The 144,179-nt window shown below is 47.5% G+C and overlaps 1 protein-coding gene and 1 long non-coding RNA gene across 15 annotated transcripts in view; both read right to left on the bottom strand.

Moving 5' to 3' along the window:
- The window catches only part of LOC146893482 (uncharacterized), a 12,361-nt gene extending 1,710 nt beyond the window's left edge, over positions 1-10,651 (bottom strand). For both annotated transcript variants that reach the window (XR_015003109.2, XR_015003108.2), the window contains exons 1-2: positions 10,338-10,651; positions 3,218-3,417 (exon numbers count right to left, since the gene is read on the bottom strand). This is a non-coding gene — a long non-coding RNA (uncharacterized LOC146893482). The remainder of the gene's footprint in view (positions 1-3,217; positions 3,418-10,337) is intronic.
- Positions 10,652-40,261: 29,610 nt separating this feature from the next.
- On the bottom strand, positions 40,262-143,820 carry Fgfr2 (fibroblast growth factor receptor 2). Of its 13 annotated transcripts, none has more exons than XM_087908382.1 (18): positions 143,360-143,819; positions 139,333-139,662; positions 120,989-121,255; positions 119,757-119,834; positions 106,971-107,140; positions 96,854-96,977; positions 78,105-78,295; positions 76,871-77,018; positions 73,454-73,656; positions 63,487-63,638; positions 60,323-60,444; positions 59,404-59,514; positions 57,256-57,446; positions 50,565-50,687; positions 49,448-49,518; positions 47,452-47,589; positions 45,488-45,593; positions 40,262-41,928 (listed from the first exon to the last, which is right to left on the bottom strand). In XM_087908382.1, the coding sequence occupies exons 2-18, from the start codon at positions 139,496-139,498 to the stop codon at positions 41,764-41,766; spliced, it is 2,526 nt and encodes an 841-aa protein (XP_087764508.1). In that variant the 5' UTR covers positions 139,499-139,662; positions 143,360-143,819; the 3' UTR covers positions 40,262-41,763. The 13 variants fall into 13 exon arrangements, with proteins under 13 accessions (XP_087764508.1, XP_048311080.1, XP_087764509.1 ...); XM_048455123.3 differs by having other exon boundaries at positions 73,460-73,656; XM_087908383.1 differs by lacking the exon at positions 76,871-77,018 and adding an exon at positions 75,593-75,737.
- Positions 143,821-144,179: the final 359 nt, after the last annotated feature.

The following is a 144,179-nucleotide window of genomic DNA, read 5'->3' as shown; positions in this document are numbered from 1 at the left end:
CACACACACACACACACACACACACACACACACACACACATCTCAAGTCATAGTCAGGAGCACAGAAAATAAGGCTTACTGAGTATGCTGATCCCATCTCGCAAACCTGACTTCTGTTAACTCTCTCCCTTTCCTCTATCTTTCCTCTGGGATGGTATCTAAGTTCCTGAGTGGCCCGTCTAGGCCTGAGCAGAAAATAGAGATCAGGGTTGTGGCAGGCCTGCTCCCCAAGGCCACTGTCTCCAGTGCAGTCACTACTAGTAGGACTCTCTGCCCTATGACCCTCTGGCATGCCATGTCTTCCTTTGTCACACTGGAGCTCAGCACTACAAGGACTTAGCATTAAGCACTACAATAACAACACTATGGAGACTCTGCACTGTAACACAAACCAAGCATTGCTTTGGCTTCTCTCTTGTTTAACCCCTACTAAAACCCATAACTGGATTTTCTTTTTTTGGCAGGAGTGCTCCATCATACCCAGCTTCACATTCTTGTTTGTTTTAAGGCAATATTGTTAAGATTTACTTTATTTTTAGTTATGTGTACGAGAGTATGTCCATGTGTGTCTACGCATGTAAGTGCGGGTGCCGTTGGCGGCCAGAGGAAGGAGACTGACTGATCTCCTGGAACCAGAGTTTAAAGGTAGTTGTCAGCTGTCCAATGCAAGTGCTGGGAAACAGACTCCAGTCCTTTGCAAGAACAGTACTTGCTCTTAATTACAGAGCCTTCTCTCCAGACCCCCTAAAATGTCATTTTTCTTTCTTTCTTTTATTTCTTTGTGAGATCTAATTCACATGCCTTACTATGCATCCTTTTGGACTTGCCACAGAGGCGCACATTCATAATCCCCACACCTAAGAGGTACAGACCAGAGAATCGGGACTTCAAAGCCAATCTTAATAACATGGGCATGGCAAATATAAAGAATAAATCATCTTTGACCAACGAGGGCAAAGGTACACAAATTTCTGTGAGTTCCAAGCCAACCAGGGCCATTTAGAGACTGTCTCAAAAAACAAAAACAAAAACAACACACACACACACACAGCAACAATGATTTTTAGTGCACTTGTGAAGGTATATGATTGACCCAAGCCCAGGATACTTCATCCACTGTGACAAAGCCCTGCTTGCTTCTTTTTCTGAATTATTTTCTAAAGAGGATTTCAAGTTCTATGACCTGTAACTTGTTTATAATTTAAATTCACCCTCTGAATTTTGCCAACGCCAGAAGGCCAGACTCCTATAGGCAACTGGGCCAGTTCCCATCTACAAAGTCTCCAGGAAGGGGAGGTGCAGACCCCTTCTACAACTCGGATCCCCTAACCTTCCTGAGAGATCTGGTAAGTCAATCTGTCTTCCTTCTTAGCCCAACCCACCCCCAATCCTGAAAAAAGCTGGGACCCATCTCTTTATAGATTTCCCCTTTCAAGTTTCAAAGATTTGTTTCTTCGCTTCACTGAATTGTGTCATCCTTCCCTGAGGCTGAGGAGAGGCAGAGGTGACTGCCACTCCATAGGTCACAGGGCAAAAGGAAGTAATGGTTTCCCGGGTAGAGGCTAACTCCTCCAGTTTCTCCTGTGATGTACTAGGAACTGCAGGCACAGCTCAGGGGCCTCCCACACAGAGGTGTGCCAGAGCAATGCCCTTTTTCTGCGTAAGAAAAACTGTGGGAATAACTTTATTAGCCTTTGCAGAAAATAATTGTAAAACTTCTGATCAGCCCAACATGCCAATAGCACGTAAGACCAAATTCTACAGCTACCGGGATGGGTCTGAGGGTTGAGCCTGACACAAAAGTTTTAGTTTAGGTCTCTGGTCATCTTTACACTCTGAACTTCGGTTCACTCTGCCAAACATAACACACCAGGGAACCCACTCTTAGTGAGATCTCACTCTCCCTCAGTACTTCATGCAATCTCTGTTTTCATTTCATCTAAATTAGGAAGGGTTTGATTTAATTTTTTTTAAATTTTTAGTTCATCTAGTTAAGACGCTGAGGAGATGGGAGAATTTGGAAGGAGGAAATATAAAGGGAGAAATGGTGTAATTACAATCTCCAAAAGCAAAAACATCTCTTTTAAAAAATGTGAGGGAGTCCACAAGTTGGCTCGGTGTTGCCGAGCCTGATGACCTGAGCTTGGTCCTGAGTCCCTGCAACTCCAGCAATTTCTAGGCAACCGTTGATGTCTATGCAGATGTGGCACATGCATGCCCATGCAAATGCACACAAATAAATAAACATAAAATAAATAAAAATGTAGAAAGTTAAACAGTGAGTAAAAGTTGGGTGGTGAATAGGGCACAGAAAATCCCAGAATCCCCCTTACAGCAGCCAAGGCTGGACACATTGGGGTCACTCATTGTCTTGAAAGACTTGACAAATAGAGGAGCCCATGCAGGTGATCAAGGTCACCTATACTGGAGAGAAAACAAGGGAGCCAGTGCATTCCAGTGATCTGTGTCAACAAGGCAGAGGGGAGGCAAATCTGAGTTTGGAACTATCAGTTAGTTGATGTGGGATTCCCCTCTGTATGCTGTGAATATCATTGGTTAATAAAGGAACTCTCTGGGCCTGTAACAGAGCTATAGAGGAATGGAGATAGGCCAGGGAAAACTAAACTGAATGCTGGGGAAAAGGAGGTGGAGTCAGGGAGAAGCCATGGAGTCACTGGAGACAGACACGCTGAAACTTTGCTGGTAGGCCATGACCTCATGGTGATGCACAGATTAATGGAGATGGGTTGAATTAAGATGTAAGAGTTAGCCAATAAGAAGCTAGAGCTAATGGGCCAAGCAGTGATTTAAATAATACGGTTTCTGTGTGATTATTTCGGGGCTGAGCAGGAGGGAATTAAATAGTGGCCTCCCTACTACAGCTAATGGTGATGATGGTGACTTGGTCAACAACCAGGAGATTGGGCAGATCCCCTGTGCAACTGTTGAACAGTTTACATGCAATAATTGCTAGCACTTAGGAGGTGAGGGAACCCTGGTAAAGAGGTTTAGAGGCTTAGAAAAGGTTAAAGAGGTTTGACTATTTTATCAGGGCCCTACAGCTAGATATTGAAAGTGAAGAACTTCTCCCCATCTGCCTTTGGGCTCTGTTTTCCTAAGCAGTTCTAGGGCAGCCTAGGCTACAGTGTGAGAACCTATCTCAAAAATAAACAGGGCAACTACTTTAATTATCACCCTGAGAAAAATGCATCCCTACCTTATACCAGAAGACCAGAAGAACTTCATCTGTAGCAACAGTTAAACGGAGCCTTGAAACCATAGGCACAGGATAGGATGGACCAGTATGATGAAGCAGTAACACTGTTTCAGGATCACCTAATAACACTGCTCTGGAAGGTTCCTGTAACACCTCACAGGTCCTTGCAGAGCGGAACTCCTCACAGATTACCTTTGTTCCTGTGCAGAAAAACAAGACTATTTAAAAAGCCAAAGGACAGATGAGAAACATATTATGGACACACAGCCCCTTAACTTCATAAATATCTCCTATCAAATAAATACCAGACGTGCACCAGAGAATCTAGGTGAAGGCGATGAAAGGCTACAGAAAGAAGTGATAAAAGTCTTGACAAAATTCCTAATGAAAGCAAACAGGCTAGTTGGCCAAGGCCTGCAAGGATTAGTAAGAGTGTGGGCAAACACATTCCGAGCCAGAGCTGCAGGGCAGGCATGTCCTGTCAGCCTCCAGCAGGAGCAGTTAGGCAGCCAATGCTTGACTCTGCAGCCCTACCTTCAGGGATTTAATGCGCACGTGCTTACATATGTAGGAAGTGGTTACACATGCACATTGTTGTCTCATTGTTCTAAGTAAAGAGGGTTGGCAGTAAATCAAATAACATAATAGGAAGAAAACTGGTTAATAAACTCTGGAACAAAGAGAGGTGTTAAATGTGTGTGTGTGTGTGTGTGTGTGTATGTGTGTGTGATAAACTTGCATGTATTTGTGGTGTGCTTGTGTGTTATGTGTGCATGATATGGTATGCTTGTGTGAGAGACATTCTTGTGGATGATGTGGTGTGTGATGTGATTTTGTGTGATATGCTTATGCTGGGTGCTTGTGTGTGTGTTGTATTTTTCTGTGTTATGTGGTGTCCTTCTATGTTATGTGTGTGATATGGTGTGCTTGTGTATGATACCATGTATGTGTGAGGGGTGTGATGTGCTTGTCTGTGTGTGAGTTACGCGATGTGTTTGTGTGTGTGATGTAGTGTGGTGTGTGTGTGTGTGTGTGTGTGTTTGTGTGTGAAGTGTGATACATGTGTTTGGTGTATGTGTTTGGTTTGGTGCATGTACATGAATGTCTTAGTACAGGCACCCTTACACGCACATGTTAAGGCCAGACCAGAATTCGGGTCATTTCCTCTATCACTCTCTGCCTCGTTGACTTGAACAGGATTTCTCACAGAGACAGAAGCTCACCATTTCGGATGGGCTGCTGATCAACATGCTCCTGGAACCTATGCATTTATACCCTTCCTCTGTCTTCATTCATTTTGGAGTTACAGGCATACACAGTGTCCTAGTTAGGGTTTCTCTTGCTACAATAAAACACCATGACCAAAAAGGCAAGTTGAAGAGGAAAAGGTCTATTTGTCTAACACCTCCATATCTCTGTTCATTATTGAAGGAAGTCAGGGCAGGACCTCAAACAGGATAAGAATCTGGAGGCTGGAGCAGATTCAGAGGCCACAGAGGAGTGTTGCTTACTGGCTTGCTCCCTATTGCTTGCTTGATCTGCTTTCTTATAGAACCCAGGACCACCAGTCCAGGGACCACACTACCCACAATGAGTTGGGCCTCCCCCATCAATTACTAATTAAGAAAATGCCCTATAGCCAGATCTTACAGGACATTTTCTTAAATAGGTTTTCTCCTTTAAGATAACTCCAGCTTATGTCAAGTTGACATAAGACAAGTCAGCACAACTGAGCTTTTGTCAACTTAACACAATGACCACATTACTATTAAGCCTCAACCTTTCCTGTTTTATTCATCCCCAAGATCTCACGTTAAAATAAAAAAATAAATAAATACATTCTTACTTCAAGAGGGAAGAACCAGAGCATAATCTGAACAAAGCAAAACCAAACTCCAAAAGTGTAAATAACTCAATGTCAAGTGTCTGGGATTCCCTCATGATCTTCTGGGCATTTCCAAGGGGTTTGGGTCACTTTTCCAGTTCCACCCTCTGCAGCACACACAGCTTGTCCTAACTCTCACAGGCTCCACTCCACTGCTGCTACTGTTCTTGGTGGTACATCCCATGGTACTGGCATCTCCAAAGTGCTGGGGTCTTCTACTGCAACTGGGCTGTTCTTTTACAAATAGCCTGTCCTGGTCTCTCACAGCGTCAAGCCTCAGCTGTTCTCCATGACCCCTTCATGCTTTCAAAACCAGTACCACTTGCCTGATTCTTACACCGCCAAGTTTGACTGCCAGGATGAGGTAGAACCTTGGCCACCTCTGGAGCACAGCTTCTGTGTGCTGACCCAGAGGAAACGCTTTCCAGAAGATTTTGTCTCAATGATGCTGCTCTCTTCTTAATCACCACTGACTTCTCAGCTTTAGTTGACCAGCATCAATTGTCCCAGCAAAGCAAAGGCTTCACTTCAGCAGTTCTGGTGTCTTGTTAATCACAGCTGATTGTTCAGCCCCAGCGAACCAGAACCACAGAATCTTAATTCAAAATAATAACCCTAATAGAGTCTTTAAACTTCCCTCTGAAACGTCACAAACCAGGCCTCCATCTTCTGCATTGCCCTCAACATCTTATCTTCTTCTTATCTTCATCCTTATCTTCTAAGCCTCTACAGAATAGTTCACCAAACATTGAACACTCAATGGCTTTTCTTGTTCAAACCTCTAAAGTCTTTCCACAGTCCTCCCAAACGCAACATGGTCAGGTCTGTCACAGCAATACCCCACTCCTGGTACCAACTAAAGTTAGAGTTTCTGTTGCTTCTGTGTGTGTTTCTTTACAAGAGTGCTGGGAATTCTAGCTCAGATCTTCATGCTTACACAGCATAATGTACTCCTAACCACTGAGCCATCTTGTTAATCCCTAGAACAAAATGCTATGCAAATATCAAGAAGGTTATCAGTTATACAAAAGAATTAAGTTGGTCTTTTATCTCACTCTATGCAATAGGCAGGCGCTGTCCCACTGAGCTACATCCCAGCCTCTATGACACCATTTTGTGATATTCTATTTAAATAATACAGAAGTAAAATTCTGATTTTGAATTTAATAGTAGACTTTAGATATGACACCAAATGCATAGGCAACAAAAGAAAGATACATAATTTCAAATTTATCAGCATCAAAAACTTTTGAGTACCAAAAGATATGTTAAGACCATGAGAGGACAAAGTCGAGCATCATGGTCCTGTGATCCTAGCTTTGGGGAATCGAAACAGGAGGCTGGCGAGGCCAAGAGCAGTTTGAACTACACAGTAAGATGCTGTTTCCAGAAAGAAAGAAAAGGAAGGGGGAGAGAGAAGGCAAGAATTACTGTAGCACGAATTCTAATTGGTATTAGTAATAAAACCCCAGAGTCAGACATAGGGGTTAATGCTGGAAGATCGGAGAAGCAGAGGGGCTAGTCACTAGAGAGTTCTTACCTCTCCCAATGCAGACTGAAGGGGCGATCCTGTCCTCGGACTTACTTCTCAGACTGGCTGCATCCTCAGACTGACTGCTTCAGACTGCTGCTGCAGACTGTACTGAGTTCCTGTCTCCTTCCGCCCAATATTCTTCCCCTTCACCCAGCCATATCACTCCTGTCTCCACCTCTCTAGTGCTGGGATTAAAGGAGTGGGATTCCCAGTGCTGGGATCACCTTTGTGTGAGCTCTGTGTCTCTTTTAGACTGGATCAATTTTGTGCAGCCCAAGATAACCTTGAGCAAACAGTAATCCCTCTGCCTCTGTCTCCCAAGACCTGAGATTAAAGGTGTGTGCCACCACTGCCTGGCCTCTAGTGGCTTAGCTCTATACTCTGATCACCAGACAAGCTTTACTTGTAAAACCCAAACAAAATATCATCACAAACTCTTAACAGATGTTTCTCTTAAAAGGAGATGTAGTCAGCTAACTGCTGGGCTTGGCTCTCACTGATACAGACTTTCCTCTATGATAGTAAAATCTTCTCAATTAGGCAGTGGCAATGCTTGCACAACCCTGTGAGTTCCCTGGGAACTGCTGAAACACGAGCTTTAAATAGTCACTATGGGCAAAAGACGCCACGCGATTGACAGAGTGCTTGCCTAGCATACAGGAAACCCTGGATTCAATTGACAGCACCGCATAAAGCTGGGTGTGGTGGCACACACATCTCATCCCTGCACTTGGGAAGTGGAAGCAGGAGGGTAAGAAGTTCAAGGATAGAACAAGTCCAAGGGAAGTCTGAGATGCATGAGACCCCATCTCAAAAAAAAAAAAAAAAAGAAAAATGTTGAAATGGTAACTTTTGCACAGGTTACATTTTACCTCAAGAACAAAAAGGAGTTCTTTATTTATCAATAGGACTAATCCCCAGAATACTTGTTAAGTAACATTAAAAGCACTTCTCTGATACAGAACTACAGACCACAGGCTATCATTCATACATCGTTTACCATAATGCCCTTATTAATACAGCTTAGCGTCCTGGGAAGACAGGCAGAGAAGCAGACCTACACCTGAGCCACCCTAAACTCGAGCCAAACACGTTCTTCCCACGCCAGTGTCGAGCAGCGTTTGCCAATGGCCTTTTTGTACAAGTCAGGTTGGTTCCCCTGATCCTGGGCTCCACACAGGCAGCTCTGGGCTCAGCTTTGCGTCCCGTCTTCTGTGCCCAGTTACAACTGCTGAGCAGGGGGCCTGGGCAAGCTCCCCAGTACAGCGCTCCACAGAGAGACTCTGCATCACGTGCATTCCTCCAAGGCTGAACACCCCCCCACCATGCTCCCAACTTTATTCTGTTAAATGAGGCTCCTCCCTCATATGTTTGTAGCTTGAGGGGCCTGCTTGTTGGGGTTTCTGTTCCGCCCAGTACCCCAACAAGCCAGCAAGTCCCAAGGAAAATCACACACAGGACTCCATAAGGTTATAAACTGATTGGCCCATTAGGTCAGGCTTCTTGTTAACTCATAATTTATGTTACCCCATTATCTTTATCTACATTAGCCACATTGGCTCCGTACCTTTCTCAGCTGGGCAAGTTACATGCTGCCTCTTTGGTGGTCTGCACAGGAGTGGCTCAGGGAGCTTTCTCCTCCCTAACCTTATCCTATTCTCATTGCCCCACCTCTACTTCCTGTCTGGTTGACCCGCCTATACTTCCTGCCTGGCCAATAAGCGTTTTATTAAAATATGATTGACAGAATACAGACAATTCTCCCACACCATATGTTGAAGACCAAACCCCAGGAATATTAAGAGGTGGGGCCTTTGGGAGGGGATTAGAATTAAATAAAGTCCTGAGATAGGGTCCCCAGAGTGCCATTAAAGAAACTAGAACTGGTTCTCAACTATGTGAGGACATGTTTGGAAGGCAGCTGCCTTTGAACCAGGAAGAGCCCTCGCCAGACACCAGTCTGCAGTGGGTGTTCCTGGGCGTCTAGCTTCCACAGCTGTGAGAAAGGAAGTCTGTCCTTTAAGTCAGTCCATCTGCATGTCAGCTTTGCATCATGGTGACAAAATAACCCGAGACGGGCAATTTATAAAGCAGGAAGGTTCGTGCTGACTAGCGCTTCCAGTCCATGGTCTCTTGGTTCCATTACTTTATAATACTGAGTCTGTGCTGAGGCGAGACTACATAGCAAGAGCGTGACAGGAGAAACTGCTCAGTGCATGCAGTCAGGAAGCGGGGAGGTACAGAAAGGGGCCAGGTCACCTTCAAAGGCAAATCCCCCAATAACCTACCTTTTCTCTGTTAATCTCCATGTCTTCAAAATTCCACTACATGCAACGTGCAGGGAATCAAACCACAGTACCTACCGCTTATCATCTATCCAAACCATTGGGGGTGGGGCAGGGAGAAGGAGAGGGAGGGGGAGATACAAGGAGAAGGAGAGAGTCAATGAAAGACTTTCAGGGCTACCTGTCTAGCTCATGTGTGCAGCCAGCAGGAATTGGGAACTTCCATTCTACCCTTGGATCCAGGGAACCCCCAACTACTCCCTCCCTCACTGAGGGCATCCTATGGGTCAAGTACCATTTTTATGTTAAAAGTGAGACATTTTCGTCTAGCATCACCCCCCAAACACACCCCCTGCTGTTCTTGGTGCTCAGCTCAGAGGAAAACAAAACCATCAAATGAGCTCCAGCGCTGGAGGAGTCGCCATCTGAGGAAAACTTCTCAAAGGACAACATAAGCACTATATTTTATGGGTGATTTCTGGGATTTTCCAGGGGTAATTTTGACCATATGTTTTCCTCAGGTCACGTGGTGGCTTTAGCCTCTATCCCCCGAGTTAAATGTGATTGCTCTCTAGCTGACAGCAGGGCCAACTTCTCTGTTCCAAGATTCAACATTACTAGAAGGCAGTCCCAGCAAAATCCCCAATCCTCTGGCTCCCACAGTCTGTCTCCTAGTAATGTCAGAAGTTACGAACATAATGCCTCGCCACCGTGACCAGCTAAACAGGAGCTGAACAAGGACAGCAACAACAGACATGGGTGAGGGGAAGCCAAGAAGGCTTCAACCCTATGCAAGAACTATAGGAAAGCAAGAAATTCCGAGAGTAGGAGAAACAGACTTCCCCAGGGAAGAGCACACTGATTGGGTAACCAAGGCCAAGCGGCCATTCCTGAAAACATACATATGAATAACAACACACAGACTGAGCAGAGATATTTCTGTACTTAGGAATATATGTGTATATACTTGGACGTGGATAACATCAATTAATGAAGAAAAGAGGCAGTAGATTGGAAAGAGAGCAAGGAACGGGTGTGTAGGAGGGTTTGGAGGAAGGAAAGAGAAAGGGGAGGATGGTGTGGTTAAATTACAATATAATCTATAAAAACAAACACCAAAGATGCAGGGATAGCTGGATCACTCGTGCCTATCAAAGTTTGAGGGTCCTCAAACACCCTCCTCTCCCCCTCCTGAACGTCTACACTGCTTACGTTTGTTACTTGGGGGTGCAAGGGAGGTGTGCAGGTGCTCTGAGCATGATTTCACACAAATCTCCCCCAGGCTGAGGCTTAGGAAGGTTACGTGATTATCCTGTTACACGGCTGAGCTGGGGGGTGGGGTGCGGCTGGAATCCAAATCCCAAGTTTTGCCCATTCCACCATTCGGGCTAAGTCACTCCCATCAGCTTAGCTCACCTGATTCTTCTTCCCCGGCGCTAATTTCTGTCTTCGCTTTGCATCCAATTTAGTCCCTTCTACCCAGGCAGCTTCCTTGCCTGCCAATCCCTCTGGGGAGGCCTTAAGATGACTCCTGCCCAGAAATTACTGCCTTCGGTCTGAACACACGTGCCCAAGGCATTCCTCTGGGTCCTGAATCCACACCAGGACATCACCAGCCACCTTCGCCAGCAGCTTCTCTACCGGCCCACCGACATTTCGAGCCTCTCTCTAGCCCCTTGCTGGAGCGAACGCTGCTTGCTCCCTGGGCTACCTGCAGCTCTTGTTATTCTCCTGTCATTGACTTCGTGCTGGGGTTTCTAACCACCCAATCCAACTTCCCTGCTCTCATTTCTTTTTCTGCCCTTGGAATCTGAAGCATCTCCCGATTTACTACCATCTGCTACCTTAATTAATAGGCTGTTTACCTCCCCTGTAGGACCTTGCAGAGATTCTCTTGGACGCCATCCCTGACTCTGTAGAGTCGCAGGGCCCTCATTAGTCTTGGTTTATAATCCAGCCTTCAATCTATCTGACAGTTCGCATCTCCAAGCCAATTTGAATTACATTTTTTCTCGTAGGATTTCATAAGGCACAAATACGTTTTATTCAAAGCTGGAACAAATTACAGTTACAAGATTCCCTCTGTCCGGTCCTTTTATAATTTGAAAGGAACAAGAAAAGCGGGGGGGGGGGGACAAAAAAAGCATTAATATGATTTGTTTGATATAAATTCACTGAGTTCTCTGCATTGAAGGCTTGGGATTTCGTGGCAAGCAATTCTCTTTCTACATAACGTAGTTGGGCACCTTCTGCCTCCCTCCGTGTCACCACCTTCCCCAACAGACTTACATTATACCCAGTGCAATCACACACAAATCTATGGCCAAGAAATAAATGAAGAAAGTGACTTTTTAAACCTAAACTGCCAACACACTCTTTACAGGCAAAGATGGTAACTTGTCTAGAAGAGGAAACAGCTTGTGATTACACTCTTCGCTGTTGCTGAGCTGAGGAAGTATCTCAGCAGATAAACGACTTACTTACTAGGCAAGTTTGAGGACTGATGTTCGGGTCCCAAGACCTACAGAAAAGCCAAGCACGGTAGCATGGCCACTATTGCAAGTGTTCCTTATGATGCGGTTGTCCGTGATCTTTCTTCCCGGGTGAGTAAGGGGAGAAGAACGGGAGAGTATCTACCCAGATCCTTCTGTGGATCAGACCCTGAGCGAAGGGGTCACCCCTGTGGTCACACGATGAGTTTAAACAGCCTCGTTCACGTCTCCTGAAGATCTGGATCAAGTTGTAGAACTCCGAACCTCGCTACTGTACACGCTGGGTGGGAGTTTGACAACGGGACTCACAAAGGCCTGCTGGGTATTTCTTTGGTGGCTAAGTGAATTTTGGAAACATCAGAATTTCAAAACACCCCAGACATATCCATCTCAGCACCTTTTTGTCTGCCATTTGTCAGATGGAATGCTAAAGTGGCTTCAATAATTTGCCCAACATACTCAGACTGTGTAGCCATAGGCACAGCACTGAAGAGAAGCCTGTAGGTCCCTGGAGCCCATGAGTCCTCCATGCCACCAAAGAGCCTCCATTGTGCTGGGAAGCTTCCTTTTCTGTATAGTTTTCTTTCTTGAAAGATTTCTCAGCATCATTTTTAAAAGATAAAAATGTTTCTCCGCACGCCCAAATATCTTGGTTCACATGGAAGCTCACATTAGCTCTGCTCATCATAACCAAAGTGCTAGACCACCCACCTCCACAGCAAAAGGACCCAGAGACAAAAGGAACACGTCCAGCATTTGCCCATGGAAAGGAGTAAAGTTCTACCCACTACACATGGGGGAACTTGAAATTGAATGCCAGCATGTTCCAGAAGCCTGAGACAAGCAGGCCCATAGAGACTGAATGAAGAATGTTTTCTGCAGGGACTGGGGGGAGGAGGAGTGAGGAATAGTTGTTTAATGGGGACAGGAGTTTCTGATTAGGGGAAAGGGAAAGTTCTAGAAGGAGATTGGGATTCAGGAGCCCATACTTTGCCCTTTGCTTGCTCTAAAAAGCCACAGTTCTCCTTGATCGGGTCTCTGTGACCTGCTGCACAAGGACTCCGACCAATAAGGCCTAAGTCTGATTGCTGTGACGTCTTCTGCCTCCACGTTTTGTTCCAGATAGACTCTTGCTATGTGGCCAGGCTGATACTCCTGCCTCAGCTTCCTAAACACCAGGATTACATGCATGCATCCCCTGCCTGCCTTCTGCTGCTGTTGCTATTGGTTTTTGTTGTTGGTGGTGGTCTTTAAAAAGAAATATGGTCAACAAGATGACTCTGTGGGTTAAAGTCCTTGTCTCCTAAGCCTAATGACCAGAATTCAATCCTCAGAACACACATTAAGGTGGAAGGAGAAAACCTGCTCTACAAAGTTGTCCTCTGACCTCCACACATGTGCTGTGGCATGTATATGTCCATATACACACGTCATGCACACATAATAATAATAATAAATTTTTTTTGAAAAATGTTTAGTGTAGAGAGTAAGTGACCACAGGGACCTCACCCCCAGTAGGTATATCTACAATACAACCCCTACACCGAGAAACATAGTGGAAGAGGGGGCAGAAAGATTTTAGAGCCAGAAGACCAAAGTACCAACCTACCTACATGGAGACAGAACTGTCTAGACATGAGAGGGATACTGAATTCATGACATCTCCACAGCAGTGTTGCCCAAACAAGGCCTGGAAAATGGCCACACTGACCAGTATGCCAGTACAGATGGAGGACATGTCACAAGGCCCCACCTCTTGAGGAAAAGATACAGGATGCTCAGCGGGGAGAATCAGTTTTCTCCAGAGATGAGTTTCTTGAACCCCAAGTAGTCAGCCCTAAACACACACACACAGAAACAACACTAAATAAACCCAATAGGGTGTGTGTGTGTGTGTGTGTGTGTGTGTGTGTGTGTGTGTGTGCGTGCACGCATGTGTATTAATTATAAAAAAGGAAGTCATAAATTCAAGAAGGCATTGGGGAGGAGCATGGGAGGCGCTGAAGTGGAGAGGGAGGAGTGTAAATTATATAAATACAGTACTTATGTATGAAATACTCAAAACCGCTAATTTAAAAAAAATGATTTTTGAACTGTTATGTACATGGGTGTTTGGTTTTCGTGTTTGTTTGGGCACCATTAACATGGCTGCAGGACATCAGATGTCCTGAGATTTACAATTGTAAACCTCCATGTAGGTGCTGGAAATCAAGCCCAGGTCCTCTGAAAGAGCAGAGCACTCTGAACCACTGAGCCGCCTCGCCAGCCCCAGAAATGTTTTTTTTTCCTTTAAAAATGATTAAATAAATGCAAATGTAAATCCTTTGACCCTGGGAACATCATCCCAAACCAGCTGGACCAAATAAAATATTTCCATTTATAGACAAAGCTTCTCATCTGATAAAAGGGGTAACTGGCTAACCAAGAAAATGCTAGCAACCTTGCAGGCTGTAACCTTCCCATTCAAAGAGCAGATGAGAACCAGAGATAGGGGAGAGAGAACCATGGAAAAAAAATTGAAATAATTAATGTATGCCTTAAATTTGGCTACACGAGTTATTTACGAGCATTGTGGCTTCCTCTACATGATCAGTATCTTCAAGGAAAATGTGATTTTTTCCCCCCTTCAAATGAAAGCTGTCCCAGAAGGAGGCTATAAAGACTGTAGGCACGCAAAGGTTGTGAGACGGTACAGTCGAGGATGAGGCAGGGTCTCTTGTGTCTGAGCAGACATGTGCAACCCGCCCTTGAGTCTGCACAAGGGCTCGTGAGGTGAGAGCAATAAAGAAAGACCGTGATGGGGCCAGGGATAGGATTCAGTCAGAAAAGCTCTTGTCACCCAAGCACGAGGACCTGAGTTCAATCCCCAGCACACATTCCAAAAGCTGGGTGAAGTGACATGTACGTGTAATCCCAGCGGTGGGGAAGTGGAGGCAGGAGGATTATCCCTTGGGGCCCCAGGACCAGCCAGCCTAGCCTTCTTGGTGAGTTCCAAGCCAGTAAGAAACCTTATCCCAGAAAACAATGTGGATGATACTGGAAAAAAGTAAGCCAAGGTTGTCCTCTGGCCTCTACGGACACGTACACATTCGTGTACACACACACACACACACACACACACACACACACACACACACACACACCAGACTAGCCTAGACCGTGATGGTTTGGGACCGGCCTTCTGTGAGGGATAGACATCTATTCCCCTGCAGAAAATGAGGTAGCACTTAGGCATCACCAGCAAGGAAAATACCATTAATCTTTGCCTGGAGTGAATTGACAATCGAACGGCTGAGAGCCAGAAAAGAGCTGGAGGCTGAGAGGGACACACAGAAGCGCTGGAATGGGGGCATGCCTTAAATAAACTGCAAGTTTTGTTAGACATACTTTCTGCCCTCTTTTAATAGTTAACCCGACTCCAGCTCAGGAATCCAAGATAGCAAGGCATCTTTTGTGGCCCAGAGAGAGCTTTGCAAACCCGAGTACCTTACAGCCTTGGCTGCAGTCATTGTCCCAGGGATTTGGGTCTGGCCCTTCCCTCTTGGCTCTCACAGCCCTCCAGACCCACACAGAGCTTATCTCCAGCAGGAGACTCAAGGGTTTATGATTTTAAAACATAACTTAAGTAAGTCTCCATCTTATCTCAGAATGAGTTTCCCTCTCACTCGGCGTCCCAGCTGCTTCTTGCTGCCCAGCCAGACTCCTGCAGAGATAAAAATACAACTCATTTAGGTAAATGATTAAATTGAAAGTTACAATATCACTGATTAGGTTTGAACAAAGAAGAGGGGAAAGAAAGCAAATTCTTTGAGAGGGTCAAGGAAGTGCCTGTCCTCCTATACGACCCCCAGGCAGCTCCCACCCTGAATGACGAGGTCTTCTGAGGGTTCCCTTGGGGGCAGCTCCCCCTCTCCGTGTCACTAGGGTCTCTGCTTCTAATCTCAGAACAACTAGTTATTGTCTCCTGAGTGTGTATGTATCAGTGTGTGTGTTTGTGTCTGTGAATTCCTTGGGATGTAGAAAGAACCTCCCGGAGTCAAGCCTATGTCTTGAATCTACCAGTCCTGAAGTTGCTGGAAAAAAGATGTGAGTTGTGTGAATAGAATCAGCGTGACCACACATGGTGAATGATTTAGAATATGTAAGACTGGCTATAATGAACGAAGGTAACAGGTAAAGATAAAATAACCACCATGGTATATGATAGGTCAGGGTGGGGCACACTTGGAGTAAGGAGAGAGGTACCTTGAGTACCCAGCATTATCCTTCACAGAGGCCAGTCCCACATCTGCATAAGACCAAGAGTCAGTGTCTCCTGAGAACAGAAACTCTGGGTACCCACTCTTGCTACATCTTCATCTCAACCCTGTGGCCCATAAATTTGCCAAGATACCAAAAGCAGGCTCTACCCTCTTACCTTAATTTTGGCATGATAGAAGAGAGAGGGAACCATTCTAGTGAACCAAAACCTGTTGACCCATCATAGTCATCCACCAACAATCACCACAGCTTCCCACTCACCCCATCTTTAGTTGAATTCCTAGTCACAGCAAGCCCCACGGAGCCAGGAGAGAAGAGCTGAACACCCTCAGATCCTCACTGAGAGTACAGGAGGCCATGGAAAATGACGTCATTGTTCCTGCCTGCATTTTACCCTAGAGCCCAGCCCCGTGCTATTGATGAAGATGGTCAAGGAGATATGCCCTCACTGAACAAAGCCAGCATCATTCAACTCTCCTCTAATAATTGGTCACACCACCAGAAAGGCACCACAACCCTCCACCACTGTAGAGTCTGGGATGCTAGGTTTATGAGACAGATCCCAGAAGGTATGGTGCCTAGGGGAACGATGTTTTGCAGGAACCATGTGTCAGGAGAATGATGTGTAAAGGAAACCAGGTTTGAGAGTGGAACAGTTTCCTGTGTGGTGGCCCAGTCAGAACCCTGGTCTGGAGGGTTCCATTTATCCACACAAACCCTCCAACCACACAGGGCCCCTAATCACAACTCAGCCTAACTTTAGCCTTTGAGGTCTTGCTTGATTTTTTTTTTAGCACAATGTTTTCCATGGCCTTTTCATTTTGCTCTTTGTTGACAAAAAAATAGACGATACCTTAGCATCCCATGTCCCCCTTTATTAAAACTGTCATCAAAGTGGTATTTTTACAATGGACATGCCAATATGGAGTAATAACTGTTAGCTAAAGCCCATTGTTTACATTAGGGTATAGTTTTGGTCTTAAACATTCTATGAATTTTGGCAAATGGATGATAAACCTATCATCATAGGATTGTATTGAAAAACCTCAAACTTAAAATCCCTGTGTCCTACCTTGTCATCCTCTCTGCCCCTACATTGGCAGAAGTATGCCTTTATATCCAATTTACTGTACAACTGTATGTGGTCTCCTTTTTCCTCTTTAAAAAGTGATGTTGATTGGCTCAGGTGGGATCATCATAAAGCCGAGCTCACAGAGTTTCACCAAGCCCAGTCAGAGGCATTCAATCCCCACTCCCCCAGTCTCTGAGTAGAATGCAAGACTTCTCGATTCCTGTTGTAGCTCTCTCCAGGATTCTGCAGCAGAGCTAAGCTCAGTGGGTGCTCTGGTCTGGTCAAAGAGGGTGAGGGCAGTGGGTGAAGGCATCATCTTGCACCCTTGCTTGTGGGTGAGTAGGTTGGGTGCAGGTGATATCCAAGTTATAGTGAACTGGACGGGAGAGAAAGTGTACATGAGCAGTGGGAGCTTGGGAGAAGACAGAGAATAGCAATGCCAAGCCACCATTCTCAAAGCATCACCAAGGCATCCACTGGGGGCTCCCAGGGCCCTTTCCAGGGTTCATGAGTTCATGGTTTTCATAGCAATACTATGAAATACTATCCATTCTCATTCTTGAAACAACATATGAACAAATTTTCTGTCTATATGATATGCCGTCTCGCAACAGATTAAACACATAAGCAGTTATAGTATCCCAACTATCTTCTGTTAAAGCAGACAATAAAGAACTTTCAAAAAGTTAAAAAAAAATTTAAACATATTTTTAATATATCTATGTATTTTATATGCACACATATGTATGCATATGGGTATGTACATGACAGGTGCGCCTGTAGAGATCAGAGAACGAAGTGGGTTTGGAGGTATTGAACTCGGGTTGTAAGCCTTGGGGACAAGATCCATTACCGACTGAGTCATCTTGCCCACCCCTCTTCTGTTATAAGAGTTCAAATGCAACTGAGAAGAAGGAGTGGTCAAAGTCTTTCTGCAGGACACACTACCCGCTGGCAGACATCTGGCACATCACATACAGCCATGCACACAGGTCCATAGTTGCAAAGGCTCCCAGGGAGAGATGCTTTCCTACGTACATGAAAGCAATTACAACCCGACTCAGGCTTTTCCAGTAGCCGTGCTATCATTAGACAGAGATGGCTATATCATAAACATCCTGTTACCAGCTGCCTTCCGGGCTGTACCTCAGCCTTGTCTGTTTGTCTCATCCCAGACCCACTGGACACTGCTCATTCATTGATTGTTCAGGTTCTGCTTATTTGTTCAAGCCCTGTGTAATCAGAGGCCTAGAGGGCACCACAGAGATGCCGGGAGACCGGGTCCTTTGCCCTGGCAGGTGTGCCATGCAGTGGAACATTGTAGAACGTTATTTCATCATTAAACATGGTAAAGATTTCAACTCCCTATCTCAAATGTGAAGGAAGTGGTAGGAAGCCAGTTCCCAGTGCCTCTCATCCACCTTCACATCGATGAACGTGAGGCAGGCCTCCCGGCGACATCCTAGGCTTGTCTCCTGTTTCCTCGGCCTCCTAGAACTCCTTCAGCTCCAGCACTCTTGGGAATTGCAATTGTGAGCCCCATCCTTGGGCCAGAGAACTGGAGCTCCCCTTTCCTCACAACACTCCCTTCTCACATGTCCATGTCCAGCTTCTGCAGCACTGGGGCCAAAGCCCAGGGCTTCGAGTATGCCGGAGAAACATTGTCCTAGTGATCTACAACCCCAGCTCCCGAAATGCCTCAGCTTGCTCTGAAAAGGCCAAGTCCCTGAGTCTCCCCTGACCCACACTGGCCCTCTCCAGTCTTCCCGCACCCTTGCGGTCTGCTAGTCTGGATTCACACCAAGGCTCCACAAGTCCTGCTCCTTCCCTTGGCAGCCCGCATACCTTAGAGACAACAGCAGCTCTCAGAGTTCAGCTAGGTGGCCAGGCTGGCCTGAGTGAGGGACACTCACCAGCGCAGGTCAACAGGGCTTTGTTAGAACAGAGATAACCCTCCTGGGTAGAGAGCATCCTCCTATCTAATCAGTAGGTTTCCCAGGCCTTTCCCTTGGACTGTATTTACGTTTGTAAAAGAAAAGAGCCCAGAGCCAAGGATGCTACATTCCTTTCTTTGTTTCCTTTTCCTTTTCTTCTTTTTAGCCTAACGATTAGGCCTGAGCACAGTGAATCACTTTTTTTTTTAATTTTTATTTTAATCAAATAGATGTATCCAAGATCCTCAGAGTATGCAGAGTGGCCCAGGATGAGCCAATCTCCTGAGCTGGCCTCAGGCTGCACTCCACACTATCTGTAGCAGGGGCTCCTGGGACCTGCGTGGAAAAGGCTGCCAAAGTGTGGGGAGGGGAGCAGGGCAGGCCTCTGTGCTGGGGCGGGGAGGATGGCAAGCATAGCTAACTGGGCTGCCAGACAGCAGAGGGCCCAGGCCCAGGTGGGAAGGCCACTGCTAAGAAAATGTTTTGAGGCCTCCTCTCTTGCAGACTTTAGCCAAGGCAAGAGCGTGAGAACGCACATGAACCCAGAAAGCACAGGAGCCCTCTTCCCTGAAATATGTGTTCCGCTGACACCCAGATCTTAAAAACACCTACCAGAGACGAAAAGAGGAAGATCCTAGCTCGGCCCTTGTTTGTTTGCACACGCACGTGGACGCACGTGCACACACACAAACCCTCGTGTGGGCACACTTGCACTAATTCCCACTGGCTTTCTTCTGAGGCTCTGTGCGTCAGGTCTTCTATTACGACCATTTTCTATTCACATTTCCTTATTCTCGGGTCACAGATGGAAGCGTGGGTTTAAAGAGAGGAGACATCTGAGTCCCTGAGGTGGCACCATTCCCTGCAGTTCTTTGCTGCGGTTAATTAATTTCTCCTCCCTATGGGTTGTACATTCCCTCAGGGTGGTGTTAGGTCTCAAACCTAAGCCAAACGTCACTCAGTGCCTGTGACTCCTCCCAGTGCTCCTGGCCCCGCCCCCTAAACCTCTCCCTCCCAGGGGCTGGGCTTCCACAGCTGCTGCCCCCCCATCCCCCACCCTCTCTCCCCCAGCCTGATCCTTTTGTAAGTAACTCAGTCATTTTGGCTATGCCAAGTCTCTTGGTTGGTGGCTCCCCTCTTGCTCGCCTTCCTCCTTTGTCCTCTCAGGGTCTAGGTTAGTTTGCCAGCCATGTTCAGCCTGGACTCTTCCCTCTGCCTGCTCTCTCCCTTCATCTACAGTCAAATTCTCTGTACTTTAGGAGTAGTGATGTCCTCCGCCTTTTATTTAATAGTTTTTTTTTTCATTCAGGTAGTGTGTAGATTTCCTGAGTCCTGGTAGAACCACACACCAAGTAGATGCTTAATAAACGGGGGGAGGGGGGCAATAGCCTGATGACGCCTGAAGATAGGTCATAGAACAGTGGGGGGGTACACCCTTGGGGAAATTTAAAGAACCTATGTGTTCTTTCAGTGGGTTGTCAATCAAAGGCACAGCCTTGGTTTCCCGCTCTAAAGTAATAATTTGCTTGGACCTAAGACCCCGGTTTTCTTCTCTCCTTCCTCATCTTGGGAGCACTTCCTGGCAGCCGAGAAGAGCTTGGTTGGCCCCTAACTTGAACTCCAGCACTTCCTGCCGGGGGAGTTCTCAAAATTGCTACCCACAGCCTTGGGTGGGCCCCAAAGACCTCAGGCAAACAGGACTGGCGTTTCAGAGGCCTGCATCCCAAGCCCTGTGCTGAAGGAGGAAGCAGGGCTTCAGTTTCCCAGGTCAGCATCCTTGTGGCCACTAACCTGCTGAACCAAACCATCTCTCAGCATGGTGGTCAGTCTGAACAGGCTGATGTTCTCAGGCCTGTGCAATTCAACAGAGTGCCCCTGGCTTTAAGATGTTCAAGAGAGGTGTACCACAGAGAGAAGCTCAGCAGCCTCCCAGGTGCCTAGGCAATCCCAGCACCACAGACATTTCTGGCTTGCTGACCCTTCAACCCACACCCCTTCTTCTCCCCTCTCTCTAAGCAGCACCATCCTGATTTCCTTCTGAGGAATGAGCCCTGTGCCACTTGGACACAGTCTAAAGGAACCATCATTCGGGACATGTGCCTTCCCGCAGTCCAATCACAGATGCTCGAGCCCCCAGCAGAGTATGCATGCTCTCCCAGGAACCTGAGGTACAGGCAGAAGAAGGCAGTAGTGGCTGCTGCCCCTATTTCAGCAGCATCTCTGGGACCACATTCCCTCTGCTTCCACCAAGGGTATTCTCTGGGCAACCAAGCCTCCACACATTTGCCCTGACACACCAGCCTGTTCTCTGACTCTTCCAGCTGCTGCCACGTTTTTCTCCTTCCTGTTCTGTTGCACATAACCCAGAAGCCCCAACTGCCATGCCTACATCCTAGGGCAAGGCAACCAGTCATGTAGCTGCCACTCGTGCCATAGTGATAGGGTACATCTGCCGCACGGCCAAAGCTCCAGGCCTGACACCATCTCCTGCATAGGCTTGGTCTGAGGACCCCATTGCCCTAAACTTGTTTCCTCATCTCCAGAATGGCAATGTTTTCTTGCCTTGTGGCTATGAAGTGTGTGCTGATAGAATACACAGAGGATGCTCCCTTGTCATCTGGAGTGGCCGGTGGGGGCTGGGTTCACAGTCCAAAGCTCCGGAATAGTCGGGAGTAGCTGACAGGGGTCGGGGGTAGAGTCCTGATACAAACATTCTCCTTGCTCACCACCCATTCATCCCAGGAGGCATCTGAGAACCCCAATCAGCGTCCTGCTGATCAAACACACCAGAGTCACCTCAGTGCTTTTTTGGCTGTGCAGAAACCTGGGGTGTCCAAGCCCAGCCTCCCAAGGCCCCTTTCAGGAAAAGGCTTCTTGAAATAAGAGGAGGTTGGCTGCCAAGTTGAAACAGCACATAAACCTTAGAACCCACAGATTTGAGGGAATTCTAATCTTGGCCCAAACTGGCAGAAGGAGGGGTGTGGGGGAGGGGAGGATGAGTCAGAGATTCCACCCCTCCGAGGGGGCAGCCTAATATGGCGTTGGGGAGCCAAGAGAGACAACTTAGGTATGCCTGGATTTTCAGACTGGAGCCACGACTCTGGCCAGGGACCAGCTGTGCACCCCCACACGCATGCACACACCTACCTCTCAGAGGCTCAGAGCAGAGCTTTAGGACAGGGAATGAGTCAAAACGGAGGCCCAGAGCAGCTTGGAAGAAGCCAGATGACCTACTTGCAACTCGACATATGAAGTGACAGCAGGCAGCCTTCACCCAGAATGCACCGGGGCTCGGTCCCGTGTAGCCCTGTGTCTTTGGGCATAGTAAAGCCCTTGGCTGACTCTCAGGTCTCCAAAATGTGGTTCCCTTTGGATCTGTCTCCAAGGACCTCTCAGCATACAAATGTCAACATGAAGAGTGCAGAGCCTCCAGGGCTGAGATTTCAGCTCCTACCGTAACTCTATAGGTTACAAAGACACAAGTTCAAGATGGCTCTTGAAGGAGTTGGTGAAAACTTACTTGGCTTCGTGTGGTCCTGGCTACCTCCTTACTAGCTGGTTGACTGTGGGTCTATGTTTTGGCCATCTGCAAATGAATGGGGGTGGAGAAGTGGTCCTCACAGCTAAGGTTACTAAGAGTCTTCTGGAAGGAGGTTTTGCTCAACAGACTGGGGATAAATTAAGAGGGGGAAAGAATGCTTTATCTTATCGCCACATCCCAAGTCCTCTAATTAGACCAACTTAGATCGCAGGTCTGTTCTGGCCAATAGTTACATAGCCACCTTGTGGTAATAGGCCAGGCCTATTAGGTGCTGGGCTCCATCCCTGGAGACAAGATTAATCAGCATCCCCAGAAACAGATCAAACAGCAGTGGGGCTGTTGGGATGAGTCAGGGGAGAGAATTATACTGGAGAGGTGAGCAGTAATTACCCATGGGGTGGGGCAGTGGCAGAGCCATCATAGAGACTGAGGAGGCTCTGTTCTCTCCAGCACACCTGGCTAGTTCTATTTGGATGCTCTGTTGGAGAGGTCAGGTGGTGGTGGTGTTTGCTGAATGTAGGCTCCTGGTGAGGGTGGGAAAACTCTAGAGAGACACCTTGTTCTCCTTCAGCAGGACAACACCTAACCATCACAGACAAAAGGATTGTATCCCAGTACTTGGAGGAGGGAGGAATTACTTTAACCCCCCCTGAATAGGTATTCCTGCAGGAGACTTCAGTACCACTCTCTGGTCACCTGTGTGTTCCATGTATCATCAACCTGTGCTCTGTAATGAATATACAGAAAACTATAACGTGGTCTTCAACACAAAGACATTTATCGCTTTTTTTCTAAGAAAAGGTGAACAAGCATCTACCTTCCCCAGAGAGGGCACCAGCGGCAAACCAAAGCAAAATTGTCCTAAAGCCCATCTTGGCAAACCAACGGGTTTATTTGGCCTACTTAGAGAGCATCGGTAAAGGGTTACTGCCACGAGAGTGAGCGACCCTAAATCAACAGCACCAGTAAGGAGCCTTACCCAGCATGGGTGACAACTTCTCCATAGCTGTGACAACGGAGGCTCCGCTTCAGCTAATCTTCCATACTCTACGCAGACCATCTCCTCCCAGGAGCATGAGATCGAGTACAGCTGGGGCAGAATTACATACAGCTGGGAGGGACATAGAAGAAGAAGCGTATGGAAATTGACGGTGCTGCTCGAATGACCCTCCTCTAGCATCTCCTTCTATAAGAGAACATCAACAGGCCTCATCTTGAGGGTCTTCTCCAGAAGACATTGTTCTACAACAATTTGATACATGCAGTCTGTGTCTGACCTCAGTGAGACTCCTGAATAATGAAGACAATAAAAAATTATAATAATAATAACAATATGACAATGATGATGATGATGTAGTTGTTGTTGATTTACTATGCCTCTTTCTTTGTTTTGGGGGATTGGCACTTCCTTTTAGGTATCTGTTGGGATCAAAAGTTCACATTTGCAGGGATTTGCTCTAAAACAGGCCAATGATTTGCCCTCCTTCCAGACTGAGCCTGCACTGACTCACCTGCTAGCTGAGGAGATGAAGAACACAGAGATTTAGCATTTGGTCCACAGTGCTAGGTGGCAATCCTGGACCAGGAATGGCTCTCGAGTTTAAATCTCAATTGTATTCAAAGATGATCAGAGTGCTTGACTTGAGCCTCATTTACCAGAAAAAGGAATCATGTTAGACTTTAATCAGCATGGAAAGTCTGAGCTCAAGACGTCTGAATTCAATGAAACAAGGCCATGTGACCCTATTTAAGCCCCTGTTCCCAGTCTGTGCTTCCGTTTTCTCGCCAGCAAACGTAAGCGTTTATCTCTCATAGGCGGCTGTGAATATTAGAATATATAGAGCACCCTAACGTTTGGCAGTGATCTGAGAAGTACTAATAAATCTTAGCAATGATCATTTGACTCAGATGGCGTAGATGAAGCCCCTCCTATGGGTCATGAGCTATCAGATCAGTTGCACATTCACAACCTTGTCCTCCATGGGGCCATAGTATTGGGGAAGAAAAGACTCAAAGAAGGATAGTCCACAACACGTGCTATTACTAAGCTTTGCATGAAACAGGAACTCTGCCTAGAAGAGAGCAGGAAAGACCTTGGAAGGGCAGAGTGGCCAACAAAGGCCTTGACTCTTGCCGCAGGAGGGTGTTGGGAGGGGGAAACTAGAGGGAGCGAACAGAGGCGTGTTATGAACAGGCCTGCTTGCCCATGGGGTCTTTGGGGCAAGAGGAAGGTGCATTTCTGAAGGGGAAGGATAAGACAAGCCTGGAAATTTGATTGTATAGCATGCATTGATTTAGGCTTTGCCCTGAGGCCACAAGGGGCAACAGTCGTTTTTAAACCAGAGAATGGAATGGGGCTGTAGGATTTAAACAACAACAACAACAAAAAAACAAAAACAAAAACAAACAAACCTGAAACTAGTAACAGAGCAGAAAGTGGGACAGAGAGGAAGGGGTGAGGGAGGCTAAGCCAATTAGGGAGCTGAGCCCAGGCCGGAGAGCACAAGGATACAGGCGAGACCGCATAATGGAGATGGGAAAGATGGCCTGGGCTTAGCACATTTTGTAGGAGGATAGACAGGAAGTGGTGGCCAACTGAATATTAAACAGAGAGAGCAGGGGAGGGGATGATCAGTCTCTAGCTTAGGAGGTGGGGAAGACATCTTGACAAGTTAGAAAGTTCAAGAAATAGGAGCTGTTTGAATGAAGCTCACGGACAAATGTCAGGAATCGTTACATGTCCTGCAGGCCACCCCTTCACACTTAGTACTTCCTGTTTCTTTAAAACAGAAAGTCGCTGCAGGACACAGAGTCAGCTTTTCAATATTTCCCTGAGAACGCCTCCACGAGGCCAGGAGCTCCATTTTCTGATCATTCCATCCAGAGTGTTACAAATGCATCCCTAGGCTCACTCAGAGAACAAATAAAACACAGCCACAAATGCAAACCACACCTGACGGAGGGCTGACGCATGCCCAGATAGTCTCCTCAGCTACCATTGATTAATGCACTTAAGAAACAACTACTTTAAGGCTCTGTCAAAGTCCAGTGTCTGTCTTCAGTGCAAGGGCAATTTCTCCTTTCTATAACCCTGTCCTCATAAGGAGAGAGAGAGAGAGAGGAGAAAATACCAACCTTAACCATGGAATAAATAGAGGGATGATGGCTTTAAAATTAGAGGCTGGAAGAATGGCACACTGTGAAATCCCAAACCCCAGGCAGGGTCTAGGGAGCCGCAAACCACACAGATTTGAACTTCAAGAGGAGACGATGTTTTCAAGGGCCTGGAAATAAAGAGTCCCGGGTTCAGCGGGGGGAAGGATGAATTCTCATCCAAAACGCATCTTTATGGCTGGGCTTTGGGGCCCGGAAAGTGTTCCTCATGGAAATGCTGAGCAGTCTCCCCATGTCCTACACCAGTGCAGTTTCGGCTCTGAGAAAATCAGACTTTCCCCTGCAACTAGGTCAGCTGGGTGGGTGGCAGGAGATTCCCGGGAGTTTGCGTTTTTTTCCAGGATGTTAAAGAAAGAACTTCATTACAGACAGGGATGTCTATTTGGTTTTAATGCATTTATTCCTTCACAATTTCATACATGAATATGAGATTTACTATGATCATAACCTCCTCCCCATTACCCTCTGTCATTCTCTCTCATTCCCTCCTCATTGCCCTCTCTCCCTCCCTCCCCATCACCCTCTCTCATTCCCTCCCAACTCAGAGAGCCTCTTCTTTCCACCAAGCCCTGTCCCCTTTCATTTTTTTTTTTTTTTTTGTGGTCCACTGCACTGAACTAGGGTTTCTTGCTTGAGCATGAGGGATTTTTCTACTTGAATAGGGACAGTTTACCAGTGTCTAAGCTATTGAAGACTATGAATGCCTCTTCACCATCAATCACTAACTATCAATATAACTCCTTGAGGGAAAATAGAGCCCGATGAGTCCCTCCCTATCTGTAATGAGATGTTGATGGAGCCTGTATTGTTCAGATGGCCACTGCTGTTCTAGGTTCATGGGTCCAACAACCACTCCAGTGAACTTGAGGTTTCTCACTGACTTTGCTTCTACCTGAAGCCCAGGAAATGACTTGTGAGAAAGAAAAGACAACCAGACAAAAATCTGTTCTTGTCCAGAAGTGTCATTCGTGAACCCTATATCATCAAAGAGCCTGGATCACTAAGCTCCACTCAGGAGTGAATGGCTCAAATGTTCACAAAGACCAGAAGACACTTCTAGAAGTGATGCCGGCTGACTAGGTGAACATTGACCAGATGAAATGTTATGTCCAGTCTAAAAGGAATCATGTCTTCCACACACCCAAGGATTGTGACTGAAGAAAAAGTGAGCCAAAGGCACCAGCATTGAAATTTCTAAAAGATTCCTTGAAATATGCACAATCTCTTGAAGGCCTCTAAATTTTAACATTGAGAACAAGTTCCAAAATATCTTAGACACAACACGGGCCAAACAAAGCATAGCACACTGGCGCCCTTCAAGATCTGGGCTCTGTTGCCTCCCAATGTTATCAAGACAGAATTTCAACACGTCAGTGGAAGGAAAGAGAGGCCTTGCAGCATGCAGAATCAGGGTGCAGCCAGCTCCCAGCCCAAGTCCCTTCTGTAGCTCATCTACCTACGAACACCTATGTAGCTCGGTCTCAGTTTCTCAGTCTGTGAGGAGGGGAAGTGGCAAGGAAGGCATCAAGTACTGTCTTCAGCCAGTATTCTCTACCCATGATTAGTAGACCCATTCACTGAATAAGGTATTTTCTGCAAAAGAGAGAAGCTCTTTAGCTTTTGATGGCTCAAGAATTCAGGCAAATGGAGCCCCAGGTACAATGTTCCAAGACTTGGATGATGGGTCATGAAGACTCTCGCTAAAGTGGTTGAAAGTGGGCTGAGGAGATGAAGTCACACCATGTGAGATACGTGTTTGCATAGGTATCAGATCCCAGCTGTATCTTTAATCATTATCTTTACAAGAGGCTCAGAAGGTAGGGACTTTGTCAACGTCTTTGTCTACATTTGGAAAATGAGGAACTGGAGGCCCAGAAGGGCCAAGCCAGGCAGGTCAAAACAGGAGAAACAAGGAAAACATGAAGAAATGTAAGCTACTTCTTATTTACAACTGAATCCTGTCTGGTTATTTTCTGTTTTTAATATTGGCTAGTATACTCAAGAAACTTCCACTTTAAGATTGTCTTGGTTACTAAGTGAGGTCACTAAGAGGGAGAGGGAAAGAAAGAAATCATGGAACAAATATAGGAGATAGTAGCTTTAAAAGATCAGTAGAAAATACTCATAGATCTGTAAGTGGGGTCTGCTCATTTGTTTCCCAACTGCTCAGACCCAAATAATCACACGGAAACTATATTAATCACAACACTGTTTGGTCAATAGCCTAGGTATCTTTCTAGTTAGCTCTTATATCTTAAATTAACCCATTTCTATTAATCTACGCATCACCACGAGGCTGTGGCCTACCAGTAAGGTTCCAGTGTCTGTCTCCTTCAGCAGCTACATGGTGTCTTTCTGACTCTGCCTACTCTCTCTCTATTTATCTCTGTTCAGGTTTCCCATCTGGCTTTACTCTGATGTAGGAGAGTCTTCTATCTATCTGTTGCTTTCATTGGTTAATTAAAGAAAACTGCCTGGCCTGATAGGTCAGAACATAGGTAGGCGGGGAAGACAGAACTGAATTGTGGGAGAAAGAAGCAGAGTCAGAGAACTGCCTGCCATGAAGCTGCCAGGTCAGACATGCTGAATCTTTCCCGGTAAGCCACAACCTCATGGTAAAATACAGATTATTAGAAAATGGTTGAATCAATATGTGAGAGTTAGCCAATAAGGGGCTGGAGACAATGGGGCAGGCAGTATTTAAAAGAATACAGTTTCCATGTAATTATTTCGGGTGTAAAGCTAGCCGTGTGGGAGCCGGGATCCTGGTGGGAACGCAGCCCGCTGCTCATCTTGCAACATTACTCTGATAAGTCATTGGCTGAAACAGCTTTATTCAGTAACCAATAAAAGCAACACATATACAGAAGGACCTCCCACATCATAGACCATAGCCTGGCACAGCAGTCACCAGAAAGGCTCCACTGACACCTTGATGGGAGGAGATACAGAGACCCACATTAGGCACAGACAAAGAGTGTCAAAATCAGATCTCTTATCAGCTCCTTCCCCTTGGTCCTTCCCCTCGGAGCTCAGGGAAAACCCCACAGAAGAGGGAGTGGAAGAAGTGTAGGAGCCAGAGAACACAGCCCACAGAATCAACTAAGCAGGGCTTATAGGGGCTCACAGAGACTGAAGTGACAATCAGGGAGCCGGTCTGGGTCTGAGCTAGGTCCTCTGTAGATATGTTATGGTTGTTAGCTTGATGTTCTTATGGGACCCCTAACAGTGGGAGTAGGGGTGTCTCTGACTCTTTCACCTGTTCCTGGGACCCTTTTCCTCCTACCATGTTACCTCACCCAGCCTCGAGAAGACAGTTTGTGCCTAGTCTTATTGCAACTTGCTATACTGTGTCCAGGTGATAACCCTGAGAGGCCTGCTCTTTTCTGAAGGGAAACAGAGGAGGGGTGGATCTAGGGAAGGGGTGCGGGGAGAGTGGGAAGAGCTCCTGTCTGCCCTTAGCCTGTGCACTGCGTCCAAGGAATCTATACCCTCAAGCAAAATCTTGAAGGGAGCTTAAATCTGGGCCATGGTGCCCTTCCCATGGTCCATAGTTGGCCAATTTTTTTTTATTGGTAAAGGATCTCATTCTGTAGGCCAGACTGACCTCGAATCCTCTGTCTCCTTGCCTCAATGTGGTGGCAGATGTGTGTCACTACACCCAACCTATAAACTCCTCTGTTATATTTGTACATTTGCTTGTTTTGCAGCCCTAAAGATGAACCCAGGTCCTTGCAACGGAGCTATGTCCCCAGCTGATCTACTCTGATTCCTTGTTTACACACACCTATGTATCAGACCCCTTACCAGGGATTTTTCCAAGTTATCCGAGACCAGCCACTTAGAAAGCTGCGCTAGGGTTGTGATCTTGCCCTTATGCTGTGCCTGAGAAACCTGGCAACACGGGGCCTGAGTGTTTCACCAGGGTCACCTGGATGGTGGGGATTGAGGTAGGTTTGAAAAGCAACTTCCAGACTTCACTGATGCTGAGATTCCTGGCTATTGCACCCTGTCTTCTCAGTCTTAGAAAGTGAAGCATGTCCTTGTGCCCCACACAGTGTGTGTCTGATGGAGGAGGTTCTGATGGAGGAGGTGAACGTTAGCTTTGAAGCCGGCAGTCATTCAAAAGCTACCCCGCTGGTCTGGGAGTGCCCACAGCTCACGCGTTCGTCTGTGAGGAAACCCAGCTTGTGTATCTTCAGTGGATAATATCCAGGACTAAACACGACAGCAGGACAAAAAGCAAGAAAGAGCCAACTCTGTGGTGTAATTCTGGGAAATTGTCATGAGTAAACTGAGCTCATTGAAAAGCTGGCTCTGAAGTGGGGTTGCCGTCCCATACTTCAAACCCATGCCTGTTTGTCTCAGTGGTGTCTTTCACAGCGTCTTGTCTAGGGATGGGCTTCCCCTCTGTGACAGGGAGGAGAAAAAGCATCAAAAGAGCCCCCAAATAAAAACATAGTATATCTTTAACAACAGCTAAAAGTGAACCATTTCCAACAGGGGCTAGTAGTTTCTATCCCACAGTATAAAGGTACCTTCAGCGGGTCAGGGAAGCTCAAAGTTCAGTTTCATGTGGAGGGAAAACTCCATCATGAAATCCAGTTGGATTTTGCTGGATGTTGTAAGTGCTTGATGGGATGCTTTGCCCCTCTCTCTCTGTTGCTATTTGTTCTTTGACTCGGAGGATGCCTTGCCCAAGGGGACACGCCACTATGTTTGGGGGCTCTCTGTTGTGGTCCCCAGATGATTGCCTCAATGGGCTTCCTCAGCTGATTTCTACAGGAAGGTATAGGTCCCTGATTTGATGATGTCTTTTTATCCATCATCTGCCAAACTACCTCTTGCTATTTAGTCTTTCAGTTCGGCTTGCTAGATACTTAATAAACTCGCCCACTCAAAACTGAAAGCATGAGCATTGTAGACCGTTTCTGGACTACGTATGCAGAAAAAGAAATACTTACTTGAGTACACCACACCTTCCCATCGTCACCAAAGTCACACACTGAAGCTCCGACCCCTAGTGTGGAGATAGGCTTTGGAGACAGGACTGCACTAAGATTGAAAGGGGCCTGTATGGGCGGGACCTTATCTTAGTTACTCTTCCTCTAGCTGTGATATAATGCCGTGGCAAAAACGACTTACGTTAAAGGGTTCATCTGGCTTACAGTATATGGGTCGTGTCTCAGGATTTTGAGGCAATTCGTCAAGTTGTGTCCACAGGTAGGAAGCAGAGAATGATGAGCGTCCATGCGCAGCTAGCTGCTCTCCTTTTTATGCAGTCTAGGACCCAGGCCTAGGGAACAGTGCCACCTGTTTTAGGGCGGGTCTTCCTACCTTAATTAATCTAGTCAAGATGACCCCTTACAGGTGTGTCCCAAGATCTGTCTCCTAGGAGATTTTAGATCCTGTCAATCGATACTATTAGACATCACAGGCTTTATCCAGTAGGATTGGTGTCCCCATAGAAAGACTCTCTCTCTCTCTCTCTCTCTCTCTCTCTCTCTCTCTCTGTGTCTGTCTCTCTCTCTCTCTGTCTCTCTCTCTCTGTCTGTCTCTCTCTCTTCTCTAATGTCTCACTCTCTCTGTTCCCCCCTCTCTGTCATTATGACTAAGCACCAAAGAAAGAATACACGAGGACTCAGAAACATATGACCATCTGTGAGCCAGGAAGAGAGCCCTCACCAGACCCCACTAGGCTGCTCCCTGACCTTGGACTTGTAGCTTACAAAACTGTATGAAAATAAGCTTCTATTACTTAAGCTTCACATTCTGATGTATTTTTATCCTGGCAGCCAGGGCTAGAATCCCAAGGACAGACCTAGAAGACGAGGGAGAATGAGCCGACTTTGCGAGGGCCAGGCACCACCCCGAGGTCTCTCTCCCTAACATCCCCTCCTTCCATGATCTCCTCCACCCTAAGGTATCCTATTCTCATTGTCTCCAAAGTGCCTTTGCTCTCACAAAAACAGGCAGCCCCTATTGCTATGATCTACCAAGACCCTTGGCTCTGCCAAGTAGCAAGGCATCTCCCTTGCAGGGCCAATATTAAACACTGACCTAAGTCCCCTTTGTCTCTGACTCGGAGGTGACTTTAGTTTTGCAAGCCTCATGCTGTCTGTGTTCCTCTGGGGATCAGCCTGGCCCTCCAGATGCTTCCACAAGGCAATATAAAGGATGTAGGCACCATGGGAAGGATACTTCATCTTCCTTCTCATCTGGCAGAACGGGGAGCAGGGGTGGTCAGACATGGGATGTGACTGACTGAGATCCAAAACACTCAGGCTAAATGAGACTCCAAATGCGGCAAGGTCAAAGTGGGTAGTCAGGGAAGATTTTGATACTCTGTTTACCTCAGACCCTCACATTCAACCCCCACCTAAACCATGTAGTTTATAAACAAACAGTGTGCTTGGTGTACAAAAGTGCTCTGAGCCAAACCCCCCTACTCCCCAAACCCCTTTATATATCGACTTCAGCTAACTTATCCCTAAAGAAATTCTAGAACCCTCCATGCCTCCCCTGATCCTGTACCCACCGTCCTTTCTCACCAGCTTCTCTGCTCGCCAAACCCATCTGAACCCTCCTGTTAAGATGCTCCTGGGTCGTGTTAAGGATCCTAAGCAACCAGCTGGCCCTACATAGTGTGACCCCTCTAAGACTCCTGAATGTTCTTATTGTTTGGAGAAGCTGTAAAAGCCTAGTCTACAAGAGTGTGTGTGTGTGCACATGCTCACAGAGACAACACTAAATGCCCCCTTCTCAGGCTTGGTCTACGAGTGTGTGTGCACACACTCACACAGACAACTCTAAATGCCCCTTCTCAGTTTCTTCCCAGGGTCTTTCCCAGTCCACAGGTGCCCTGGAAGGCAGGAAGGCCAACAATGCATTCCTTCACTGGGCTCTCTGCGTCTTCACCTTCTCCCTCGAGCCCACCCAGTCTTTGAAAAGGGTCTAAGTTTCCACCCCGGGGATCTGCACAGGGCTCAGCTTCCCCAGAGCGGCTGTGTGTACCCAGCTTCCTTTATGAGGGGGTCACCCCTTCATCTCCTATCTCCTGCACTTGACTAAATTTACCCACTGTCAGGTCAGTAAAATAAGAGCTAAGTGCTTGATTGGCTTTCAGCCTCATTGGGAAGACAAGGGATTGTTGAAACCAGATCTGACCATTTTGATTATCAGTCTCCATCACCTGTACACATTTACAGCCTATGGAGCGGTTTCTGTGGATCTGTTTACATGGGGGAGTTGCGTGCGGATTTATGGGGCAAGTGACTCTTGGGTCATTTTAAGTCTTCAGCAACTGGAATTTTGTGGATGCTTTTAACTGCACTAGTTGAGAAGGAGAAAAGAAAAGAAAAGGTAGGAGAAGGAAAAGAAAAGACAATCCTAGTTACATGTCCAGGTGAACTACAGTGGCTCTAATATAGATCTAGCCTAAGTGACCTTTGTGTTCTGAAGGAAGGGCAACAAAAGGCCTCTTAACCACAGAAATCTGAACACACACAACAGCACCACAGTGACAGAAACCCCAGCTGGGCCAGCAAGTCCATGAGAGCCCCCCCCCAACCTCCGCTCTCCAGGCCAGTCAAGGAAGATGGTGTTACAGGGCAAAGTAGTCCCTCAATAGTGAGGACTGGTTTACTTCTTGCCAAACAAGCATCCCTCGCAGCTGAATGTCAGCCTCTCGCCCTCTCTCCTTTTGGTGGAACAGTGCTATTTACTTAGCCGTGGGTTTGTAGATCTCTGCGGCAACCCTCTTTGGAGGAACAATGGCATGCTGCTTACCTGGCACTCCAGGGGTGAGATGGTATCAGGAGGGCTGCGCTAGACATACACACAGGTCATCAGTTATCTCCAAAGCACCTTAGAAACATTTGCTTGGCCAGAGAGGCATGTTTGGTGATGCTCACCGCACCCCTCATCTCTCTCTTTTTAGACTTTTTTTTTAATATGTATGTGTGTGATCTGCACATATATATATGTGTGTGTGTGTGTGTGTGTGTGTGTGTGTGTGTATGTATATCGTACGATTGTTGATCTCCAGGGAGACCAGAAGAATGCATCGGATCCTCTGGATCTGGAGTTACAGAGAGCTGTGAGTTACATGGTGTGGGTGCCAGGAACCAAACCAGGGTCCTCTGCAAAAGCAGCAAGCGCTCTTAACCCCCGAGTCATCTCTTCAGCCCCACCGGCTCTCCCTTTCAACTGGATGCCATTCTTGAAGCATCATCTAGCTTCAGCACCTTGCTACCTCGAAAGTCCTTGCCTACAAGTCACCTTCAGGGGCCCAGCATCCCACCAGCTTGTCCTGTCTAAAGCAGGGGCCGTCACAGTCTTTTTCACAAACAGTGGATGGGTGGCAAGCATTGTCATTCTCAGCTCGGCCGGTCATCTCTGCTCAACCATCTACTCTGCCATCATCTACCAAAGCTGCCCTAGACATTATGCAAATGAAGGGGTATGGTCGGGTCCCAATAAAATTTTAGTTATGAACGCTGAAACTGGAATTTTATATAATTTGTATATATCACCAAATATATATTTTTCACCCATTTTAAGATAGATGAAAGTGTTTCTTATCTTACAGTAAACACAAAAAGCAGGCAGGAGGTCCAGTTGAGTCCACGGACCTTACGTTGTCACTGTTTGGTGTAAGCATGACCGAGCGAGCTCTCCCACTACTGCATTCCCCCGCCCAGGGATCTGCTGTGGGTTTTATAGGTTAGTGTTTGGAATTTGCCTTTCTTACTTGCAACTCAGGCTGCTCGTGGCTGGTGACAGCAGCACATGAAACGTTTTCTGCATTTTGGTTCAGCCTAAAGGCAGCAAGAAGCTACCAAAGGATTGGACTCCTGGGGAGAAGAGCTCGTGGCAGGAAAGAGGTTTCCTGCTACCTTCTCTATAGCGATAACATGCGCAGAGAAACACACAAGCTTTTCCGTTGGAAACCAGCAAAGCAAGAACCCCTCGTGAAGGGGCTACCCTGAGTCTGCATGGCCCTCCCTTCCAGCTGCCTTTTCCCACAGGACACTCAGCCAGAAGGTTGGGGATGTTGATAAGTGCTTATCTGGCATGCAGGGGCCCTGGTTTACGCGTTCCACTCCCCAACACCACATAAACCAGGGATTGAGTTGTACACCTGCAATGCCAAACCCTCAGGAGACAGAGGCAGAAAGATTAGAAGTTCAAGGTTACACAGGGGTGCAGGGTCAGCCTGGGAAATATGAGGCCTTACATTTAAAAAGAAAAGAAAAGAAAAAAAAGAAACAAACAAAACCAAGATACTCTTCTGTTAGCCAGGACTCAGAGACCTTCCCATGGAGAGAACACCTCATGCCAGGCTCCCCAAGCCCCGCCTCGCACATGGCAGTCTATCCACACAGCCGAGTCAGCGTCTGACTTGAAGTGTGTCGGGCTACTTGATTCTTTAATGTAGAATTTCCCTTTATCTTAGGTTCTCATTTTGGTTTGCTCATCACAACACCACCCCTGGAACTAGAGTCTTGCCCTAGAGAAACGTCAAGAAATGCAGATCCCATCTGGTCCGAGCTTTTGGACCATGGTATGAAAATCCATTCACCAGCTTGGTCTGTTCCATCCTCACAATGGAAAATGGTCCTTCAGAGACCTGGTGGAGCGTCCATGGCTTGGCTATGTTGTAGAGATAATGCTTGTTTAAATGGTGAGCACAGCAGGCTGACTGTTGTTCAAACATTATGATTACTGAAGATTTTGATCATTATTTTCAGTGATATAAAGCACAGTAAATGTTTTTTGTTTGTTTTTCAGAAGAACCCACTTGGTAGCTTACTGGGTGAAGGCCCCAAATCTGATGACTGTGTGTGACCCCTGTTATCCATGTAAAGAAAAAAAACAGAACTATCTCTACCAAGTTGTCCCTTGAGCTTCACAAGTGTGTTATGGCATGTGCATGCTCATACACACATAAAAAGTAATAAACACATTTTTAAAAAGGGGAATGGGAGACATGTCCTAGTCAAATTCACAACCAACTAGCAGTAATAATGACACACACAAACACAAACACACATATATACACTTATTTTATCTTTATATTTATCTCAATACCTGCAGAGAGAGAGAGAGAGAGAGAGAGAGAGAGAGAGAGAGAGAGAGAGAGAGAAAGAGAGAGAGAGAGAGAGAAAGAAAGAGAGAAAGAAAACAGCTAATATTTGAGTACCATATAACAGGGATAATTTGGTTCATCGCACATAAAAATCGTATTTAACCCAAATTCCATTTGACATGGAGATCATTTATTATCCCATTTAGAGATCAAGAAAACATTACTATTATTTTTTATTTGGCTTGGTGTTTTTAACTTGTGTGTGTGTGCACGCGCAAATACACATATGTACATGTGCTACACATGTGGAGTGTAGGTCAGAGGACAACTTGAAGGAGTCAGCTCTCCTTTCACCATGTAAGTCCTGGGGATTGAACTCAGGTTGTCAGGCTTGGTAGCAAGCACCTTTACTCACTAAACCATCTTGCCAACCTTGGGTTTGTTTTGTTTTATTTTTGAGGTAGGGCTTCTCTATGTGGGGTAGGCAGACCTCAATCTTGAGAGTCTTACCTCAGCCTCCTACACGCTGGGATCATAGCAGTACACCGCCATTCTAAGCTCTTCCTTTATCGAATGATGTGTTATGTCTCCTTCTGAGTATGTCATGCTACAGATTTTGAATTGCAATGGATACAGGCAAAATTCACTTAAGTACACTCAACAAAGGAATTACAAGAGGACCAAGCACCTGAACAGACATGCCCCAAAGGACACAGAGTTCTTTGTGGAGAAGCAAAGTCACTTGTCCACATATATATTTTAAAATAAATACTCCATGGTCTGAGGCTTCACTTCGAAAATATTTGGCACTGACTCTCTGTCTATCTGTGCCTCTCATGACTCCTGAGTCAGAGTGCAAAGCAATTTTGAGGCTCCTATTCAAAACTTCCCCCAAAACTCCAAGAAAATGGGAGCCAAAGGGGCCTTATTCAGAATGGCACGTAAGAAGTGGAAGGCTTCTCCTGTCCCTGCCCGGAATAGGCTGCCAGTTCCCTTGAAGGCTTCCTAGGATGAAACGTGGGAGGAGATAAGCTCTGCTTTCATCTCTTAAAAACATCAATAAATAACTGAATAAATAGCATGAAAACACGGCTGGAGGGCCCTAGTGTGCATGCACGGGCAATAGAACATTTATCAGTCCCCACAGGCTGCTCAAGGTTGCCAGGCTGTATTTGGAAGAAAACTGGAGATTCAAGATAGAGATGAAGCCCGAACTCTCTACCCATCATCAAGTGCAGACTTCTTCCTTCATCTCTCAGCCAAGAGGGAAAGGATGGAATTGTTTGACATCTCAGTGTTATGTGACTTTTGTTAGGAAGACAACTCATCCCACATAGGACACCAAGAGACCACCAAGCACGGCTTGGTCAACCACAAGCTACTAGGCATACTTACAGGAGCAGGGTTGAACAGTTACATTCCGGAGTGTAAGTGACCCCCAAACAGTTACATCATCGAAGTCACCCAGCATGGATAATGACTTCCCCATATCTGCATGGGCTATCCCCTTAAGCTAACCTTCTGTACTCTATGAGCCCCAGCATCTCCCAAGACCATGTGCATCTGGGGCAGAACTACACACGGCTGGGAGAGAAGCGCAGAAAGGAGGGAGATAGGGGCTGGAAATTCAAGTGGGTGTCTCTGGGGGAAGTGGGGTATCCATAACCACTCTGGTTAAGGTGGTAATGGCTGACACATTCAGAGGACAAAATCAGCAACCCTCAGTCTTTTCATTCCAAGAGAACCCATAAGACCTCCTAATTGTTGCAGCTACTTTGTAAGTGTGGAAGGCAGGCCAATTCATTTGGAAGACACTGCCTTTCTCTGAAAAGTCCAAGAATGTAGTCTATGCCTTTGCCCCATGATCTGAATAGTAGCCACCTGCTCAACTATGAAGTCCATAGGACAGACAATTCACACCTGGGAGTATGCAATAAAAATATAAACAACAGCAAGGGTTAGTATGGATGTGGGAAAACTGGGATATTGTTAGTGGGAATGCAAAACAGGTTAACCGTTTAGGAACTAAGACGATAATTCTTCAAAAGTTTGGACACGGAGTTATCCTGTGACCCAGCAATTCTAACCTTAGGCATATACCCAAAAGAAATAAAAACCCTTGATCCCTCTCTCTCTCTCTCAGTTAGGGGTTCTATTGCTGTGTAGACACCACGACCACAGCAACTTTTACAAAGGAAACATTTAATTGAGATGATGGCTTACGGTTCAGAGGTTCAGTCCCTTATCATCATGGCAGGGAGCATGGTGACACGCAAGCAGACATGGTGCTGGAGGAATAGCTGAGAGTCCAACACCTTGCAGGCAATAGGAAATCAACGGAGACACTGGGCATAGTCTCCTGAGCATAGGAAATCTCAAAACTCACCCCAACAATGACACACTTCCTCCAACAATACCATGCCCACGCCAACAAACCACACCTCCCAAAACTGTCTGAGATTCTGGGGGCCAATTACATTCAAACTACTACCCACCGCCGAGAAACCCTATAGATGGATGTTAAAAAGCGGGGTTATTCATCCATCAGTAGATGAACTAAAATGTAATACACCCCATGACAGAATACAATTTGGAAATAAAGATGGCACACTGATATACACTGCAGTATGGATGAACCACATGTTAAATAAATAAAACCAGACACAGAAAGCCACCTGCTGCAGGGCCCAATGTATGTGAATCGTCTCATCAGAGGACAGATGGGAATTGCTAGGAAGAGAGCTCGCGGTGACTGCTCATGGGTACTGGATTTCTTTTTTGGAAACTTGGAATTAAATCTGAGGACAATTCTAATATTAGATCATAGTGAAGGTTGTATGACATTGTGAACATACTTCACAAAAACTACTAGCATGCATAAAGAATCCCCATGAAGAAGGTGGCTCTCTGCTAGAGCTAAGCCTCTACAGGCCATCCTTATGGTAAGTAAGACCCATGATGAATGTCCAAGTAGAACAGGAGACTTGGTCAGCACTACCTAGCTTGTACAAAACATACGAGTCGATTCAATCCCAGCTCACCTGCCAGGTTTTTTTTATGACACCAGGCAGGCCACAGTCTTAGCTGTTTAAGCTATTTCCCACTTGGGTGACTCTGAGAAACCTGCAGTTCAGTTTCAAGTTTCTACCTGCACTACCTGAGCCTTCTGGAACCTTCCAGAAGCCTTCATTAGCCAGGACAAGCTGGAATCCCAAACTGCTGCTCTCAGAATGGTAGTTGGGTCCGTGAACCATAGCTGTGCACACATATGATACTGTGAATTTGTTTTCATTTCCTGGGTGTGAGGGTCAAGATGATCCCCCAACATCAGACGGTGAGAAGTTCCCAGGGAAGAGGTTCGGCAGTGGATGAGAAGCCCTTTATGCCCAAGGAATCCACAGAACTCCCCAAAGGGGCTGTCTTTGTAGCCTGTCCATCCTTCCGGTCCTATCGTACGCCAGAGTTAGCTGGACTTCGAGGCAGCCTTCTAAATGTGCCCCTCCTACCTGGAAACAACAGGGCCCAGGACACACCCAAAACATCTACCATCTTTTGGTTCTTCACAGATGAACTGATTTCCTGGTTCACTGACAACCATCTACTTCCCAAAGCTTTCCTTCGGTCTGGGGTGGGGTGGGGTGTATGGATGTGGTCATGAACCCCAGGATTCTCATCAAGCTATGTATATATTTCTTTGAGGTATTTTTTTAAAATGGTATTTCCTATCTTCCCCTCCACAACAAATCTCTCAAAAATGATTCTAAAACTAAAATCGCCAATAACTGCTTTAGGATTCCTGGCTGACCCAGCGCCCTAAAACAGCCAAGAATAGCAGTTCTTTCACGTCGCTTAAATGGCCGAAGTCATAGTGTCCTGTGAGGTGTGGGAGGCTCATCTGGCCACAGATAAATGACCATTAGATCCTGAGCCTGAGTCTAAATACATGGGTAACACCATCCTGCCCCATGTTGAGGATATCCAAAGGATGGGGATGGCCCTGGCGGCAGCAGACCCACCCAGGTGGCTGTTTTCGCATCCTTACTCTCTGAATGCTCTACTGGAGACAAAACCCAGGGCCCGAAGCTTGTAAAGCAAGCACCCTACCTCTGAGCTGCGCCCCAGCCCACACCCACATGCTCTATCATCTTTCCTTACCCACATTCTTTGGGTGGGGTCATTACCTCGTTCCACTAGTAAGAAACCGAAATAAGACCAAGACCAGATGCCACCCTCCTGGTGCCTAGTGAAACTCTGGCTTCACCCACGACTCAAACCCACTAAGCACTGCTTAGTGACCCTCAATCCCGTACAATTGCAATGCCAGTGAAGAGGTGGCTCCTGTGGAGCCGTATTGACCTCCAGGCACAGACAAGCAAAACACACTTCCGAATTAAACCATCTCTCCATGTACCATGAGGACAGCAGCCTAGAAGGTTGCAGGTCCCAGGACCCAGACAGTCCAAGGATCTTGTCTTTGGCACCTCCTCAACCTTAGGTCACCTTTAAGGTCTCTTCCACAATGCTTCTCTGGGAAGTATAAAGGACCCAGGTAGGACATTGTCTCTCTCTGTTGAGGTGTCGGTGAGTAGCCTAGCTAGGGTTGAACCGACTTCTGATGTTCCACGGATCAACCTGTCCCAGGCACTGCTGTTCCCAGGCAACCCTGGTAAAGTCACCTCGCTGTATGGCCTTCTAGCTTTGCCTTTTGTGCATCCACAGCACCACGCACTCTGTCAGCACCTCCGAGCACAGGAAACCATTGGGGAAGACACAAGTATTATAAAAATAAGCTGCGTGACATTTATTTTGTCTTGTTAACATTAATATCTGTAGAAACATTTTTATTGTCAGTATAAAAATTAACAGGTTTTATTAAATACTTTCTCCAATTTCAAAACACATAAAAATCAGTGTAATCTGCATTCAATGTCACATGACTGTAGCAAAGTGAGTGGGTGTCTCCAAAGCAGAACACAATACTTGAATACGGAAATGAACAATAACCGGTCTCTTGTCGGGTGCAGCTATCAGGCCAGCTCTTTGGGTGAGGTCTTGTCAGACGGAAGGCGGAAGCCAGAAAGAAACCCTCTAAAAGAAGGAAGATGCTCCCAAACTCTCAACGGAGTAATACTGGGCTTTTGATATTCTGAGAGAACAGAGAGTCCCCAAAGGAGTTTCTGAGGCTGAAGAACCTGAAGCTGTTACTAAACCTCACGGAGGAGAGGTGAGGCTCACGTGACGGATGTGTAACTCAGACAGAAGGCCAGCTGCCAGACAGAACCCACCCTGCTATCATTCCGCTGGACGTCTGTTCCCAGAGAGTGGATTAAGGCATCTTGGGAGGAGGATGCTGGTACCATTTGTCTTGGGAAGTCTGGGTAAATGTTACACGAGGGTGACAGAGCTTAACAGGTTTCTTGTAAGTGGGCATTGAGGTGGCTACACATAATCATCGGACAGCAGAGTTGAAACACAGATAAGTCAAACACGTCACTTTCCCCCACATTAGTCATAGATTGTAAATATTTCTCTTCTTAAAGGATCCAATAGCCAGTTAAGTCCAAGCATAGATTAACTAGTCCTCTGTGCTGCCTGCATAGAAATGCCACTTAAATTACAAAAAAAACTATAAATGATTAATCATTTCGTATATTACCAATTGGTTAATAAATTAATGTGACACCATTTTCCCTGAAAGCAAAAAGTATTTTCCCACCTCTGCTCGGTGAAAATTAAGAAATTCTAAGAACAGCATTTAGCAAATATCTATTTAAAAAAAAGAGAGACCAATTTTCTAGGTGCATCAGGACATCCATTTAAAATCAATACAAAAAATAATTCCTTGTAAATATATAATATATATTTATACATAATTTGAATATATTTACATACATCCAGCACCTATATACTGCATCTGTGCTCTGTGTGTGCTGACATATATTTTCTCCAATTATTACAAAATTAACAAGGAAGGCAGAACACGCGTCGGCCTTGAGTCCAACCGGGGGCACAATCCAGGACACACGGTGGGTCAGAGAGGGTGGTGTGGTGGCTTGCGGCTGTCCACTTCTCAAGAAACATTCTTCCTCCCCTGGGAAGGGGACATGTTCCCGACTCTATAAATCTTTACACATGTGCCAAATACGCTTCCCATTATTTACTCCTCTGTTCCATATTTACAAGTGGAGGTGTGTCACACGCTCTGGAGGCTCAGCCTCTCTGTTCAGTGTATGTAGGTTCCTGGTGCCGTCCCATCTGGGAACAGGAAGACACGTTCGCTCATGTTTTAACACTGCCGTTTATGTGTGGATACTGAGGCAGGCAGGGTTCATAAGGCATGGGGTCTGGAGAAAACACAGAATCGTCCCCTGAAGAACAAGAGCTCCTTGTGTCGGGGTAACTAGGAGAATACTGTTCGAGAGGCTGAGTGAGGTCCAAGTATTCCTGCAAGAAGGGAAGAGAGACGTTTTATTTCATCTTGGGTCAGGATAACAAGGTGAATACGGTTCGAGAGGCTGAGTGAGGTCCAAGTATTCCTGCAAGAAGGGAAGAGAAGAATCTCATTTCAAACAGGAGTTTCTGAGACATCTCTATCAGACTTGGGAAAGGCCAGGGAACCCCCCAGAAAGGCCAGGCACACCCCTGCCCCCACTGCACAAAGACCTCCCCGAGACCTCAACTCCATTCACTCCAGGCTGCCCCAAACTTTTATGATAAACCACCAGCAGGTAGCCGACGATAAACACACTGTGAACTGCTGGTACTGGGCAGTCAGCTCTGCCCACAGGACCGAGGTGACCTACTAAAGCCCTTCTCGCTAGAGCTCGTGGATGGAGTTCAAGATTCAGCGAAGCAGAAACACAACAGGACCCCTTTAAATAGCCAGGCCATGAATATGTATTTTCTGAATCACGTTCTACAGTTGTCATTTCTAGGATCACTTAAGGGGACGGCTCCTCCATTCGTTGCATAATTTAACAGATGTAATTCATTACTCCCAGAAGCTCTCAGAGTTAACAATGTAAACAGGTTGGGGAAAGGCTTGGATACCCTCGTGAGTGTTAAATCCATATGGGCTGTTAAAGGCAAGTCTAGGAGAAAGGTTCCTCTGCTCCCCAAAGCAACTCTGGCTGTTGCCGAGGTCCCTCTGGCTCACTCAAAACCCCTCTTCCTCCAGCTCTGGGCAGGGTGCGCGCCCTTGTATGTTTCTGTTTGGCCCATGAACTAAGGCTGCTTCTCAACATTTGTACATGCATAGTAGAAAATCAAATTAAGAGTCATATCTCATGGCAGCCAATGACGTGAAATGATATAAATTCATATGAAATTATATAAATTTCCCCATTTCAGAGTCCATAAAGTTTTAGTGGAAGACAGGCACTCATTTATTTACGTAGAGTTGGGGCTGCTTTCATGCTGGGACGGCCGAGTTTCGACAGAGACCATATGCCCTTGAAGCTGAAAATGTTTACTCTCTGGCTCTTACAGAAAGTACTAGACAACACTGATTGGAAATCAGGAAAAGATTTCTCTCTGTGTCTCTTCCTCAAGTGTCTTTCTCTGTCTCTCAGTGTGTCTCTGCTCTCTCTGTGTCTATCTGTGCGTCTATGTGTCTCCTTCCTTCCTTCCTTCCTTCCTTCCTTCCTCCCTTTCTTCCTCCCTTCCTTTTGTGACAGGGTCTCAAGAATTCCAGGCTGGCCACCAACCTGCTATGTGTCTGAAGATGCCCTTGGACTCCTAATCCTACCGCATCTACCTCCCTGAGCGCTGGGATCACAGGTGGGCACCATCACGCTCAGTTTACGTAGGGCTGGGGGATGGAGCGCAGGGCCGAGTGCACACTAAGCAAGCACTCTTATCAACTGAGTTACATCCCCAGCCCTGAAAAGATTTCTAAACAGGGGCCTTTCTTGTCTCTCTGCTATAACAGCACTGGCCCAGTAGGGTAGCTTTGCTTACAGGCCCAGAAGCCAGCAACTCCTCTATGACATGTGGTTTTGCTGAGAGGGGGCAAAAAGCGCCGACTACAGCACAAACAGCCCCAGCGTTATCAGCAGAGAGTCCACGGAATGTTGGCGACCGTACGGTTTAAAAGACAAAAACCACCATAATTCATCACCAGGGCTGGCAAGAGAAAGAGTCGCCATCCCAGAAGGGGGATGTGTCGGCTCCAACAACATCAGCATTAACCACACAACCAGAAACAAACACGCCCGCCACATCAAAAGAGGACTTTTTGCTTACAATGATAAAAATGAAATTTTGTCCTAAATGGAACCATTTTTCTTGAGCATGTGGTAATGATTTTAAGAAGGAAAGAAACTTCGATTTTTATATCCGCTAGACAATATGGCACTCTGCTCTCTTTATTTTAGGATACGCATATAAAGTTCAGTGGAAATGGGTCCCACTCAAAACATAAATATATCAATACACAGCATTGGGTATGGACCTGGGATCATTAAATGAAAACTTTAGTACCATTCCCAATTTCTAAATGAAGTTGTAACTTTTCAGATCTGATAGGAAAAAAAAATATCACTGGATTCCAAGCCTAGGGTTAAAGGAACTTAGGCTAGAAACAACAATTTTGGCAGGAGAAGAAAGTTGGTTCCCCCCCACCAACTATTCCTTTCAACTTCTGAAGGTCAGCTGTGTTCATTTAAATGCAAGCTCCCCCTTTGTCCAGCACGAGCCACCGCCAAGCGCACAAGATAAAGTTGCCACAGGAAGGTTTACTATCTCTACATTCAACCGTTTCTCTTTTTCTCTTTAATCATTCTATTTTTTTAAAACAGAAACTAACTCTATTCTTTTCCTTTTAAGTATTTGGGAGATTTTAAAACTTTTTTTTTTTTTTTTTTACTGTTGTGAAAACAGCTACATCAACCTTTTTGTCATAAGGGAATATTGCTCGGCCCCTTCAGGGAACATCTCAACATTCATTTCCAATTCCTAGCAGGAGATTTCCCTGGACTCGGACGGTCTCTCAGCTTTTCTGCTTGTACAATACTCTTCCTAAAACCCTAGAGGTCATTCAGTTAACGTTGGAGCCAGAGACATGGCTGTATTCATCCAAAGAGTAACAGAAAATGCTCTCTTTGGTTGGAGTAAATTATAAAATACAAAAACTGAAATATTCTGGGTGTGTGGGCGTGTGTGGGTGTGCATGCATACAGAGGCTTTGTCTTATGGGACAGGAGCTCTCGTTGGAGCTTGAAGTTTGCCCGTGAGGTTAGATTAGCTGACTATTGAGCCCCAAGGATCCACATGTCTCTACCTCCCCAGTACTGGGATTACAAGAGAACACCATCACACCAGGCTTCCGGTGTGAGTGCAGTGCTTGTGTGGCTATCAGTCTACCCACAACTAGCTACCACCCCCCAACTCTGCCCTAGGGTAAATATTTTAACAACAGGCACCAACTGTCAACTTAAAAATCCTCTAAGTCCCTCATAACAGGATTCTTACACACATATCAGCACATACATGATATGTGCGACACACATGTCACACAGAAAGACCCAAGTCACATGTCTTTCCAGACAGGCTCATCCAGGGCAGTAGCACACAGAAATGACAATCTCACTGCCTTCCACCAAGCTGGTCAGCTCCTGAGCACAGACAGCATTCACACCAACCGCCAGGACATAGACTCCAAGGCCAGTGCCTTCCACACACACCGAAACACCACCACAGAACATTTCTGCCTCTTCCTCCCTCTACAACACCACACACACTGGGTGACACAGCACCACCGGCTGCCATGAGGGCAACTCAGGAGGGCCCTCAGCCTCCAGCTTCATGAGTCAGAATTCTCAAAATTCAGTTCTGAGAAAAAACAAAAAACCCTGACCGAAAAGGAACACACAGTTTAACTCTGCCCGACCCCTGCACAAAAATGATAAAAGCCACACCAGCTCCAACAGGGGAGCTTGCATTTAACAAATGGGCATCTCCCAAGGCAAGCATGCTCTCCAGGCTTCTGGAAGGAGGCTTTTACCTCATTGGTTGTGAGAGTTAGAATCCGATCCAAGTCTTCCACCAACTGCTTGAATGTGGGTCTCTGTGAGGGTACAGCATGCCAGCAGTCCCTCATCATCATATACCTAGGAGAGAGGATTTCTCCGGTGAGTTGATGTCACTAAGGACTTGCTATGCAGACACAGATGGTTTTCACAGGTGCCATGGAGACATACCCCAAATCATGAGCTATAACTACACAAACACCAGCGTTACAGAAACTTTTCTGCAACCCAGAATGCTTTAGGAGGGTGACTTTGCATCCAAAAAGGGACACCTATGTGTTTCTCTCCTACCTCTGCGACAGTGTGACCAACCCTCACGTCACCACACTTTCCAGATCTCTCTAGAGAACGGAAGGAGACACGTTTGCAGTCTGCCTTCTCCCTCCCAAACACTCCCGCCTCAACTACACTTTGGTTTCTCCTTTTTTCTTTTTTTAAAGTCTGTTGACAAAAGTTCCTCAGTTTAAATATATGGATATTCAGAAACCATAACTTGAAGGTTTATGCAAGCTAATCTGCCACCACGGAGCTTTGAGCTAACTTCCTGATTAACTCTTGGATAGTCCAAGCTTCCCGCCTTATCTTGATTATGAGTTTCGACAGACCCTCTATGTTAGAAAAAGCAACAGGATCCCTAGGCACACAATAACTGCCTTTATATAATACGCTATAAAAAGTGGCCATTCATCAGCCCTCCACTGTACACCAGAAAGTACTCGTCGGGATTACTGTTCTGAAATCCCCACGGAACACACAATAGAAGGCAGTCTCTGGACAATCACTTTCTTAGTTCGCCCCAGAGGAGGGGCAGCACCTCGCTGCCCAAGGCACGCGTCATTAGCACAACACAATTTCACTTACAGTGTGGGGAAGGCGTTCCTAGAAACCAGCTCACACCTTCAGAAGAGGAAATGGTACCCTAACGAGGGCACCAGGATAAACCTTGGGTTCTCTGCTTTAAAATATGAATAACCAAACACACTAGACTATTCAATCTGAGTGAGCGTGGTTCATGTAATGGCAATTCTCTCTCTCTCTCTCTCTCTCTCTCTCTCTCTCTCTCTCTCTCTCTCTCTCTGCGTGTGTGTGTGTGTGCACGCACGTGTGTGTGTGTGCACACATGTGGAGGTCAACTATGGCTACTGTTTCTCAGAAACCACCTGCTTTATTCTTTGAGATAGGGTCCCTCAACTGAGACCCGAGGTTTGCTGTTTTAGGCTGGTTGGCTGGCTGGCTGGCTGGCTGGCAAGCCCCAAGGATCCTCCTATCTCTACCTCTGAAGTCTGTGGGACTACAAGTGCACATACCATGGTGGTCAGATTTTTATGTGAGTGTTGGGAATGAACTCAAGTTCTCAGGCTTGTGTGGTAGGCATGTTACCAAAGCACCCTGTCCCCACCACTTCTTTAAAAACTTATTTTCATTTTATTTTATAGAGAAAGGGTCTCATTCTGCAGCCCAGGCTGGCCTCAACCTTATGGGACCCTTCTTGCTCCAGCCTCCAGAGTGCTAGGATTACAGGTGTGAGCTACCATATCTAATTGTCATGACAATTATCAGTAACTAAAGGTGCTTTGAAAAGAGCCTGTTTACTACTTGGCATTGTGGGTGCTGTGCACAACCTTGTGCATACTACAGGGGCAGCAGCCCTGTGGCATTCTAGCTTGGTATGTGACCTATGGATGTTCATGTTGCTGTGGCAGAGCTCACTCCTTCCCATTCCAGACACTTCGGCAGAATGTTTTCTTTTGGACAAGCCATAGTTGTCTGTGCAACCTTCTATCTCGGGGCTAGGATTGAGCCCAGACCACCTCAACAATCCGTCTTCTTAGAGCATGTTTAGAAAACGGGGGCCTGAGGAACCCAAGGCATGTCTGGAGAAACAGGACAGATGCGGTGAGCCCGCTACACTGTCAGCAGGGGTGGCCATAGCCCTTACAGCTCATTGGTGCAGTTGGCAGGCTTGTCCATCCTGTGTCCCTCCTTGAGCAGCTTAAAAAGTTCCTCCACGGGAATCCCTGGGTAGGGTGAGCCCCCTAAAGTGAAGATCTCCCACATTAACACCCCAAAAGACCAGCTGCAAAGAAAAAAAAACCACAGCATTAGTAATGTGCCCGGATTGCAGAAACCTAAACATGTCAGTTAAAAAAATAAACAGCCACTCACTTCTAACATCCATAGATAAATGAGCTCTCCCGCAATCCATCCTACGTGCCCTTTCCTGACCCCCCAGGAGCCTCCCTAAATGAGGACGACATGTGGACGGTCTGATGGAATTTTCCATTAATTGACAAAGCCACACCCCTGTCTCTTAAAGTTCTTTGTCTCTTATGTGATGCTAACCAGTGTGGGAGGTCTAGACTTCTTCTGTCTAAATCACCCCTCTCCCTTTGTGGTTGACCCAAGAACCAGGATCTACAGACGACAGAATAAGGCCAGAAAGCTGACTCTGTGAGAGAATGCCTGCCTAGAGGGCTGGCGGAGCACCCGCAGGGCAAAGACTCCGCAATGCTGTGCTGAAGCTGTGCGGGGCGAAGGCAGCCAGCACAGGGCCGGGGTGAGCATGCCCAGAAGAAGAGGCTCATCCAGCAGAAAGTGAGACGACCTCACAGGGTGCTGTTTATACTCGACTTCTCAGAGAGCCACAGCTGATTTCCCCAGCCTCACTCGGTGGACTCCAGGCTAGGAGACAATCAAGCTGAGAATCGTAGGTTACTTGTGTCCCGAGGATCTGGAAAATCATGCGTACCAACGCCAGGAGGTCAGTCTCGGCACTGAAACTATCCCTGGTTGTCTACCAAGTATGAGCAGGGGCTACAACATAGCTAAAACAAGTGCAGAGCCTCAGTATATCCTTGGACAAATAAAAACTGACTCCTTCCTTCTAGGAAGGCTGGCGGGACCAAGGATGCTGGTGGTGCAGAACCAACAGCCACATCAAAAGACAGAAAGAAAGAAAGAGAGAGAGGGAGGGAGGGAGGGAGAGAAGGGAGAGGGAGGGAGGGAAGGAGGGAGGGAGGGAGGGAGAGAGGGGAGAGGGAGGGAGGGAGGGAGGGGAGAGGGAGGGAGGGAGGGAGAGAGGGAGGGAGGGAGGGGAGAGGGAGGGAAGGAAGGAGGGAGGGAGGGAGGGAGGAGAGAGGGAGGGAGGGAAGGAGGGAGGGAGGGAGGGAGGGAGGGGAGAGGGAGGGAAGAAAGGAAAAGAAAAAAAAGCTTCCAAAATAAAAGCAATACAAAACCCATAGAAACTTGCAACAAACAAACAAACACAAGGTATCTTTTACCCAGTGTTCTCCAGTAACATCTTTAGTTAAATTTCCCAGTCTACAACGTCAGTTGGAACCTGGCTCTAACAGTAGCTTAAGTGATTCATCAGAGAAATATGTAACTTCCATTGTATTTCTAGAATGCTATCAGAGGCTAAGATAAGACTTCAAAATTTAAAACAAGCACAGCGAGCGGATGTGTGCTCATCCAAACTGACCACGCCTCCTCCAGCACCGGCCTCTCTGAACAAGCCCGGGCCACAGAAGAATCATAGAACCTAACTAGGAAGGGCTCAGGGCCTTCTCTCCTTTCTAACTTTTATAAACATAGGTTTGTGATACATATCCCTGGCTGTCCTGGAACTTGCTAGATGTAGGTCTAGGTCGGTCTTGAACTTGGAATCCTTCTGAGTGTTAAAATGAACCTGTGCACTTCCGGGCCCAGCTGAGGGAGTGAAGCGCATGCCACCCACTTGACTGAAGTGGTGAGTGAGTATCTGCCACCTGCAATGGGCACATGGCGTTTCCACGTGGCAGCAGAGGATGGCAGGCAGACCAGTAACCAAACACTGGGTACCAACCTCCCATAAACCCATGCCTTCTATGAGCATGTGGAACCTAAGTATTTCTGCAGCTTAACCCTTAGAGGAGCCAAGGACAGAGGCTACTTACACATCACTCTGATGGGTATAAACCCTATCGAAAAGGGCTTCAGGAGCCATCCACTTGACTGGAAGTCGCCCCTGTCAAAAAAACAAATGTAGAAAGCCCCAGGTTTTACAGGAGTACCACAGAAGGCCCAACAGGGTCATGCCCTATGTAAGAATACTGTCTCATTTTTGTAGCCCAGACAGGCCCGCCACTTACAATTAACCTAGGGTAGGACCAAACTATTGGCAGTCCTCCTGCCTCAGCTTTTGAGCTCCCACACCTGGCTTCCCAATGCTGTCAAAATTTAAAATAAAGGATTCAAGAACTACACCAGTTGGTTAGGTCCTGGAGGGCCTTCCCGCATGTGTGTAAGTAGATGGTGGCGCCTAGGACACAAGTCTCTGTGTTGGTGGCATGAAGAGGGAATTACTGCAGTGGCATGCACAGGACCCATTTGCTTGTCTATAGAAAAGCCAAGGTCCCAGCTCAAGTCAGGACTGCCTGGCTGGTTCCAAGAACCAGGTCTGAGAAGTAGATTTAGGGCCCTGTCTCTTCCTCGTTTCCCTACTTCAGCCTGATTTGAATATGGGCTGCGAAGCTGAACTCCCATCTAGCACCCAGGGGTGGGTGACATATGCTCCCTTGCCTCTGAATGAAGAGATGGCCTTCTAATGGCTTTCGTCAGTTTACCACTAAGGGCAGAAATAAGCTCCAGCTTGCTCTGTACACACCGGCTAAGATGCATCGTGTCAAAGTGCTCCTCCGTGTGCTCTCATTATCACCCATCTCCCTAGGCACAGGCATACCCCAATCAATCTCTAGGCGAAATGAGCCCAGCAGACTTCAAAGCTCTGCTCCTTGCTTTAAGAGCTGAGCCATCTCATCATCCCCCAGTTATGAAGGTTTCTAAAAGAGTCACAGAAAGCCATGGAGGCTACTGACTATTATTCCATATAAAAGAGTGCTTCATATATACTAAACCTATCTCAGATGTAGCCTAAATTGGCTGATGGAGAGTTAAGCAAAAAACAACAGAACGTGTAGCACGGAGGGAAGCCCCCAGGGTTCTCCCATGATAAACTTGGCAACCTTCGGCAATCTCCCCTGCCGCGCCCCCAGTGTGACGTCACACACTCACATTTGTGGTCTTCTTGTAATAGTCTATATTGTTGATATCCCTGGCCAGGCCAAAGTCTGCTATCTTCATCACGTTGTTTTCTGTTACCAACACGTTTCTGGCTGCCAGATCCCGATGGATGCACTGCGATTGAGGAAGAAGAGAGAGAAACAATCCCAGTGTGTTTTAAGAATCAAAAGAAAAATAGACTCTTAAAAGAAAATTGCAAGACAGAAAACATCCCCCAAGTCGAAACTGGGCGCAGAAAACTGCAAGAGGCATGCTGGGCTGTAAAGTTGACAGGCTGACTAACATTGTCAAGAGCCCCAAACACAGCATGATAATCACTCAGTCTAATTTAAATAAGCAAACAAAGGCCCTAATCATCTTCGAAAGTAAAGGGTGATTACATAAGCCCATTCTCTTTTATCTGCAAATGCTCCACAACACCGGTGTCTCTGGCAGCTTCACACAAACTTGACATCAGATACCAAGCAAAAATCTCTGAGTGCAACACTGCGAAAGCCCAACTTGCGGGTGACGGGGTTAAATTCCACTGTTTTCTTCATCACATGGTCCGTTCTCTAACAGTGGGACCTCATGTCCTACAAACACTTGATGTTGGCAAGGTCTACTTCTGTCATGTCTGTCCTTCCTTTCCCTATGTGGTGTCTGTCCCACCCTTGCCTAGGCTGTATGAGGACCATGCTCACTGTTAGACCCAACTGGCCTCCTCTACTGCCCCCACTCTTCCCGCCCTGCAGATGGACACTGTAGACGTCTCTTTCTAGAGATGGTGTTGTTTCTGCAGCCTCCCCTGTCTTCTCTCTCTTGCTTGATTCTCTTCTTCCCCTTCCCTCAAAGCAAAGAAACTACTACGCACTTTGTGTTTCTACTATCCTCGTGGCACTAATTCTTAGCTACATAAAGCAGTTGCAAACCCCTCCTTCCCTCCTGGCCTCTGCTGAGGCTGGGAGACCCATTGTCCAGTCACTCTGGGACATTCCCACCGAAAGTAATGCCCTCTTGACATCTCAGAGTCAACGTTGCTACTCCCCGGACTCCTATCCTGTTTGGTCCTTAAACAGAAAGGTTCACACTCTACACTCAAGTCCTGATCATTCCAGCTCCCAGTTGTCTCAAAGTCCTGCCCTCCACTGCTTATCCCTGAGGCTAGGCTGTGCTCACTGCCTTTCCCCTACCTCTGGGGACTGCTGTGCTTTCTGCCCAAAGGCTTCTGGATTCCCCTTTTCTACCGTACACACTATGGGCTTCAGACGCAGCCCAGCATGTCCTTCCCTGGCTCACTGCCCAGCCACGGTCCATCTATCCACATTCTCGGTGCAGTCTGTGCACAGGCAAAACTGTGTCTGTGCCTACATCAGGACCTGGCACTTCTATGCTTGTTATGATACATCTGATGGGGAATGCACTGTGCCAACATTAACCACGGCCTTAGGAAGGTCTGGTCATTGTTATTTATGAAGGCCAGGCCTTCCAAAGCTATTGTGTTTCACCAGTACTTTAACTGTCTACAGTTTCATTAAGATATGTGGCAAATAGGACCCCTGACCACCCACCTCTATTTTTAGCAGAGATGTGGTACAAAGAACCGAGCATCACTCTCCAATGCCTTTATATAGGTGACAAATCAAGGTTAACGATCACAGGAAGCAGAGATACTCCATCCACTGGATGAGCAAACTGGGAATGACCTATTGCAAGCTCTCCATGAAATGACCGCATAAAAATGGAACAAGCCTAGCTGCTTCTGAAACATGAATAAGGAATTATTTTAACTCTGCCCTCGCCCACGCCCGAGCATCCCGTGCTCATTTGCATGCGTGGGTGGGCCAAGATCAGAGTCGAGGAAGCAGCAAGCCACCCAAGTCTGCATGTCCCTGGCCAGACTAGGAGTGGGAAATGTGAGAGCTCCCAGGGCTGCCTGCAGCTCTGCCTGGGCTGGAGTGCATTGCAGATTTGGAGGCCTTTTCATATTCAACTTCCAAGGCCCGGGCCAAGTCCTCCTGGTGGGGTGTGTGCTCCCGCTGACATGTGTTCTCTGTGTTTGGCAGGCTGAGTGGTCAGAGGAATCTGGCTTCCCCTGCAGGGGGCTCCGACCACACATGAGGCCGGGACAGAGAGGCTGCCTTAGGCTACTGCTACCACCATGCTCACTCTACAGCCTAGGGTGCTGGGAAATACCAAGGGCCAAACAGAAGATGGGGAATCAGCACTCAAGAAGAAAAGAATTAAAGGTAAGCCAAATCCCACCACACAGAAGTCTGAGTTGTTTTCCAGTCTACAGTCCCTACTGTCAACAGAATGAAGGCCCTGGGGAAGCTTCCTCACAGGTTCTTAAGGAAAGGAAGCCCAATGGCCCTGGATGAAGACAGGGTGCTGGACTACATGTCACCTTATCTAATTCTCATGGTGACCCATGACATGGGTGTCATAGGTGGGGATGTGGAGCTTTCTTTTAAATAAAATTAGTATCCTAGAACTGGAAATAGCAAGGATTTTTATAAATACTTTAAAGCAAAAATACACTCAGTGCTATCTAGTTAACTGTATGAGCCATACTGTCTCTTTCCTTGTCTAGCTCCACCTCCAACCCACACAAAAATGACAGCGGCCTGAGGTCAGTCACGGTGCCTCATCTGGATACTCACTGAGCTGGGTATACACATCTGTCCCAGAAACTGTCCACTGCGTTGCCTTCAGAGTTCTGGGACACCAGCAGTTCTTCGTCACCTTCTACAAACTGCATCTCTGAGGCCCACCACTCCCCCACTTCCTCATCTTTCCCGTTCTAGAACTTGCCCTTCATTTCTAGAAGGAGAACCTCCTAAGGGAAGCCTTCTTAAAACCTTCATCCAGGACCCTTGCATCCCTCTTCAGAGCCGTCACTGTAGGTGGGCATAAGCTAGAGGTTTCAGAGCAATACTACAAACAACACAACAAACCAGAAAGGCACACAGAAGCATTTACCCTGGGCCCTTCTGCAAACTGATGGAGCCAGCCACACAGGGTGACTATCCACAGCCTGGGGCAGAGACTCTATTGATATGCCTGCATCCGGAGAGAACTGGGAAAGCCCCAAGGTCAGAGAGTGGCTGGCAGAGACCCAAGGGAGCCAGGTCTGAAACCAGTCCTTTCCCCTTTGACCCCTGGACATACAGGTCTCATCCCAGAAGACAGTGATTCTGCCTACCTGTACACACAGCATCCCGACCATGCCCTCGCTGTCCCTGGCACCCTCCTCCATACAGGGATTCCAGCCTATCTATGGTGGATGACCTGAAGCACCCATGATGCACATGATGTCAGATGTTTGCCTCGCTGTGTCTGGCTGATGTAGGCTCTCAAGAGGTAGCTGGCAATTAGTAATAAGAGCAACTACAAAGGTCATCATATTTCTGTAAGGACAACCTACTCCCACTGCTTCTGCAGCCCCCAGATGTACTCAATCCCCCTTGGCAAAGTTGATGTGACAGCCCTTGTTCCACTTTACCTAGCGGCTGCAAACCAAGAAGTCTCAAGTCCACAACACTAGGGTAGTGCGGAACCACCACCAGTTCTGTGGCCACACGGAGCAGCCCCTCCCCCGACTCTGAGCAGGGCTACACAGCTGACCTCAACGTCAGTCCAGAAATCCTTTTGCGGGCATCCAAGAGTGACTTCCTTGCCTCTCAGCCTCCCTTGCCTCAGCTTCCCCACAGTTCACCACCATAATGACAGCTGCCTAAAAGATGTGTGGCTCTCAGGGCTGAGTTCCAGACTATGGCTTCCTGGTTGGCACCTTCCCTTAACCAGCTCTCCAATGTGAGCTCTGTATTTTCTACTGAAATTATTTCCTGACCTGCCTCCTGGCTCCCAGGTCCTCCTCACTTTGGGAAGCTACACAGCCATTCAGTTTCTCAAGTTGGGCATCAGGAGCTATCTTTAATCACCCTGCTTCCCCTCGCCTAATCATCCCACTATATGACAGTAAAATGTGCCAACTTCCAACTACCAACTTCTTTCCGCGTCTTAGGATCTGATAAAGTTTGACCCATAGAGGAACTCGATATTTCCAATGTGCCACACAGGGGCAAACTATAAAGCACATACCTGACCCTAATACTCACCCTTGATAGCTTTGCACAGTCCCTAAGGGTCAAGCCCAGGATCCCTGCCTGGCACTGTAAGGCCCTGAATGAGTAGGGCTTTCTCACAATGTTTCAAGTTGTTTATCTATGTCGCCGTTTTATTCTACGTTTATTGACACTTTTTTTCATAACTCTTGTTTCAAGAAATCAAGGATGACACGTGTTCTGGTCACCCCACTGGCCACCCCAGTCCAGAGAACAGCCCTCAGTGGAATCTCGAGGCAGGGCTGAAGAAAATGAAGAGGCTCTTCTACCACTTTTGTATCAGTCACAAGCCCTGCTCAATACAAACACTTCCCCCGTCTCCCATCAAGGAGGATGCCCAGCAGCGACCAAGCCTAGAGAAGTTACTAGGCTAACTGTCTGGTCCAGGCTTCCATGTGAAATAGTTCAAACATTTCAAGGTGAAATAGTGCCATGGTTGTGCACATCGGCCAGATTTATGATGCTCATTCGCTTACTCCACGTGCAGCCTACACACACTGAAAACAAACACACATATACACACATACATGCATATACATACACCTGTACACACAGGCATGCATGCACATACACACAAAAATGACACAGGCACACACATGCACTCACGTGCAAGCACACAACCTGCTTGTTTTTATTGCTGATCACTTTAGAAGTGAGCTACAAGTATCACGGTTACTTTACGTCTTGGTTCCTCAACATTTCCTAACGTTGTAGTGTTGACAGAAAGCCATGAGTGGAAAATTCCAGACCATAAAACCTTGTTTTATGTACAAAATCATTACAAATACTATGTAAAGGTACCTTTTGGCTATGTGAATAAGGTTCACAGAAAACAGCCAAACAAACAAACTTGGGCTTCATTTAGATCATGTCTCGTTATGTACAGCAAATATTATAAAAACTCACCCTAAACCTCTAACTCTGGTGTTCTTAAAAAATTTGTGGCAAGAGCTATCCCAACTATGCATCCCCCATCTTAATACAATGCAGGGTTACCCCAAAATCCAACTTGAACATAGCAATGTTCAAGTGTCAGTAACTTACAGTAAAATCTGACCTTCACCTCCCACTCCAAAGAGGGAGTCTGTCACACCTCTGCACGTGGTTGTTCTGTCTCTTTAGCCTCTTTAATCAATCTCTCTGTCTGCCTCTGCCTGTGTGTGTGTGTCTCTCTTTATCTCTGTATTTCGTGTCATCCAGGCTGGCTTCAAATCTGATGCTTAGCTGACGATGACCCTGGATTTCCATTCTTCTGCCTCGACCTCCCAAGTGCTGGAACTATGGGTCTGTAGCACCACGTGTGGTTTATGGAAAGCTGGAATAGAACCCAGGGCCTCATGCATGCTGGGCAATAGCATTCTACAACATCCCCAGCTCCTCCAGGATATTTTAAACCGATATGATGCAAATATTCTGAGGCAGCATCTTGTCCCGCATTTTAGATCTCTCTGTCTGTTTCTTGATACCAAAGATTTTCTCGGGGGCAACCCCCTCCCCACAATGGGCACATATACATGTATAAAATCAGGACTCAAAATTGCTCAAATTTGGCTTCTAAAAACCTGTACGTCAAGAGGTTTTATAGTTGCTAAGAAAAAAAAAAAAGAAAACATAGGTTCTATAAGCTATAAACTCTAAAGAAAATAGAAAAAAATAATAAAGCAAAACAAAGTGAAACTGAGCACAGGCTAACTCTAAGCCGTGTTCCCAGGTGATGGAGAAGAGGGCTCAGGGACATGCATCCCTGCCACCTGCACCATCCGACACAGGTCACCTCCTTTACTCTAGACACCAGCAAGGCTGTAGAATCCAGATTTATGACTCTTCAGGCAGCCCAGGCTCAGAGTGACAGAGGCGCACCCTTCCAGGGGATCTTTTTGTCTTTGGCAACCAGAGAAGCTAAGGACAAGGGAACTGCAGCCAGCTCCATTCCAGGTAGGAGCCGAGCCCATCTCTGCCCACAGAGCACCCTTGTGCCCTGCCTCTGAGTGTGGGGTTGAGGAAGGGTGTCCTAGGTCCTCGGAAACACCCATGAAAACGCTGAGCACCTGCCCAACAGCTTCTAGAATAACTGGAATGCTTAGAGTTCCATTGTGAGTGGTTCGCTTGGAATGCCAACCATTCACCTCAGGGGACCTGGCCAATTTCTGACCACAGGATCACCGAAGGAGACAAAATAAACAGAAATCCCAGACTCTCAATGTCAGGGCTACTCCTGGGCTCAGTCTCCGTTCTCAGATCCATTTAATTCCACATCAAGCTCATCGGTCTTACTTCACAGCCAGGTCCACGCCCCAGGCTCACTCCAAATGAAGCCTTAGCAGCCTAGGGGCACCCCACCTGCCCGCCTCGACACAGAGCCCACTCTCCTGCAGCCGTTCAGAGTCTCTGAGGCTGCTCTGGTCTTTCGAGAGTCCATTAAACTAGAACATGAATAAAACCACAAATACTTTCCAAGGCATACGACACATGCAAGGACTTGATCAAGCAAAAGAACATGTCTGAACGGCCCAGCTTCTTCAAAGCCTCTTAACTAGCTTTTGCCTCCAACCGAGCAGGACGGGGGAAGGACTCACTTTTTGGGAAGCCAAGTACTCCATGCCTCTAGCCAGCTGGTAGGTGCAGGACACTAAGTCCTTGAAGGTCATCTGCTCCTCAGGAACCCGGTTAATGTCATAGGAGTACTCCATGCCAGGTGGTCTCCGAGCTCGGAGGTACTCCCGGAGGTTGCCTTTGGAGGCGTATTCAACTATGACGTAGAGAGGCCCTGTGACAGAGAAAAGAAGCTCCCTGAGGCACCGAAGGCAAAGGGTGACCCAGCAAAATTTTTAGTCATTTGCAACCCACTGTGGTTTTGCAGTGTTTGAGGATTGAACCCGGAACCTTGGGCGCACGAGGTAAGTGCTGGGTAAGTAGTCTATCACTCAGCAACAATCCTCACTTTTTTTTTTTTTTTTTTTTTTAGCAGAAAGGCATGGATAAAAATAGACCTCCATTTCTAACCTCCCCAGAACGATGATGACCAACATGATAACTTCAAGGGTTTAAAGAAATAAAGGACACAGTTGGAGGGACCTTCCTGTCAGTGCCCTTCTTTCTCTATGGTAGTGGTGCCCAGCCTTCTGGATGCTGCGACCCTTTCATCCGGTTCTTCAGGTTGTAGTGACCCCAACCAGAAAATTGTCTTTGCTGCTACTTCATAACTGTAATGTTGCTACTGTTAGGAATAGCAGTGGTAAGTATCTGATAATGTGACCCGTGTAAAAGGATCATTTGACTCCCATAAGGGTTGTGACCCACAGGCTGAAAACCACTGCCCCATCACTGCTCCATGTCTTCCTGGAAAAGCAACAATTCTCAGAAGCCTGGTCCTTCCAGTTCCCTTGAGCCACTCTGTGTGTGTGTGTGTGTGTGTGTGTGTGTGAGAGAGAGAGAGAGAGAGAGAGAGAGAGAGAGAGAGCATGCACACATACACATATACTGTAATGATAAATAAATATTAAGTTTGTAGGATGAAATGAAAGATGAGAATTTAGATGGCTTCAAACAGCCAGAGCAATAGTGTAGACTCCAGGGCTGGAAAGAGCAGTCCCCAAGCCACATCCTGCCTGATATCAGTCTATTGTCCACTGCCATGCCCATTTGTTTCTGTCGCGTAAGGGCTGACTTCCCAATATAATGGCAGCGATGAGTATTTGTGACAGAGACCACAGGTCTGCAGAAGTCTAAAATATCTACGATTGCCCTCTGGAAAAGAAGGTTCCAATCCCTGCACACCTGAAGAAGAAGCTGCACAAGCATTTTTCAGGTCTACTAATTACTGTCAAGTTGATTTCCAAAGCGCCAGTAGGCACTCCTGCGAGCACCCAGGGAAGTGTTCCCCCTGGGGGAGACTGCTCTTTCCTTCCACTTTCATTCTGGGAAGCTATTCTGGAGAGCTCAGCCATCTGCTGCCTAGAGCAAGACAGGATTCCTCAGTACTCGTTTTAAGGGAAGAACTTCTCAAGCAAAACAGACTGGCCTTATTTTAAGAAATCTCTCGGGTCCTCACACAACAAAAGCATCAGAAGAAAGCCCTTTCAAAACAGTCCCCATGTCCAACCTTCCATGCCCCCAGGGGCAGCCACAGACATGCTGTGTACTTGTGGCTGGTAACATCTTCCTAAGGATAGAAGAGAAGTCATCTTTACAAAAATATATATGCGTGTCTGTGTGCATATGTTTGTTTGTATCTGTGCATGTGAGGACACATGCAGGTATGTGTGCTTATGTGTGGCAGCTAGAAGACAGTCATGCTTTTTAGACAGGGTCTCTCGCTGACCAGGAACTCACTGAGAAGGCTAAGCTGGTGGGCAGTGAATCCTAGGATTCACCTTTCTCCATCTTCCCAGTGCTAGGATCGTAAGAGCTCAACTTTAAATACAGATTCAACAGGTCCTCAGCTTTCAAGAACACTGACTCTATTGACTGAACTATCTCCCAGCCTCTACTTTTCTGCATTTTTGAGACAGACTTACTATGTACCCCAGGCTGCTACCAAACTTGTAAGCCTCCTGTTTCAGCCTCTTGAGTGCTGGGATAGGTGTGCACTACATGTTGGATGGGAATAGATGCCCTTGAGATGCCCTAAGAGCAGAAACCCTACAGCCCAGTTGTTTCTCAATGAGGCCTTCTGGCCAGCAATGCTGTGTGTGGACAGAAAACACACACCCCCTCCTACTTACCATCTTGCGTGCAGGCCCCCAGGAGGTTGATGATGTTCTTATGTTTACCAATCATCTTCATCATCTCCATCTCTGACACCAGATCAGAAAGGTCCTTTTCTGTGGCATCATCTAGAAACGTGAATCATAAATCGGTTGGTTTCTCCCAGCTCCCAGGATGTCCCTCTTAGTCATGATGATCAACATGATAACTTCAAGGGTTCTTACTTAGAACACCATGGAGTTGAATTTTAGAACCAGGAATATTTCTCCATCTAATCAGCGAAGACATAAAAACTGAGGCAGGGGAGTGTCAAGCAACAACAGAATTTATAATGTGACTTTTCCCTTTAACTCTTCGTATAAAAGAATACCATGCAAGGATAAGTTAACAGTTAAAGGTAATTTAAGTTCCTTGGGCATCAAGCTGGAAAAAAGGACATCTATATGCAGGAATTATTATTAACATGTCCCTGAGATTCCGCATCCGCTCCATTCCTTTTTGTTCCTTTTCGGCTTCTAAGTGACTCTCTGGATCCACATTTTGACTAATGTGGCTTTCTGTCCCCTGGCCCTCCCTTGTTCCCACTCCAACATCTACCTCTCATTTGTATGTTAAAGTCTGGGTACCAATTTACCATATCAATTCCCACCTAAACCCCTAAACTTTCTAAGCCCATGAGTACACATGAGAGGAGAATCAGGATTTCTTATTAAGAGTCGGTCAGACAACAACTCGACCCAGCAAGCTACCACTTGTTCATAAACTGCCTTTTCTTTTAAGTACACACAGCTTAAGGTAAACCCTCTGTCTCAGATGCTCATTTATCCTGAAATATCCTCAGCCTCCAGGTCAAGTATGTGCTCTCTGACCCCACATCATTGCAGAGTTCACGTTCATCACTGCGGGTCCTCCCTGCCCTCCCATCCACCCACTCACCTTTCAACATCTTCACAGCCACGGTGACGGCCTCCTTGGGCTTGTCTTTATCGATTCCCACAGCTTCAGCCATGACTACTTGCCCGAAGCAGCCTTCCCCCAGGGGTTTGCCCAGCGTCAGCCTAAAGGCGTAAATAGGGGATTAGCACAGAGCGGCTGGCTGAGGGGCACGGGGAGGGAAATTCCAGAACTAAATATAAAAGTCTTCCAGAGGCATGCATATGGAACCAATGAGACTTTGATGCCCACACGGGGTATTTTCTTAGTGACGTTTTTCCAGAACGTCAATTACTGTCGGAGCAGCTATTAAATTTCACATTTGCGCTCTTGATTTGTTTTCTTTTTCTTTATGGAAGGTGTCCTTGCTAGCAAGGTGGTCAGCTTCGCTGCGTGCCAACTGTGAGGAGCTTTGGTCTTGAGCCAATTAAATATTTGTGATTTAAAATGGAGCCGAGGAAGAAAAAAAAAATGTGAAAGGCTGCTCTTATTTGTGGTCCCTGTCAAGGGGCCACTTTCAAATGAATGTTATGCAATAGCAGGGGATTTTATGGTTACGCTGCTGGTCGAAGCTACAGGGTAGGGTCTTCAGCTCATTTTAAAGAACCTGTAGTTTCTCACTGAAGGTAACTTCTTGAAAATGGGCAGGATATTTTTTTCTTTTGGCAAAAGTTTAGAAATTCTTATCACTACCCAAAATAGAAACAAGGAAGAAAATAGAAAGAAAAAGGGCACAAATGCTATTTTTAAGTACAAAAGTTGTATGTGTGTCCGATAAACAGCCTGATATTGTTTTAGGTGTTCCATAGGAAGTCTTTGGAACACTTTTGAGTGTGTTTTTTTAATCTTCATTTGTTTATTTTTTTAGATTTGTTTTTTATTATGTTTTAGTATGTCTATGTGTGTTTCTGGGGAGGGGTATGCACATGTGAGTGCCAGCGCCCATGGAGTCCAGATATATCAGGTCTCCTAGATCTGGAGCTACAGGAGGTTGTGAGTCGCCCATCATGGGTGCTGGGAACTGAACTCTGGTCCTTTATAAGAGCAGTACCCACTCTTAACCACGGAGATGGCTCTCCAGTTTGAGTGGGCTTTTTTCCCTTTTTAATATAAGCACAGTACAGCCAAGTATTGAGCCATCCTCAGAACACAGCATTTACAGTAAGCACACAATATTTTCAAAAGCTCAAAAAAGAAAAAAAAATGGAGGGCAGCACATGCCATGCTGAAGGGCATCCCCTTTCAGTCCAGAAATAAAATTAAATTGAACATTTTGGCAGAAAATAAACATTTGCGTTGGAAAATGGTTAATTTATGCCCTATTGCCCCGCTACTACATGCATAACAACCCTCTCTTTGTGTAACTTCTGCCTCCAATCTAATAAACCGCTTCTAAATAGCCTTCATTCATTGGAAATCTGCTCCACCTACATTTGTGCTAAACACTGCTTGGAAACGCACAGGGCTCAGATTTTCCACACTGTAGGTACCCCCGAGTGGGAGTCGCTGGACAACATAGACTCCCGCTATTGACTGCTGTCACAGGTGGCCAAAATTACAGACTCAACCTGAAAGCTGCAAGTTTTTAACATACGAGCACAACTCTCCAACTCAGCCTTGTATATACAGGAGTGTGCACACGAACCCAGCTATTTATGCAGTCACACATAGCTAGGGAGCTGGCAGGGGTCAAGAGCAACATCTCTTCCTCCATCAAAAGTCTGCAGGTTAAAGAAACCATTCTTTGTGTTTTCTCTGGTACCTCACCAGTAAAAATGTCCAATAAACATTCCCTGGAGGGATGAAGGAATGTTCCTTTCAGCACAGTATACAAATAAGCAGGAAATTATTTCCATTGACATAAACTGAAGACTGTCGAGACAGCGACTTAGCCCTGGATTAGGATGTATGTAAGGATCTCTGACAAAATTGGGAACCAACGTGCTGCAACTGCGTGACTCAAAGACCCAGGTGAGGCTCAAGCTTCCTTCCCCTGCCAATCAGAACTAGCCATCCAGTCTCAGGAAATCTCATCTTTGTGTTCCTGAATCTCTCTGTACACACACACACACACACACACACACACCCACAGTATGTGTGTTAAATATACAACAGATAATCTCAGGAAGACACTGCAAAGGTCAGGATGGGGGGCTAGATGTTTGTAAGCAAGCCGAGAGCTTACTCCCGGGTATCTGATGCAGCAAGAGCCCATTTTTTCCACCTTCTGCGACTCTCAAGCTGTCTCGACTCTGTTCCTACAAGAAGAAAGCCGCCAGGGCTGATCCCTACCTAGAGGGTAGAGGCTGGTGGGCCACCATCTGCACCACCAGCTCTGTTAAACACACCATCTTGCTGAAGTTTGCGGTTCAAAAGGGCCCCGATTACCAGGGCACAAGTGAAAATGAGAGATTCCAACAACCCAGCATTGTGCTCAGTCTCAGGAGGAGTAGACCGTGACCCTCATTCTATAGGCAAGAGATCAGGAGGACTGAGTGAATCCCTTGGGTCTGCCCAGCCACTGACTGGCAGAACTGGGATTCAAATCTAGCCTAGGCACAGGCCAAATTACATGAAGTTATTCAGCCCGGGCAAAAAGACAAAACAGCTCCCAGAAATGCCTGTGCAAGCCTGCATGGCAACCTTGTTCCTCGACATATAACTATATACCTCCCTATCAACCAAAAAGCAAAAGTATTATAGATCATAGAACTCAGGTATCATATGCCAGACTTGAAAATTTTCAGCCAAATATCACATTAATAACTACCAAAAGCAAAGCAAAACCAAATAGCAGCAACGAAAAAAAAAAATCCCAGATCCTTAAGGCAATTTCTAGTAACCAGAAGTTTTAGTCTGTACAACTCCACTGCTGTTCCATCTGACTAGGTTTGAATTGTCTAGAAACTTCAACAATGATGACCACATGCCATCTTGTTTGGTGACTAGGCAGGACCCTGTAGCTCTGCTACAAAAGAAATATTAAAAAATTTTTTTCTTAAAAATGCTTTTTTTTCTAGGAGTTGGTTATTTAGAAACACAATCTCACTTCTGTTGACAATGTCAGAGTAAGACCTTTGCAGCTACAGGCTGTGGAAAGAAAATGTCACTCCAATCTTCCCATTTATAGCTAGGCGTACACTGGGGCTATGTGCAGAAATACTCACTTGTCTCTGGGGAACTCCCACTTTGGATCCTCTGGCAACTCATACTCGGAGACCCCTGCTAGCATTGGGGTATCTGCCGTGGAGGACAGACGGGTGGTGATCCTCACCAGCGGGGTGTTGGAGTTCATGGAGGAGCTAGACTCAGCCGAAACCTGGATACAAAATGCAAAGAGGCAGATGTAATCCTGGCTCTACCTGGGAAGCCTAGAGGTGAGTTGGGACCCAGCCAGAGCATCAGTTCTTACAAAGAAAGGGGAAGGAATCAGGCAAAAAAAAAAAAAAAGGAGGGGGGACCAAAATGAAGAGTCACTGGAAAGATCGGGTTTCCTCACAAAAAAATATTTATAGAAGTTTAATCATGGTATTTCTCCTTCTCATCTTAATTTTTAAAGACAGCCACTTAAGAATGTGCAGCCAGACCCCATGGGCGCCATTACTGTCTTCTGGCCTTTCTTCGTTCAGAGCCCTGCATGAAGATTTCCTCAGTGCTGTTCAGGCCACAAACTGATGCTTTGCCCCGGAGATTCACTAACACAAAGGCTGGGCCCAAGTACAGGGCGCTGGCCAGGCGTGTGCAAGGTTCTAAGTTCCATTTCCAGCACCATAAAAGAAAAGCACGTCCAAAACTGAATCGGCAGTAGGGATTCATAAGCACTTGGCAGATGAGATCTCCGCTGCCTTTGCCTACAGAATGTAAAAAGGGTATCTCAAGGAAAGAGAGGTACATATGCGTGGGAAGGGCATTCTGGGGACTCATGGGAAAGGCATTCTGGGAACTCAAAGGTCTTTCATTTGAGGAAACTCAAGGCCCAGGCACTGGGAGGTCATTCTTCATCTGTCCCCAGTCCTTCTCAAACTTGATGATGCCCAGGCCATGTAGTGAAAATGGGTTGGCTCCTGTCCCTTTAGCTTCTTCAGTAGGCAGGGCAGTGAACACATGAGACCAAGAGTTGAGGGAAAGACACCGTCACACAGCACCACGCAGGAAGAATCCTCTCTCACCTGGCAGCACACAGGGCTTCCACCAAGTGACTTTCTCGTTTCCCTTGATCTGTATCAGCCTAGGCCAGACACAGTGTTTATCTCTTAAACACACCGTCTCCCCTTGACTGATCCCTGAGAAAGAAAATTTACGCAGAATCCATGTGAAGGCTGTGCCCAGGTATGACTACACAAGCCTTGGTCTGACTGTGGGCTGCTGGGCACTGCTTCATTCTAGACCACGACTGAGGGTTTGGCCAAAGACACACGGAATATGAGCTTAGACGGGCACCATCCAGGCATCACCCCAAGCCATCCTGGCTTCCGTCCATGGCATGGCTGGGGATCCCCAGCTGGGCACACAAACGCCTCCTCAACCCAACTGGCAAAGATGAAGCCAAAAGAACTTTCACAGGTGGATCCTAGACTCTCGTCAGCGGAACCCAAGGACCTATGCTGTTCCTGGGACTGTCCCATTTGTTATGCCCGTCTGCTCTTGGTAAACCCCAGCCACCCTCAACAGAAGTGAAAAAGGCGCCTACGGTATTAAAATCAATGACGTTCAAGGTTATCCTTGACCATATAGTGAGTTCAAGCCCAGAAACCCTATTTGGAGAGGGGAAAAATAGGAAAAAGAAAAGAAAAAAAAGAGAAAATATTAAAATCAAGGATTGAGATTTGGCGTGAAATCCTATTATCATTTAAAATATACATGGGGACATTTCTGAACCTTCTGAAGTTGTCTTTGCAGAAGGGGAAAGGTGATTATTTTTTTAAATGAAAAAGTTCATCTGTGTGTGTGTGTGTGTGTGTGTGTGTGTGTTTGCTTGCATATCTGTGTGGAGGTCAGGGGACAACTTCTGAGAGCCAATCTCTCTTTTTACCGCATAGGTTCCAGGAATTGAACTCAGATCATCGGGCTTGGCAGCAAGCACCTTTGCCCATTGAGCCATCTCACCAGCCCCCTAGGAGAATCTATATCTAAATTTTACTATGCAGACAGGGCCTTTACCCATTGCAGCATGACAAAAATTGATTTTTTTTTAAAGAAGGAATCAAAGGACTGATAATTTTGTAATAGAGAGCCATTACCAAGTGCCTCAACCTCAAAGGCAAATGTAAAAGCAAGCAGGAAGAGTTGAGCTAGGAAACATGTGAGCTCCTCTAGAATCCATTCCCCTTGCTCCCTACTAAAGCCACCAGGTGGGAGCAGCTAAGTAAGAGCCTCACCCAGAGCATGAGGAGGAAGACTCCCAACCCCCTTCACGGTCTGTGTGGCGTCCAACCTCCAGTGGTGAGCTGTCTCATCTGCAGGCTGCACCAGAAGCCAGTTCTCTGACCACATCACAATGTCTACTTTCCACTGGCCACAAAAGTATCACGAGCTTCATCCACAGGAAAGGGACTCAGAAGATTCTGGAATGGGGTTGGCCTACAGCGCTTCCCTGGAATCACCTGCCTGACTTATTCTGAATCAGGGTCATAGGTTACTCTCACAAAGAGTGTGCAATTTTTTATTTAATTATTTTTGGAGATCTTTCTGGTAGTACTTCCACACAAACAGGCAAAAAAAAAAAAAATTTCGCTTACTGTAGTAGAAATTCATGCCAGAGGATCAGAGGCAAGAAGTCACAGTCAAATTAGTAAGCATCAGCTCAGGAAAGAAAGGGATAGGCCCCAGAGAGCAAAGAGCCAGCAGAGGCTGCCGCATGCAGCCAGCATGGTCTTCACAGGACCATCAGCTGGGCCCACATCACAGGACCCTGGAGTTCCAGAACGGAACTGTCAGGATCCACGGAGTGCACACAGACTGCTAGGACAGAGAGGAGGAAACACTAATGGGGAAATCGCGGGGGAACCACAGTGCTAAATGGTGCTGATGTTCAGAAGCCAGTGGCACATCGCAGCCTCTGTGGCTTGTCCCTGGGAGTCAGAGCTCACCCTGGGGATGCTACTACAGGCTTTTCCGGAAGGATATCTAAGGCTAGCAGTGGTCACCTTTTAAGGAGAGAGATCCAGAATGGAGAGCAGAGGAGGATACAGGTTTTATTCCAGAACTTTCTATATCATTGAGATTTTATTACCATGGTCTTCTGTCCCTTTTGTGTTTTAGCAGAAGTTCTTTCTTTAACCAAAATATCATTTGGAATAAAATAAGCATGAGCAAAGAGAAAAAGGAAGGTAGAGGTTTGAAAAATATAGACTTCAGTCAGAAAATAGCTAGATCTGTGCCTTCGCCCCTTTCTTGTGCCACTAGGCTGCTGTGTGATGCTTCCACATTCTTCAGTGTGCAAACCCAGTGACCATCCAAGGCCAAGCTGCCCTGGGTCTGGTGGGCTGCATCCTGCTCAGTGGCACTGGGTACTTAAGATCAGAGTCCCAGGTCTGACTTCCAGTTACAACCCGCACTATGTGTGAGTCTCGGGCGGTCTCAGTCCCAGCTCAGAGCTAGCAGGACAGCAGGAAGACAGCAGCTAAGCGGCTGCTGTTGAGCTGGGCCAGCCATAGCTCTTCAGAGTGCCTCGCTGTGTGGGCTTGTTCTGATGCTAGACAGGATACACTTTAATTGCATATCTTATTCGTGAGATGGGACCCTCAGCTGCCAGCCAGGATGGCCTGGGGCTCCAGTGAGGAAGAAATGCAAAGGATGTAGGAGTTAGGGGACAATCCTAAGGCAGAGGAAGGCAAGCTACGGGGTAACACAGTCCTGCTGGTGAATATGACTTTGGGGCTACTGCAAACTGGAGAGATTTACCATCTGGTCTAACAGGAACTGCTCTACGGAGAACCTCTGACCCAGTGGGAATGAACACCAGAACCCTGTGGCACAAGTTTACCATACACACACACACACACACACACACACACACACACACACACACTGCAACAGAGCCTTTCCACGAGGTTTTAATGTGAACATGTTTCAAAATGGAAAACAGAAAAAAAAAATTTAAAAAACACGGAAGAAAAAACCTTGACAGTCTTTGCTGTAGCCCTTGCTACTAACGTATAAAACTGTGTTTATGTGGGGGAGTTTTGTTCACTATAAAGTGCAGATTCAGATTCAGTGCACAAGCCTGGGAAATACCTTTGTAAAAAAAAAAAACACACACACACACAAAGAGAGAGAAAGGGTAAGAAAATACCCAAAGTGTCTGAACATACAGAACCTGCTCTCGCTGTCTACAGAGGTATATCTTAATTTTATCTTCATGCATTTTACTATACTGTTAAAATCCCCTGTGGGACCGTAAAGTATAACTGGCTTTCTCTTCATTCCCCTTCCTCAGAAACTCAACCTGTCTGGAGGGCTTGGCAGCATCTCCCTCCGTGTTTGAGGGGCTCCTTCCCTATGAATCGAGGCCCCGCCGCCCACCTTGAAAGTCACTCGTTTCCTCCGAACCGTCAGAGGGCTGATTTTATTTCTTTTCTTTCCTTTTTAATTATAACTTACCTCCTCAGATAGTCTTCGGTCCTTAATCTAGAAAACTTCAATCTGGGAGTTTCCCCTTCAATGTGCTTAAAGCCATCCCACTGTTAGAAGTCACTTACAAACAATAAACGCTAGCACTTCAGTAAACGGTTTCCCCCACCCACCCAAATCTTGGCAGGCGGCTTTTTAAAAAGCCGTGCGCTCTTCCCAGTCTCCAGCTCGGCTGCCTTACATGGCGGGATCCCTTCACCACGTGCCATAAATCAAGCTTTTAACTCAGTGTGCTTTTCATATATTTCCATAGTACATGTGGGAGATTAAGGGAGGAAGTGGGTTTTCTCCCCATTTCTTTTTAAAGGGCCACCAAGAAATAGCTGCATCTCTTTACTGTGGATTAAGCAGAACATTCAGAGGGGACCTCACAGACGACAGAGTAGGCAGAAGCAAAGACGAGGCGGTGAGGAATATGTCATGCTTGTCTTTATTCCTGAGGACTGACACATAGCCTTGGACCATAGCCGACTGGAGACACCCTCAGACTCCCAGGCAGTGGGCAGAGCCTTCCACATCAGAACAGAAGCCCAGGGAGCACAAAATTCTGCTAGAAGTCTAGCTCCACACATCTCTACCTATGGCCAAGCAGAAGGCCTGCATCACACCAAGCTTCAGGAGACCTTTAGGGGTGGATTCCCAGCCCCCCCATAACAAAAGTTAGGTAATTACTCGGACTTCTCCTTAAACAGTCCCTACCACACGTGGATGCTTGAACAGCCCACTACAACAACAAAACACTTAGCCCAGAAATTCTATTATACTTGGGCCTCATCAGTAAAGTCCAGGGTAGATCTAGGTCAGAGAAGCATGTCTTTCAGAGGCTGAGAGAAAAGCCAGGCTCAAATGGAGGACAAGGAAGGCAGGAGATTCCTATGAATAAGCAGACTCCACGTGGGGCATCCACAACTATCCAGTTACCCAGATATTTTTGAGAACCAGTACATTGCAGCACTGGGTTGATACATCACAAAGGAGATTCCAGGTCATGGTGTCGAGCTGCCCAGCAGTGAGCAAGTCAGGACTTACGTTCACTGAGTTTGGGATACTCCAAGACCATGAATACATCGCCCTGAGAGTAGCTCTGGAACCAAGGGTTCCTCCATCCCGGCCCTAATGACCATATGCCTCAAAGGCATTACTAAATTTAGTTCTCTGGTTTTCTCAGCTACCCATGTCAGTGGTTGAGGCTGGGAACAGACACCACAGTCCCTTGTGAGACTGGATAGGCTATGGATTCCTCTGGACACGGCCAGCCAACAGCTGATTCTCCATCTTGCCCTATGCAAGCTTCCAGCTTTCAGAGGAAAAGCTGACACACCCTGGGAAACCTTCTCAACAAACAAACATGGCACCCACCGCCTTGAGCAAGGCTTCCTCTGTCCATCTCTATACCCACACTTCCCTGACAAGGGACTTGTGGAAGTAACTAGGCAAATCCCTCCCCTGGGTCTCAGGGCTACACAAAGACCATTTCTCATTGGCCACTGATGGTCCAATCAGCTCACAAGGTGCTTCTCCGGGTTGGCTACAGCCATTTAACACCCTAAGTACCAAGAAGTAAGAGGCAAGTGAGCAGGTGCCTACAAAGTGTTCAGTCCTGGCCTTGGAAGGGACGGATGAATCCTCATTATAGGGAGATCCCACAGGTTTCCTACCTGCTTATAAAGTTACTTTTCTTTCTCCAAGAATCAAAGTATACAAAAACTCTCCCAAAAATCAATATTTACTAAAAAAAAAAGGCTATAAAGAATTTGAAATTAAAAACAAATAAACAAAAAACACTATATCTTTGCCTCAGAAAAATAACATAAAGTGAAATATGTGCTTTAAACATGGGCAGGGCAGGGAAGTAAACATCAAGAAGGAGAAAGAAGGGCTGAGAAGGAGATGGTTCAAAGGGTAAATAGCTTTCCTTGACCTGCAAGCAATCTCTAGGACCTACATTAAAAAAAAGAAAAAAGAAGAAAGCAGGCCCTGGGGCTCACAGGCCAGACAGCCTAGCCGACTTGGCTAGTTCCAGGCCAATGAGTGAGAAACTCTGCCTCGAAAAAACCAAAAGGGGTAGGGAATGGACCACATCTGATGAATGACACCTAAGGTTATTATTTTGCCGCAGCACACATCTGCACACACCTACACATCTGGATGCACGAATGCAGCATGAATAAACACAGCAACAAAGAAAAGGGTGAAACACGTGGAGAGAGCCTGTGAGTCTCCATGCTGTGAAGGTCAAGAATCAAGGCCAGGAAGATCAAACGTGGACGTGGACTCGAAGCTGTATCTTACGGGAGCTCAGGCTAACACAGAACGAAGCACAGCCTCTGAATGCCTGGGAGCACCCGTCCTCCAGACATCTGATTACAGGCTCATCTGTCGCCAGGTAAAAGGCATGCTTGGCATCCCTGTGGTATGCACTCTGTCATTAACCTATCTCCAGGCCTTTGTGGGACTTTTCCCTCCAGCCACAGCCCAATACCCTCTTTATCCAGACACAAGATAAACATCTCCTCCTCCCCGCAGTAGGCTGTGCTTTGGGAAGAGCAGTAGCACACTCTAGAAAATGCTAGGGTCCATCAACACCTCTCCAACCCATTTATCTCCCAGAGACTTATTTATCCAGAGGGCCTGGTACCCACACACTTTTCTTATACAACGTGAACTTGCAGAAATATTTCAAAAGGACCTTGCAGTCAATGGTAAATGGGCAGGCTTTATCTGACATGAAACTGCTCGATTTATTATTAGTAGTATTACTATTAATATTACTATTAAGTATTAGTAAGTAGTATTAGTATTATTGGTGATGATGGGGTTGGGCAGGCCGGGCAAACACTCCACACTCAGCTACAACCCCATCCCAAGAGTCCTGGTTTAGACCCATGCACTAATTTGGGTGCCTGGTTTAAGCTGTGTATTTAGTGAATGACAATGCATGAAAGAGGAGGGAAATGAGAAGAAACCCAAATTTTCCCTTTGGTTGCACAGGGAATATTAGAAGAATGGGGGGGGGCTCAGGGGGAGATGGATAAGGAAGACAGTCATCGGGCCAAAGAGAGAGGAAAACATGATGAACGTGTGTGTCGGGGGACCTCGGGGGCAGCTGCCTTCTTCACAGGAAGCGACAGGAAGAACATGGCAGCCGATGTGAGACTTTTTCTTTAAAAGATGCTGGAGCCAACAAGGTGGCTTCTCAGGTAACAGTGCTCAATACCAAGAGCCCTACCTGCTTGATTCCTTGGAACCACTTCGTGGAGGAAGACCCTGGCTTCCATGGAAGTGGTCCTCTGGTCACCATAGACATGCTATGCCATGTGTATGCCCACATGCAAACACACACACACACACACACACACACACACGTACTGCATAAACAAAAAAAAATGTAAGAAGGGTTTTCTTTAAAAGTGTCATCATTATCACTGGAGAGATAGCCCAGAGATTAAGAGCACTAACTGCTCTCCCAGAGGACCCAAGTTCTAGTCCCAGCACCCACATCAGACAGTTCAAAACTACCTGTAACTCTAGCTACAAGGGATCCAATGCCCTCTCCTGGCAACGCAAGAGTTCCTGCACACACATATACACATACATACACATAAATAAAGATGTATTTTTTAAAATGGTGAATTAATTATGGGCCAAAGGCCTCACTACACCATTACAGATTTCACTTGCTCCTCCTATTATAAAAACAAATAATGGAGATTGGGACATCACTCCCTTTATTTATACCCCCTGTGCCATAGTTACAATGTGGAAGATGTCATGGAAGATGGATGATCAGGGATAACAGATAAGGAGAGGCTATGAAGGGGTGGCTATTCAACCTAATGGCTTAAAGTACCTGGTTAGGTAAGAATTATCTTATGATCGAACTCTCCCAGCAACTCACAGGGCAAGGAATTGACTTCAGCCCCATCTTGCTTCTCTGGTCCCACAAATGACAGTGGTGTCATTCAAAGTAGCAACAGCATTCTCAAGGGCCAGAAGGAACCCACAGGGCCTCTTTGATCCCCACACTCAACACAGTTGGTCATTGGCTGCATCTGATACACGCTTCTACCTCAAGCCTCTGCAAGAAATACCTGTTGGGAATGAGGCCCCAGAGTTGACCAGGACCCGCTCAGCCTGTAGTGTGAAGCAGGGTTGAGAACAGCCAGGCCTGTGTCAAAGCCACTACTGGCCAGCTGATTCCCAGTTCCTTCTAGAACCTTGTTCACCAGAAAGGACCTTGCTAGCTGAAGGTAGAATTAGGTCAAATCCAGAGATTCTTAAAAGTGTCCCCTGAGGAAGTGTTTAAAATGAAGGCTTCCAGATCCAGTCAAGATCTACTGAATAAGAATCTCAAAGACTAACGAATATGAATCTTAACAAACATCTCCGGGTTCTACTAAGATGCACAGTGGGACACAGCCAGTATGGGCCATTTCAATTTCTACCTGAAAAATAATGAGTCTTATCAGAATCAAGTTCTAAATCCTTTCTGAAAGATTTGCATCCACACACCCTGGCTCTGAGCCTCCATGAACAAGCAGAGAAGAAGTCAAACATTTCCTTTCCCATCCACTTTTGAAGGGCTTTGTTTCCTGACACAGTGAAGGTTCCATCTAGCCTCACTTCCCCCAAAGCTAGCCATCAAAGACCAAGCTCAGGGTTAAAGGTAACTTTCCCCCTGTTCCATATAACAATCATCTTATCTGGGGGCTGGGGAAATGGCTCAGTAGTTAATGAGGGCTTGCTGCTCTTCTAGAGGACCGGAGTTCAACTCCCATGACTCATGTCAGGAAGCCGTCAGCTGCCTGAAACTCCAGCACTGGAGGATCTGACGCCTTCTTCTGGCCTTCACAGGCACCTGAACACATGTGTTTATAACATGTGCACGCACACACACATGCACGCACATACATAAAATCTTATCACTGAATCGCTAGCCACACCTATAACCTATAGGCAAGGTTATATAAGCGTACAATGCTATTTTAAAAACCAGACAGATTCAGCCAAAACCCAGTTTAGAAGAAACCGCAGTCTACTCTCATGTAAGCGGTAGTTCAGTTGAACCTTCTAACTGTATATTTCTGATCTCTACTTGAAACAATAAAGCAAAGGAAACGGAAGTCTCTTTCTTGCCATGGCAAAAGCGCCATCTGAATATCCTAGCCTGGCTCCCAAAGAGGCAACGTATCCCAGACACTGCTGATCTTCCGACAGACTCCTGTCCTTGAATCTTACCACCAACCCCCAGGACAGGGCTTCCAGAGAAACTGCCCCTCCCTAAGAGCAACTCTGACTTGCACCCTACTGTGCTTTCTTCCTTTAAAATTAGACCCCACCCACCCACCCCAGAGCAGCACAGTGATCTGAGGCTCTAAGTTCCTAACAGGCTATGCCCCCTGTGCTGAAGTTCACAGAAGTTAGAGGGGGAAATCAAGGCGGAGGAAAAGCTGGCTGGGTGGTAAAGGGGAGTAAGTTTCTTCAAACTCTTTATCTACTTTCTGTTACCTGTCTCCGCAGGGGGATGCGCTTGGTCAGTTTGTGCACAGCCGGCTGGCTGCTGAAGTCCGGCTTCTTGGTCGTGGTCTTCATTCGGCACAAGATAACTGTCACCACCATGCAGGCGATTAAGAAGACCCCTATGCAGTAAATAGCTATTTCCAGGTAATCTGGTGAAGCTGTGATCTCCTTTTCTCTCACCGGCGCTAGATTGCAGATCACAGAATAGGAACAAAATGAGTGGGCCATAGAGTTAGGATACCAGAGGGATGCATCATAACGTAGTTAACGGAATCACTCCAAAGGCCAACTAGGGCTTCCCCATCAATAAGTCAATGCAGAAGGATATTCAGGGGGCACAATAGCCGTGTGCCTCCTGCTTGGGCCTCTCCAAATGCTAACAAAGAGTCAAGGGCTCCTCAGTTAATCACCACAGCCCAGATAGCCACTTTCTCTAGCCTCAAAAGGCATCTCTTTGACCAGTGCGTAGCTGATACCAAATTATAATGGGAGATTAAAAGGCCACATTCTGTGAGGCCCCTGGACAGAGCAGAACACCCAGTTCTCCACTACAGGAAGCTCTGGCGATGTCACTGCTACACATAAACCAAACTGAGAATTGTTCAAAAGAAGCATGTCCACTTTGTTTCTAAGGAGATGGGGACGATGCTTCACTGTTCCTAAGGGAAGCACTTCAAGGGAAGGCTCAATGGGGCCCCAGAGGACCACAGCTCCACACGGGGTTCACAGCCATCACACAGGCTGGCCCACTACGTTTTGGTGAGTCCCTTCATACAGTTCACAATATTATCCAATTAAATAATCAGATGCATCAACTGGGAGACAGTCACATATATAATATCTAATAATCACTAAAATGTTTGTATATCAAGTTACATTAACTTGTTACTGAACCTTTAAAACACATAGCACCGCATATGGGTAGAGAGGAGACTGACTTGGCACGTTCTTTTGTCAACTCTATCGGCCCCTCCTTGGTCCTCAGATGGTCCGGCTACAAGCAGTGCATTCCCAAACGGTATTATACTCAAGCTGCATTTCCTAAGGGAACGGTGCTACCAGGCAAATTGGTGAAGAAGTGCCAGTTGGGCACTTACAGAGCACAGCATTGCAGTATAAGCAAGCTCAACAGGAGAGGCATTGCTGTTTCGATAACAAACACTCACAGAGCAGATTCATAACCAAAGGGAAGATGGGTGCAATGGTTATTATTTTAGAGTTTATATATTTTAATCAGAAAAACTACTATCTGCAAAGACTCTCCAAAACTCTCAGCAGCACAGCACAAAATAAAACGATCGATTTACTTTTTTTTTTTACAAGCCATAAAACAAGCATGCAGTACGTATGGTCCTCTAGAAACAGGGCATTAATAACTGGAGTAGACAAGCGTCATGAGCCGCGATATACGGTCTATGCAGCTTTCCAAAGAAAATGCGAGGCAGTGCATGAGCGAGGGCAGTAGGACTAGAACAGAGGCATGGGTTAGAGACTCAGACAGCAAGGGGCTTCGTTGATGTTGATTTCTCTAGAAGGCAGAAATAACATCAAGCCCGAGACGGCCGAGGCATGCGCTGCAGTCAAAGCAAACTGAAAGTCCACCCTAGCGAGGCATGCAGCAAGCCACCGGATTCCCAAGGTAACACACTGCTTCTGCACACCTGCATCCTGAGGGGCTTCCCAGGCACCCCGATCTACGTCTATCTGTACTCAAATGAAATGTAACCAAGGTGGACCGAGAGGCATCAAACCACACAGGGGATTTTTAGCAAAGTGAAATTTGCAATGGGGAAAAAGATGACTTTGAATTTCACAAGTAATTTTGACTTCCTTCTGAGGAGTAGCTCATTGAGTCATCAGCTTAGGGATTCACTGAAATTACGAGATCCCTTTGGGTTTTAAAGGTGAAATTTTACTCGACATACGAGTATGGGATCTTCTTGTATATGAATAGCTAAGGCAGTTTCTTATCCCTGGGGGGGTCACTTTGAATCTCTATTTTCTTTGCATCTTTATGCAAGAGATAAAAGGGGCTATTTCTAAGAACAGAAGCTGTGTTAATTTTTATAGCAATCAACCAAGAAAAGAGAAAAACCCACGGAGAGAAAGAGCAGTATGTACCTGGCAGAACTGTCAACCATGCAGAGTGAAAGGATATCCCAATAGAATTACCCGCCAAGCACGTATATTCCCCAGCATCCTCAAAAGTTACATTCCGAATATAGAGAACCTCAATCTCTTTGTCCGTGGTGTTAACACCGGCAGCCTAGAAAACAAAGGAAGCGAGAAAAAGGCTAGACATAGGAATGATTGTGGAGGGGGCCTTGGAACCAAGAGGCCTCGTACCAGCGGCTCCAGGGGGTGCCGGCCATCAGGAGATTCCGACTGCAGCCCATCCACAAAGCCCACAACCGAGAGACACTGGCCAGCTCACCTCTGCAGGCCCGTCACCACACCGGCGTCACCACCTAGACATGCATGCAATTGAACACATGGAAAAATGAGCCCACAGAGTTCTCTGACTGTTTTCGCTTGGATTTGCGGGGTAGTTTTTCCAAAAAAGTTTGTGGCCCAGAGGGGCTAATCTGGGTTCTGGTCCTGTTGGATGCAAACTCCCACTGTGAGAAAAAGGAAGGTTCTGGGCGTGATGGAGCAGAACATGGCTGATAAGCTGTGAGATAGTCGGCTCACACATTCCTTGGGCTCCATGGGAACCGAGGTGGGAGGTTATCTTAGCAGAGTTTGGTTAATTTCTCTAGGGCTAAAATTACCCTGTCTAACAGAAAAACTGGAATTTTTTTTGTTTCCTTTTTTAATATGAATGTGTGAATGTGACTACGGTAAGTGAAACTCCACCTTCTACTTCAGTATCACAGAGCCACACATTCACGAGAAGATTACCAGCCTCCAGTGCTGGATAGGACTGGCTATGGAATCAACACAAACAAACCAAAGTTTAGTTGGGTGAATCCTATCATGCGAGCATTTCTCTACATGACCAGTGTAAAAAGCAATGTGAGTCCTGCCTAATAGACAGATACTGCAGACTCAACGCATGCAAACTCGAGGCTCACATGGTACTCAGACAGTGATCCCAGGAAGGATGCAGTCCAAACACGACAGACCAGAAAGGAGGGCTGGAAAACCGGGTGGGGGTGGACGATAATCTTCAAGCACTTTGAACATTGTGGGCATTTTTCCATGGCTGCTGGCGTGGTGCCAGCTGCACCACCAAAGAAAGATCATTATAAATACACCAAGGCCACAAGAGTTATTCTAGAGGCTGCCTGCTGCCTCCCAAAGCACCGAGTCTTTTCAACTTCCATATCCAGTTTTCTTTTAAAAAAACAAAAAACAAAAAAAAACAAAAGCAAAACACAAACACAAAAGCGTTGTTACCTTGCTGTTTGGGCAGGACAGTGAGCCAGGCAGACTGGTTGGCCTGCCCTATATAATTGGAGACCTTACATATATATTCCCCAGCATCCATCTCCGTCACATTGAACAGAGCCAGCACTTCTGCATTGGAGCTATTTATCCCCGAGTGCTAGAACAGACATAGGAAAACAATATAACGGCCAACCGGGAAGAACTCGGTGCTGTCTATGGTCCCACCACCAACACACCACAAGAAAACAATCTCCATTAATTACTTCTAAAAGGCTGTGGGTGGGGGAGGAACAAAATGAGTCGAGCGGTGGCGAAGAGCAGTAATCTGATAGTGTAGGGGGGGAAAGGGCGAACAGTCGGTGGGGTGAGTGTTGCTCTCCAGGCTGGCCGGCTTTCTCCAGCACTTTGGATCCTGGGTATGGCTGGCTAGAGAGAAGACTTATTGGTTGTGAGTTCTTCATTCGCCCCCTGTCGTTCCTACGGTTGTACAGGAAGACTGTTCTTAGTAAGTACACCCCTGTAAGCATGGTAGACAGGCAGGCATGGCTTAGAACTGACAACACAGACCGAGCTCACCATGCTGGAGGGGAAGCTAGACCTGGAGACTAACGAGGCTGAAGCCACAAAAATGGGAACTTGAGGAAGGAAAAAAAACCTGTCTTTTAAGGATAAATACAAAGAGAAGGGACTTCTCCTCACTCATCATTTTACAGGTGCAGAAAGAAGACCACACAAAAAATCACAAAAAGGTGAGAGAGAATGTTTTGAAAAAGAAAATTACTGTTCCTAAAAGATAGCTACTAAAATTTGATTCTAATAAATATGACATCAAACATCATAACATGTAAAACAATATCAGAATAACATTGGCACAGTGTCTAGAGCTTGTCAGTTATTTCCATCTATTCCATCCCCTTTACTCTGCACACTGCCTTGCAAGCTGTACCTCCGACCCCGGTTTTAAAGACATACCATCTGGCTAACCCTCACTAGCATCTCCTGGAAGACCTCAGGGCTGACCAAAACAGCTGAATCCACCAATTGCATAGGAGCAATTCCCCTACTCCACAGCCCCCTTCAGAACTATTACTAGCAGGCCTGGTGGCTACTATTTGCTTAACACACTCTACTGACTAGCCCATAAAGAGACCAATCTCTGAAATCCAACAGGAAATCAAAGAATCTGTCCGAAACCCCAAGGGAGCCCTCACTGTAGGCCCCTTGGGGTCCAGAAAGTTCTCACCTTCAGGACCTTGAGGTAGGGCAGTCCATCGGGCCCATATTTACTGCCGTTCTTTTCAACATGCTTGATCCACTGGATGTGGGGCTGGGCGTCACTATAAACTTTGCAGACGAACTCCACGTCCCCTCCGACCACCGCAGAGGCATTTGCAGGCAGTCCAGCTTGGAGGATGGGCCGGTGTGGTGATCGCTCTGACGGAGAGAGGTGATGGGAGGGGGAGAGAAAGCAATAAATGAGTTGTGTTGTCCAGGAGGCTGTTGGGGAACTCAAGCCAAAAAGGCCTCCTGTCTGCTGGCTGACTCCTTTGGAATAACACGGGGGGCCCCATGCACAACTCAAACGACTTCAAAGCGGATCGCTGGAGCACACCCCTTGTAAAGGGTACTTATTTACAGAATTCAGAAAAGCATGCACTACACTGCAAGTTACAAGCTACCTAGTGAACGAGGGGAAATTCTTTACTTCAGCCATCTGTGAGTCGGATGGAGCTGGTGGAAGGAAGCTTACTCACTTATTTGGCTTGAGATCATACCCAGATTCACTTTGAACGTAAGTTAGACAGCATGGGCATGTGACATGGCTAACTCGTCAGGTCACACAGAATATCAAGTGAGGTTCTTCTATGCATGGTCTCTCCCAGTTCATTGCTAAGAGGGTCTGGGAAGTCCGATACCCCCCACTTTAAAAAGTAAATTGTAAATAATGCCCCAAGTGAGGTTAAAACCAAACTAACTGGATCCCTCTATTTTTATCATGATGTAGACGTCATTCCGTGGTCTTCAGTTGTTTATTTATTTGACAAGTACCAAGTGTCACCATGTGCCAGGTACCCGATGTATATACGTAGATATTCCTTAGCTTTCTCAGGTGTGGCACTAAAGAAACACAGGGACAGACCCGTTTTCGGGCTGAGTTTCACACTATCCGAAGGAACCCCACGGGAAGATGCTTGGTCTTTCTAGCCTCAGAGAAGAATCTCAACAAAGCACACTCCTCCTCATCTTACACCAGAAGGTTCCTCTCTAGACGAGAGGTGGTCTCAGCAGAAATCCAGAGAGGAACTGGGTCAGGTGTGTTGGCAACTATATGAGGTGCCTCAAGAAACTAAGCAATAGCCAACTAAAAATGGACTAAGAACTTTCTCCAAAGACATGCAAATGGCTAACAAGCCGTTGGAATGATGCTTAACATTTGTAATCATTAGGAAAATGCAAATCAAAACTATCATTTAAAACGTAATAAGACCAGAACTATTGAGGGCCTGGAGGGTGAGTGAGGCCCTGTACCACTTTCTGTACTAGGGTAAGGTATAGGAAGTCTGAAGTAAAAACCAAAGCAAGTCATCTGATCCAGCAACCCTCACCTCAGTGACGATCAGAGAGAAACACATGTATCACAGAACTAATCACAACTACCAAGATTTTAATTTGATCAACAGAAGATTGGGTAAAATAAAAACTCTGGTCTCTATAGACGATGGAAAAACTGCCTTGAAAAGAAGGGAATCGTGCAATTTGATGCCGAAGGACAGCAGGAATGGACCCGGAGGACACTGTGCTAGACAAAAATTCATCAGTCATTGGACAAATACTGTTTGACCCCACTTCTGGGAGGGACATAAAACTCTCAATTTCATATACCAAAGGAATGGAATAGTGGTGGCCAGGGATGGAGAAGAGAGGGAAAGGAGAGGCTAATCACAGAATATACTTTCAGCCATGTAAGATGAAGACATTCGAGAGATCTGGTCTACCTCTGACTGAAGCTAAGGTTAACGCTACATTAGGAGTCCATCACATGACTGTTCTTACAACAGTGAAATGAATGGCTGAATGAAGAAATGAATGAATAATCGAGTGAACAAGAAAGAATTCACAGGCTGGGCTGCTTTTGATCTCAAACACAAAAGCACCATAATTACAAATTTACTGGAACCTTCCCCACAGCAGCTCTACCAATGGCCACATGCCATCCAGTTACCAATCCCTTCACAAATGCACGCTGATACACTCCAACACTTCCCCTTTCCTCTTTCTCACCATGAGTTCCACTGTGCCAGCTTAACAAAGGCAGTTCAGACAGAGCTGGGCCTGGTGGCACACATCTTTCGTCTCGGCACTTGGGAGGCAGAGGCAGGTGGATCTCTGTGAGGTCGAGGCCAGCCGGGTCTACAGAGTGAGTTCCAGCCAAGGCCGCAATGGTAAGACCTTGCCTCATAACAACAACAAAAAATAGTTAAGAGAAACAAGGAGAACGCCTACATACCAGCCCAACAAGGGCCCCATGTTTGAGGTTCCCTGTGCACTGGGCTGGACGCAGCAAACTAGAATGATAGATCTCTAAGTCTTTTTGTATCGGGGCCTTCCCGATGAAAATATCATCCTGTGGAATTTGCTGAACCAGAGCCAGACCATTTACAAACTGACTCTGCTCCATAAGCCTGTTGCTGGCCCTTAAAGAGCTTTGTAAAAAGAAAGAAAAAGTTTGACCACATTTCATTCAGGAATCTTCCATCACTTCATAGACACCTACATTTCCATACAATAAAGATAAGAATTTCCGAGCCCCCCACAAAGAGTCATTCATCTGCTCCTTTATCACCCACGTGGGTTGAGCGAAGCACAGAGAAGCTGGATTAGGAAAAAAAAAAGTCTCAAAGCTTCATTTCTTCACACATCACAGGGAACTCTCTACTCTTGGGGATGGTGTACTGCTTCTAGGATGGACCAGAGGGACTTGTGTGCCACCGGGAATAAATGGAGTCTGCTTTAATCCCAGCTGGGCCCATTGATGCGGGAAGTCCCCTCATGCATGTCTCCTCTGCCTTCACCAAGCCTATGTCCCAGGAGTTCTACCAGCAGGATGGAAGCCCTCGGCTGGGCTGGTGGCTGCTCATTCCTACCCGTCAAATATCAAGGTCAGCTCCTTCTCATAAAAGAAGGAACTGTAGGGCTGAGGTCATGGCTCTGTCAATCAAGCAGCTTCTACATAAGCTTGAGGGTCTGAGTTCAAGCCTCTAGACAATACATTTTAAAAGTTAGGGGTGACAGCACGTGCCTGAGAGAAACTGGAGAAGTAGAGAGCAGAGGGTCCTTGGAATGCCACGGCCTGCCTCAACAAATCTGAGTTCCTGGTTCAGTGAGAGACTAAGGAACAAGAGTCTCTAGCCTCTACAAATGTATACACATGTGTACCTACACACACACACACACACACACACAGACACACACGCAACACAAACACACACACACAAATAGGTGTTTGTGCAGATATCTTAGAGGCCAGAGGAAGGCACTGCATCCCCCGAAGCTGGAGTTACAGTCAGTTGTGCCCCATCATAAGTTCTAGGAATTGAACTTGGGGGTCCTCGGTAAAAGCAACATACACTCTTAGCCATCAAGCGCCCCCCCCCAGATCCAAGGAAGAAATTTTTAAGTATCAGTTCATTCCTTGCCTTGCTTTTCCAGTTTTGCATTCACAAACATGCTTTTGTGCATGTATGCACACATGTGCACGTGTGTGCATGAGCGGTACCCCTATTGACCGTCTTTCTCTAGAAACGGAAGTACTACAGGATCTCTAAGGTTCTGAGCTAGATTGACTGAATTTCACGGCAAGCCTTTTTCCTCAGCCGTACTTGTTTCTAATAAACGGTCTCACTGCAAACACTACACACGTAATACCAAATAACACTGCCCGTGAACAAGGAGTGCTTTCAGAGCACAACATCTCCTCCCGAGCCAGCCCTGGGCAGGGAATCCGTCGCTGGGGTAACAGTGGCAGGGCCTGGTCCAGGGCTTGCAGTCTTGTTTTACTTGTGGTCAAAGGGCTGCTGAGCTCCGGCTATTAAGTTATTCCAAGCTATCCGGACTATTTTCACCCAAAGGGAAAAAAGAGACCTTTGCAATGGTTCACTGTTATTGCATGTGCAAATTACAGTGAGCCGAATGTTAGAGCTCACAGTCTTGAATTCACCTTTTCAAATTTTCTCACCTCATGTGAAATAACCTCCTAACTACTCCCTCTCCCCTCTCAGCTCTTTCTCACTTTGGGCAGAAAAACTGCAAGTACGGGTGCTGTGTAATAGAAACCTTACACCGTCGCCCCCAAACTTCTTACAGCTGTGCTCAGTATAAAATGAAACCTCAGAGAATGTTATTTAAAATGTTTTTAAAAAGTCAGTAGGCCTCATGTTTCATTTCTCCACACCAGGCTTTGATTTCCTTTGCAACCTTAGTCTCTGCCCTTAAACAAGTCGAAGAATGAGGCCTGAAACTTCTTGGCAAAGGACCCAGGATGCCAGCTTCTGCCAAGTACCATGCTCCTCTTCTCATCCTCCTCAACCATCGATCTTCCACTGGTGTCCGTGGACCCTTACCAACAGCGATGGGGCTGCCAGGGTGCACACCTGGGATCCCAGCACTCAGAAGCCCGAGAGAGAGAGGAGGACCACAAATCCAAGGTCAACGTGGGCTACATAGTGAGTCCTTGTCAAAAAAAATAATAATAATAAAGACAACAGCCACCAGGAAGTTGGATAAAAATAAAAATAGGTGGAGAACTTCTGAAAAGTTGGGGTGCAGGAAAGTCAGATGAGGAAGCTTGGCAAAGCAGGTGGCCTTTCCTGTGGGTATAGGGGAAGAGGGTGAGGGCCCCAGAATGACAGTCCTCAAATAGCTTCCCTGAACCTCAAGTAGCCTCAAACAAATCAAGGCCCACAGGTCTGCGACTTTCCACAGCGCCCTGCAATGAAAGGGTTAGTCTGAATTATTTCTGGATGAGAGATCGGCGCCCAGTGCTGGCTCAGCTCTTCTAAGTGACAACCAGGATCACATCTCCTCCAGTAGGCAGGATTTACAGGGCGAGGCAAGCTTCTCCTATAGCATGGTGAACTCGCAGACATTATAGAAAACACATTTTTTTCTCTTTCCAGGGGAGTGAAATAAATACGCGGAAGGCAGAGAGGCTGACGGGCAGCTTACCTCTATTTCCTGACTGCCGTTTAAACAGTTACAATTTGGACTTACAGGTTTGTAGATATGTGGACCCGAAGGGGGGAGGGGGAAAGAGGGGGAGGCTTTCAAATAACCATTTGAGGTTACTGTGTGAATTTCAAATTAAGCCACAATGGAAAAGCAGTCTAAAGTGTGCGGCTGGGGCCGATGGGACAGTTGGCCGCAGCTCTGGAATGAGGTTCCTCTGAATAAATGCTTAGGAAATACAGACTGGAGTGCTTTAAAAAAAAAGAAAGAAAAATACATGCCCTCCCTCCTGTCTCTCCCTCACTCTTGCCCTGGCCCCCTTGCTTCAAGTGTCCACTTCACTATAGCAGAAAGTCCCGCTGCTGAGAAACTAAATAGACACATTAACTCTTAAGCCTTGTTCTGGAGCTGGGAGCCAAGACCCAGCCACAGAGGGTAGGACAACAGCCTGCTTCATTCCAAAGTAATTATGGAGCTGGGGGGAAGGGGGGAAATACCTGAGTGACGAAAAATAAATCTTTGTTAATTGACCATTGAAGCGTTCTAACATGTCAGGACTCCTCCGGACAGGATGATAGGTCGGCCTGAAGAGGCCTGCAAGTTCTTCTGGGACAGAGTAGAGGTCGCCTGTCTTCAGGCGCAGCAAACAGGTAGCTCAGAGATCAGAGAAGGACCGGGCTCTTAAATCACACCTATAAATTAATCAAGCCCAGAGTCCCTGGCTTCCCGGCATGTCCTGGTATTCTGAGTTTTTCTCCTCAAAAGTTAAGCAGCACTTATCACAGGAAGGAAGGAAGGAAGGAAGGAAGGAAGGAAGGAAGGAAGGAAGGAAGGAAGGAAGGAAGGAAGGAAGGAAGGAAGGAAGGAAGGGGAAAGAAGGAAAAGTTGAGAGTTACTTTCTTTGAAGTATGCCTGAAGCATCCCCAGGAAGGCCCTCGAAGCAGCCAGTGCCCTCTTAAACAACTCATTCATTCAAGAAGTATAGATAACTTTGCCTGCTCTGTCTTTAAATTGAAATCAAATTTTAATTGCCCTTCTTCCAAACTGGCAGTTTCTTAGCAACTGCAAAGGGCTGAACAGAGAAAAGAACGCTCTGTGATTTGGAAGACACGTGAAAACAAGAGAGAGTTCTTTTCCTAAAGCCAGCCTGGCTTTTCTCTCAACAATAGGCGGTGGCTGATTTTGCTGCATGAGAATGCCCTAAACCAGCTCATGAGGCATGGCTATTAGGGAAGGCAGTCATCAAAGCCGCTCGTTCACGGATGTTCAGGGCCCAGAAACCTGCTAAAGGCCTCATGCTCATTACAATCAGCAGAATGAGTTCACTGCCCTGTCAGGCCTCTGCTGACACAGCCACACCAGACGGGCTCAAGCCAGTTGGATTCTGAGTTTTGTTTTCCCTAAGCTTTTCCCAGCCCCCAAATATCAGCGCAAAAGATGGCCAGAACTAAAAATGATCAACAGAGGAAGGTAGTCCGGAGCTGGGATCAAGGGAGCACTGCACTTTCAGAATGAGTGCTGGGGCCCAGGACAGGATATTAGTGCATAGTCCTTCCCCACCACGTCCCCCCCCCCCATAGCTCTGGATGTCCTGGAACTCCCTGAGTAGACTAGGCTGGCCTTGAACTCACAGAGATTTGCCTGTCTCTGTCTCCTGAATTATTATTCTATTTTAAATGTGGGGCCCTGCTCTGCAGCCTGAGTTGGGCTTGAACTCACGACCCTCCTACCTTGGCTTCTCAAGTGTTAGGCACCACTAGGTCCAGGGCTCTTTATTACTTTTTTCCTTCTTTTCTCTTTTCATCTCTCTTTTCTCGTGTGCACACACACCCGTGCATGCAGGTGCACACTTCCATGTGGCGGCCAGAGGTCAGTACTGGGTGTGTCTCCCTTGGCTACTCTCTCCCTTAGTTTTATGTTACTTATTATCATGTGTATGATGTATGTGGAGAGTGCACACTTGCCACACAGCACTGAGTACAGCTGGTTCTCTCCTTGCACATTCTGTGGCTTCCAAGGGTAGATGTCGGGCCACCACCATAATCACTGAACCATCTCAGCAGACCTTCCCCCTGAGGTCTGAGACAGGCTCTCACTGACCTGGGTTGCGTGGTCGGCAAACCCAAGGTCTTCCTGTCTCCCCAGACTGTTTGCATGGCTACTGGGGATCTAAACTCACACCCTCATGTCCATACAATAAGCAACTTTACGCACTGAGCCCTCTCCCCAACCCCTTCCAACTCCTGCATCACTTTAAAAAAACATTTATTTTCATTATCTTTAAGGGTATGAGCGGTAGGAAGGTTCAAAGTATGTACACTTCAGAGCTCAGAGACATTGGATCTTGTAGAGCTTGAGTTATGAGCAGTTGTGTTTCTCTGTGTAGCCCTGGCTGTCCTGGAACTCACTTTGTAGACCAGGTTGGCCTAGCACTCACAGAGATCAGCCTGCCTCTGCCTCCCGAGTGCTGGGATTAAAGGCATGTGCCACCACCGCCTGGCACAGTGTACACTCTTAACGGCTGAACCTCTCTCCAGCCCTCTGTACCACTTTGGAAAGAACAGAGTTTGCACTGGAAAAAGTGCCTGGCTTGCTGTGTTTCCTCTGATCGTCACTGCTGTTCCAGCGGGTGGCCACCCCTCCTGCTGGAACATCTGCCTATGCAAAGTCCTGCAGAAGCCGGCTGGGGCTCTGGCTGCCTCTAACCAACCCCACCCCAGACCCTCTCCCACACCTCTGCAGAGACCAGCAAAGACTGAGGACCAAGGTTGTTTAGGGAGAGGGGAAGTGTCTCCCCTCCAGGTCCGAAGTCACAACGTTTCTTATGAAGGGTGCACCATGCAAAGTGCTAGAAGCCAAACACGGCTGATTCCTTTGTGCTTGCTCACTGGCGTGGACAGGCACAGCGAAGGCCTGGCTGGCTGGGCTCAGGGCTGGGAAGACCAAGCACGAGCAAGCAAAGGACCTTCGCTAAAGAATGTCACAGACAGTGACTCGGTTTGACACTGAGCACCTTCTACCTGCTGGGTTGTCAATTTAGATCATCTAAGGCAGATTATAGGAGCGGGGCTTGGTGTCACTTACACCCCCAATATTTAAGATGCCCTTGAGCTCTATGTCTTCAGAGGTGTGTCAGCACTGATGGCGTTTACACCATGTTTAGATTTGAAAGTGCCTCTGCTTGTCTTTAAAGGGGACTTGGCTTTGGGGGCATAAACAAGTTCAGGAGGCCAGACAAGTTCACTAAAACCAGACCTTCATATACACACAGTTGAAAGTGCTCAGTTGTCTGCTATCCATTTAGCCCAGGCTGGCTTCAAACGAGCCATATTGCTGACCTTAAAAATGTCTGCTCTGTCTGCCGCCACCCAGGATTACAGGAGTACACCACCACACCCGGTTTCTGTGGTACTGGGGACGGAACCTGGGGCTTCACACGTGCTAGGCAGGCACTCCACACATGAGCTACAACTCCAGCAAAAGCGTAGCTTTTTGAAAAGGAGGCACAGCAAATGTGACAATATGTTTGAATCAATACGGCTTATTCCTAGGGTTGTGGCAAACCCACACTCTCGGCTAGGATAGGCTATTACCTTGCTCAGATTACTAAATGATGGTTATTCTCTCAACACCAAGTCTACACAAGGTTCCCCCTACACTGGGCTTCAGGGTGGATGCTGATGTCAACTCAGACGTCAGCTGTCCACAGGCTCCCTCCTGAGGAGCAGAGGTAAACACAGCTGAGCCGCCCCACTGGGCAGGACTCCGTCAAGCCCTGCACCCCACTTGCCTAGGGGGAGCAGCACAAAGCAGGAATGTGTGATTTTAGCTGGAGTGTGCAGAGCTGGGCCGCTCTCACAGGAAAAGCGTGCTGGACAAGGTTTTGTTCTTTTTAAATTGCTCAGGCATTAAATACACCCTCTTATTAGAAAGGCTGAGCTCCGGAGTAGACCACATCATCTCTCCAGTGATTTGCAAAGAAACAAAACGGGGATCACTGGAAAACCCCCAAAGCCAAAATGCTATGCAAATATCTATCTGAAAGGATCAAGTTAGCCTATTTTTGGAAATAGGTCCTTGAAAAGTATTCACACAGGTGCTCAATAGTTGTGTACAAAGCTATCTGTGGTCATGTTTTAATGGAATAAGGGTATGCACAACCTAAGCATGATGACATATTACGGCTCCGGCAGCAGCCTATGGGTGACAAGAAGAACCGAAGCAGACTGCTGTGCGTAGGCACAAGGATCTAGAAGATGACGTGGTTCCCATCATTAACTTTCACCACTGAGAAAGCCTCTCTTAGAGGAAGTCCAGAAAGCTCCATGCTAATCCCTCAGATGCCTTATTTTGCTCCTGGAGTGGATCAAGCAGAAGGAAAAGCCTTCGGCCCATCTGAGCAAACAAGAAATACCTTCCCCCCCAGGTACAGACAACACAAGAAGCTGAACCATCCGCTCTTTGTTCTCTTGGAGCCAAAACGAGCAGGCTGAGAATTACCGGAGGCCCGAGATGCACTACCGTAGTGGAAAGGCTCATGGTCCCCACCAGATCCCAAACTCTGCACTGTCAAGACAGAGGATTCACCGCCGCAATACAATACAGAGGGCGTTCTAACGTTGCCTCTCTAAACCATGGCGGTGACATCCTCTCTCTTCACGGGAGAAATGGAACACCATCTGATAGGCAGCATCAGTGTCCTTCCGTGGCCACCTCCTCCCTACAATCTTCTGCCCTGGACTTGCTATGTAAAAACCACACCAGTAAAAATACTATACCCTTCCAAATCCAATCCACTATGTTAGCAGCATCTCCCAGCCACAGCCTCCCTTCTTCTCGTCTGTGGGCACAGTGGGAACAGGAAGATGATGAACACAACAGCCGGATGGCGTAAAGCTAAGGGAGTCCAGGAGAGTGAACCCTAGATATATCACTTCCAAAGGGGAGACCATGATGTCACGGCCACACTCACTCCACATGGGAGCTGCAAAGACTCGACTACATGACCCTTCGGCTCACAGCGGCGGGTGCTGACTAAGCTGTATGAATACATGTATTAAAAACTCCACAGCTTTTCTGTTATAGAATTTGAAACACATTAGGATGCCCCAGACTCCAAAGAGAAGTTGTTCATGAAATTGTCTGCTACAGAGAAAACGTGCCTCATCCCAAAGACTTGGGCTGGAAGTGTTCCCGATTAGGGCCTTTCTCAGCTGTCAGGATATGTGTGCATCTGCTTTACCAGCTGGACATCCACAATCCTCAAACTCTGAAATCTAAACTTCTCCAAACTCTGAAACTTGCAATTGGTGAGGGAACTAAAATGTTGGCGTTTGACCTGATAGGTTAGGGATGCTCAACCCGAGGGGCCCATACGCTGTCCCTAATGTCCACACAGCATCCAGCTACGCCAGCTTCCGGCTGTAGTTAAGTACCTTTCCTTCCACCTGCCCAGACCTGCACCTCCTGCACCCAGTCCCGGGAGAAGTCATCTTCACACACTGAACTGTAAGACATTAACCTGACCGCAACACTTCTCTATCCTTCCACCCAGATGCCATGCCAAAGATCAGACAGCCAACCAAATAATAGCCCTCTTTGCCAGTCACCTCTACCAGGACTCTTGCCAGAACTGAGGAAAATCAACAACCTTCCTTTCTTTCTCAACTGTGGGTCAAAGGACATCTGAAGGTTCACAGGAACAGAGGAAGGTAGACTACGACCAAGTCCTGACAGGTTCCTGGCAGGCTGGTACCCATGAGCTGTCATCTGCTCCTAGAGCTTGGAAGGGGTAACTTCTTCCGGGGAAAATGCTCATTTGCCAGTCAATGCCTTTGAAGCAGCTGACCACTGACCAGACTTTGCCCTGGGAAGCCCTGTGGTAAGACAGGAATGCGGAATCGCTCTGGAGCAATGAAATCTCATTAAACAGCTTTGACCCCAGGGAGTTTGGAAACCCCCATCCAGAAGAAAGTACTAAGCCTCCTATAATGAGAAACAGGCTGAGTGTGTGTCTCAGCCTGGAGACAGCAAAGAGGCATAGAACTGCCTAATAAGAGTGACCAGTGGTCACCCGTGCCATGATTTAGAGTACCACTCTCATGGCAACTCTTTCTTCGGTGGGTGCTACAGAGACAGTAGGTTATTGCCCATTATGGTCGGAATCAGAAACGGCCCCCCATAGGCTCAGGTTTTGAATGTTTGATTCCCAAATGGAGGCACCACCCTGAGTGCTCTATGGCCTTTAGCGGGTTAGGCCTGGCTGGCAGAAGTGGGTGGCATACCTGACTATGCCCTCCCCAATTTCTCATCCACTCCACCTCATGCGCCCACCACAAAGCCAGCTCTGCTCTGTCTTTCCTCCAGTGATGGACTGAAATACCTCTGAGTCTGGGAGGCAAAATATGCCTTTCTTCCCCAGAGTGGTACAGGGCATATGATGGCACCAACACACATGAACAAAAATACCCGCACTGTCCAGTTAAGGACAGAGGTACCAGGGTTTCCCAAGGCCACAGAAGGCGAAAGTGGGACTTGAACACTTATGCCACGCATAATTCCCACCTGACTCCTCCAAAGGCACAATGTGGCAAGGAGACTCTCACATCCTAACTGTGGCAGCCATGGTTTGGAAAGGTAAAAATGGCTGGAGGAGCCCCCAGCGCAACAGCGCTATGTTTCCCGCCGGTTGCTACTCGGGACTATGATTCTGTGTTATGCACAAAGGCCCTCACTGCAACCTTAACCATTCGCCCATTTGCAGTGGAGGAGCTTTCTGCCTCCCTCCAGCTAGACTTCCTAAGTCCAGAGCTTAATCAGGTGTTAAGCTACAGCAAGAAACGGGACAGTGTCAGTTGGCAGCAAGATCATAAATATGGACAAATTTAGGCAAGGCCCAGGAGGCCAGGAAACCACTGCAGGTCCCCTTGGGGGCCCAGCGCTGAAACCTGGCTGGCACTGGAGGAGCATAGGCCTTCCAACCAAGAATGGAGGGAAAACTGGCATTCAGTGCCTTGAAACCTCCAGATCATGGTCCGGGGTTTTCTCAGTGCTCTAGCCAAGGCCGTTCCTGTCACATAAAGTTCTGAGAAGCCACTGTCAGATGGAAACTGATTCACATAAGGGCTTCCTCATCAGAAATCAAGAAGATCCTACTAGTGGCGGTTTCTACAAAGAACTCAATGGTCAACTGAGTCATTATTAAACTTACTATTGACATTTCTTTATTTTCATTTTTGATACAGGATCTCATATACCCCAGGCTGGCCTCAAACTCACTTTGCAGCCAACGATGACCAAGGGCTTCGGATCCTTTCCCCAAGTGCTAAGATCACAGCCATGCCATATCATACCTGGTTATATGTAATATGAAGGGGCCTGCTTGTTGGGGTTTCTATCCCGCCCGGTACCCCACAGCCGGCAATTCCCAAAGAAAATAACACGGAATCTATATTAGGTTATAAACTGATTGGCCCATTAGCTCAGGCATCTTGTTAGCTCTTATAACTTATGTTACCCCATTATCCTTATCTATGTTAGCACAGGGCTCCGTACCTTTCTCAGCTGGGCAAGTTACATCCTGTCTCTTCGGTGGTCTGCGCAGGAGTGGCAGAGGAACTTCTCTGCTTCCCAGAATTCTCCTGTTCTCATTGCATCACCTCTACTTCCTGTCTGGTTTTCCCACCTATACTGCCTGCCTGGCCAATCAGCGTTTTATTAAAATATGATTGACAGAATACAGACAATTCTCCCGCATCAGTTATATGCAGGGCTGGAGACGGGACACAGGCCTTCACCATGTATGCCAGCGAGCTCTCTACCAACTGAACCACACCCCAGCCCGAGCCCCTAATGTCACTTTTCATCAAAGACTTGAACACTCCAGACCCACAGCAGGTGCCACACCAGGTAAGCAGACGTGGTTTTAGGAATTCTGACTCCTCCGATTCCTCCCTCACTGCTCTGAGATCACACTAAAGTCTTTGCCATCCCAGTCTCCAAGGCTTTGTGCAACCTCTCCCTCTCTCCCTGGAGACTGCCAGAGGTTCCAGGCCATGGGTTGGCCAGACAGCAGGGCTTAACGGTCTACCTGGAAGACGTCAGACCTCATTCCTCTCGAATGCACACCTGAGGTGCTCAACACATGCTGTCAGGCTGTGTCCCATCATGTCTAGAGCTGAGTTGTGGGGGACTTGTATCAAGGGGTGGCCAACAAAGTCATTCTGGCCTGTCGATGACAAGTCAGGACTGGAGAAAAAGTCAACCTTCAGCCAGCCAGAAGTGAAGAACAGCATGTGACTGCCCCGACCATTCAACGCCAGGGCTGGGAGATGAGATTCCAGAGAACCAAACTAAGAAGGGATCTGAGGTACTATCCGTACCTCCAACATACTCTGCACCCCCCACATATCCAACATCAGGAGAAAGGGGTCACCAATAAGTATCCAATAAGAGTTATAATGATTAGCAAGATCCTAATTCAAAGCCAAATGGACTACATGAGGGAGGAAGGGTACTAATCCCCCACTTCTTCATCCGTGTGTATACATGTATGCTTGAACTTGTGTGGGTCCACGAGCATATGTATCTGTGGAGGTCTGAGGGTTCGTATCAGCAATTTCCTTCATCTCTTTTCTGCTTTATTCTTCCTTTGTGGCAGGGTCTTCCAAACTCAGAGCTCCCTGGCACAGCTAATCTCTCTAGCCAGCTTGCTCAGGGGATCCTGTCTTCACCACACTCATCCAGCATTTACCTGGATTCAGGGGTCCAAACTCTAGCCCTTGAATCCATTTGCTTGGCAAGTGCTTTATCTACTGAGTGATCTCCCCCTTGCCTGAGACGAATCATCTGAGAGCCATGGAGACCGCATCTGAGATGCCTGTGCTGGGGTCTTCTCAGGTCCTCACACTCATGGCTGACCCCTGCGCTGGGGTCTTCTCAAGACCTTGCTGACATCACTGACCCAAATTTCCTCAACTTTAAGACAGGATGAGGGATAGAAGAAGAAAAAGGATGCTCTGTGATCCTCTGTAAGCCCAACAGCCAAGCCAGTCTAAGATGGCCTGGGTAACATACTTCAATAACTTTCCTGCAAAGTCAGCAGGAAACAGAATTCCACCTACTGGTCCCCAAATGGTACTCGATTTGCCTAGTTAAGACACCTGTCTTCCAAGTATGAGAACCTGGTTTGATCCCCAAAAACCAACAGATAAAATCTAGGCATGATGGTGTGTACTTGCAAAGCCAGTGCTGGGAAGGCACATATATGTTGACCAGCCAGCCTAGCAAAAATGGTGAGCCCAAGGTCACAGTGACAGACCTTGTGAAGAGGGGGAGGGGAGGGGAGAGTGAATGGCTCCTAAGGACCAGCACAGAGGTTGAAGTTGTCCTCCAACATCCACATACATCCACGCACACCCCACTAGACACATTCTCTCTCTCTCTCTCTCTCTCTCTCTCTCTCTCTCTCTCTCTCGCTCTCTGTCCTGGTTGAGACTAACAAAAGTTATTAAAGAGTAACCCACTTGGGGACATTACAGCAGTTTTAGGGTACTAATACACCCATCCCACAAGTGATGATCAACATCTTCTTCAATCTTACTGGTTATAAAGCAGGTTCAGAAGAGCTCAGTAGTTCTTCTGGGGCCCAGATGTTTCTGCCACTGGGCTGGCTGCTCTTATCACTACGCCGAGCTGGATTTGTTCCTAAGATGCCAGGGCCTCAGATCTTGGGTCAGATCCAGTGAAAAGAGTTAATGACTTCTAGGTGCCCCTTGGTGGTGGCGGGGCCTCCATCAAATCAAGGACTTCAGCATCCCTCACTGAGGAAACACGGAAGACACACCAGCTCCCATAGCCATCTACTTGGCAGGCTGATTTATTATTGCCACAACCACTGAGACGTGGAGCTTCATGCTAATTTTCCTTTGCTATAAATGGCTGAAAAGTAATGGTGTCAATTTTAATGAGGATCAAGCAAGGCTCCTAAAAGGACCTTGTAAATGAAGTGCAATCTCCTCACACAACAATGGCCCGCTGTTTTATTCTAGAACACACTAGTAGCGTTTAAATTACACGGCCTTTACACAGCCGTGCGGAGGTGGAGCCTTTCGGTCCTGATGCTGCCTAACACCTGAACCACTGATGCAGGCAATGCAGCAACAGTCCGGCAAGAGCCATACTTCCTGGCCACTGGAAAGAGTTTCTAGCCTTCTGGGAAATAAAGAGGTAACTGAGACCTTGTTGCCACACAGCAAAGTACCGCATTTGGACTCCAGGGCCACCAGGAGTTTGTTGCCTAAGCCTGAATCCTTTCTGTTCCCACTTGCCAAGATGTTCAGAATGACTGCCAACCCTGTAAGTCTCTATGAGGCTCCTCGGCTGACTCAATTCTCATTTTATTAGTGCTTCTCAAAGCAACTGCTGGGGTTTTCAGAAGAAAAAAAAAAGAGTATTTCACACCTCCATCTTTTACTGAGAATGTCTTATATTCCACTGACTTTTGGCTTCTATTTATAAAGAAGGTTCAAGACTTAGAGAAAAGAAAAGAAAAAAAAAAAACACTGGAGCTGTGCTTTAATGGCTATTCCCAACCAGCATTGTGTCATTATTGGCCCGGGTTGAGCTGGGCGATCTCCCAAACTTGTGACATAATCAGGCCTCTCTCTGCATTACTCCATACACTCCACGCTCCCTCCACATCACACCACTGAATCATACGCTCTTTTCAGCAAGACTGATTGCCGGGGGATTAACACGAGACAGCCCAGTGCCATTATTCAGCAGCCCCATTCAAATCCCAGCCCTGAACTCTAAGAGAGATTTCAGAGCTTTCACAGGGATGAGCTGCCAGGGAGCTCAAAGGGGAGGTGGGGCGAGGGGCTTTTGAATGTTTAGCACAACAACTCAAGCTAAAACCTGCTGTAAGCAAGACCCTGAGGCTACAGCGGCCCTGCCTTGACTCCTCGATTCTTGGAATGGCCCCAATCATGAATAATTTGTAGACCTGTGCTAGGCTAAAATCCCAAAGGACTCCTACAAAACAATTTTTTTCCCTCCGTAATAAATTACTTAATTTTAAATCTAACTTTCTTTTCTTAATGCAAACACTCCGTGTCAGATTCGGTCCACGCAGCCTGAAGTAAATCCCAAGTCATGTGCTCTTTGATGAATGGATTTAGAGCCATTTGTGACAAAAGAAATCCTCTCACACGTCACTCCTCTGTGTGTGTGTATTTACTAAAATATCTGAGCCTGGCATACCACAAATGTCTCAATAAGAAACAGGACCAGAGCCAGGCCTGATGATGCAGTTTGCAAGATGAGCTACTCAGGATGCTCAGACAGAAAAATCAAAAGGTTGACCTGCCTGGGCAAAAGAACAAGTTCAAGGCCAGCCTGGGCAACTTAACAAGCTCTTGTCTCAATATATCATGTACATATTTTTTTAATTGTCTGGAATAGCTGGCTGATGGTGGCGCACACCTTTAATCCCAGCACTCGGAAGGCAGAGGCAGGTGGATCTCTGTGAGTTCGAGGCCAGCCTGGTCTATAGAGAAAAAGAGAGTTCCAGGAGAGCCAAGGCTACACAAAGAAACTCTGTCTTGAAAAAAACAAAACAAACAAACAAGCAGACAATGTCTAGAACATAGCTCAGTGAGGGAGCACTTCCCTAACACATGGCAGGCCCTGTCTGTGAATGGGGAAGTGGGAGACACAAGCTACATTATAGGGGCAAAACCTACAATCTCCACACTAGGGAGGTGAAGACAGGGGAATTCAAGGTCATCCTCAACTACACAGCAAGTTCAAGACTAGCCTGGACTACGTGAGACTCTACCTCAAAAAACATAGAAGCAAATAATTAAGACACAAAAGAAGGCCCTAACACTCTTTTAATGGACAGAGGGTAAATATTGCACAATGGCCTATCAAATGTCACATTAAGCCTTCTGAACCACTCAAATACTCTTGTCCCTGAATGCTTACACTCAAATGGAAGTGAAAGACGATATAAACAAGGCCTGGTAAGGCATAGTTTTTGTGACTGTAACCTCACTTAACCAGAGAGAAAAAAATCAGTAGGATTTTCTGCTTAACTTTTAGTTAACCTAAATCTTCAATTAAACAAAACTATGCAATTTGGTTAATCCTATATTGAGGAAGGCTTTTAGTGGTTCTTGGGCAGTTCGAGAATTTGCAAACTCTCCTTTCAAGTAGTTTGTATTTTTGAAAGAGACAGAAATACCCCTAAGTAACAGAACAACCAGGATCGTGCATAGGAAATGATGTAGGAGAGCCTGTGCTGACAGAATGAAGCAGGTAGACGCGAGTGTGGAGTCACCAAAGACTGTGAAAAATCAAAATGTATCCCCATGAGCGCAGAGCTGAGTCCTCAGTCAACAGTCTGCACATGGAAGAGTGACCCAAAGAAATGACTGTGGACACGGAGGAGCCCAGTGTCACTCTGGGTGACAAATCAGAGCACAGACAGCTTCTACAGGGAAGAGATCTGAACCCACCATCCCTGCAGCCCAGAGGGCCCAGCTGCAGACTCCTGTAGGGATTTGTGATGGGGATGTATGACAGCAAACACTACCAACTTGACAGGGCCTCAAATAGCGCAGGAGGCAAACCTCTGGGCAAGGCTATGCAGGAGCTTCTAGGTTAAATTCATAAAAGTGGGAGGGTGCATCCAACAAAAGGGTACCCCATTAAATGAACTGCACAAAAGGAGGAACAGGGTGCCTTGTTCCTGACTCTATGCCTTTCCCACCATGATAGACCCAAAACTGTGAGCCCAGTAAAAGCCTCCTTCAGTAAGATGCCTTTATTGAGTAACAACAAGAAACGTAACTAAAGTAGCAACCAATCAAATCTCTTCACCAGTCGCAACAAAATCTCAAAATAACCAATAAAACTGTAAAACCTGGGAAGAAATGCTCCTTTCGGGAACTACGGGCTGCGTAACCTTATGATGGGTAACAAAAAGGACCTACTTATCTGTGACAAAAACACATTTGTGAGCTCTCAAATATAGGTGGCTCCTTTGCTCAGAGAAATATCTCCCAGGAAGAGACATTGAACTACCTAACGACCATCTCTGACATTGACTTTTTTCTTCCAGTCAGACACAGGCTCCATCATTATATTAACTTGTTCTTTCCTCTTTAGCCAGTGTCATAAGCTGCCCTTCTTTAAACAATGTTGCCTCTCTTTAAAAACATAATTTTCCAGGGCTGGAAAGGCAGCTTAGCAGCTAAGAGCACACACTGCTCTCTGAGAGGACCTGAGTTCCGCCCTCAGCATCCATACTGAACGGTAGACAACCGTCTGTGACTCTAGCTCTAGAAGACCCAAGGCCCTCTTCTGGCCTCTACAACTGCCTGCCCTCTCTTGTACATATCCGCACAGATACACTTATGTACACAATTAAAAGCCTCCCTGCACAGACTAAGATTATTCAGAACAATCTTAGCTTCCAGACTGAGATGCTTTACAGCACAGGCACCCAATAAAAGATAATGCTTAGGAACCCAGAAGATCCGCACCTGCGACCCCACAAAGGTTGTATAACCTGGCTACCCAGGAAACAGAACACAATCATATGACAGAAGCAACCTTCTCAGATGACATCTTAGGGGTACAAAAGGGAGACAAGCTGATTCTCCTTGAGTGTGAGGAGAAAAATACCCTCCCTGCCGTGGTTTTAAATGAGTTGAGCTAGAACAGACTGGGGGTATACTGCTGCCAAAAAGGCAAACTCACCAACAACATCGAGGTGGTAGGTATGGTTGATGGACCCATACTCATTCTCCACGAGGCAGGTGTAATTGCCTTTGTCCGACGGGACCACGCTCTCCATGATAAGGCTCCAGTGCTGGTTTCGTACCTGAAAAGGCCAAAGGGAAGCTGATTACTGATAGCACCAGATACCTGTGGTATCCTTCCTTGACTTAAAATGAAGTTGGCTGGGGCTGAGAGTTTAGATCAGTGGACAGAACATGTTCAGCACGCACGTGGCCTGGGTTCGATCCCCAGGAAGTTGCTGGAAGTGGAGTGTTGAGAAACTGCAAACTGCCCTGGCAATTAATATTCAGAACGGTGATGAATGAAAGGAAAGGTTTCCCTAGAACAGGCAGGTATTGGCTTACTCTGAATGCGTAGGGCTATCGAGGGGTACACAAAGGTGTGCCTCTGTCTTGTATTTGAGGTTCCATTAGGAGAACTCACGTGGCCAAGAGGACCAATCACAAAGCCACACAATGCCACACGTCACTGGCAGGCAAACTACTGAGGAGCTTGCCATCCCCAGAGCACCATGGAACTACCTGGAGCCAACACTGATGATCCCAGGCTGGATACCGCACCTTCTGCCCTTGGGTCAGCTCTATTCTTGTTCTCAGAGCCTCTTGTTTCTTTCTCTGGGACCCCAGATCTGTGGAAGTCTCAAGAAGCTTCAACTTGAATAAATGGCACAGGTTCCTGGTTTTCCCAGAATTCCAAACATGGGCACCAGGACTCCTAGTTACGTATCTGTTTGTAAGTTCCTTGAGACCGTCCAAAGATAAGAAGCACGTGTAAAACTGACCTATTATGAGTCCCACCCCTAGTCTGTCAGCTCACACCAGGTTCTAATGATCTCGTCTTGTGAGAACCTAAACTAGAGAGTAAGGAGAACTACCTCATAGCCAAGCACTTCTAAAAACAGGGGCAGGGCAGTTGTCCCATGATGCACCTGTGAACAGGGGTAAGCATAGGCTGTCACTGTGGCTGCAGAGTGGGGTCACGGCTGCTGAGCTCAAAGCCAAGATCATCATTCCCCAGCAGTGTGTCACGTGGTGTCACTGGGGCGAGGGGCTGGATCACTCTTAACAACCCAAGCAGAGGGTCAGGAACGAGGCTGAGCAGTCACCTTGCTTAGATGACTGACCCCAACCCTTGCACAATCGTGGAGTTGCCTCAGAGTTCAGCACAGGAAGGCAGCAAAGGAAAACCGACTCCCAAGTGAGACAAATGGGAAGAGGGAATGAATCTGAGGGCTTAAGATTGATAACAGAGAAAGCCCGTGCTCTACTGAAAAGAATCACATCGGTCTCCTTGCAGGGCCTACAAGTCAGACTGAGAGGAAGTCAGATGCCCCACCCCCAGCTAGAAGTTCCTTACTCCATGCAGTATGAGTGCCCCAATGGGGGAACCCATGCCACATTCCACGGTCTTATGGGAACCGATCTAACTCCTGTCCCAGGGTGCTACCTGAAGCTGTCACTCTGGCAGGTGGAGAGGAAGTGACCGGCTCTCTTGCAGAACTCAAGGCAGACCTTCTGCATCCCAGGATCTCGGGAATATCAGAAATGGCTCTCTCCTTGCCAGACACACGGAGGGTAATTTAGGGATGCAGCCACAGGCTCCAGAGTCACCAAGCCTCATAATCCAGCCTTGAGCCCTGCTGTAAATATTCAGTTCTTTGAGCCCCCGCTCAAATGTCATGCCCATAAGCCTTTAACCATGGCAGCGCCTCACTCTGGACCCCATCCAAACTGTCAATGTCTTTCTTGTGCCTGGATTCAGACTCTGGTACATGGCATATTCCAAATGGATTTGCCCCTGAACTGCTAGGGGAGGTGATGCTGGCTGCCCAAGGCATCTGATTTTGGCTTGGGGCAGCACAGTCTGGCAACTACCTTTTGGGGTACCCCTCCCCACAACCTCCCTTGCAGAATACATGGTCAATTAGGTGTTTCCTTGGGTCTATGAGAGTCTAAGAAAGGGCCCTGAGTATTAACTTCTTGGAGACACATTACAAATACCAATAAGTTAACATGGATAAAGTATAAAATGCTATTACAATAAGAAGCACATATACCAAGGTGGGTACCTTGGCCCTTCTAGAACCTTATTATTCAAGCAATACCCCAGCAAAGCAGTGTTGTTCATATTTTCTTTCCAACACCACTGCTCCCAATTGAATTCCTTGACCACCATCAAACCCGCACTTTAAAGCCGTGGCATTTTTCAGACCGATGCTCTCAGAAGCTGCCCACAGTGGGACGCAGACACTTCTAGACGAGAGGAGAACCTGAGGTTAATTAGGGGCTGCTTAACAGCAAGTCAAACAGCTACAGCAGCAATTCTGTAAGACATGGGAACCACAGGCACCGAATTCGGAAACGTACTAAATCAGTGTTTGCACATCAAGATTCCGTGTGACCTGAAGAGGGTACCCTTACAGCGTGCACGTGAATGGCACCTCGCTCGCCCTTCCGCGCGCTCTTCTCAGTGTCTCAGATCTGCGGGGCCACAGTTGTTTTGGCATTTGGGTCAAAGGCCTATACATTGTTTTTGCTTACAGAGAACAGGGAATATAAATACACACCACCACCACCCGCCCCCGTGGAGGGGGAGGGAGGGAAATCTGCTCAACCTCATTAGCAATCAGGGGAATGCAAATTAAAACAATAATGAGACACTTGTTCACCAGCTGATTAACAAAAATTAGGAAGATCGGTGTCACTTTAGAACTTGAATGAATATAAGGGAAAACAGACACAAGTGGAGAATTGCAACATACAGCCAGAGAGAGCAGTCGAGGAATAATTTGGTGGCACCCATTAAAATTAATGACACTTTTTGTTGGTGGTGCTGGTGTTGTTTAGCCCCATGAATGCTACATCTGGGTATCCTGTCCATAGAAAATAATCAATCTAGCCAATCAGCGAGTTCAAGACCTTGTCTCACAAAGTAAGATAGAAAGTTATTGAGGAGGACATTGGACACGTGTGTGCACACACAGGAACACACAGCACGACACACAAACTGAAAGAGAAAGGGCTCTTCAGCCACCTGATGATGGGTCCCAGATCCTGTTCTGGGGGATGCCCTCCTCTGGCTTTCTCTAGCTGACCAAGAGCAAAGGGCCAGGGACAGGAGGAATCCTGCATATAGCAACATTCCTGTGACTTTAGTTTCATTCCTGCCCACAGCCAAATTTATGTGGAATTCATTATTTTCCAGCTGCCAAATAACAGAATTGGCGAACAGAGCTCCAAAACTATGTTCACCAAGGTCTTTCTTGAAATAACATTTCAGCATTGAAACAAAGCAGACCGAAGCTAAACCCCTGAGCGCTTTAGCTTGGAACACGAAGAGCAGATTCCACAAATGCTCCACACCCCACCCACGTGAAGTCAGAAGGTGGTCTAGACAGCTTTTGCTGTTGTTCTTTTTATTTTTTGTTTGGTTTGGGTTTTTTTTTTTTCTCCCCAGATTCTTTCTGCTATCTCGAACCTGTGAGGGCCTCAACTATGTTCAGGTGACAATAGGGTATGAAAATTTAGCACCAAAACAAAATCAAAACACATCACAGAGAGTCAAAGGCCAAAGGCCCCAACTGTCACCTGGATGTTTGGCTTCCTCATTGCAAAACAACAAAATACTCAAAGATTTCCAAATACCCAGGCGTTTCGCTACCAAGTGCAATAAACATCCAGAAGCTGTGCTCTGAGCCAGCTCGAAGGAGGTGTCCATGTGTCAACAGATGTCTCTGTGACTTCCCGGGAAACAGCAACCACCATAGCCTGGGCTTCAGAAAGGTGGTTCACAAACACCCTCACTATTCCATCTCCAGCCCCATTTCCAGAAGGCTCCCAGGGATGTCAAACCATCCCTTCTGAATGCAATTGCACACGGAGCTCACACGTGTAGAGGGACTGGCACTTGGGGCTGCTTGTCATCACCCAGAAAGGACGGCAAACACTTGTTAATGCTTAAACCGGCATTGATGGGAAGCCGCGGTTTGCTTTGCAGGGGGGTGTCCAGAGAGCAATTGCAGGGGGGTGTCCAGAGAGCAGGGCTGCACCATCAGCCTCTGCACCACCACTCGTGGAAGCTAGGATTTCTTCACTCCGCCCAGTCAGCAATCCCTGAACCTCTGCAGAGGAGGTGCCACGTGCAAGGGTACCCACTCAACAGCCTGCTGCCTCAAGGTGCTAATGAAGTGGGTGGCAACAGGGCCTCCAACGCCTTTTGAACTCATCTCTTTAACAATGCTGACCCTCAAGACCTAAACAAAGGATTGTCATATGATCCAGCAATTCTACTAAGGATACACCCCCAAAGAACTGAAAACTACAACTCAGACACAGGCACACAAATTATAACAAAAGGTGGTAGGTACATCCATCTGATGAGATGGTGATCAACCATAAACAGGAATCAAATCTTGACTCATACTATAACTTAGATGAATCCTGAATACATTATTTGAAATTAAGTAAGCTGGGCATAAAAGGCAAACATCCTGAGATTACATTTACATGGGGTACTAAGAATAGGCAAACTCATAGACAAAAAACTCATAGACTGAGGGTCTCAAGTGCTGGGGGAGGGGTTATTTCTTAATGGGTGCAGAGATTTTATGTGGAGCAGCAAAAAAAGTTTTAGAGATAATAAAAATGGATAAACAATATGGTATTATAGGTATTCTAGGACAATGTTTGGTGGGTTTTTAAGTCTCATAACCCAGAGAGGGGACAGAGTTGGAAGAACAAACAGAGAGAGACAGAGAGACAGAGAGAGACAGAGACACAGAGGCAGAGACAGAAAGACAGGAGACAGAGAGAATCATGCTTCTGGTCAAGCTTTACTTAAAATCCAACTGTCATTCCCTCCCCTTTCTGCACAAACTAAAATCTCAAGATGCTAGTGGTGGTACAGTCCTATCCCCTAGTGCTAAGGAGGCAGAGGCAGGAGGATTGAATTCAAGGACAGCCTGGGTTTCACAGTAAGTTGGAGACCAATCTCAGCTACCCAGTCTAATTAAACAGCAAGACTGAGTGGAGAATGCCACAGATTTCTATACTTAAATTAGTCTAGGTCCTTTTGGGAAGGTAGGGGTTGCTTTTGTTTTTTTCCTTTGAGACAGGGTTTCTCTATGTGGCCTTAGCTGTCCTTGGCTTTCCTGGAACTGGCTCTGTAGACCAGGCTGGCCCTGAACTCACAGAGATCCACCTGTCTCCCCCTTTTCAAAATACTTAATTCTTTTTATTTTAATAATGTGTATTACATGGGAAAGATATGTGCACACAAGTTCTGGTGCCCTCAGAGGCCAGAGGCATACCAGATCTCTGGATGCTGGGAACCGAACCTGGATTCTCTGCTAGAGCAGGACACACTCTTCGCCACCAAGCCACCCCTCCAGCGGGAGTTTTGGTTCCATTTTTCATTTCTCTGATTTCAAGTGACTTTGTGTTTTCCCTTCTCCCTAAGACAGCCCCATGCACAAGTCATTCCAAAACATGCTGGGATGTGGTGGCCAAGGTCCACAAAGTCATAAACAAGTAAGAAAAGCTTGCAGGGCTGGCCTGGCCATCAAAGCTGAGGTGGGCTCCAGAATGACAGGGTTTATGAAGAAAGAAGAGACACTGCACAAATAACCAATGTTCCTTTACGGAAACTTCCAGGTCTCTGGCTTTCTGGGAAAACACACTGTGGAAAACTTGACACCTTGCTTCATTACGAAGCAAACAGGCAGGAGTCAGAGGAGTGTGGGGTTGGGACTTAGCAGGCCCTCTCTGCGGGGGTTGAAGTTAGGTGGGTCTCTTCAATTAAGTATCTCTTGAAGGACGACATGGCTCAACGGGTAAAGGCAATTGCCTCCAAGATTGATGGCTTAAATGTGGTTCCCTGGGACCCATCCGGTGGAAGAAGAGAACCAACTCCCTCCCACAGGTTGTCCTCTGGCCTCCACATGATTCCCCCCCCACACTCCGCCACCAGACAAATAAATAAGCTTTTCTTGTTTTTTAAGTAGGTCTCTCCTTTCCACCTCTGAGGGATGCAAGGCTACAGCCTGTTCCAGGCGGCGCCTCAGGTCAAATGTTGGCAGGTGCATTTGTTTAGAAGTTCACATAGCAATGAAGAAAATATCCAAAGGAGAACCCCACACAGGGACTAAGACATCCAACACTGTGCCCTGAAGGTGCAAGTGAAGTCTCAAGTAGACAGTGTCAGGCAGGCAGCCACACCAGGAAGAGGGACCTCCCATGCTTCAGGACTGGGGAACCCTGGGGCAGGTTTAACACATCTTTAGCAAAAATTATGCTTCAGGGAACCATGTTTGCCAAGCTGAAAGCCGTTGACTTTCCTAAATCCCAGAAGCCCCTGGGATTCCACAGAATCTCTAAATTTGCATTGTCACCAAAATGATGTCCCACTGGTGTCAACCTTAATTGCCCTGTTGTGAAAATCTCTATTGCAACATCATTTACACTGGACAGGTCATCTCAGCGGCCACCAGACCACAGCCTCCTTCCACATGCCTCAGAGAGAGAATAGGAGAGCGGTGGGGTCAGGACCACACGTTCCAAAGGCCAGCTTTCCCTTTGTCCTTTACACCCCTTTCCTCTATCTTTTTGGGGGTGGACATGCATAAGTGTATGTTTCTGTGCAAGTGTATACAGATGCCAGAGGTCAAACTTGGGTACCCCATCCCCACATTATTTTTGGAGACAAGATCTCTCACCAAACTTGAGGCTCACTGATTTGAAAGGGCTCGCTGGTCAGGGAGCTGCAGCCCTGGGATCACAGGCACACACTAGCATTTCTGGCTTTTTTCATGGGTTCTGGTCACAGCGAGCAGTTTACCAGCTGAGACATTTATTTCCCCAGCCCTCAAAAAAAAAAAAAAATTTTTTTTAACATCTAAATGTCTTTCAGATTCAGAGTTTTGCCCCATCCATTCAAATTCCGTTCTTTGCCTCCAGTAACAGCCTAACACTAATTAACAAAACCCCTCAGGGTGGGGTGGGAGGGTTGGAGAAATACTGGGGAGGGTTAAGAGCATTTGCTGCGCTGGCAGAGGACCCACCGGGCAGCTCACAACTGCAGTTCCAGTTCCAGGGATCTGATGCCTTCTTCTGAACTCTGCAGGCACCGGGCAGGCATGTGTGCGCAAACACACACGCAGGCAATACTCAGACACATAAAAACGAATTGGCTAAATCTTTAAGACCAAACAAAAAAAAAATAACCCCAGCAATCTGGGCATGTGTCCTCCCCAAGCTACAGCCATTCTTCGGGGGTCCTCCTGGGTGTTCTTATTTAGCACGGTGTTGTCATGGTTAATTAAAGCTACCTGCACCTGTTAAAAATCAAGGGCATCCCCTCATTAAGCCCCTGTGTCTAACAGCTCCATAATCGTAATCACTCACGCACATTTGCGAAGTGTTCCTTATCCATAATAATGATGTGCAACCCATTTATTTTAAGACCAGGAGTCTCTGGAGACTCACGGGCTCGCTTTGTACCTGCTTAGGGGTCGTCTTCCTGAGCAGAATTTGGATCTGACCACTGCTCACAGTAAAACCGCTCTTATGTCAACCGTGCCGACTGCATCAGTTCTGAGTTACCGCAAGCCAGAGTGGACAGAGTTTAAGTGGTGTGACCCTCCTTTTCTTTTCTTTTTTGTTATAATTTATTTAACTTCATTTTATGCGCATTGGCATAAAGGTATGAGATCCCTTGGAACTGGAGTTGCAGACAGCTGTGAGCTGTCATGTGGGTACTGGGAGTTGAACCTGAGTCCTTGGAAGAGCACCCAGCTCTTAACTACTGAGACATCTTACTAGCCCCCAGGGCCCTCCTTTTCTAAGCAACAAGGACTAATAAAATCTGTCTATTTGTTAATTTTACTTACTTCTTCTAGGGTCTAAACTAAGAAGAAACGGACAAATCAACCTCATGATTCCTGCTTCCACCAACAAGTAGGGGTCACGGTTGATGCTGGGAGAGTTTCCATGTCTGAGGTTTGGCAGAACTGCCCGTCTTTGGTCCTGCCCTCCACTGTCCCCAACCTACGACAGACTTACAGGCTTTCCCCTATCTTCCTCTGGGTTTGGGCCTCTACATGTTCATTTTTAAAGGTTAAAATCAAATGGCCAAAATTACAGAAGCAAATAAACCTTTGAGGATGAAAGCCTGTTCAGCCAGCCCCTGATCTCTGACAACAGGAAAGAAGCCCACAGAAGCTCAGCAGGCTGGTGCTGGGTTCTGGGTCCCACAGGACCAGGTTACACACGGGAGAGACCATTCTTCCAGGCACCCTGATGCTGCTTCCACGAACACCTCTCCTACCTGCTTTCAAGAACTGGGCACAGGTGACGTCTATTCACCCATGCTGGAAGTTTCTTAGATGGGTCTTAGTGATACCCACACTCTTGGCCTTCATGCCCTTGGTTCATCTCCTCCCTGGGGACCCGTTTAATAAGGGGGAACAGCAAAAGCGCTGGCACATTGCTTCCATGGCGAGGTTACAGAAGGCTGTGACATATTTGTTCTTCTGTTCTAGCTCCTAGTCTGCTGACCCTGAAGATGGCAGCTGCCATGCTTTCACCTGCCCTGCGCTGGTCCACGTGGCAAGGAGCAAGAAAGTGGATCCTAATGGCAACTGAACAGTTCCCTCCCTGGTGTATCCTTTGAGGGGAAACCCAGCTTTGGATAAAACCTTGCACCATCCTGGAAGAGACCTAGAAAAAAGACCCACCAGCTGTACTCGATGTGTAGCAAGACTGTGAGGTAATGACTGCAAAGCCCCAACCTAGCGCAGCTTGCTACACAGCAACCAATAACTAATACACCCTCACCTCTTCCAAATGCACGACAGACTTTCATAATAAGGTTACCTTAAATCCTCTCTACATGCAAAAGTCTTAAAATTCTATCTGCGCTGAGCAATTTGAAAACGCCATCTCTCCCCCCACCCCCAAAAAAGTCAACTAACTAATCCTCAAACTTTTCTCTGCTTCCCTTTTTGGTTTGTTTGTTTTGGTGGTTGCTGTTGTATGTAGCCCTGGCTATCCTGGAGCTCATTACGTAGACCAGGCTAGCTTAGAACTCAAAGAGATCTGCCGGCCTCTGCCTGCTGAATCCTCTGATTAAAAGCATATGCTACCACATTGACTTCCCTGGCTCTCCTTTACCTCTAGTCTGCCACTATACTAGGACTACAATTCCCTGCCTATCCCCCCACTGTACTAACACTCCATTTCCTTGCCTCTTCTCCCATTGTGCTAATACCACGTTTCCTTTCATGCCCACCTGATGCAGCATGCACTTATAACTTCATCTTTATCAGCAGCCTCCAAATGCCAGCTCTTACATTGGCCTCCCTGCCATACCAGGGCCCCTTTGACTTGAGGCCACATCCAGCCCTGTTTGCGTTAGCTTCCCCAGTGCCTGACATTGTCCTATATAAGGATACTCAATCAATGATGCTGAATGGGTGAACAAAACCACAAGGAGCATCCCCAGGGGTGTTTAATCAATGATGCTCAATGAGTGAGCAAAACTATACTTAGCATCCCAAAGAGCCTTCTCAGGGATATCATAGGGATCCTGTTGCCCAACTCCCCAGTGAGTGACAAGACTATATTTTTAGGTCATTCTCTGATGGGCCCTTCTGGCGATGGAGGATGGGGAGAGGGGGTGCTGCCTCTGTCATTGTTCAGCGTCTCCCCCTGATAACAAATACTAGCTCATACACCTCCTCTAATCCAAGCTATTCCCACTTAATACAACAACCCCGCCCTTACAGGGCAGCTGCACCAGTTCACGTTTTACAGACCATAAAGCATATAGAAAACAGACCCTCAACTTTCGACCCCCTGGTTATTAAACTTTCCTCATGTAAACAAGAACGAAAACGGGGACTAACTTTAAAACCACAGGGGCGTCCAGGGTGATCTTTCAAACATATCAAACAGTGACGCGATCAATTACAGTAATTACGTCTTTTGAAAAATACATATTCCTTCTGGTCCTGCCAACTTCAGAGGACTTAAAAAAAAAACAATCTCAGAAACACAGGGCTTCAGGCGCTCAGTCCTACCTTATAGCCTCCAATGCGATGCTCCTGCTTAAACTCCTTCCCGTTTTTCAGCCACCTCATTGTGGGCGTTGGATTCCCCCCAGCTGGACAGCGGAATTTCACAGTGTTGGCGGCAGGGACAGCGTGCAACCGCTTCTCCATCTTTTCTGTGTTGGTCCAGTATGGTGCTCCTGAACAGGAAGACAATGAAATGCATGTAGATGAAGGGAGAGCCTCGCTAACTTCCAGGAAGGTAAGACGGCTTAGTGGTACAGGAAAGCATCTGATTTTTCTTTAGACTCCTTGGATAATATTTATGTTAGGGAAATATTTTCAGAAGTCTGGTCCAGCTGGCCTAGCAGAAAGTCCCCGGAGGGGCTGCTTATTGGGTTATGACTATTAACAGGGGAAAAAAAACATTTGAAGCACCTTCTCTCTTGCTCCAGTCTAGTGCCAAAAAATAATTTCATGTCAAATCATGCTTTAAAATGCTACTTTATATTCACAGAAACAATCCATGTAATAGCAAGGGCTCAGTCCTCCAAAAATACATCATTTTAGATCGCCACACCTATTAAATGGTCATATATACACACTGTAAAAATAAATTGTCCTTGGGGACCACATAAACCAACACATCAGAACTTTCTGTGTGGGCATGGGTAGAGAGGGGTGTTCACGTGGGTACGAGTATATGTGCACGCGTGTGAGGTTAGAGGTCAACCTCAAGTGATGTTCCTCAAGTGCCAAAAACTAAGCGCCTTATTTTTTAAGACAAGGTCTCCCAGTGGCCTGGAACTTACCCAGCAAGTTAGGCTGGTCCACCATTGAGCTCCCAGGGATCTGTGTTTTCCCCAGCATTGGGATTAAAGCATGTGCTATCATGCCAGGCTTTTTCTAACGTGGGCTCTGGGGAGCTAAGTCAGGTCCTTTATACATGGATCTAACGCTCTACACAGCAGTCTTGTAAATGGCCATCAATAGCCTGAGTTCTCATCTGAGCAAGGTAAAATAATCCTGGGAGCCATCATTAACCTCCTAGTACCCTGTACAATAAATCAAAAAACTGTATAGATAGGTATATCTTAATTGTTTAATGAAAGAGATTTTTTGTCTTTCCAGGGGTGGTTCTGAACACTATAATCCCAATGCCATGCCTAAACTTCATAGGAGGCAACTAATCAAATACTAAATAAAGTCATGACCCCTAAATGGCCTTCACAGTCACAGGTACAAGTGATTTTTTTTTAAAGCTCAGGGGGAAAAAAAAAAGGTCTTTTAGTGACCAAGTAACAAGTAAAGTGCATTCTATAAGCAGGCGTACATCATCAATCCAGAACGCTGCTACCGATTCTTCATGCCTGTACTAATGGCTCCAGGCTTCTAGTGACCCAACGTGTGCTTGCCAGGCACTGTTCTAAGAGCTTGTGCGTGCTTAGCGTGTGAATCACCTCAACAGCTCAATGAGGAACTACTATCTATCAACCCTGCTGCAGGCCAAGGAAACTGAGGTCCTGAGACCTGACCTGCAGAGTCACAGCACCAAAAGTCCTGCAGCTGAGATTCAACCAAGATCAGTGTGAGGCCCAAGTCCCTGTTCTTGGCCCTGGTCTCCTGGCTAACACAGACCAGCTTCGGCGGGAAGTCATGCCTTCCATCAATCCTTCTAGACACTGAAAACTGGACTCTGAAACAGTCAGTGGGGGCAGACACGGCAACCTCCAGTACTGCTCAGAACGTCCACAGAACATCTGGGCAACAAATATACTTTCCACACGACGAGGGGCAGCAGGAGCAGCATGCACACTCCACAAACCAGAGGCAAAAGAGTCACAGCCGGGGAACCTATTTGGCAGCCTCCCCTCTAGCACACGCCGGGAGAGGTTCAACCTGAACAGCAGGCTCTCCTGTTACACTCACTCTCTGGAGCAACTGCCCCTGCCCCGGGCTGCCTTGCCTGTGCTTTTGACACCTGCTATGAGAGGCGGAGCTGGGATGTCTTTATCAAGGGCACACTGTATCTTCTTCGGGCTGATCATTCCCAAGGGTCAAGGTGGTGGGATTTAGGTGGTAACACACCAAGGCTGTGCAAAACCACAGCTGTCTCACCCATTTGGAGAAGAGGGAAAACAGGGAAGGGAGGGAGCAGAAGGGAGGGGAGGGGAGGGAAGGGGAGAGGAGGGGGGGTGGAGGCCAAGGGAGAAGAAAAGAGGCCGCACTATTTCCTTTCCATTCAGTTGCATTTGCGATATGCATCTTGAGGACCTTGTAGCTTGGGCACTGGATGCTTGTAAACACATCCATTCTTCTGAGAGTTCACCAGGGGACCACTGGACCCCCACTTATCACAAGACCCTAAGGGCCTGGCATACCCTGGAACAATCTCAATCATCTTTCATTTTAAAAGCTTCTACTTAGAAAAATCCATCCAAAGCCACTGAAAGCAGCCATTGAGATCCCAAAATAAATAATGAGCTTTGTCCCTACACAAAGACTTTAACAAATCTGACCTAAATGGAAAGCATACCTCGAGCTGTCAGGTGTCTGGACTCATGTCGTTGTTTAAGTAAACACAATGGCCTATTCACATGAATTAGCTAAATATTAATGCAGTCACTCAGATAGCATCAATTACTGCTGGGCTGAGCTCTGGAATGTCCTTTTTTAAAAAAAAAAAAACATAAAAGAAATCAACAAATAGGTGCTTACAAACCATTAGGCATGATTTTTATGTTCTCTGAGATCAAAAAGTAGGGTTGGGCCTCAGGAACCAGGAATGTTCTTTTCCACTCTAAGCCATCAATGAGGCTACCACGGCAGGGGACTGACCCCCAGCCACGCTCAATGCACTGTCCTGACTTGTGCCAGCAGCACGCTGGCAACCCAAGCCTTTGTCCTGGTAGCCAAGCCAAGGCATATCTTAAGGAAGAGGATAAAAGGCCGCTGCTGGGATTTCTAGCAGGTAGCTGCTTTCCTTAGAGTAAAACTGTATGTAGAAAATCTGCTCTCACGAAGCAGACCCTGGCAGCACACCACGGTGTGGGCGTTGCTTCTTGTCTCAGCCTCAGGGACCCACGGTGGGTGGGGGCACTATGAAACCCAATCACTCTGGGGCTGCAGCTGGAACTGAATTTCACAACAGTCCTCCAGGAGCCGAAAGGTCATTGAGCTAAGCTGTTCAAGGTGCCAGCGAGCCAGGAAAGGGCTGTCCCAATGCTCTACCGGGCTTCTCACTTTCTGGCCACTGCCACTCTGCTGAGTACTACGTCGTCGGTACAACAGCCCTTGCAACGGAGCTTCTGCTTGGGATGACAAGTGTACATTATTATTAAAAAATAAACATGATGCTGGAGAAGAGATAAGTCTATTTTATTATTCATAATAATAACACAATTTAAAAATTTATGGCTCTTTCTGATATAAACTTAAAGGATCTACATAATCTAGAAAAGTAACACTCCGACAGGACCATCCTACTGTGCTTCCTTCTGTGGCAGTCTCCTGCCCCTTGAGACAGTCTTGTCATGTAGCCCAAGCTGGTATCAAACTCAAGATCTTGCCTCATCTTCCTTGGTGCTGGAACCATGGGTCCAACACTCCGGATTCTGCAGACTCTCCTCAATATCCCCTGCCATTTCCACAAAGTAACCACGTCCAAACGCCCAGGCACCAAAGAAGTAGCATATACGTCCAGAGAAACAAGGACCAGGCTTTTTGGGAGAGCCAAGCCAGCCTTTCCCTACTGACGCTCGGGAGCACTTCAGCAATACCATGGGGAGCAAGAACTGCAGCCATGGAGTAAAAGCCTGCAGATGCGGAGACGGTCCTGGTACCCAGCAGATGGCCACACGCTGGTTACTCAACAACCTGACTGGGATGGGAGCGGTAAAGCCAAGAGCACAGGAGGCTGCCTGAAATCAGGACCTCGAGCAGCTGCCTCCCTTAGGGATACAGGACACACACTCCAAGTCACCTGACTGATAAGAGCAGAACCTCCAAAGGCAGGAAAACATGAAGCACACCAAGACACTTGGGAAGTGAAAGAATGGACTTCCCTTCGGCTCTGATGTTCACAGATCTCCTTATGGCATACACAGCAAAAGGAAAAAAATGTCCGGTTAGTCACAAGATACAAACAACAAGCAAATCAAAAGAAGAGTGAGAAGCAGCGTAAGTAAGTGAAATCCCGTCAGAAAGATACGGGCAACCCACCAAGAACTCTCCTCCTTGGTACCAGTGCTCATCACTTCTGGGTGATTGTGTTCAGTCAATTTTCACTCGACCAAAACGCAACTGAGTAAAGAGAGGCCCTAACTCCACTCACAGCCCTCCTGAGTACCCCGTGGCCATCCTTCACCATTCTGTCCTACCACAGGGGCCCGCACTTCCTCCTCTATAAGGGTTGCTTCATCATCACTAAAGTAGGCCACGGCTTGAGCTGCAGACAGGGTGAGAGGACGGATGACTGGGAAAAGCTTTGCTATAAAGCAGGGAAGCTGTTCTGATAAGGTTCTAATAGTCTTTCCAGGCATCTGTGAGCTACGCAGGTATTGATTTTGTCAACAAATGGGAGGGCTGCAGGGGTTTCTGGCCCCGCAATTTAAACTTAAATGATAAAACGTAAGCTGCTGGGCCTGCCCCGTAAAAACCCGCACACGGCCCAGTATTGACATCTCAGGTTTACAAGGTTCCCTGTTCAGAACCTAAACGCAAACACAGCCCAATATTTTCAAGGGAAAACTGGGACTCAGATTACAAGTTCCTCCATCTGGCTTGATGGCTGACAGGATCAATGTCACCCAGAAAGGTTAAGTGATTGGATCAAGGTCACAAAGCCAGAGGCCGGACCAAGGCTAGCCCCGAGTCCCCAACTCCCTCAGCAATGCTCGTCAACCACAGCAGGCTGCCCTGTGAACTCTCCCACAGTAATTAAGTCAAAAGTTCAAGATTTATGTGAGCCGGGGACACTGATGACTGCCAACTTTATTTTTATTGATGCAGAAATTTTAAAACGCACGGGCTGTTTCAGCTCTTAGATCAAGTCTCCCCAACTCCCTAAAGCCTCACTAAGGCCCCTGCCTTAAGTCTATAATTAGGCCTTTTAAAAATATCTCTAATCAGGACATCTGAATGCTATGCCCCCTGATATGTTTAGGTTTTGTTTTGGGGTTTGGTTTGGTTTTGTTTTGTTTTTTAATATCACTGTTCTTACAGTAGACTGCTATCCATCTGCTTTTGGTTTGATATAAACTGAGAGAAATCAAATCTAGTAGAGTTAGAGATGGGCTGGGGTGGGTGGTGACTTAGAAAAGAGTGTTGTCTTAGTCACTGTTCTAGCGCTGTGAAAAGAGACACCATGACCAAGGCAATTTTTTATAAGAGAAAGCATTTAACTGGAGCTGGCTTCTAGGTTCAGAGGTTCAGTCCATTATTATCATGGAGGGGAGCATGGCGGCACATAAGCAGACATGGTGCTGGAGAAGTAGCTGAGAGTCCTACATCCTGATCGACAGGCAGAGAGAAAAACAGAAACTGGCATGGGTTTTTTGAAATCTCAAAGCCCATCCCCAGTGACACACTTTCTCTAACAAGGTCACACCTCCTAATCCTTCTCAAATAGAGCCATTCCCTGGTGAGTAAATATTCAAATATATAAACCTTTCGGGGCCATTCTTATTCAAACCACCACAGGTACAGTCTGGCTTCCAGAAATCTCTAATAGCCCATTGACCACTGATGTGTTTTAGCCAAAACACATAGTGGGTGGGGGTGGGGTATGGTCAGTCACTCACAAGAGAAATAACTAGAGTCCCCTGGAAGGTTCCACAGAATTCTCAGGGCCTGCTACAAGCAAGGATATTCCAACCACTGACAGTGCAGCTGGCCAGGGAGGGGCACCATCAGCACCTTCTGTCCTGAGGCACCTGGATCAACCTACAGATGAGGTTTTCATTAGGAGGAATTTCCAGAACATTCAGCAACCTACCCACTTGGTCTTTTTCGCTCTTTTCAATTCCTACATTCACCAGCTTGGATACCATCTCTTCCAAGTTTTGTTTTTGTGTTTTTTTTTTTTTCCACATCAGAGTGATGGTGACTCAGAGCTGTTAGCAGGGTCAGGCATTCCACTAAAGAGTCTGGGACCTCAGACAACGCACTTTGGCTTTCCCTAGTGCCTCCTAGCTCCCCACCCCACCCCCACCCCTGTCGCCAACTCCCCCTCCTGGAAAAAGAAAAAAATAAGATCTCCCGCTTTTCTCTCTCAGGTGGAGTAAGTGGCATTTGCAGGTCTCAACAAAAATGAGACCAAAATGAAAAAAATATCCCTTGTTACTAGAAAGGACAAGTCCAAAAATGGGAATCTTGATGCTGCTGTCCTGCTAGCTATGGTGCCAAACTTCTGGTCCAACGTCATCAACCCGAGAACTAACCTTCAGAATCTTCAGAAACAATCATGGTAAACACAAGCTCAAGGAAATCAATCTATTTTTTTAAACCTCCATAAATCTGCTGCCAGATCATCTACAGAGACACTTAAATTCCCAGGAGAGGCAAGAACTAGGTGAATGCCTTTTTCTGTGCTGACGCAGAAATGTGGAATTTTTCAGGACCCTCACCCTGGATGAGTTTCAAAAATCAGCGTTTGAATCGGCAACATTTGGTCCAGAGAAAACAAGCTGAACCTACACTTATGATGACATCACAGGATTGCTAGTGCTGGCAAGGTATGAGGACATCCACTAGTCAGCTAAAAATGTGACCTGGGGACACCCTTCACACCTGCGATAAAAGGATTTGACAGAAAAGAGGATGGGTGGGGAGCCCTATCCATCCAGCCATCAGCCCATGCAGGGATGCACAGTGTGTGTGTAACAGGATGTTAGGAGATGCTAAATTTTAAAGGGGTCTTATGGTCACTAGGTTTTAGAAATCCCGGGACAGAACATTAAACAGATGTTTTTCTAGAAGACCCTTCAGAACATGGATGGTGTTGTTGGACTCGCTCTCTAAGCAAGGGTCACAGCATGAGGTGTTTCCTAAACTTCCTACAGGATTCAAGTCACTTTCAGCAAAAACTTACTCTGAACTAGGGTTCCCGAGAATATTCTTTGAGAAACAGTGGCTTGGTTTCTTCATAAATGGACCAGATCTGAACATGGTTCTGTTTTAAGGTGAGACCCATAAAAGATGCCTGGGAAGCTTGGAAAGCCAAAAAACAAACAAACAAACAAAAACCACATTCATTCTCTACCAGGCTGGTCCTTGCTCTCGAGAAAACAATGGGTTATTGAAAAAGGCAGGCCTGAGATGTGATGCCAGGTTCCGTGGTAGACAATGTCACAAGGTACAACAGATGAGTTCCCAGAGCCTGAATGAACAAGGTGGGCTCCACTCTCTAAGGGAGATCAGGAAGAGCAGAGTTAGAAGTTAGGAGCAACCCAAGCGCTCAAGAATATCCACCTAAAACATCACACAGCACCTTCTAATTAAGGTCACCAGCTTCTTAACCAAAACCACATTGTTCTGTCTCATTCCATTTGGGTTTCTTTCTTTGTTTTCTGCTGCATTGGTGATGGAACAATCTTGTGACTTCATCTTAACATCTTAATTCTTTTTCTTAAACATGAGTGTGTGTGGGTGTGTGCATGCATGCGCATTCATGCTGACTGTGCTGGCTAGTTTTATGTCAACCTGACACAAGCTGGAGTCATCTGAGAGGAGGGAACCTCAATTAAGAAAATGCCTCCATAAGATCCCCCTGTAGGCAATCCTGTAGGGAATTTTCTTAAATGGTGATTAATGGGGGTGGGGTTCAGCCCATTTTCTGTGGTCCCACCCCTGGGCTGGTGTTCCTGGGTTCTATAAAAAAGCAGGTTGAGCAAGCCATGGAGAACAAGTCAGTGAGCAGCTCTCCTCCATAGCCTCTACATCAGCTCCTGTCTCTAGGTTCCTGTCCTCATTGCTTTTGGTGATTAACTGTTAAATGGAACTGTAGGTGAAATAAACCCATTTCTCCTCAGCTTGCTTTTGGTCCTGGTGTTTTATCACAGCAATAGTAACCCTAACCAAGACATTGACTTCACGTGGGTGTCTGATCGCACTTTGCGTCAGGTGGGTTCCGAGAACTAACTCAGGTCATCAGGCTCGGTGCCAAGCACCCTTCTCCCCTGAAGGTGCCAAGCACTGAACCATCTCCCAGCCCTCTTCTTAATTCTTGGTAGTTGGTTTTGTGCTTAGACTTGGCTACCATGCTTTCTGCTCTCCACACAGAACTGAAGATCTCTGCTGGTCAGGGAAGCTTGTCTTCCTACACTGAGCCAACAAAACCAGCTAAATGACCATCTAGCAACCTGGCAGAAGGAATCACTTGGACATTTTTCAAGCTGGACGACAGAAACTTGAAACATGCAATGTCCCAAAGGGAAACAGGAAAATGGCGATCACACTGATCACAAGAACGATCACACTGGGCAGTCACCAGAGCACCCCTGGCTAACTTGACTCAAGTTGAATATATTCAAGTACACTCCAGTGGCATCTCCAGACAACAGTGGCAGCACGGGAATCAATGTAGACACAAGGATGTCTGCAGGTGTCTGAAAATGCAGAGAACTCAGAGCTTCTGCATTTTCTCTAGGAATCAGGTCAGGTATTCGACACTTGAGTTAAAAAAAAAAAAAAAGTTTGAACAGTAACATCCCCTTTCCCTCCTTGCCAAATATCCTAGCCCCAACATTCTTTGGTCCACACACACAGGCCACAGCTGCTTAATCTCAGCTGCCCCAGGCTGCACCTGTGAATCAGACCAGGCTAATCACACTGACAGCTGGCAGAGGCCAAGTAGCCAGCTAAGAACTGCTATCACTTTAAATAGCATCTAAGGTTTCACTGGCCCCTCCCTGCAGCAGTATCTCTCTGGTACAGCTAACACCAGCCCTTAATCACCGCACAGCACCCATCTCGGGGACAGAGCCGGTGTCATTTGAGAGCTAATTACCAAAAGCCCCATTGCAAGGTGAAAGTATGGCAAGTTCTCTATGGGGTGGCACCTTTTAGGCACTGTGCTCTGCTGCCCAGCCCATCTCCACAGATGCTGAGCCATTAAGTAGTCGCAGCAATATCCCTAGAGGTCCCCAACAGGCAGACTCCGAAACACCAGAAGATTCCAGTCACTCAGCCTCGGTTATAATATGACCTATTTCTGGTGTTACACGTTATGACATCGCACGTGCTCCTGGTGCTGTTGTTAGGCAGCATACTTGACCCAGCACAGAACCGTTCCCAGGTGTGCCAGCAAAACCAAGGAGGTGAGACCTGATGTCTCAATCAATCATGGAGGCACCCACATGCGGTACCACTTGAGAGCTGTAAACAATTGTGCAAACATGATCATCACACACACACACACACACACCCGTGGGAACCTGGGATGCCCATGGTACTAGGCATCGAGTGGCTGGACACTTCCCTTTGTCCCTAAGACTATTTTCTGGTAACTATAATAAGACTCGCTGCTTCTGCGTTAGGGGTTACTGGAGGCAGTATCTGAGCCAGGGCCAGCCCCAGCGCCCTCCAGAGCCAGTTGGGAGGGCTCTGCCTCCTGCTTCAGGGAGAGCCAAAGCAGCAACTCTGAACATTCTTCTGGGTCCGTGTTCTTATCAGAGGATAGTAAGAAAAGTAACAAGCCTTTGCGAGGCTGTCACAACTCATAAGGTACACGCTGTCACCTGCCTTCTTGGTTTTCATGAATGTGACTGGTAGTATGTGCTTGTTTGGGGCAAGTGCGTGTGTGCGTGTGTGTGTGTGTGTGTGTGTGTGTGTGTGTCCCTAATGCAGCTCTCACACCCTAATGTGAAATGAAACACACACACAGACACGGACACATACCCTGCACCTCCACTAACTAGCTAGGTCTGAAGACAAGTGCAAGGAACAGGCATCTCTAGAGAGTTCCCAAGTGATGCCGACACTGCTGGTCTGGGCACACTTTGAAAACCAAAGTGTTCACTCTCCCTAAAATAAAAATTATATTCTCCAAATCATTTTTCTTTGTGCCCAAACCATTGAAATTTAAGAACAAAGCCAAATCTTCATTGGAGTGACAGTGTTTATCCTAGGACTTAACGACACTCTCTCCGTTAGCTAACCCAGGCTAAGAGTTGTGTTTTCAATGAACGGTACAGAAATAACTGAACATCCAAAGGCAAGAGAAAATGAATCTCAACGCAGGCCTTGCAAATAGATCACAACTGGAATATAAATATAAAGCACAAACTGTGAAGCCCCAAGGAGCGAGAGGACTGCCCTTGAGTTTGCTCCTGATGTCTTAGAGACGACCCCAAAGCATGAGGGGACCCATGAGAGCCGACAAGCGAGCCTTAAAAATGCTTGCTCTGGGCCAGGCGATGGTGGCGCACGCCTTTAATCCCAGCACTCAGGGAGGCAGAGGCAAGTGGATCTCTGTGAGTTCAAGGCCAGCCTGGTCTACAGAGTGAGTGCCAGGAGTCCAGGACAGCCAGAGATACAAAGAGAAACCTTGTCTCAAAAGAAACAAACAATAACAGAAAAGAAAAAAAAAGAGCTTGCTCTGGGAGATACTGTTGAAAGAAAGGTATTTGCACACCAAGAGGGAAAATGTGAAAAGAGAAAAAGGAACAGAGGACTGCTGTCCAAAATACACAAACTCTTGAAACTCAACAATAACAAAACAAACAACGCAATTAAAAAATAAGCCAGCGCAGTCACCAGACACTCACCAAAGCGCGCATGGAGACGGCAATCAGGCACATCTCAGATGCTTCCCGACCTTGTCATGAGGAAGCACATTTCAGACGGGCAGAAATCCACAGGGCCAGCATCCCCAAAGGCTGGCAAGGATGCAGCGCATGCACAGGGAGTGCTCCTTCATGGATGGCAGCAACGCATAATGTTGTGGCTGCTCTGGAAAGCGGTTTGGCAAGCTTCCAACGAATCTGAACTTACCACAGCATCTAACAGTTATGATCCAAGGAGAAGAGGAAATGTGTATCCAAACAAACCCACACCTAGTGTGTGGCATCTCTGCTTGTGCCTGCCAAAACTAGGTAACAACCAAGGTGTCTTTCAACGGAGGGATACATAAACTTTGCACATACAAATAACGTTCAGTACTAAGGAAAAAATAGCTGAATTCTACGGAAAATTCAGAAAAAAAAATGTAATGCACATCACTAGGGGGATGGTGCCAATCTGAAAAGCCTACATGGTAGATGAATCTAACATATGATATTTCTGAACAGGCAAAGTTATGGAAAGGTGGATGGTAGCTAAGGGCTGGGCGTGCGTGCAAGCATGCATGCGTGCATGTGTGTGTGCGTGCGTGCGTGCGTGCGTGCGTGCGTGCATGCGTGTGTGGGGTGGGTGTATAAGTGATGCCCAACAAGTTTAGTACAGTAAAATTTGAGTGACAGCACAATGCTAGAAACGTATTGTATTATTATTCACAGTCTCACAATGAACCCTGATGATCACAGACCTTGGACTCCAGGCTGAGCTGAGGTGGGCTCTTCAGAGGTCTCAAGTGCTGTTGACAATAGGAGACGCAGCACTTGGGGCCAGGAGAAGTAGGTAGGTAATCTCTTAATTTTGCTGTGAGCTATTCTAATCATACCCTCTTTCTTTCTAATCCTCCTGCCTCCACCTCTGGAGAGCTGAGACTACAGGCAGATACCACTCAGTCATGTAGTGCTGGGGGTTGCAAGCAGGCCTTCACACATGCGGGGTAAGCCCTTCACCAAGGTACATCGCCAGCCCTAAACACATAGTTTTAAGGTCATGGGTTCATTTTAATAACGAATTGCTGTTATTCGTGACTCATCGAATTCACTTGTGACCAAAAAATAAAAAAATCCTTTCACAATAATGCTGAATACAACAGGCATAGGGGAAAAAGCAAAACAAAAGAAAACTACCCTCTTCGCAACAGTCCAGCCTGCCTGGAGAACGTTACCGATTCTGTGTTCTGATTCTTTGTGGAACAAACATTCACAAGCACTGAGCCTTTGGTGCACATGATCCCCTTCAGTCTCTCTAACTGGAGCGCATGCCATTCCCCTCCTTTCTCATCACCGTCCTCAAAGTAAGGCATCCTTTCTTCCCCTCAGCAAGAGGCAAAGTTGCAAAGGGTCTCTCGGCCTCAGAATGCTCATATTCTGGATCAGATAATTTTGTTAAACTATACACCATGTATAAGGAACATCTCGGACCTCCAACCACAAGCCGCCCCCAGGCCCTAGGAGGACTTTCCAAAATAGATCAGTCAGGCAAGGTGGCTCACAGTTGTGGGTCCCACTACCCGAGAGGCTCGTGGAAGGATCGCACAAGCCCAGGAGTTCAAGTCCAGCCTGAGCAACAAAGGTGAGACCTTGTCTCCATAAATGGATATGATACATCAGTAAGAGCAGTGAGAGATACTCCAGGGAGGGAGGAGAGGCAACCCCCCAAATCAGGAAAGGCATGATGGGAGTTACGAAGAAAACCAAAATGGCTACAAGTCCTATGAACACCAAGAGACCGAAGAAGAGAGTAAAACCACAGACAGAAAGAGTGTTTGGAAGAGAGCTGTTGACACAAGAAGAAAGGACAAGTGGCGAGAGGTGGACAGAAACACAGTTTATTCTCAAGTTGGAAAACAGGGACAGCAGACATAGCGGAGCAAGGAGAGTGAGGGCCGGGGACACAGCAGCGGTTCGGAGGACTCGACAGAAGACAGGTGAGGGCTCCCCTCGTCACTCCTCTCTCGGGGACCTCCGAAGGCAGGTTACTTACTCTGGTTGTTCCTGTTCTCACTGACAAAGTCTTCGGAGCTATCTGTGTCGTCCTCGTCATCTCCGGACGAGATGGCATCTGCATTCAAAAGAACATATCCATGGATGCGTTTGCAAAAGTCACCATCACCTGCGGCTGCGCGCTGCTCAGAGCGCGCCCAACCGGCTGCCCAAAAGCCCAGAGGAGTGTCAGAGACCTTGTGTTGTCAAGATGGCTTTCGTGGCTTGAGGGGCTCAGTGACTCGGGGTTTTCTCCCATCTAAACCCACTCGACAACTAGGGTGGATTGAGCTTCAAAAAGTGTTCAAATCCCCAGCCATTTTTTAAAAATTTTGAAATACTTATTTTTTTTTTCTTTCATGTGCATTGGTGTTGTGCTTGCACACATGTCTGTGTGAGGTTGTTGGATCCCTTGAAACTGGAGTTACAAACAGCTGTGAGCTGCCACGTAGGTGCTGGGAATTGAACCTGGGACCCCTGGATTCAATTCAGAGCAGCCAGCGCTCCCAACTGCTGAGTCACTTCTCCAGCCCCGTGCCACCCCCGACAAATTTTGACTCCCTACTAGCCAAACATTGGTTTTATTTCCCTTTTTCAGCATTTGGGGGTCCCTTCAAGATAGAAATGACTCCCTCACAAAACTCAGGTTCTTTGGGGGGGCTTCTGATTGCTAACTAACATTCTGAAGGAGAATTCCCAGCGGGCCACAGAGGAGGCCTGCGGCTACCCATCCCCTTCACTGCATGCAAGGAAATAACAGGAGAGAAATTCAGAGTGTGGTAAAGGAACCAAAATCTGGATTCCCATAATTCAAGTGTATACTGTAAATGCCAAGAATGCTGGGGGGGAGGGGGTGTGGGGTGAAGAAGACTGTGTGCTCTGCTTTGGAATATCTCTGTCACTTGAGACATCTGTGGTACACCAGGTTCCAGTGAGGAATTTCAGAAACAAATCAGCCAGGCATAGTAGTTTACGTCTGTGGCCTGAGCTCATCTGGGGAGAGCGGGGACAGGGAGGATGGGGCGGGGAGCTGATGTGAGCCTAGGAGCGCAAGTCCAGCCTGGGCAACAAAGGAAGACCTTGTCTCAAATGAATAGCAAACTGACGCTGTATGTGCCTGGCAGTCAATGAGTATAGTTCACTGTGATTTCACTTGGCCGAAAATAATAATGATTTTTTCAATCAGAGAACAACCACAGAAGAGACAGAGCGTCACCTTGCAAGCCAACTCACCTGTGACATTCACCATGAAGTACCATGTGTCACTGTCTAGCGTGCTAGCTGCAGTACAAGCATAGAGGCCGGAGTCTCTAGGTGTGGCTCCTTTTATCTGCAAGTACTCCCCAATAAGCACTGTCCTATTGCTGGGCCCCAAGCGCACCCCATCCTTAGTCCAACTGATCCCCGCGGCATCTTTCAACAGGCAGTGCAACTCTAGCGAGTCCCCGGGGGCGACCGCGTACGATTCTGGTTGGGAGATTTGGTATTTGGTTGGTGGCTCTGCAGAACAGGTGGGAGAGAGAAGACAGAGGCAGATGGGAAGGAGGGAGAGGAGAGAAGGTCCAACAAAGGTCAGTGGAGGCCAGCTCTTTCCCGGGAGACACTGTTCTTGCTGTACAAACGGCCTCAGGAGGTGCCCAGCTCTCACTACACCCCAGAAGCCGGGAAGCAGCCCCCACTCAGACTTGAGGACAGCCCTGGAAACAACGGCCATAGACTGCAGCCAGCAGAAGCTGTCCTGTGTTAGTTTGTTTCCACATACTGTAAATAGGGCTTTAAAAAACAACCACGCCCAGAGGAGAAGGAGAATCCACCAGAAAAGTTTCAAGGGGATTGCCAAGCTAGTCATTCAACATGACAGTGTGTGTGATAATGCGCTCTCGCGCTCTCTTTCTCTCTCTCTCTCTCTCTCTCTCTCTCTTTCAGACTGACTTAACTACTTATTTGTGTCTCACTTAGCCTGATTTTCAATGAGAAATATCTCAAATTCAAGGGCAAATAGACTCATCTGCAAAACTCTCGGCCATTTGGAAAGCGGCAACCAGTGGCTTACTCATTATTAGCTCCCAGGGTCTAATCAGTACTGAGCTGGCTCTGTACTGGGTGAGCTGGGAGACGGGCGCTGTCGTTCTCAAAATGATAGATGCCTGGTGCTTTTAACATCAAAGGAAAGAAAAGGAGCGGGGCCGTGACAATGAATGACTTTTGTAAGTCAGCTTTTGGGTAAGGATACTGCCTACATTATCCACCCCTCCTTCTACTAACAAAGCCAGATCCATCCTGCCCCAGTCTCTGGTCTCCTCAGCTCCCTCTTTCCTATGAATACAATGTTCTCCCTCCCACTCCTACTTAACCCAGTTCCTCCTCTGATGCCCAGATTAATCATGGCCTTCCATGACCCACCACCCCATATCAGTCACCTGGCTGGATATAAAAGAGGTCTCTCCCACTCTAAAGTCCACCTGCCTGCCCCCCAAAACTACCGGAGTAGACACATTGCCGACGAATGTCCTGACTTCCTGAGGAAACCTTCAGATCCCAGGTGGAAACTCAATTCTGATAGATCGTCATGCCCCATTCCCATCTCCTCCTTGGGGCACCTTTGACATACACAGAGAAGGCAGCCATATTGAACACCAACACAGTCCTCAAAGAAGTAGGGTGGGGTGAGACCACTGGCCTTCCTCAGGGCCGGGATGACCCTGAGGGTCCGTGAAGTAAGCTTCCAGGCCCACCGTGAGATCTGTGAATGGTACCCAGGGTCCCAAGCCCAGAAAACACAATGCTTTCCGTCCACTCTGGGACGATTCCAGATCTGGGTAGCAACATCACAAGGCAGTTATTCTTCCCAGAGCCCACTCAAAAGAACAAATCTCCCACATGACTAAAATACAGTCCATTCATGCTTTAGTCTCACTATTTAATAAACATCTGGTCCAAGAAATAGCAGCAGTGCAGCAGCAGCCAACGCAAGGGGCCCCCGAGGCTTTTCACAGGGAATCCCCTCCAAATGCACGCGAGCCAAGAGGGGCACAGGCGTTAAACAGCACATGAATAGAGAGGGAAACCCACCTGAGGAAGGAAACAGGAGTTGATGAAAGATAGAACTCCCCCCAACACACACACACACACACACACACACACACATACACACTGGGGCAGGCAGAAAGCAAGCCCCAACTGACAGCCAGGTAAGGGTTCCAAGGCCTGGTTCTCTCGCTCGCCACTGTTTGGTGAACACCTACCACAGGTCAAGCTTTGTTCTGCATGGTCAGGAAGTGGCAGGAGACAAGGCGGAGTCCCTGTCCTGGTGGACCTTTCACTGGAGTGGGGCAAATGAAAGCAAATAGAAAATTCACAGAAAACATGAAGGGTGTGAGGTGGTCTTAGGGGGAGGTACCTAGGTGGCAGTCCACGTGGAGATGGCAGGTGAAGGCCCCGTGGGCTGCCTATGGAAGCCAGCAGAGCATGGCCCCAGGGCCAAGCTAGTCACTTGCTTTCGTAAGCAAAGACTTCTCCAAACAGTGCCCATACCCTTCGGGTGTGTATTGTCTGGGACTGCTTTTGTCTTACAAGGGCAGACTGGAGTCGTTGCAAAAGAGATCTCCTGGCCTGCAAGCTCCAAGCATCGATAGCGTTGCCCTCACAGACGGTGTTCCAGCTTCTGCTGCAGGAGGTGATGGGAGAGCAGCCACCCTGTGTGCTGACAAGGAACACACAAAGCCAAGCTTGAAAGCTGTTGAGTGTTCTGTTGGAAGGTTCTCAGGTCAGGTCTCAGGCCTGTTTAAACCAAGAGACAGCTGAACTGCGCAACTAACAGAATGAGGGAGAGGCAGGTCTAGCAAGATGGCTCAGAGGATGAAGGCATGCTTGCCTCAAGCCAAGACTGGTCCCACAAACCCATGAAAAGGCGGAAAGAGGAGAAAACTGACTCCACAGAACTGCACTCTGAATTCCATATACACAACATGGCGCAGGTGCCCATACATCATACACACTCAACAATAATGACAATAATAAATAACAAGAAGAAATAAAATAAAGGGTTTATAGTTTTTTTTTAAAAGCAAGGAAGAGAAATATGGAGAGAAAGAGGGGTTCACTTTGACCCCAACTCTCACACCATCTGCCCCTCTAATCCCAGCATCTCTGAATGAAAGATTCAAGCAACATTAGAAAATCACAGGGTCCTAATGGTTACCCTAGCCACTGAGAAGCCCTTCCTCCAAAAAGGCTCAAGACTTGCTCAATTCAGGCTGCACGACTGGACCACGCTGGACTAATTCGACCATCCTGCGCCACCATTTCTAGCTCTGCTATGAGAAATGCAGGATGAGGGGGGCTCTCAGGTAGGGCAGAACACAGATGTTTAGTAAAGGGGCCTTGCCCGGGGTGCAGGAGGACACCTGAGTCCATTTCCTCTCTGCCCTGCAGAGCCTCTCGGCCACAGGACCCTCAAGATACAAGAATATCCAGGCATTGTTTGGAAGGCACTGAGGAGCCACCCACTGTGAACTTGATCCTGCAGCCACAACCCACCGAGCTGATGTCAGTCACCGCACTGCTGTTCTAAAGCTGAAGGTGTTCGCCATGACTGTGCACTATGCCGTGTTCGGAGGGGAAGGCGGAAATCACTGGGTTTTATCTCAAGACTTCACGGATGGGCTCGCATCTCAATGAATGGTGAGGACAGCCTGACATGCTCAAAATAGGATCTGATTTCTAGTGGGATCTCTCTAGCTTTCCCGAAAAATGATTGACTTCTGAGATAGTAAAGTAGCAACCGCAAACGCATAAGAAAGATAAGTATCTATGAAATCAAGGCATTCTAATGTCAAGGCTTCCTCCAAGGCCTGGATAAGGCAGGAAGGACAAGTCCTCCTGCCTCTGCAACGGCCTTTTCACAAGAAGACACACTTACGGGGCGGCAACATCGGTAGTAAGCCATGCAGCCTCCTCCTTGGGTAGCCTAACAAGGAGGGAGAATGGGTGAATAAAGGCAAAAGAGAGGGGGGAAAAAGGGAGAGAGGGTCAAATACTGTAGAGGGAGGGAAGAGATAATAGAGAAGGACACTAATAATAGAGAGATGGGCAGAGACATAATAAAGAGGGAGAAAAGCCAACCCCATGGCATCCCAGGCCACCCAATGTTCCCAGTAATCCAGCTGCTAGGTCCCTGCAAATGGAACACACATGAGATACATCATGGACCGGGGTACTAAGAACATGGGACTCAAGAGGTATCATGGGAAGAAGCCATCCTGCTCCTGCCTGGCCCTGGAGACTCGCTTGAGAGCAGAAGCCTTCTCTTCTGTGCCCAAATCCTTCAGGGAGCTTCAGGGCTGGCTACTCACACAACACTTAGAATCCTGCTATATTACCACTCTACACCATAATCACCTCACAGGGTCCGACAAGAGGCCGAGACCCCAAAGACACCACGCTTACCACCCTCCACCTGACTTTCCCACTCAGGCAGCCTTCTGACACAGGTCACTCCTTGCCTGACTCGGCCAAGCTGCTCTGTGTAACACGTGACAATTGACATAGGGCAAGGAACTCCCTGGGAAATCCAAACAGTCCCTTTTATAGCAATATCAACATTTCCTGGACTCAACATTTCTGATGCCATGCATGGCTTGCTGCTCATTCCCTTCTCCTCGGAGCACTCCCTTCCAAGCTCCCTCCTCTGCACGCTCCACAGCACAATGGGCAGAAAGTTCCAGAAGCTACTTCTCTTGACAGCAAATGCTCTTTCAGAAGTTTCCATAGACAGAAAGTGTGCTCTCATACATTTTTCATAATTAAATGGAAACTTGGAAAGATGCACAGGAGCTGGGCCATACAGTGTCATTGTTACCTAAACGCTCTGAGCAAACAAGGTGACATGTGTACTTTCTGGGAGGGACCCACTCAGCTGTTTCTACCTGCTGCAAACACCACAGTGGCTGGAGGCTTTCTCCTGTGCTTCTGCCACAGCCCTAACCCCTTGAGACACGCCAGCAGTGAGCTGGGTAGTAGGTGTGTTTTCAGTGAATTGACTACTCTGATAGTCAGAGGGGGGAAAAGCGAAGATCCTTCACAGCATCAAAAATCAATACTGAAAATACTAACAGTGTTGGGGCACGGTGGTACTGGGTGAGCATGTAAGAGGCTGGGTTAGGAGAGCCATACAGTCAAAACCGATATTGGCTTCAGAATGAGTTCAAGGCCTACCTAAGCTGCAGAATGCATTCACAGTCAGTGAAAAAGCACATCTATGGCCCTCACCCCGCCATGGGCCTCCTTCCTGTGCAATACGCTGGAATGAGGAACCTCACAGGACACGGATGGACTTCTCTCTCAGCACCAACAGGGTGGCCGTCTTGAGGCTCCCAAACAGCTAGGGCGGCCAGAAACGAGAAGCTGCTTCAGGTAATGCTTTCTGTTGCCAAGCCAGCGATAGCAGCACTTCAGACTGTCACTTTTTATAATGTTTGCCTATAAACTTTTCCCGTGTGGTTTCTGAAATGGCGCCCAAGTGCAAACAGAGAACAGATGGGAGCCCAAGTCCTGCCCTGGCCAATCATCTCCTGCAGAATGCATGGCAGATTCTCACCACTCAGGGAGGAGGAGACACCGCTGCAGACTGCCTCCGGGGCAACTAACCACACCGTAGTTCACACACCAAGCCATTTCTAGGGTGTCCTCAGGGAGACTCCACTTCCGAAGACTAGATAAGAGTTAATGGATGATACAGCAGGTACCCCAAGCAGCCTCACTTTGGGATCAGGGTATCTGATCCCAAAACACATTCCTCTAGAAGGGAGAGAAAGGGAGATTGGAATAGATTTACCTCAAAGAGGGAAATACAAGGCGGAAATGGGGAGATGAGGAGAAAAGGGTAGAGGGGATGCAGGGGAAAGGGGTGGAGGTGGAGAAGAGGCGGTCCCATAGGTATGGACTGTCAGGGAACTGGGCTGCCCAGCTCAACTGTCCCCAGCCACCTTCCGGCACCCCATTAGACCATCAGGGCGGCACCAAGAACACTGTGGCAGAGGACAATAACACGGCCCGGTGCTCTCCCAGACCGTGCCATCCAGTACAAGACAAATAAACACCACAGACACAGGACTGCCAAAAGACTTGACGGAGAATGGAAACCAAGCTGCCAAATGTCACTGCAAAGTCACAGGACACCAGGTTTGTGACAGGCGAGTAGCAGTGAGTTGGCCCCACTCTGTCCTCCAGGCCACAAAGATGCCCCCGTAGTGGCCTCTCCACGGTCCTGGTGAGTTGGGTTCACTGGCCACAAAACAGTGTATGGATCTTGAAATGCTCTTTGTAACTGCAAGTCAAAGTCAAAGGCGTCCAGAAAGCAGGGCAGGTGACACCAGGCATGTCCACCTAGGTTTTTAGGAACCTGTGACATGTGGCAGCATTGGGACCTTGGAAGAGCCCCATCTGTACAGTTAGTTTTTTTGGTTTTGTTTTGTTTTGTTTTGTTTTTGCATGGCATGGTTAGCATGGAGCTGGCACCAGAGCTCAGTAGAAGGGCAAAGGTCCTTTGGTGGAGTCAGAAAGAACCACCCTGGTGGCTTGTCCTTAGAGACAAAGGCGACATCCCAGAGCTGGCTCTGCAGCGCCTGCTGGTTCAGAGCGTCCCCTTGACAAAAACCAACTTGCAAATCCTTATATCAAACTCAGGCCTTATAAGGCCTTGGCACAATGCATTCTTAAAGAGAGGAGGGGGTCAACACCCACACAGGACAAAGATGGAAGTTCTCAACCTAAAGAAATATTGTTGCATTAAAAATGGGGGGAGGGGAGGAAAGAGATGTAAAGGCTGGGGAGAGGAGAAAGGTGAACAGGCGGCCAAGGCTTTCTGTTTACAACCGGTAGCTGGAGTGCCTATTCGGACACATATTGGGACTGCAAACGCCTTGTGTTGTGTCTGTGTCACCCCCACTAATAGCTACCTCAGCCACAGTAGCCTGACAGCCACAGAAACTCTGGGCTGGCTCAAGCGGCCCCATCTGAGAGGACCAGTAAGCAGTAAATGCTTCCAATATGGGAACCATTACACATTACGTATTTAGGCACGCCCCTCGTAATTTAGGCTTGGCTTTGAGAAACAGGGTGAACGGCCCTCTGTGTTTGAAAGAAATTATGCTAAGCCCCGGAGAGAATGAAAATATAAAAGGGGCAGAGGAGCCTAAGAAGGCCCTTGCTGGAGACTGAGTCATTGTGCCGCCCAATACCTGGACTCAAAGTGGCAGTTTCACCCCTTCCCCGTCTGCAGCCCCTCCCCCACCCGACCTGAACATGTGATGACACCGTCCACGTGACAAAGAGACGATTTCACTCCTGGTCACAACATATGTGCTCAATTCATTCACTGACACGAGTGAAATTCCCACTGGGCTATGGGTAGAAATCAAACCAGTGCAGTCCACAAAAATCCCCTAGCTATTGATGCTTTGCTTGAGCAAGAACTGCAAAATGGAGCCTTTTGTTCAGAGAGTCTATCCCAAGGAACTCAGCCATGGGATTCCACAGCACCCAGGAAGTAGAAACTGGCATTACAAGTTATGTCAAAGCACCTAGAGCTGGTGGCTCAACGGTACAAAGAGGAGTCTGTATCCAGTCTGGCTAGCTAGACCCAGGTCCCCGGCGTCCTAAAGGCACGCTTGCAGAAAAAGCGCGGGCTCCCTAACGTCTGCAGGGCTCCTTGGGACGTGTTGTTCTGGAAACCCTGCCACCTAGGGCTGGATCCACAGAGAGACAAATGCCACCGGGCAACTTTGGTGAGTCTCAGCTGTGGGCGCAGACGTATGCTCACTGTAGCTACAACATGGAGGAATGGGGTAAGGAGGTCTAACGAGGCAAAGGCCTGAATGGAATGTATCTAACCTACAGGGCACAGTCTTAAGGTCTACTGACGTGTCTCTCTAGAAAATTAATTTACAACACTGCCGGGATCCCACATTCCTTCCTCCTCCCCTCATTCATCCACCAGCCAGAGGGTATACTGTCCCCTTTCCCCAAACTGCCACTCCATCGGGAAGACTCCTATGCAGCTTTCAGAATCCAACCCAAATGTCACCTCTAGATTTCCTGATTCCTACTATGACAAATGCCATTACCCGTCTCCATGACGTCACAGCCTTTGTTTTATCCATGTAGTCTGCGCAACAGGCAAATGCATTCATCTCTTACCCAATAGTCTCCTGGAGAGATTCTGAGAAGATGGGAGGAGGGGAAATAAATGTAAGGATCTTGGTTTATCGTGCATAAGGACCACCTTCCAGGGCCAACCTCAGGCATGGGCTGGGTTCTCATGGGCTCTCAGAGGAGGACAGTTCAGCAACCTTTGGTACCAGACCAGGGCCCTGCTGCTGTCAAGAATGAACGTGGTCACCTTGAACAGCAGCACCCTGCGGCTGAGACACCAGCAAGGCAAGCTGCTGGGCAGCACACAGAGAGTCCAAGGGAAGTCCCTCCCACACTCTGATGTAAGGAGCACACTGAGAGAAAGCACTCTCTGTATGGTGGGGCAAGCACTCTACCTGCAGCCCTGCCTGCACTGGCCAGGGGCCACCTGGGGCTTGGGTGCATGGGTCATAACCTGATTGTAGCAGGTCAGCAGATGAATCAGCTGAGGATCTATGCAGCCCCGTGAGAATAGCCACTTGCATTCCTCTGATTCCAAACCAGGGTTTTCTCTCGAACGAACAAATCTGTCATCTCTTACGTCTGCTTCCCTGCATGGGAATGCCTGCAAGGTTCTCAAGTGGAACTAAACAACTGAAGGTCTTGGGAGGTTTTCTCCTCATCCAGGCCATGTCTAATACCTACTTCAAGAAGCTAGTGAGTCAAAGACATACAGTCCACTGTACCTTCGGGAGCTGCAGAGGGGATGGCTCAGGAGGTAAGGTGTTAACTCTGCAAGCATGACTTTGATTCCCCAGAACCCACATTTTAAAAAAAGGGGGGGGGGGTAGTTGTAGTGAGAGGGCAAAGACAGATACATCTATCTTAGCCTATATGGTGCATTCCAGGTCAGTGAGAGACCCTGTCACTAAAACCAAGGTGAACAACATCAACAACTCCACAGGAAAAACAACTGAGGTCACCGTCTAACCTGCACACAAACACAAAACATACATGTGCTTGTACACACACACACACACACACCCCTCTGCTATTCATCCATTCAGTGAATACACACAGCAGGTCACAACCTGTAGGAAGTCCCTACAGCCAAAGGCGCCAGCAGGCTGTTATCATAACCGCCCAGATGCTAGGGATGAGGCCTCCGACACCAGACAGGCGACAGGCCCAAGAATCATGGTGCCTAAGTCAGCTACAGCTTAAGGGCCTGCTTGCGATGAACTGGGGTAATTGGCAGGTGTTCCCGAGGCGGAACTACATTCCAGAGGCCAGTTTGCTCGGACCTCACGTTGCCTGTGGCTCTTTCAAAGCTGCACCTGGAGCAAGCTCGCCTCTCTGACTCTGAGATAAACATCCAATAAGTGGCATCCACTCAAGTGGAGATATTTGCCTTCTAATTCCCTTAAGGGGCAGATCGATGCCCAAATCCTATGTGACATTTTCCTTATGCAGAGCTGGGTCCCCCTCCTCCGCCTGGTAAGTACTTTCTGAATGAAAGAATAGTTTTAAAGTGGCCTGGCTACAAAAAGCAGGGTTAAGAGTTAGCCCTAGAGGGCAGGCTGCCTCTGGCTTCTCTGACTCCAGATCTTGGGGCGGGGGGGGGGGGGGGTAATATTGTTCAGCTGGTTTATTTAAAGGGCTTGGTCTTTCTTTTCCCAGCAGGACCCTAGTTACAACGCCATTCAGAGGCTGCAGATGTGTCCCCAGGACCAGTCCTCTCTGCAGCATCCCGGCCAATTGCAGACGAAGGGTCAGCAGCTGGAGGCTGAGAAACAGATGGCCTTCTTTCTTGGGATGGGTTTGATCCTGTTGCTGGGGCTCAGCTAGCTGAGGCCTGCATGGAAGCGCGAGGAGACTCTGGGCTGCAGGACCGGGAAAAGCAGGCCAGAGCCTTAAGGATCACTTTTCTGCAGTGTTTTGTAGCAAAATGCAAGGTTCTGGGGAGTCTATCCAGGAGGGCTGAAACCCACATTTGCTTGAAGCTTCTAATGAAGATGGCACCACCATGGTTAACCTTTCTCTCCTGCCCAATAAACCTCAAATTTGCCTGGAGGGGAGGCTTTCAGAAAGCAAACAAATCTGAAGAGTGTCTACCTTCAGGATTCACCACTGAGTCTCGGAGGCCTGGGCAAGGCTCCCAAACACTGTGGCATCCTGAGGACAAGGTGTGTCCCCGTGCCAGGCAAGGAAGGAACCGGCACTACTCTGCCCACGATCAGCAGAGCTTTCCTGGCCTCCGTGATGATTGGGCAAGAAACCAATCAGAGAGATGAAGTGCCAGGAAACGGACATCAAGGAGCAAACAAACTAACCCAGCTGCGGCATGGCGCAGCCTCCTCAGACTGGCCACCCCTTCCAGGGGAAACACCTTCCCACAACAAAGATAAGATGGGAACTGGACCTAGTGGTTTGTGCTTGGAATCCCAGCACTCAGGAGGTGAGGGCAGGAGAATCAGAACTTCAAGGGCATTCTCAGTTACGTAGCTCAAGGGTTACATGAGACCCTAGCTCAACCAATTAACCAAGAAGTTGGGAAACGGACTCCAAGGTTATTAATTACCCTGAGCCTGGAAAAGCACACCTATAGCATCATCTCCCTATCGGCTTGGGAGGCGGCCATTGTTCTCAAGGACTATGTAGCTCTGAGGGAAAGCAGCCTCACCTCCATGTCAACAGTGACCATGCCTCACTTCCAACCTGCAGCCCTGAGCATCCCCGACTCACTGCACAAGGACATCAGGGTCCTGGCCAGTTGCCACTCACCCCAACACCTGTCTGGGACCAGAGTTCACTATTTTTTTTTTTCAAGCCCCACCAAAGTGAACTTTGCTTGCTTTTAAGAAACAAGCTTCATTTCCTGGCTTCTTCTGCCCCTAGGGACACCCTTCTCAGCCAAAATTGGAGGAGGAGTGGGTGTCTTGGCTTCCAGCCTTGAGTTCTTGGAATTTTTTTTTCTTTTTTTTTCCCTTGGGGGAGAGGAGTGACACCTAAAGGGCCCCCACACCTATCATTTCCATAACCACAGGCGGAAGGAGTCCCGGAAGTCTTGTGCAGGTGGGCCTTTGATTTCCCACCTGGTAGCAGGGCAGAAATGCCTGGAAAGAAAAGCTGGAGATGTTAGCAGGATGGCAACCCAACCAAGCTAAGGTTTGGCGGGATCTGAAGCAGACCTGAGCAAGAGCGGGAATGTCCGTCCTGTCCCGAGTCCATTAACTCAGTCTAAGTCACCATCCAGGACTCTGTGCAGTTTGCCACTGCCCTCCACCCCCAGCAGCAGAGAGTAGACCTCTTATCAATTCCCTACATATCACCAGAGGCCATAACAGAAGAATCAGAGACTGTAATTGGTGGAAATTTCTCACTGCCTGAAACTCTTCTCAGAATGACTTAAGGAAGGGGTGTGGGTCCTTGAAGTAGAAACAGAATCAGCTAACCAGTCCTTGAAGGTTAATGTTCAAAGTAGGGGGGCAAGGAAAAACAAGAGGGGTGCCCAGCACTCCACCAAATTGCCTCTTGCTGAAGAAGGAGGAATCAGCTGTGAAATCCATCTTCCACCAACACATTCGCCCAAAGCCTAGGTACGTACTCACTGTCTGTGAAGCTGTCCAAAAATCACAGCATCTCCGAGCACGGCAGTGATTTTATTCACGAAATGGGATGCCTGGGGTCTGCTCGTTTAGGGGAAAAGGACAAGATGTCAAGGTACCTAGTACATCTGAGACACCACAGGTACTTAATAAATGCCAGGCTTCTCCCATCGTCCCCACCTTCACCATGATTATGGCAAAGGGACGAAGAGCATGACCTCATCCATCCTCATGGCAACCATCCTTATCCCAAGAACGGAACGGAATGGAAGGACAAGATCTCACCCTGGACCTGAGCACTCGCGAGCCCTCCTAGAGGAGCCACGCAAATCAGTGCTCACTTCCGTCACCACTCTGGCTCCCATCGCGATTTCTTGAACTGCCTTCCACACAGACTGGAAGCCTGGTACCTAGCCACTCTAGCAGGCTGCTGGAGGAAGACATCACAGGAGGCGGTGGCAAAAGGCAATCACCACCTGCTCTGGGGGCAGGCTCCTCGCTGGCCTGGACAGAGCGACCACACTACAGAGCACCCATTCAAGCCCACAACAACCTCTCCACCATCCTTCGCTGGGCCTACATGGATCCTTTAGAATCCAAAAGACTCTCCTGCCAGAATACAGCATGCCTCATGACATGTGTTCTCCCTGTGTACTGTGAGGCTACAATTGACTTTCTTAAAAAAAGAAAAATGTCAGTCTCGAATACTTGAATTGGAAGCAGCAGAAGGGTCACATGTCTAAACTCCAGGGGGCTCATAAAAGTCCAAGAGGGCAAAAGGAGAAGGCTAAAGGAAGGTCTAACGTTCTTTTCTATTTAAATGTCTGTAAATTCACCATTTATCATTATAGATTACAAGGCAAGCATCTTACGAGGTCTTTGAAATATGGGTTCTATTTACTTTGACGGAGGGTGTGGGGTGGGAAGAAACCAGGGTTTGCCGAGCACCTGCGCTGCTGCGCCAGGAACTGCAGCCCAGTTTGCACCCAATCTGCACAATTTAGAGAGATATTATCTTGGTGTTCCAGAAGGGTTATCTCTCCTGGCTGAGGTCAAGAAGATAGTAGAGACATTCAAACTCAGCTCCCAAGGGCAATTTCCTCTAAGAATACACCTCCAGAAAGCAGGCCACACACTATTCAAACCAGCCCCATTGGGCTCTATTGAACATTCTAAGAGTCAAATGTTGAATCAGGATTCCTTGGTCTTTAATCTGAGCATTTCTCCATGTAGGTCATACATCCAGCGGTGTGCCTGCTACAGCTACAACAGTCTTAGTGGAAAATCCACGGGGTTGGGGAGGAGCAGGAAAGAGGCACCATGAAGCAAGCCACGTGACGCTAGGGCTAGCCAACTGTCAACTCTCAATGTGAAGGGTGTCCAAAGAGAAGTTTTACAAAGATCTCCGGTCGCAGATCTCATTTCGATCAGTAACAGACACAACGAGTTGGCCATTTTCAGGGTCGAGTTACCTTGAAAGTGTGGTCCCACATGGAAAAGAATGGTGTTTGTAAACTATCAGGTGTAACAACACCCTACTGTGTAATAAAAGAGAAATTCCAGGGTTAGGAAACAATCATGGAATTTATGAGTTTATTTAGCTAGCGCTTGGGATTGAGATGTTTCGGGAAAGGCGCTACATAAATAACAGGAATAAACGTGCCGGCCTGGTTCTCACTCCCAAATCTATGGGCATTCCCCTTAGGAGCTACTTTTAACATCCCCATAAAACATGCTCACCATAGCCTGAAACTCTCTGTGTTTGCATACTTGGGGTTCATGATTCTTTAGTTGGACAAAAAATTAAAGGAGAGGGTATGTTAGGGTTGGAAGCACTGACTGCTCTTCTAGAGGACCAGGGTTCAATTCCCAGCACCCACATGGCAGTTCACAACTGTCTGTAACTTCAGTTCCAGGAGATCTGACACCTTCACACCAACACACATAAAATTGTTTTGTTTTGTTTTGTTTTGTTTTTTTTAAAAAAAAAAAGAGGGTATGTGACAGTTTAGCTCCCTGACTTGGCCCAGACAAAAGCAAGCAATGGATTTTCTTTTATTCTCGTAATGTAAAAAAGCCCACAAAGGACATCGTTACTTATGGTGGCCACAAGCGAGCGAGCAGCACATTCCAGATTTAATCACAGGGCTGAAGACATGGCTCAGTGGTGAAGACCACTGGTTCTATTTTCAGAACCCACATGGCAACTCATAACCATCTGGAACACCCTGTGGGTGTTGGGGACCTAACACTGGTCCTCTGCAAAAGCAGGAAGTGCTCTTAATCGTGGAGTCATCCTCTCAGCCCCTATAGGGACACTTCTGCACAGGAAACCCATAATTATCTGTAAAACAGCCTGCAGCGCCCCCTCCCCCCAAATAACTCCTGCGCTTCTGACCAGGCCAGGACACCCGGCTGGATCGAACTCGCCAGGGATTCGATCAGAAATGAGAAAGAGGAAGGCAGACCCTGACGAGAGGGACTTGGCAGGCCTGTCAGCACCACTCTGGAAGGAGCTAAGCCGTCTGTAAGCGAGGGCTACTGCGTGCCCTCCACAGAGAATGTGAACGCTAAACATCCCCTTCCTGTTTAAACACCACCCCAGTGATTTCATAACCATGGAATTATTCATTAAATCTGATATTGGAAACATCTCATATTGGAATGCCTGGTTATTTGAATTCTCACCATCAACAAAAAACAAACAAACAAGCAGAACCAACTTTGAAAGATCTTGGAGCAGAAGAGATAGCTCAGTGGTTATGAACATTGCCACCCTTTGCAGAGGGCTCACATTCACCTCCAGACCCAGCTCCAGGGCATCCGAAACCTCCAGCTCCACGGGCACACACTCATGCACACACACCCACACAGAAACACACAAACAGGCACTCAATCCAAACAATTAAAAAATAAATCTTGAAACAACAACAACGACAGATCTTTAGTGCTGGCTGGGAAGTGAGGGGGGAGGCTATCTTTTTTAAGTAGATGATCAATCTTTTAACTACTGAAATAAATAGACAGCACACACACACACACACACACACACACACACACAAAGCCTTGCTCTATTTGGATCAGCGGAAGCCAGCGAGAAAAAGTTACATAAATGCCAATTTTCTAGGCTTGCCAGATTTTTGCTCTAGAAGTAATATTAAACACAGTTCTTTGTCCACGAATTGTGTAATACGTTATATACTAATGAAGAATGTGTACTCCAGTGTATGTTTAACAGCATGTGCCTGCATTTGGTTTAATTGACCAAGAATAAGCCCTTGTTCCTCGGCGAACTATCAAGTTACAGTCAACTCTTAAATATTCACACTCATACTGAGGAACAAAAATGCAGATAATAGGAAACAAGACTTATTTTAAATCAGCCACTTGCACCACGCAGGCACCTCTTTTCTCTTCTTTGAGCTAGCAATCAAATGTGGAGGGCTGAGACCACAGCATACAGGGTACACTCGGGCGAAGACTCACCCTACCCTGGGAAAATCTGACTTAAGCTGGTCTCCATGCAGACCTCACACTCAAAATCTCTGCTCACCTGAATCCAGGGCAGCATGGCCCTCACCCCTACACCCCAGAAGACTGCCCCAGAACTAGTGGTTTCTTTTCAAGGCATGCAACTGACTCCCCCACACACACCCTCCACCCCCACCCTGGGTTGTCTCTTTGCAAAATTTCACTTTGCAGAGAGGGTGGGAAAGTAATTAAGGGTTTGGGGTTGGAAAAGCCCTTTTATTTTAGCTCCTACTGGGCTGGGGGTAAACAGATTCCCTTAATGTCAACAATGACTTAATTAACCGGAGCAGGTGACCATGTCAGGGAGAATCTGAAAGTAAGACCCAGACTGGCAGTAATCAAGCTTGACTACATTGGAAAAATTCCGACTATGAATCAACAGAACAGCTCTCAGAATCAGGACCACCCCTCCCCAATCAGCAACTGTGGGCACTATTGTCCTTTGTCACAATGAGTGACCAGCTGGATACAATCATTTCTATTCTGAAACGCTGAGTAAAATCTTACGGAGATTACTTTCTTCTCAGGTCAACTGACTTGACCCAACCCTGCTGCTGCCACTTGAGAAAGTGTCCAGAGACACACAGGACAGGACGGGATGGGGGATGAAGACATACATTACATGATTAAATATACTACACAGAACTCCATAACTGGATGTGACATTTCCCTAAAGAGTCAAAGAAAAGAGAGGGGCTCCTTAAAGGGGGATCAGGGGTTCGTTCTAGGAACTTATCGATTTTATATTTCTCTGGCCCAAGAGACAGCTAAACTGAGCTTCCAAGTTAGCAAGCCAAAGTCTTCCATTGGTAAAGCTTCAGGTGATCAAAGGCAAACCTAGTGTTAGCTAAATACGACTGCTTGAAGGGATACACACCCACACATTCCACTCTGGGTGGGGAGTCCCTGGAGCCTAGCATGGATGGTCTCCTCTATCTTGATTACCTTCTAATCACCTGGACACCACTGGCAATGCTGATCAGACAGACAAGGAGAGAGCACCGACCCTGCAGGGACCCAGCACAGCGGCCTCCTCCCAGAGGCACCTTCATCTCAGACATAGCTTGCCTGCTGCTGAGGGAACTGGCACCAACTTGTCCCCAGCTTGCTGGGGATGGTGACAGTCATGGCCACCATCAACGCCAGAAGCTGTGTTTTAGCTGTGCTTTCTGATCTTTCTGTCCAGATCACTGGGGAAAACAGAAACCTCTTGAGGTGGCCATCAGCAGGCCTCTGGGGACATTACTGTTCAGTGACTATTGATAAAGAGATTCCCCAAACTCATCATGCTGAACCCTCCGGAGTAGACAGGGAAACCGAGACCCTGAGATTTCTCTGCTTTATCCAAACCTGTGCCGGGGAAGCTCCACACCTTAAACACCTCCACACTCTTTTCATTTTTCTTTCCTTAGCATCTCCCAACTCTGGACATGACTCGAAAAGTCATGCCAACTCTGAATCTAGCAAAGTGTACCCAAGGGCATTGGCAACGTGTGACCTCCAACTTCTGGGACTTCACAGCCTTCCTCCCGAACCCTGCGTGCACCTACAGGTCCCCAGGTGGTGGGATCTGCGTTCAACAATGCTCACATTGTTGGGTATCAGTTCTTACACAAAGGGCCATTGGGGGGGACTCCTTCACACTGCTCTTCCTTCCTCGCCCCCACCTGTCTTCTCCCTGCACGTACACACACATCTTGTAGCCTTCCTTAGGTAATCAGATGCAGCCCAGGAAACCCTCCAAGACCATGTTATAACTCGGCACCGAAATCAACTCATAGCAACACTGCCCCGAGAGTCCAAATGAAAAACGACAATTCTTTTCCTAACTAGGACTGTTTCTGAAGCCCACGCTGTAGGAAATCCCAGCTCAGCTTCCTTAGTTTGTGCTGAGCCACACACCCCAGGGAAAACCCAGCAATTAGGGGGACATCCACTTTAATTATTAGCAAAATTAAAAGAAGTACAGGCCAGACTTTCAGAAACCCAATCCTTTCCCCTCGCATTAAGCCCTTTGAAAACGCATCACTGTTGCAAACTCTCCCTGATGTCACCGGGTAAGTCACAAAGAGGTGGTTCCAAACTTGGGCACGAGGCTCGAGGTTGAACAAGCCTCACACGCAATCTTCTACCACATTTCCTCTCCGAAGACACGACAGGTGTCAGGTGTCACGATGGCTCACCTGGTAACTGATAACATTCCAGGCATCTGCGGGGCCCAACGCCCCCCAGTCTCCGGCACACAAAGCCAGTAATGGTGCCTGGGTGGATCTTACTTGGAGACCCATCTCTCCAGCCCCACCTCTCAGATGAGTACATAGCCCTCCTTGTGGACATCCTGAGGGGTTCTATCCACCCTTCCTCTCCTCGGGACTCTGATTCGGGGTGTATAAGCACAGCAGCTCAGCCGATCTGCCAGCGAGCGCTCAGGGCCCAGCCGGCACCAGGTGGGCCCTCGGCAAACACGTTCATTAAGTGGCGATGAGAGCTGGGATCTGCAGTGTCACGCTCGGATTACCACTCAAAAAAAATAACTCGCCTACCAATATTCCCTCCTGATGACAGATCTCCATGCCGCACCAAGCAGAGAAGCTTGGCTATCGACCACGTCTCTGAAGGCCCTGGGAGAAGGACCAGATCTTTGCCCCGCTCAGTATTTTCAGCATGTTCTCCTCACAACTCGCTTTTCCCATTTGCAACCAAGTGTCGAAAGCCAAACGCCAGTGACGTCTGGCGTGTCCTCGGATGGGGGAGACCCTCTTGCTATATTTTCTTTGGGGCCTTCCTAACATAAAACCTGCCCTTCTGTGGTGCTGGGCTTAAACACAAAGAGCTCAGGCACAGCCTAAACACCATCCAGCAAGGCAAGGTTCTCAGTGCGCAACTTCAGAACCTTCTTTGCTCTTAGACAAAGCAAAGGAAACATCAGCTTTCGGAGGCTGCCTATTTCCTTTAGCCAAAACACAGGCTCTCCCTCCAACCAGAAAGTAACTGCAGGAAGCCGTAGATGACAGTCATCTTGCTAAGAGCACATCCCCTCCAGAGTGCTGCAAGGCATTGGCTGAGAAAAGAACTGCCACGGCCTCCCTCACCCAGCACAGAGAACACAGCAAACGAAACCACTCCACTCATGCCTGGGAGCCAAGACCCTCCCTTCTGCGCTCTGCTGTGGAAGATGTAGAGGAAGGTCACCCTCCTAAGGCAGCTGGCTGACAAAAAGGCCTTTCCTTTAATGACCACTTCCCCCAGACATAGCCCCCAAACAACTTGAAACCCTAAAAAAAAAAACGGCATGCGGGAACTTACCTTCTGGTTCTAACGTGGTATCCTCAACTAAACTGAAGGAGGGCCGGGCTAGGGACAAGGTTGCCATGGTGACCAAGACCAGGCAGATGAAGTGCCCCCAGCTGACCATGGTCACGGTGCCAATCCCTGGTCCTCTTCCATATCTCCATGTGGACGGCAATCCCATCTGCACACTTCCTCAAGGACCATGGGCTGCCTGCAATGCCTTCAGCCCACAGGGGGCTCAGGAGCCAGAGCGCTGTGGCGGTGGCTGTGTGCAGGCTGCTGCTGCTGCTGCTGCTGCTGCTGCTGCTGCTGCTGCTGCTGCTGCTGCTGCTGCTGCTGCCGCCACTGAAAGAGATTCAGCCAGTTAGTATTGTCTTTCTACCCTGCCAACTCGCTTAAACCCAGACGAGATAAAACCGTTTCTCAGCTGTGCACGCAAACACATCTTTTTCATTATCAACGAAAGCCTGCATCCTCACCTCAGCGTCCCAGGTGTTTCCAGACTGGTCCGCAGAGCTGAAGTAGACTAAGCTTTTAAAAAGCTCACTTTTAAGAGACACCAAGATCCACCACAGCTGGAGGACCCAGTCACCCAGCTATACACACGCACTATGCCCTTCCATCCGCTATCAAAGCTACCAGGTTGCAGAAGCAACCTGACCTTCCTTCCTTTCAAGGTCAACTACAAAAAAAAAAAAGAGAGAGAGAGAGAGGAGAGAGAAAGAGAGAATGAGAGTGAGTTGAAAACGCTGGGCTTGGCACAAGCAGCCTCATTAGCTTCTCTTATCCCAGCTGGCCTTTAAGAGGCTGACAGGAGGAGGGTCTGCCCAGAGAGCCGAATTTCAGCTGGGCTGGAGCTGAGCGGCATGCCCCCCCTCCCCCTCCTCCAGTGTGGTTCTGGGGAAGAAAGGAGAGTAACAGAATCAAAGAATCCCAGGAAGGCTACAAAAAAAATTCCCACCAGTTTACACTTGTCAGGATTCATTTTCAAATGCAGGCGTGTATTTCAGCCTTTCGCCAAGCAGCCACTTACAAAGAGGGAGTTTGATCCAAACGGGGGTTTCAAAGCCTGAGCTCCCTTCCACTGACTACACGGCAGGGCACAGGCAGACTAACTAAATGTCTTCGCCCTACGTCAAGGGGGGTAAGAAACAGGGCAGACACCAGCCTGGATGAATAATGCAAGAGTTTATTAGCAAGGGTGATGATACGTGTAAGTTGTCCTGGCATGTGATTGGCCTGGGGACTTTCAATATGCCAACCTATTGGCTAAACTTCCAAAGTGTCAGTTACAAGGGGGCACTCAACGTACTCTACCCCCAAGCAGGGAGAATTTCCCGAGAAAGCGTACCACAGTACAAATAACTTTAAGTTTGTTCAGTATCCTCAGTGACTAAGCCTTGAGTCAGAACGCACGAGCTTCGTTGAATCTGCTTAAGGCAGCTGCGGGGAAGGAGTGGACAAAACCTTGGACGCTGGATTCCGTGAAGGGCATTTTATGAGGCTGGGGATGGGCTGGGGTTTTAACGCAAAAGAAAGCAGTCTAACCCCGCGCTCTCGATGCTTTCAGTGATGACACAGGGTCTCGACCCTGCCAGAACCTCCCTGAAGCCCTGTCCTAAAATCTGTCCCTTCTCTTCTTCACTGAGAATTAAGAGGCTGCACCATCTTCAAGTGGGAAGTAAAAGGCTGCCTTTGTTTCCTAAGCACAGGTAAAATGTTTATAAATAACAATAAAAGCCAGAAAAGTATGTGTTTTTGTGTGTGTGTTTAGATGCCCGGAGATTTCTAGATGCCTTGAGGATTTTTTTTCTCCCCAACTCTTCTTAAAGTCAAGAGTCCCCCAAAATAATCCCTGACATACCTGTCATAGGAAAGTACACAAACATTCTCATTGATTGACTAAGAACTTACAGAATTCAGGGAAATTTTCCACCTCTCTAGCAACTTTACAATCTCAGACCACCATCCCCACAGTCCCTACCCAGGAGTGCCTCAGCTGGAGGCGGAAGATGGCCAGTGCCCCGGTCGGGCTCAACTTGGACGTTGGTTCTTCGCAGGCCCAGGCCCCACAGCGGCCCCCTCCTCAAACCTCTGTAAGGTGAGAAGGAAGGCAGCAGGTCTGCGCAGCTCCTCACCGGAGTGGACAAAAGTGCTGAGCGACCTCCTAGGCAGGATAATTAGGTCCCAAGGCTCGGTGTTGGGAACACAGGCCCAGCATGCTGCTGGCGGTCACAATCCCAGCTTCCTGCCTTCAATACCATAATCCTTCCTGGAGGCTGAGCCCCAGTGAAAGCCCCAGCGTGTTTATTTTTCCCCCCTGAAAGGGAACTCTCTTCTCAGTCTACGAGGGAGGAGTCCTCACCCTCGCTCTGACGGATGGCTCTTCACGGGCCACCCGCCCCTTGGGGTCACCTCCGCGCAAGTCTGCCTCCAAAGACAGGCAAAGTGACCGGCAGAAAGGGCCTGGCTGGTGAGCCTGCTCAGTGCCACGCAACTTTGCACCCTCTCCCTATCAGGCTAATTGAGGGCCAGCTTGGGGGTAGGGGGTGCAGCCTGCTACCTCAATCCCAGGATGCCTTAGCGCGCTGAGCAATTGGCATTTTGTTCCCAAGAGGATTTCTCATGGGAGAAGTCAACACTACCAGGCTAATACTAAATGTAGACCCCTATCTGGACCCAAGGTTTCCTTACTTCTCGCCGTAGCTAAACAGGGAAGGGAGCTGTCAATGACTGGAGGTGGGGGGGGGGGGGGGGACTTAAACACAAGGAAATCCCAAAAATGCACACTGCCGTAAGATCACAATTCCTGCCCTCCTGTTTCATTGGATACTTTGAGGTGCACATCAACACCTCACTCATAGTAGCATTTCTTTCATTTGTCAGTCTGGAATATCCAGTTTTGTCCTTCTTCTTGGGGCGCTAAAGAGCTCTGAGAAATCTGCATTTTAATTGACATTCCAACGAGAGGGAGAGGGGCGCCTGATTGCTTTTCTATTCAAACTAAACAGGCTTTTCAGATGAAAATGAGTCGAGGCTGGTGGAAGATTTACAGGGATTTGGGACACCGGGGACAATAGAGTTTTAAATGTTGATAGCATTTCACACCAAACACATAATGGGTGCCCTGAGTTTGAAAGCAAGTCTTCCTTTAAGGGTAGGTTTTATTGAACTGGGGAGGGGGGGGTGAGGAAGGAAGGAAGGTCTTGGGAAGTTTGCAGGAACACGGAGGAGGCTCCGCGCCTAGAGCCGGCCTCCCCAGCCGGCCCCCTGGCCGCGACGGTGGAAGTCAGCGCCACGCAGGGCCCTCGGCCGATTCCCCAGCGCTGAAGAATGAGCGCGCAAGTTAGAACTCGCCTGCGCTTTCGACATCTCGGCGCGGCTGCGGTCAGAGCAGCTAGGAGAACTAGGAAAAGTCGGTCCAGTTCGCCCCCTAGCCCCAGGCGCGCTGCGATCCCTTCTGCGCCAACCGCTGTGGCGGGTGAGTGACGCCCGGCACTGGAATCCGGGACCCGAGCCACTGCTGACCCTAAGGTGCCACCCGGGCATCCCCATCCCTTTAGGGCTGTCGCCGGACACTCTCTAGCAGTTTCTCCCCCCCCCCCGCAAAAAAAAAACCCTCTCCCAATGGCCTGTATGGTGCTGGGCTGGAGCTCTCAGAGCCCAGGCACCCCGAAGATGCCCTTCCCGAGCCCCCGCCTTTGGGCTGTGCCACTGGCAGGCGGCCCCATGGCGCGCCGGCTCTGAGCTCAGAGGAACGCGCCCAGTCGGCAGGACTGCCCGCCGGAGTCTGACAGGGAAAGGGTGCCGGCGGCAGACACAGATGTCAGCATCTGGATGGAGGTGCTGAAAGAACTCCCCCAAAGCCAGTCATCCACATGCATTCACTCCCCCATCACCAATCCAGCCAGAGACCGACAGGGCGCGCCCCCAAATCGTTTCCCCGGCGCCCTCCTCCCGGGGATTCTGCGCCCCTCGTCCTCCTACAGCGCCCACTTTCCCAGCTGGCGAAGCTCCCGGAGGCGTTCGGCACGGCGATTACCTTGAATGGCAGCGCTCCTCCGCGCTCGGTGCTGTGCCGGAGCCCAGAGTGGGTCGGGATGGAGCAGACGAGGAGCTCGGAGAAAAACTCCAAAAAGAGAAAGATCCCTTGGGTTGCAGCCGGCGGCAAGGTTCCGAGGCTTCACGCACGCCCGGGATCGCTGAACAGCGAGGACATGACGCCGGGACTGCCCTCGGATCTGGGCAGCGAGAAGAAAGGACTGGGGTTTGGCGTTGCCTACTCCAAACTTTGCTGGCGAGTAGCGAACACTCGCAGCGCGCAGGAACGCTGAGGCCCGGGGCCTCACGCCCGGCCCCCGCCAGCCCGGAGAGCAGTCGCCACGCCGGGCCAGGGACGCGCAGGCAGCCCCCGCGCCGGAGCTCGTGCGGCCGCGGACTCGATCGTCCGTGCGCCCGTCCCGCGCCCGCCGCCGCCGCTCGCCTCTCTCGGCGCTCTCCCCGCGCAGCCCGCGCCGCCGCCGCAGCCTCCTCGGGCGGGTCACGCCCCCCGCTGAAACCCGAGCCGTTTCCTGGACGGCGGCGCCCGCTCTGCCAATCAGCGCCGCTCGCCGCTCCCGAGGACTAGCAGCCGCAAAGAGACACCCGCCCGGGAGCCTGAGGCGCCCTGCCGCGTTGCCGGCAGGGGTGCGAAGATGACCTCTCAGAACCAGGCTAGTAACCGACGGGTCGTACGCCCTGTATCGCCGCGGTCTCCCTCCCTAGCCCGCTTAGGTGTACAGAGTGGATGCTTTTCGTGGTTTAGTGTCAAGTTAAGAAACAAACAACAGAATGCTGTGGACCTTCAGACGCCTTAGAAGATG

The sequence above is a fragment of the Myodes glareolus genome, chromosome 7 (genome assembly GCF_982192425.1).
Source record: "Myodes glareolus chromosome 7, mMyoGla1.1, whole genome shotgun sequence".
Lineage (NCBI taxonomy): Eukaryota > Metazoa > Chordata > Mammalia > Rodentia > Cricetidae > Myodes > Myodes glareolus.
Note: the sequence above shows the minus strand (reverse complement) of the source record. Positions and strands in the feature narration are given on the sequence as shown.

What these genes read in the sequence shown, in the direction of transcription:
- Fgfr2 (XM_087908382.1), bottom strand. Translation starts at nt 139,498, where the DNA reads ATGGGATTGCCGTCCACATGGAGATATGGAAGAGGACCAGGGATTGGC. An exon ending in TACCACGTTAGAACCAGAAG is followed by an intron (nt 121,256 to 139,332) that starts GTAAGTTCCCGC and finishes CCTGTTCTGCAG; the next exon opens with AGCCACCAACCAAATACCAA. An exon ending in CTACCACCTCGATGTTGTTG is followed by an intron (nt 78,296 to 96,853) that starts GTGAGTTTGCCT and finishes TCTCTCCGTCAG; the next exon opens with AGCGATCACCACACCGGCCC.